General features: G+C 46.4%; 1 protein-coding gene across 1 annotated transcript; it reads left to right on the forward strand.

Moving 5' to 3' along the window:
- The first annotated feature begins 16498 nt into the window (after window positions 1-16498).
- On the forward strand, window positions 16499-97369 carry mettl15 (methyltransferase like 15). The gene is made up of 6 exons (XM_038806070.1): window positions 16499-16619; window positions 23207-23358; window positions 33499-33635; window positions 66264-66455; window positions 69570-69748; window positions 96777-97369. Exons 1-6 carry the CDS (start codon window positions 16499-16501, stop codon window positions 97211-97213), a joined length of 1218 nt encoding a protein of 405 aa, XP_038661998.1. The 3' UTR covers window positions 97214-97369.
- The last annotated feature ends 46810 nt before the right edge of the window (window positions 97370-144179 follow it).

A 144179-nucleotide genomic window follows, 5' to 3' on the forward strand; every position in this document is an offset into this window, starting at 1 on the left:
CAGAGATAGGACCAGCTGCAGAAAGCAAATAACTCCTTATCCATTGTAGTCAATGATGCTGTATCTTGGGGGAGTCCATGTCTGGGCTCAATGTAGCTACATAGCAGTCAATGTAGAGCTTCAGGGATATATATTTGGTCATTGAAACAGAGCCTCAATGTGAATGAGGTCATCTAGGTAGTAGATAGTTGACGTGTTCTCTCAGCTAGTCACCTGAAGTACAAGAGGCAAGGGTTAGAGGCTGTAAGTATAACACCCAGTGAGTATTTCCTGGAAATCACTCCCTGTGCACTCATCACAAACTATTCATTAGATGCAGAGAGAATTATGCCTTTTTTCCAGACTTCGGGAGTCAAATGGAATCCAGGTGGGCTTGATGGGGTTACTGCTCACCTTTGCTGGAAAAGCAGTGAAGTCACATTAGGACAACTTTAGACAACATCAACAACCGTAGATATTATTGAAAGTAAAGATTCTCACCTAAAATATGACAATGGGAACACCAGCTCCATTAGTTCTCAATGACAGAGCCATGACACACTGAGGTGTGGTTCAGGTGGGTGGGATGTGATGAAGGTAGAAATTTCAAATATACATAAATGCACCTGGTGCAGTAATGGTTAAAAGCCTGGGTTGGTAGTATCTACTGCAGTAAGGGGTTTTAAAAATTCTGTTTTAAAAGACAGGCAGACACTGGCTACAGATGGATAACTAAAGCATTGTAAAAATGACATCATTATTCATTCCAATCATGTATGGTGTTTACCTAAATAGGGCTAATGGAATTTTGTTTATAGGAAGAAGGTCCCTGGGGTTTAGATAATTGAGGGGTAGTGGTTAACCTTAGTAAGAATTGCCAACAACCTGCTGTCCCAAGGGTCAGGTCAGTAGCTTTAAGTCAAGTACCCACTTGCAAATAAATCCAGCCACACCTTGATCAGCAGGTTGTCCTCTCCACACTGCACCATGACAATCATAATTTAACCTTCAAACACAGAAATGGGAATCAAAGGGAGGCTCAGGAGGATGAACTCCATTAGGTACAGGAGTGTCTTTGATTCTGCATCATGGAAACCTCTGACCTAGGAACTGTTGCCAAGTGTCAGAGCAACCAACTGCTCCAACTAACGCCAACACAAACACCTCGCTACAGAATATCTCATAATACCAAGCGACTCTACTATCTCATCAGCCACCAAGCAGCACCTTTTTATACAAACAATCTGCACTCCCCTGATACCAAGGATACCAGAATTTTCAACAATGACAGAACCATTACCAGGAGGGGCCTTCCATGCTCGGTGGGCACCGCAGGGGTTGGACTGTTTCGTCGACGCCAGTTTTCACATTTTGATTTAATGTTTTTAAGTTTCCGTTCCTCATTGTTCTCTGTTTGCCTTTTAATTCATCTCACAGTTAATTTATGTTCTTCTATTTGGTTGATTGGGCCCTAAAATAAAGCCATTACCAGGAGGGCCTCTTTTATTTGGACCAATAGAAGCCACTCTGGGTTGCTATGGTGTCGCCTGACTTTATTCACCTCCACAAGTTCTCATGTTGAAGGCGCCATAACTATAATTATTTCAGGTGATTTTGTTCTTTGATCCATGAGGATGAGTGGCGGACACTGCCTTTACTGACCCAGGGAGCCTGGCGTGTGTTACATTACTGGGGTGTAATATATATGCTACTCATTTGTCCTGCCGAGTTATCCTTAACTTTGATGATAAACACTCAAAAGTCGTCCAGTTGATGACCAATTATTGAGTAACAAAATAATATACTTGTGAATTCTTTACATTAATACTTTGACTAGTAGTTGAATTAACTAAGATTGAATTAAATTAACAATGAATATAATCCTCTACATTCTGAGCTGGTCACACTTCTATCCTCTAGCTGTAACACACACGAAGAGAGAGGGAAAACTGCTTGAGCTTGCTTATATACTCCTTGTTGGTGTTGCTCTCTAGTGATCATCTGACTGTACTGACTGCACATTAACCAATCATGTATTTACATATACAGAGCGTGCAGACTGAGAAATGTTGCAGTGGGAAATGGAGACTGTCACACTGCTGTAGCAACATTTGAGAAATACCCTGCATGTCCATTCCTCCCACCAAAGTGGATAACATTATTTTTTCCATATTATATTCCATCTGCCATGTTCTTGCCCACTCATTAACTCCGTCCAAATCCCCTTGAAGCCACTTGCAGATTCCACAAAACACACATTACCACCCATCTTTATGTCATATGCAAACTTGGAAATATTACATTTGGTCTCCAAATCCTTCACCTATATTGTGAACAGCTGGGGCCTGAGTAGGGCAGCATGGTAGCACAGTGGTTAGCACAGTTGCTTCACAGCTCCAAGGTCCCAAGTTCGATTCCTGGCTTGGGTCACTGTCTGCGGAGTCTGCATATTCTCCCCGCGCCTGCGTGGATTTCCTCCCGGTGCTCCGGTTTCCTCCCACAGACCAAAGATGTGCAGGTTAGGTGGAATGGCTATGCTAAATTGCCCTTAGTGTCCAAAAAATGGTTAGGTGGGGATACGGGGATAGGGTGGAGGTATGGGCTTAGATAGGGTGCTCTTTCCAAGGGCTGGCACAGACTCGATGGGCCGAATGGGCCTTCTGCACTGTAAATTCTATGCAGTGCCCCACTGGTCACTGTCTGCCAATGTAAAAATGAGCCGTTTAGTCCTACTCTGTTCTCTGCCTGTTAATCAATCTTTAATGCATGCCAGGATATTGCCTCCAATCCCATGTGCTTTAATTTTGCTAATTAACCTCTCTGGGGGACTTTATCAAGAGCCTTCTGAAAATCCAAGTATACTATGTCCATCAACTCCACTTTATCAATTCTGTTAGTAACATCCTCAAAAAACTCCAAACAGGTTTGTCAAACATGATTTCCTATTCATAGATCCATGTTGACTATGTCAAATTAGATCATTATTATTCAAGTGTCCTTTAATCACATCCTGTCAAATAGATTCTAGTGTTTTCCCTGTACGGCAAACGGGTCTGTTTTTTCCTATTTTCTCTCCCCTTTCCCTTCTAAAATAGTGGGATGATGTTTGCTACCTTCTAATCTGCAAAAATTGTTTTCAGATTCAATCGCATTATGATTACCGTTCATCATAATTGAAGAAAGACATGTAAGAGTTTTTAAGTCAGTGGAAGGGGGGTGGGTGGGGATGAGGGGGGACGTGACAAAGTAGAAGGTCTGTGATTAGGTGGACGGCAGCCAACCAGAGATGCCTGATTTGTACAGCAAAAGTGCTTCCTTCAGTAACTTCCGTCTCAGTATTCTATTCTGAAACAGTTAGCATTCGGACAGTTTGTACTTGGAACATTTTTGATTTTTCTGGATGTTTTTGTAACCCCATTATAATTTAGAAATTCCGAAGATGCTGCAGCATGTGGTCAGATCATGCATTAAACCTGAAGAACGTTCCCTGTTAACGGGGATTCAATTGAGTTCAGACGTGATGACCCCTTTTAGATAGAAATTGCCCAATTGAGCACAAGTTGAAATGCTAGCACCACCTGGGAAGTGCACATTACTGTGAAAATAGAAACCTTTTTTTGACCCAGGCGATGCTCCTTTGAGCTTTGAATTCCAGGTACCTTGCCGAGACAGCACGGGATCAAATGAAAATTGCGACTTGCATTTCACATTTCTGAACTTGGAATTGTTAGTGTAACACTGGCAGCGCAAGAATGAGAGAGCATATTTAATGGCAGCCGCTGGACATGGATTGATCCCAGAGGCTTGTGAAACTGAAAACTTCCTTGCACTGTAGGGTCACATGAGCTGTGTATCTTTCATTCATAAATAAAACAAATTCTTTGGCTCAACATTGAGTATTCTGTTTATGAATATGTTTCCATAAAGTCAAAGCCACATTATTTTAGTTGAAGGGTTGCAGATTGTGACTATAATTCCATATCACTAATATTTTAGTGTGAGGAACTTTCATCTTTTTTTCACTAGGTATTGTTTGCCATCTTAACTGATTTTAAGGAACTAAAGTAAAAAATGATTACCCCTTATCAGTTGTATAATTGAAAGACTTGTGATCGAGATTATTTAAAATTTCTCACCCTCTGACTGTTGATTGCTGGTCGGCAGTCTGACTGCTAAATCCCAGTGGCAAGGATATTGGTTACTTGAAGTGCTCCTCTGCCATTTCAGTTTTCAATGTTATTACAATATTTGCAATATAACTTAGAATTTGATATTCGTAGCATGACAAATTATTGAAGGATGTTCTCTGGTGACCACATTGAGTAAGAAAGCAGCCCCAGTTTTTGAAGCTGAATAAATTATTCAAATTATAGGCCATTAAAAAGGAGTTTGGATTTCGACATTAATGGCCAAGCGAACGTGCTTGCTGCTGATCACGAGGAAGTCTGCCCAGAAAGATGTAGCAATCTCTGTGGCATGGTTTCTCCTTTCCAGATGTTGTTTTGAATCCAACGGCAAGTTATGGGGATCTCCAGGTGTCCAGTAACATTGCCATCATGCGGATTATACAGCCAATTACATTGAAGTTGCTGGACCAAAGATTTCAACCTCCCTTCCTAATATCACTGTAGGTGTGCCGGCACCCAATAGACTTCAGGAGTTTACATAAGCAACTCACCACCACCTTTTCAAGGACAATTAGGAATGGGCAACACATTCTGGCCGACTTTCCATAAACACACAGGATCAAGGTTAAGCTGAAAGATCATAAACCCAACTTCTAAAAAATTAAAAGTATGCGTCATTTTTATATCGCAGAACAATTTGACATTCCACAAATTTCTAGTCTCCAGAATTATATCAATCATTTGGTTGAGGGGGTGGAAAAGTAGCAAATAGAATTCAATCCAGAGTAGTGTTAGGTGATGCATTTGGGGAGGGCAAACAAAGCAAAGGAATACCCAATAAATGGGAGGATAGGGGAGGGGTGGAGGAAGTAAAAGATCTTGCAGTGCATGTCCGCAGACCCCGGAAGGTGGCAGGACAAGTCCATAGGTGGTAAAGAAACTCCATGGAATGTTTCCTTTATTAGACAAGGTATAGAAGAGAAGAGCAGGTATGTAATGGAACTGTATAAAACGCTGGTTGGGCCATAGCTGGAATTCCAGTTGTCACATTAAAATTAGGATATAATTGCTCTGAGGGAGCGTGGATGGGAGATGTACAAGAATTTTGGCAGGGCTTGAAAATTGCAGCTATGCGGAAAGATTGGACAGGCTGGGTACAGTTTTGGTCACCTTATTTAAGGAAGGATGTAAATGTTGGAGGCAGTTCAGTGGAGGTTTACCAGATTAATAGCTGGAATTGGTGGGTTGTCTTATGAGGAAAGGTTGGGCAGGCTAGGCTTGTATCTGCTGGAGTTTAGGAGAGTAAGAGGCCGCTTGATTGAAACGTACAAGATCCTGAGAGGTCCTGCCAGGGTGGATGTAGAGAGGATGTTTCTTGTGGGAGAATCTAGAGCTCGGGGTCACATTTAAAAATAGGGGGTAAGGGGCTGCCCATTTAAAACTGAGATGAGGTGATGTATTCACTCAGAGGGTTGTGAGTCTCCTGAAAGATGGTGGAAGCAGAGTCTTTCAACATTTTTAGGGCAGAGGTGCTGATTTGTTATCGGGGAAAGATGGGATGCAGATTTAAGATTACTATCAGATCAGCCATTATCTTATTAAATGGTGGAACAGGTTCGAGCTGCTGAATGGCTCCTTGTTTGTATGTTCGTATGTATGTTGTTAAAAATAACAGTGATTGTGCAATCTTTGGAAAGACTACTGGGAATTTTGTATGTCATGATGCAAAATAAAAATCTCTCAAAAGTACATTTTATAAAAATAGACAAATGCATGAAGCCAACAACAGGAATTTCTAAATGAATGCATTTACACCATTTTGGGAGACGCACATTAACGTGCTTTCTGTTGGTTGATACTTAACCTGAAGATCTAACTCCCGAGTTTCATCACTATACAGCTGCCTAACTGACTGGTTGCTCAAATAATGGACCAGCATCAACAATTATTGTAAAAAGGGTTATTTATGCATGAAAATTGCAGAATGCTGTGGATGCCAAATACCTAAAATAAAAATCAAAGCAGAAAATGATGAAAACACTCAATAGAGAATGAAATCTGGAGAGAGACAACAAGAGTTACCAGGCTGTATTTTTCTACAAGCTTCGGGACCCCGACACGGGGACCAAATGGGGATGACCCCGAACCTGCACTTGAACCCACACTTGCCATGAACCATCCTGAAGTGGGACAAATTAGAGCTCCCAAGCCAAACTAAATTAACTTAATTTGCTGAATGATTTAGATTTATTGCCATGTGTACCAAGGTACAGTGAGAAGTATTATTCTGCGTACAGTCCAGACAGATCATACCAAACATGAACAACATAGGACATACAATAGATACACAATGTAAATACAGAGACATCGAGTGAAGCATATAGAGCGTAGTGCTACACAGTAGAGGAGATGTGTGGAGAGACCATTTCAGTCCATATGAGGGCCATTCAGGAGTCTCATAACAGCGAGGAAGAGGCTGTTTTTGAATCTGTTGGTGTGTGTGCTCAGATTTTTCTATCTTCTGCCTAATGACCCCAATGAAAAACCGGTGGACAAGATTTCTCCTTTATGACTTTTACTTCAACAATCAGTATTAGAGAAATGGTTTTGGGGAAATTAATGGGATTTAAGGCAGATAAATCTCCAGGGCCTGATAATCTTCATCACAGAGTACTCGAGGAAGTGGCCCAAGAATTAGTAGATCAACTGGTGATCATTTTCCAAAATTCTTTGGACTCTGGAATGGTTTCTACAGATTGCAGGGTAGCTAATGTCAGCCCACTATTCAAAACTGGAAGTACAGAGAAAACAGGGAACTATAGACCACCAAGCCTAACGTCAGTGGTAGGGAAGTTGCTGGAGTCCATTATCAAGGATTTCATAGCACAGCACTTGAAAAGCAGTGGTATAATCAGACAAAGTCAGCATAGATTTACGAAAGGGAAACTATACTTGACAAATTCTATGCAAACTCTATGCATAGAATGGAAAATCGCCCCCCCCCCCCATTTCCAAAAATTCAGCCAACATGCATTCCTACAATTACCACTTTAAATAGACTGTTTTTCTTTAAACCACCACCAGAACACATTCCCAATTATTGGATTCCTTATTTTTGTTTTTTCACGATTTCCTAATAAAGGAAATTTCCTCAGAATTTGCTATTCTTTTGACTGTAAATGATTCATGATGCTCAAGGATTTTAACTGATGGCTGCTATAGCACCACTGTTGCAGGAAACAGCATCACATCTCATGTTCAATAAAACTGACGTTCACCATTATTTTTCTGCAACAAACTTGTTTTAAATCCTATTTTCTATTTTATCTGCTTCGACATAGGGCACTTAAATCTACAGATGCCTGGCTGCATCTTGGATTGCTGGTGATTTAAAGCAGATTGAGATAGAAAAGGTTGCTGCCAGTCTGTTTGCTATTATATTAAAACTGGAATGTTTTAAATCAATGAAACTATGTCATGCACCTCTTTGTAGATGAACAGCTTTTTGTATATTAATAGGCATTTTCTTTTATTGCTTTGAGCATTTAGTTTTAAATGAAAATATCTTATTGATCTTTTATTAACTGTACCTTCCACTGTGTTTCCTGCTTCACTTTAATGGGTTGTACAAATGGTTCATTTAATAAATAAACTTCTTTTTCACAATGATATGGTAAATAAACTTAATGGTTTATATTTTGCACAGAGGACTATTTGCACATGTGACTCATGGTGCGTGTGTTTTCTATTGTGCCCATCAGAGAAGGGATGTTGACCATGGCACTCGGAGCATTCAGCAATATGTCTGTTTACGGTGCTTCATTGATGCATCTGATAGTTATCAAGTCTACAATACAAGTGAAGTGAGAACCAGGCTGAATGTTAAGAGCTCAGAGGAAAACTGAAAAAGAGAAACAAAGAGAGAGTATGAAAAGCGTGGCAGCCAACATAAAAGTGAATGCAAAAGTCTTCCAGAGGCCCCCCCACCCCCCACTTTAAGGACTAGAAGGCTGGGAACAGACAAAACCCATGAGGAATATTAGGACAGGACAGTAGGAAGGAACTTAAGGAAGGAGTCGGGAGGGCTAAAATGGGTAACAGGTTTAAGGAAAATCCCAAGGTTTTTTTATACGTATATAAAGAGGGTAGCTAGGGAAAGGGTTGGCCCACTCACGGACAGGGGAGGGGATCTATGTGTGGAGCCAGACAAAAGTTAATGGGCGAGGTACTAAATGAGTACTTTGCATCAGTATTCATCAAAGAGAAGGACTTGGTGGATGGTGAGTCTAGGGAAGGGTGCGTAGATAGTTGAGTCACATTGAGCACAAAAAGGAGGTGTTGGGCGTCTTGAAAAACATTAAGGTCAATAAGTCCCCAGGGCCTGATGGAATCTACCCCAGAATCTGAAGGAGGTGAGGGAAGAAATTGCTGGGGCCTTGACAGAATCTTTGTATCCGTACTGGTTACATGTGAGGTCCCAGAGGACTGGAGAATAATTAATGATGTCCCTGTGTTTAAGAAGGGTAGCAAGGATAATCCAGGAAATGGCAGGCCAGTGAGATTTACGTAAGTGATAGGGAAATTATTGGAGAGGAGTCTTCAAGATATGATTTATTCCCATTTGGAAGCTAGTGGATGTATTAGTGAAAGACAGCATGGTTTTGTGAAGGAGAGGTCATGTCTCACTAACTTGATTGAGTTTTTTGAGGAAGTAACAAAGATGATTGATGAAGAAATGGCAGTGGATGTAGTCTACATGGACTTCACTAAGGACTTTGACAAGATCCCTCATGGCAGACTGGTACAGAAGGTGAAGTCACATGGGATCAGAGGTGAGCTGGCAAGATGGATACAGAACTGGCTCGATCATAGATGACAGGGGAGCAGTGGAAGGGTGTTTTTCTGAATGGAGGGCTGTGACTTGTGGTGTTCCACAGGGATCAGTGCTGGGACCTTTGCTGTTTGTCATATCTATAAATGATTTGGAGGAAAAGGTAACTGGTCTGATTAGTAAGTTTGTGGATGACACAAAAGTTGGTGGAATTGCGGATTGCGATGAGGACTGTCAGAGGATACAGCAGGATATAGATCGGTTGGAGACTTGGGCAGAGAGATGGCTGATGTGGTATTATCCGGACAAATGTGAGGTACTGCATTTTGGAAGGTCTATTACAGGTGGGAAATATACAGTAATTGGCAGAACTCTTTAGAGTATTGACAGGCAGAGGGATCTGGTTGAACAGGTCCACAGGTCACGCAGGTGGAGAAGGTAATCAAGAGGGCATACGGCATGCTTGCCTTCATCAGCCGGGGCATTGAGTATAAAAACTGGCAAGTCATGCTGCAGCTGTATAGAACCTTAATTAGGCTACACTTGGAGTATAGTGTTCAATTTTGTTCGCCATACTACCAGAAGGATGTGGAGATTGGAGAGGGTACAGAAGAGGATTACCAGGATGTTGCCTGCTATGGAGGGCATTAACTATGAGGAGAGGTTGAATAAACTCTGTTTGTTCTCACTGGAACGACAAGTTGAGGGGTGACCTGATAGAGGTCTACAAAATTATGAGGGGCAAAGACAGAGTGGATAGTCAGGCGTTTTCCCAGGGTAGAGGGGTCAATTATTAGGGGACATAGGTTTAAGGTGCGAGGGGCAAAGTTTAGAGGAGATGTACGATGGAAGTTTTCTTTACACAAGGGTAGTGGGTACCTGGAATCCGCTGCCGGAGGAGGTGGTTGAGCAGGTGCAATAGTGATGTTTCGGGGATGTCTTGACAAATAACAGGAATAGGATGGGAAATGGAGCCCAGAAGTGCAGAAGGTTTTAGGTTAGACGGGTAACATGGTCGGCGCAGGCTTGGAGGGCCTAAGGGCCTGTTCCTGTGCTGTACCTTTCTTTATTCTTGTTCTTTGTTCTTTATTGATTTCTGGCTACAAACAGGTCTTGAAACGAGTGAGTGAATGGCTTCTACGTCCTTTGGAAGCCTTCTTCCAATGCACGGATGGCAAATTCTATTTTCTCCAGCCTGAGAAATTCTGCCAGGCCGGACAGCCAGTCTGCAACCTTGGCTGGTGCTGCCGACCGGCAGCCGAGCAGGATTTCGCAGCAGGTGATCAGGGAGGCAAAGGCTAGGGCATCGGCCCCCCTCCCCATGAAGAGCTCTGGCTGATCTGATACCCTCTTTTGGGCATAGCTCCACCCTCACCTCCACAACCCTGGACATGGCCTCAAAGAAACATGTCCTGTACCAAACAATTCTGGGGCAGGACCAGAACATGTGGGTATGGGTTAGCCGGGCCTCCCTAGCACCGTTCGCATGTGTCGTCCGGGTAAAACCTGCTCATTCGAGTGCTGGTTAGGTGCGCTCTGTGCGCCACCTCGAGCTGTGTTCGGCTCAGCCCTCTGCACGTGGAGGTGACCTTTTCCTTGTTCACCACTTCAATCCAGAGTCCCCCCCCCCCCCCCCCCCCCCCCCTCCCTTATCTCCATATCTAGTTCCTCCTCATTTTTTTCCTTGTCTTGTCCAGGGGTGAGCGTACCTCCTCCAACAATCTCCCATACATGTCTGCAGAGTCCCCCCCCCCCCCCCCCCCCCCCCCAAAGAAAGTCACCCACGTTCTGCAGCCTTTCTAACAGGGAGTGTCCTGCTATCTGGGGTACGTCATTGTTTCTTTGCGGAGGACGTTTTTGATCTGAATATATCTTGGGTTGTTTATTAGTAACTAGAACTTCACCATAGGTTCCTCCAGGGTCGCCACTCTACTGTCTGTGTGTGTGCCTTTAACCATCAGATTCCCCTCGTCCTGCCTCCACCTTTTGAAGGTGGCGTCTGTTGTTGTGGGAGTGAACCTGTGGTTGTTGCTGATGCGGGCCATGGTGGACATTTCAGTTAGACCGAAGTGCTGCCTCATTTCTTACGACGTTGGGAGCATGGCTACTACAACTGGACTTTGAGTATCTGGCCGGAGGGGAGGAATGGGAGTGCAGTTGAGGCAAGCACTGAGAGAGACGTCCCTGCACAGGAACGCTTCTCCTTCCTCATCCATTCCGCTGCCGGATCCTTGACCCATTCCCCCAATGTGGCCACCCAGTGTTACAACTGTAGGTTTGGGAGGGCCAGACCTCCCACAGAGGGCAGCACGGTAGCATTGTGGTTAGCACAATTGCTTCACAGCTCCAGGGTCCCAGATTCGATTCCCGGCTTGGGTCACTGTCTGTGCGGAGTCTGCACGTTCTCCCCGTGTGTGCGTGTGTTTCCGGTTTCTTCCCACAGTCCAAAGATGTGCAGGCTAGGTGGATCGACCATGCTAAATTGCCCTTAGTGTCCAAAATTGCCCTTAATGTTGGGTGGGGTTACTGGGTTATGGGGATAGGGTGGAGGTGTGTATTTGGGTAGGGTGCTCCTTCCAGGATCCGGTGCAGACTAGATGGGCCGAATGGCCTCCTTCTGCACTTAAATTCTGTGAATTCTATGATTTATCCTCCTCTGTAGGACCTTCTTTATGATGCTCAGGTTCTTTCCCCCCCCTCCCCCCCGCACAAATACCATGATCAACCTGTCATCTACGTTGCAAAAGGCCTTGGTGGGGGTGTAGATTGGTAGGGATCTGAACAGGAAGAGGAACCTCGGCAGCACGTTCATCTTGACCGTCTGCACTCTCCCTGTGAGGGAGAATGGGAGTGAGCCCCACTTCTGCAGGCCCTTTTTCACTTCCCCCACCAGACTCATCAGGTTCCCCGTGTGGATCAGTGTCCAGTTGTGGGCTGTTTTGATCCCCAGGAGCGTAATTTATTCTGGGCCCGAACGGCAGACCCCCAGCTCCTTCCCTCCCCCCTGCGGATTCACGGGGAAGACTCGCTCTGCTCAGGTTAAGTTTGTAACCTGAGAAGGCTCAGAACTCCTTTGGGACTTTCATTATCCCTTCCATGCTGGTCCAGGGGTTCAAGATGCAGAGGAGCAGGTCTTCTGCATAGAGTGAGACTCTATGATCTCTGTCTCCCCTTTGGATACCTCTCCACCCCTTCACCACTCTGAGAGTGATCGCCAGTGGCTCGATTGCCAGGGTAAACATTAGTGGGGATAGCGGCCATCCCTGCCTCCTGCCTCTGTACAGCCAGATGTATCCACACCTGGTGGTGTTTGTCCATAGCCTCACCATCGGAGCACTGTACAGTCGTTTCACCCAGGAGGTGAACCCTGGCCCAAACCCAAACTGCTCCGGTACCTGTAGGAGGTTCTTCCATTTGACTCTGTCAAAGGCTTTTTCTGCATCTGGGGAGATGATCACTTCTGGTGTTCTCTCCCCAATGGGGTCATTGACACGTTCAGCAGGCACCTCTTGTTCGCTGTTAGCTGCCTGCCCTTGTGAAAGCCCTATGGTCTCCCATGACTACCTTTGGCACGCAGCTCACCAGCTGCCTCGCCAGGATCATTACGTCAGCGTTTAGGAGTGAGATGGGTCTGTAGGACCCGCACTCGGTCGGGTCTTTGTCTTTTTTGGGTAATAATAATCATTCTTAGTATCACAAGTAGGCTTACATTAACAATGAAGTTACTGTGAAAATCCCCTCGTCGCCACATTCCAGCGCCTGTTCGGGTACAGAGGGATAATTCAGAATGTCCAATTCACCTGACAAGCACATTTTTCGGGACTTACATAAGAAGCTGGCGGAAACCCACGCAGACATGGGGAGAACGTGCAGACTCCCCACAGACAGTGGCCCAAGCCGGGAATCGAACCTGGGACCCTGGAGCTGTGAAGCGCCAGCGCTAGCCATTGTGTTACCGTGCCGCCCATCTCAGCGAATTTGAAACTTGGGCTTGGTGGCCGGGTACCCCTTATTAATCAGCCTTGATAATAGTGATGATTTTCCACCCAGCAATACATATATTTATAATCAGATGGGTTCTGGTCCATACTGTAATTGATGTGGAACTTGGAAATGATCCTCCCTTTTAGTTAACCTCAACCACAAAGGAACTACACTGCTGGGTTTGAATATAACATTATTATAACATAGCCAAACTCTATTTCCTGTAAAATCCAAGTCTGAGAATATTGGACAACGTCCAGGCATAATGTTTTTCTACTCCACTTCTTTCATCACTGCACTTATTGGATTTAATTAATAATAACTTTGTCATCTATGTAGTCATCTCGCCCCCGTACACTGTTGCTCGCATTAAAATGTGAGCGAAATATCAATCGGTTATTGGATAAATTCCAGGAATGTTGAATGTCTTGTGTTCAAGAATATGCTCTTAATTGTAATGATGGTGCCGGAGGAGGAGACTTTTTGCAAGCTGTGCCCAGCATACCGTCTAATTCTATCTTTTACTCTCGTTCTATGCTTCTAAAACTTCATTCTAACTCTTTTAAACTCTCTAACAATGTTCTAATATGGACCTACCTCGTATTAAGTTGATCTTTTCTCTGCACCTTGCTATAACTGTAACATTATATTCTGCAGTCTCTCCTTTCCTTATGTACGCTATGCATTGTTTGTACGGCATGCAAGAAACAAAACTTTTCACTGTGTACTGATACATGTGACAATAATACATCAAATCAAATTCTGTAATGGTTCGTTGTTTTTGCACTGATTTTCTATTGATTTCTGCAGTATGGCAGTTTTGCTAATTAGCCGGTTTATAATTTGTACTGCAAAGACAAATAGTTTTAGTTCATTTTCTGGTTCATTTATACCTGAATCCTCATAATCTTCACAAACCACTAAATGATGGCAATGCCTAACGTCATATTAAAAAGCCTGAATCGAGTTTCAGTCAGAGAGCAATTTATGCAACTTTCAAAATAGATACAGAAATGTCAGTGACCAAATAATAATTGAAATGAATTTGTTACACTCGACACAATATACAGTAATTTAGTAATTCTGTGTTGGCAATCTCATTCCATGTTAACAACCAGCTAACAATTGGTAGACCCAATTAACATACATTTTGCTCAAGCGTTAATTTTGCTGTCATTTCTAATCCATTAGGCTGAAGATACAAGTTGCTACTTACCATTATGAAGGCAGCTACTTGGTAAAAATGTATTAAATTATGAAACACCGAATTGATATGTAATTTATTATTTTAAGGATGACAAAATACAAGAATATAATGGACTTGCAGAATGGGCATGTAATTAGTAAATAAACCTCGATTAAAGATTAGGTCAAGATGATATATTTTGACTCGAATAATAAGGATGCCACACCGGTACATTACCGGATCAGACCGCAATTGATATTCTGAAACCGGACAAGAAACCCCAACAATTTTTCAATTTGTAAACTGTGATGAGAGGAGACTTCGCACCGGGAGGGATTCCACTGACAACTAGAAATCTTTTATACTAAAACAAACTTTGTCATTAACACAGGATTAAACGCATTAACATCACCAAGAATAGCTTTTCAATTAACAATGAAACAATTTTTAAAATGAAATAAACACTTTAATTACTAATTTATACCTTCTTTATCTCCAATTAAGCAAAGTACATTACAGGTCAAAAGCCACATGTAAATAATGTTCAGAAACACAGGGATACTTGCTGTACTATTGTGCAGCAGTTTCCTTTCAGAAAAGTAGAGATCCTTTCAGGCACAACCTGCAGATCCTTCTGTTTCTGTCACACTCTTGCTCAACCTGATAGCATTTGGCAAAACTGCTGCTCAACTTAAAAACTCCTCGCAGACAGCCAAACCAATGTCAAACTGCAAAGCTACAGACAAACCTGGCTCCTCCCATTAATTAAAACCTCCTTACCCCATTCCGATCCCATGACCTGCTTACCTAATTCTAAATATAATAGGCGCGATTCAGGGGCCACGTCGCGCCAAACCTGGTGTTGGGACGAGGTCATTGACTCTCGTGAGAGGCTTCCATCGAGATTCGTAAACATCTCACGAGATTCAACGGAATCTCACGGCACTTCTCAATCTGGATCTCGCCCTCGCTGGGCTAGTTCCAGGTGCGCATATTTAAATGATCCATTAGGCGCTTTAAATATACGCTCGCCTAATTCACCTGGGGCCCGGGATTCACTGATTTGATGATCTGATTTATTGCCACATGTACCGAAGTACAGTGAAAAGTATTTTTCTGCGGCCGAGAAACGTACACAATACGTACATAGTAGACACAAGAATAATCAACAGAGAACATTGACAATTGGTACATCAACAGAACACTGGATTCACCAGCAAGGCCTTTACTAGGCGTTGTTTGGTACTGATTCACAAAGTCGTGGATCAGTCATGATGGCACCTCAGGGGGTCTCACTCGGGTGGTGAGGCCTGCAGGTGGTAGGGCACTGGGCAGGGTGTCCTGGCACTCCCCCTGACATCCCTGCACTATGGCACTTCCAAGAGGCCTCGGCTGGCAGGGGCACTGGCAGAATGTCAGGCTGGCAATGCCAAGGTGCCCAGGTTCCAGGTTTTTCACGCCAGGGGTTGGACCCGGGGGGCCTTGTCAATACGAGGTAAGGTGAGGGGGGGGTGGGGGCTCGAAGACTCCAGAAGAGATAAGTTGGGTTAAGTGCGAGGGGGGGGGGGGTCTTGAGGCTGCAGTGGGGGCACCGAGGAGGATTGAAAGAATAGGGCTGCCTTTAAAAATGATGCCCAATCCGCTAGTAGTCTTCCTCCACCAGTGAGCTGAGCTGAGCTCACCAGTGCAGGAAATGACGTAAAAGGGTGACCTCAATGGGGAGTTCCTCGCTGAGGCCAAAGAAAACATCCAAGTGCCATCCAGTAGCAGAGACACTTGCCTTTATCAGTCATGGCATAGTGGCACAGCGGTTAGCACTGCTGCCTCTTGGTGCCGAGGACCCAGGTTCGATCCCGACCGTGGGACACTGTCCATGTGGAGTTTGCACATTCTCCCCGTGTCTGCGTGGATTTCACCCTCGCAACCCAAATATGTGCAGGCTACGTGGATTGGCCAGGCTAAATTGGCCCTTAATTGGAAAAACATAATTGGGTACTCTAAATTTATTAAAAAGAATATAAGAGCAAGGACATTCTGATGAAGCTGTCCAGAATGTTGGTTTGGCCACAGCTGGAGTACTGTGTGCAGTTCTGGAATCTGCACTAAGAAGGAGGTGATGACACTGAAAGGGGTACAGAGGAGATTTACCAGGGGGTTGCCTGGATTTGGAGCATCTGACCTATAAGGAGTGACTGGGTAGGCTTGGGTTGTTTTCTTTAGAGCAGAGAAGGCTGAGGGGGGATATGATTGAGGTGTATGTTGAGAGGTTTGTAAATAGTAAGCAGCTGTTCCCCTTTGATTGAGGGGTCAGTCACAAGGGGACATCGTTTTAGGGTGAGGGGCAGGAGATTCTGAGGGGATTTCAGAAAAAATTATTTCACTGCGAGGGTGATGAGAATCTGGAATGCACGGCCTGGGAAGGTAGTGGAGGCTGGAAAGCTCATAACATGTAAAAACAGCTTGGTTGAGCACTTGAAACACCATCACATTCAAGGATATGCAACAAGTGCTGGTAAGTGGGATTAACGCAATATTAGGGGTAGTTATTGTCGGTGCAGACTCGATGGGCTGAAGGGTTTTATTCTGCACTGCACGACTCCACGACTCTATTACGATTAATTTTCCTAACACTGATCACTAATTTCATCAGTCAAGAAAGCATTTGATCACTATTCCCTGTTTTCTGTTTAGTTAATTATCCACTATACTGTTATATCCCCTTTGATATTGAGCACTGAATGTGATCAACAAGTCTTCAATTTGACACCTAATAGAAAACAACATGTACTGCATTCCCTTTATTAATACATTCTGTTATTTCTTCAAAGAATTCGAGTAAATTTAGACTGCCTTCTCTCATCCCATTCTGGTTGTTTTATTAATCTGTTTTCCAAAGTCGAAATAGATTTATAGGCTCGGAGTTTCTTTTAGGTTCAGAAAACACAACTTGTGTCCTTTTGTGGTTTCCAAACAGCACAGTGACCCCTGTCAGGTGGCAGGGTATTTATTTCCTCCCACGCAGTTTGCAAGCCATGGCGGACTGCGGGTGTGGAAATGGGCTGGCTAGAAGACCCACCTCATTTCACTGGAACATTGGCCCAGCTTTCTAACATAGTTCTTCTGACCCCTTACCCTCATCACCACACCTCCACCACCCATGCACCCAACCTGGCCCCTCCTATGTCCCCATGTTATCCTCCATAAAATCCATTAAAATATAATGCCTCTGAAGTGGGAATTCTACTGTAAAACTTATCCAGTTACAATACCACAGGTATAAGCTCTTAAAAATGTCAGTCAAAATAGGGACAGAGCACCCCCAGCCCACTCTGCTGAGATAACTAGTTCTGGACCTTTTTGAAACTCGTACAAGCATTCATTGTAGTTCCAACAATCCAAAGAAACACAGGGAAATGTCAACAATGCAGTCCAATGAAACTGAAACACCAGATGGCCTTCAGAATCTGCAGATTGTGTTCATTTCCATTTCAAGCCGATTGCTTGTCAATCAATGCAGTGTGGCAGATGTTTAGGTTTTTTTCTGCTCAATAGCAGAGCCATACTTTGTCAAATCTAAAGATTGCTGGATATTTAAATCTCAGTCCAAATATGACGGGAAAGTGTCTAAGCACATTTGTTCTGTAATTTTTTGAATGCATTATGTCACTTTCTCCATTGGGAAAAGTAACTTAATGTGTGTCAACACTTCCACAAACAATTGGAAATTTAAAATAGGTGGTTATTGGGATTTAAACAAAACAAACTACAAGAATTAAAAGGACACCGAATAAGCTTGAGTTTCTTGGATGGATAAGGAAATTAAAATTGAAAGAGAGGCAAATGACAAATCTTGACCTTGTAATATAACAAGGCATCAAACTGAAAATAAAATTATAGAGGAAAAGCAAAATTTAATTGAAAAGGCCCAAGGGATGGTCCGAAGAAAAGCAGACAACAAAAGTAATGTAGGCAGAGCTGTGTAATCAATCACTACATTAAAAAGTACTAAATTATAATTCAGGATTGAACAGTTACGTCGGAAGGTGTGAAAACATTTAGCGCTTACCTGGAAGAATGCTCCAGGCTCAGGAGCACGCTTCCCCCACTGGTCAGAATCTCTCAAACTATGGATGGGTTTTTAGGGCTTCAAAAATAAGACCATGAGACCATAGGATGTAAGAGCAAAATGAGGCCACTCGGCCCATCGAGTCTACTCCACCATTCAATGAAATCATGGCTGATCTGATATAATCTTCACCACCATTTTCCCGCCTTATCTCCATAATCCTTGACTCTCTCACTGATGAAAAATCTGTCTATCTCAGCCTTGAAGCGACTCACCGACCCAGCCTCTACAGTCCTCTGCAGGAAAGAATTCCACAGATTCACTACCCTCAAGAGAAGAAATTCTTCCTCATCTCTGTCTGAAATGGGCAACCCCCTTACTCTTTGATGATGCCCTCTGGTCCTAGACTCTCCCACAAGAGGAAACATCCTCTGAGCATCTACCCTGTCAAACCCCCTGAGAATTCCAAATGTCTCAATAAGGTTGTCTCTCATTCTTCTAAATTCCAATGAGTACAGGCCCAACTTACTGAAGCTCATTACAGGAATATCCTTCCATAGTTGGGATCAACCTAGTGAGCCTTCTCTGGACTGCCTCCAATGTCAATATACCTTTATTTAGATAACGGGACCAAACCTGTTCACAGTATTCTAGGCGTGGTCTAACTAATGACTTGTATAGTTATGCCAGGACCTCTCCAAACTTAATTCCCTTTGAAATAAAGGCCAACATTCCATTTGCTTTCCCCCAATTTCCTGCTCAACTTGCAAGCTAGCTTTTTTGTAATTGATGCACGAGAACCCCCAAATCCCTCTGTGCTGCAGCTTTCTGCGATCTTTCTCCATTTAAATAATATTCAGCTTCTTGATTCTTCCTACCGAAGTGCATAAGTTCACATTTCCTACATTATATTCCATCTGCCAAATTCTTGCCCACTCGCTTCACCTGTCTAAACCCCTCAGTAGACTTTTTGTGTTACCCTCACCACTTGCGGCCCGGTGGCACAGCGCCAGGGACCGGGTTCAATTCCAACCTTGGGTCACTGTCTTGAGTGGAGATGGCACATTCTCCCCATTTCTGCGTGTGTTTCTGTGTGGAAAGGGTGCTCTTTTCAGAGGCTTGGTGCAGACATGGTCGGCCGAATGGCCTCCTTCAGTGATTCTTTGGCCGCGTTTATCCTGAAAAAATTCGAAGTGTGGTAGCGAGTGGAAATTGGCGTGAGCTTCCCGGCGCTTGACCCAGCGAGGCCGGCAACACAATTTAACGTTAATTGGTCCATTTAATGAGGCCCCACAGGCTTTTCATCACAAAATGAAGGCCTATTCGCCGGGACTGCACTCGCCAGCCCCTGGCTAAAAAGGTTGAGCAGCACTTAAACAGCCAACCCAGTCAGCTTGCAACCATGGCACCAAGAAGACCAGCCCCATGATTCAGCGATGCACCCCACCAACCCATCCCTTCAACCCCCCCCCCCCCCCCTCTTCAACCCCACCCCAATCCTTCCTTCACACCCTTCTGCCACCACTGTGAATCACGCATGTGGCTAGCGATGCCCTCACTCTGTCTCCTGGAGAAGCTCTCGCACAATCGTTGGGAGAGGGCCCAGACTGGCGGAGGGGTGCCGGTCTTAAGAATCCTCACCACCTTTGAGGAAAGGGTCCTGGAGGTGACCGAGGACAGAGTGGTCACCAATGCGGATGTTGGCGGAAGCCACAGCGGTGAGGATCCACCAGACCCCACCCGGAGGACATAAGTAGTTTATTGCCTTATTGACTGACCCATTCCTCCCATTGACCACAGGTTAATTCTCCCGTCCTCCAACCAACAGCACCAGCCCATCCCAGGTGGCCCGTCTCTCCAGCCTCCCAGGAGAACTCTGAGGAAGACATGATCAATGCCTCCCAGCTGTTATCCCAACCTCTGCCGGCGCAGATACACACACTTCTTTGTCAGCCTTCTGGGGCACAATTTGGTGAGCACACAGCTGCTGATGCACATCAGGAGGAGGCAGGAACTCCCAGGCAAGACAGCAGTCAGAGGGCTGCTGGATCCCAGCTGGGTCCCAGCCTGATGCTGAGCCTGAGTTACCAAAAGGTGATGGAGGCCATAGGGGGGCAGCTGGGACATTCAGAGGGAGATGTCAACAGCATCCAGCATGTCCATAGCTGATTGGAGGAGTCCCAGAGGAAGTGTCACCGGCAATGCTTAGCACCGAGGCCAACACTGTTAGGGTGGCGACTGCAGTGGAGAGCCTGGTGCATGACGTTGACAACATGCGTGAAGGTGTCCAAGGCGTCGCGCAGTCGGTGACGGCCATGGCTGAAGGTCTCGGCAGAATGTCCAACTCACTGGGGGATATGACCCAGTACCAGGCTGACCTTGATGAGGTTCTGTGGGACATGTCTGCTCTCAGATGGGAATGGCCGAGGCACTGTGGAGCTTGCCCCAGTCGCAGCTGGGCATTGCCAAGGCTCTGCAGAACATGCCCCAGTCACTGAGGAGAATCACTGAGGGCGTCGACACCACGGTCCAGACATCGGGGAGTCGCCAGGTCTGCCAGAGACAGATGACGCTGGGGCAGCCAGGGCTCGAACTAGCTGCCCCTTTGTCCTAAGGTGAACCCTGGGTCCCTCTGGGCACCGAGCGGGAGGTGGAGGTGCTGGATGCCAACTCGTGCCCGTCCATGGAGTGGGGATAATGGCCACCAGCTCCCCCGAGTTCCACCCCTCTTATGAGGCCACGTCTCGAGGTCAGCACACGGGACAGGGTGGCACGGCAGATCACTGAGGGGACCGAGGAAGAGGGGAGTGAGTGGGGAGCATGGGGCCGCACCATCGGGAGTGGGGAATCGTGTGACATCTGTGACACATCCTTGAGTACAACCACTGTGACGTGTCTGTCACTTTCCTCTGCTATGCGGGCCAACCTCCGAAACCCTTGGCCATCTCTCCAGGCATTTCCTTCTCCCCATAGCACTCCCCTCCCTCTCATCCTGGATATGTCCACGGAGCTGTGTCCCATCCCCTGGGTGTTCAGATGTTGGCTGCTGCGTGTGTGGTGTTGCCTTCCGTAGTGTTCAAGCACAGTGTCCATGCATCAAGGTGTGATTGGGATGCAAGGCAATGACTTCCTACCTATTTATGTGTCACCCACAAACTTGGCAATAGTGCATTCACTTCCCCCTTCGAAGTCATCAATATATGCTGTAAATAATTGTGGCCTCAGTACTGCGGCACTCCACCAGTTGTAGGTTGCCATCCTGAAAATGCTCCTCTTATTCTAACTCTCTGTCTTCTATCAGCCAATCCTCTATTCATGCTAATTCCAACACCATGAGCTCTTATCTTATTAAGTAACATTTTGTGTGGTACCTTATTGAACATGAGTTGGAAACCCAAGTACATTACATTACAAAACCACACCAGCACGCTAAAATGTGGGGAAGGAAATGCAACTTTCATGTGGTCCTCAGACTGGTGACTGCACCCTCAGAAGAATTGCCTGAGGGGTTTGCACTCAACACCTTTCCAACCCGCAAAAGTGCCGGACAAAAATAGCATGAGGTCAGGGAGACATTGCAAATTGGAATTTGTAGTCAAAAATCCTAAACTTTCCCCAACCCAGTCTTGCCTCCCATCAGGAGACAAAAACCCGATCCATTGTATGGAAAACTTTCCCTGTGAAAGGCTAATGGGTTAATACTTGACTGGCTTATCCCTTTCTTCTTTGTTGAGCAAAGGTGTTAAATTGGCAAACTACCAAGCCTCTTAAACAGTCTCCACGTCCAAGAATATTTGAAGTCATACGGTAAGAAGACTCTCCAACTTGCCTCGGTATACTGTGCATGCCGTTCGGAAACATTGCCTTTTCCAATTTAGTCCCACTGATCATTTTATTCTCTATGGTTATCCTAATTGTATCTTTTCATTTCCACTGTCACTCCTTTGAGGCAAATTAATCATTGACTATCTCTGTCATCATCTCAGTCTACATGGGATTTTCTTTGTTATTTTTAATCCAACCTATTCTCACTTTTTGTTACTAAACAACCCTTTTGTCTCATTTACTTAATTATCTGCCTTTCTTCATGCTACCCCTTGGGCCTTCCTAATTACATTTTGCGTTACCTCAAAAATGTTATTTACGGTTCGATGTTTTGTTATATTACAAGCTCTCGATTTGTCACATGCCTCTTTTATGTCATATTTTAATTTCCCTATCCATCCAAGGAACTCCAGCTTTTTCTAAACCCTTTTAATTCTTGTAGTGTGCCTATATCCCAATAACCAGCCATTTTAAATGTCTTGTTGTTTGTGCACTGTCTGATCTGCTATTTAACTTTCCAGTTTATCTCCGCCAGCGTCTTGTTTAATTACTTGGATATTTCGAGAGTAAAGAATTGAAAAGCAGAGAAATTGCATGAAACTGAAGTGGAGTTTTGGTTAGACCCACCCAGTACTTACTGTGGTGAGTTCGGGGTCATCATATTTTAAAAAATATAGAGAGGCACTGGAGGAGGTGCAAAAAGGATTTACCAGAATTATACCAGAGCAAAAAGATTATACGTTTCAGGAAAGATTGAAAAGGCTGGGGAGCTTTTCCCTAAAAAAGGGAACACTTTGGGTAGTATGACAGAGCCCTTCAAGGTTCTGAAAGGACTTGATAGGGTAGACGTAAGGCAGATAATTCCAGAACTAGGGATCGTGACTGCAAGAAAGTCATTATGGGCGCCACGGTAGCACAGTGGTTAGAACTGTTGCTTCACGGCGCCAGGGACCTGGGTTCGATTCCCGGCTTGAGTCACTGTCTGTGTGGAATCTGCGTGGATTTCCTCCGGGTGCTCCGGTTTTCTCCTCCAAGTCCTGAAAGATGTGTCGTTAGGTAATTTGGACACTCTGAATTCTCCCTGTGTACCCGAACAGAATGTGGCAACTTGGGGATTTTCACAGTAACTTCATTGCAGTGTTAATGTAAGCCTACTTGTGACAATAAAGATTATTATTATTATTTATTATTATAATGAAATCCAGTAGGGAACTCGGGAGGAGCACTTTTGCCCAGAGAGCGGTACAAGAATTACAATCACCGAGAAAGGATACTGAGAAAACTATTAAAACTAAAGACTGACAAGTCCCCAGGACCTGATGGCCTGCACCCTGGGGTCTTAAAAGAAGCGGCTGCTAAGGTAATAAGTACATGGATTGTAATTTCCCTAAATTCTCTAGATTCTGGAAATATCCACCAGATTGGAATCTTCAAGAAAGGAGGGTTAGAGAAAACAGGAAATACAGGCCTATTAGCTTAACATCTGTCATAGGAAAAATCCTAGAATTTATTGTTATGGGGTTATAGCAGGGCACTGAGAAAATTTTAATGTGATCAGTCAGAGTCAACATGGCTTTGTAAAAGGGATATTGTGTTTGACTAACTGGAGCTATTTGAGGAAGTAACAAGCAATGTATAGATGTGGTGTACTTGGATTTCAAAAAGTTCTGTGATAAAGTGCCATATCCAAAGGTGACTACATAAAGTAAGAGTTCAAGGTGTAGGGGTAATATATTAATATGGATAGAGGATTAGTTAGCTAACAGGAGGCAGTGATTCCTGATAAATGAGCATTTTTGCATTGGGTGTCACAGGGAGCAGTGTTGGGGCACCAACTATTTACAATCCATATCAGTGACTTGGATGACTGTCTGGTTGCTAAATTTGCTGACCCCATAAAGGTAACTAGGAGAGCAAGTTTGTGAAGAAGACAGAAGGGGTCTGCAAAGTGATATAGGTAGGTTAAGTGAGCGGACAAGAATTTGGGAGAGTGTAATGTGAGAACATGTGAATTGTTCACTTTCACAAGAAAACCACCATATTATTTAAAGAGAGAGGAATTGCAGAACTCTGTTAGACAGAGGGATCTGGGTGTTCTGATAAATGAATCACAAAATGCTAGGATGCAGCCTCAGCAATTTGGAAGGCAAATTGAATGATGCTATTTCTTGCAAGGGGAATGGAATACAAGTATTTTTCACTATTGTACAGGTTGTTGATGAGGCCACATACATAGCACTGAATACAATTTTGGTCTCCTTCCCTGAGAAAGGATATAGTTGCGTTACAGGTAGTTCAGAGAAGGTTCACCCGATTGATTCCTTGATAGAAGGGATTATCTTATGAGGAAAGGTTAGACAGGTTGAGTTGTATCCACTGAAGTTTAGAAGAATGAGAGGTGACCTTATTGAAACATGTAAGATCCTGAGGGAACTTGATAGCCTAGATACTGAGAGGATGTTTCCCTTCTGGGACGGACTAGAACTAGGGGACACTGTTTAAAAATAGAACGTTTAAGACAGAGATGAGAATTTTTCTCTCTGAGGGTTTTTGATCTGTGGAATTCTCTTCTCCAGAGATCAGTGGAGCACTGAATTGTTTTACAACTGAGTTAGATAGATTCCTTATTGACAAGGGACTCACAAGTTATAGAAAAAAGACAGGAAAGTAAAACTGAAGCTACAACAGATCAACCTTATCAAATGATGTAGTGGGCTCGAAGGGCCAAAGGCCTACTCCTCCTAATTCATAAGTTCATATGAGTATTTTAGGTGAAAAGCATGGATGCATAAAGTAGAAACCAGATAAGCATTTGAGAGAGAAAGAAATTGAAGGATATTTTGGTTTGGGTTCATTGGCACGTGTACCAAGGTGCAGTGAAAAGTATTGTTCTGCGTACAGTCCAGACAGATCGTTCCATACATGGAAAACATAGTACATATGACAAATACACAATGTAAATACATGGATATTGGGTGAAGCACACAGAATATAGTACTGCACCATAGAGAAGATGCGTTGGAGAGAGTAGTCCATAAGAGGGTCATTCCCAGCCAATGCATCGCAGCTCCTTTAGGGCAGCACGGTAGCATAGTGGTTAGCACAATTATTTCACAGCTCCAGAGTTCCAGGTTCGATTCCCCGCTGGGTCACTGTCTGTGTGGAGTCTGCACATTCTCCCCGTGTGTGCGTGGGTTTCCTCCGGGTGCTCCGGTTTCCTCCCACAGTCCAAAGATGTGCAGGTTAGGTGGATTGGCCATACTAAATTGCCCTTAGTGTCCAAAATTGTCCTTAGTGTTGGGTGGGGTTACTGGGTTATGGGGATTGGGTGGAGGTGTGGACCTTGGGTAGGGTGCTCTTTCCAAGAGCCGGTGCAGACTCGATGGGCCGAATGGCCTCCTTCTGCACTGTAAATTCTATGAGGAGCCTGGTAACAACAGGGAAGAAGCTGTTTTTGAATCTACAGGTGCGTGTTCTCAGACTTTTGTACCTCCTGCCCGATGGAAGAGTTTGAAAGAGAGAATAAGCTGGCTGGGAAGGATCTTTGATTATGCTGCCCGCTTTCCCAAAGCAGGTGAGGTGTAAACAGAGTCAGTGGATGGGAGGTGGTTTCTTGTGATGGACTGGGCTGTGTTCACGACTCTCTGTACTTACTTACGGTCTTGGGCTGAGCAATTGCCATACCAGGCTGTGATGCAGCCAGATAGGATGCTTTCTATGGTTCATCTGGAAAAGTTACTACGAGTTAATGTGGATATGCCGAATTTCCTTAGTTTCCTGAAGAAGTATAGGCACCGTTGTGCTTTCTTGATCGTAACGTTGACGTGGATGGACCAGGACAGATTGTTGGTGATGTCCACACCATCTCCACCTCTGCACCATTGATGCAGACAGGGTGCCTGTTGGGGAAATGCATGCATCACCTTCTTTGGCACACAATCTTCTACACACGTACTGACAAAGTCTGTGACGGTGGTGGCATGCTCATTTAGGTTGGCCGTTCTTGAATATGGACCAGTTGGACCATGTTGGTGAGATTAGCTGAGAAGTATTGGGAGGAAGCTTGTATTGAGCATAAACACTGACATGCGCCTACTATCCTAAAATGCTGTGTTCTTGTATTGTTAATGCTTTGGAATTTGATTTACAGGACCTATCTGAGCTTACATTACCTGCTGTGCCTGCCTGCACAATATTCCATGCGTTTTAAAATAAATAGTATTATGGAAATCATTTGAGATTTAACTAAGGGATATGAAAAAGTATGATATATATGCAATTCACGCAAATTTCCTTCCTCTCTCTATGCTTCCCTTCAGCCAACAAATGAGTCCAGCTTTTCATTTCAGTCCAGAGCTAATTTATTGAATTAATATATTGCAGCTGTTGAGATTTGCTTCCACTATGGATTGCCATTTTTCTGTATTCAAATTGTTCTTTTATCTGATCAAGTAGAATCGCAGCAAGATTTGCAATTATTGCCATTTTGCTACAGAATTACATCACTTATAATGATGTGGATCTGATTCTGATGAAGGACTGTTGCTGATAGAGTAAGGATACTGTTGGTCTTCTGTAAGTGATCATATTCTTAGTCTTTCCCATGGATAGTCCCTTCCTCAGAACACAATATTGCAGACTGCGCTCAAAATGCAATCAAATGATCACAATACTAAACCAATGCAATGCTTGATTGGAATATATGGGTATCATTTCTTTGTTTTGATATACTAGTCATCATGTGATAAAGCATCAACAGCTAGTCTATGATTATGAAAGATTTAGAAAGTGAAGTAACCAGTGTATCATTTCAATTTCTCATTTGACCCAATTTGCTCACTTGCCAGCGATCATAATAATTTAATAATCTTTATTGTCACAAGTAGGCTGACATTAACACTGCAATGAAGGTACTGTGAAAGCCCCGAGTCACCACATTCCGGCGTCTGTTCAGAGACACAGAGGGAGAATTCAGAATGTCCAATTCACCTAACAGCACATCTTTCGGGAGTTGTGGGAGGAAAGCACCCGGAGGAAACCCGTGCAGACTCCGCACAGACAGTGACCCAAGTGGGAATTGAACCTGGGACCCTGGTGCTGTGAAGCTACAGTGCTATCCACTGTGCTACCGGTCATGGGCTGGATATCAGTAATCCACTAGGGATTCACGGAACTTTTAAGACGTTTCAGCTGGGAACCATACAGAGAAATCCTTTAATTGAGATTAATTGTCATTCATCCCATGTATTCTTTGCCTCCCAGTCAAGCAACATTTTGATTTTAAAATTCTCATCCTTGTTTCAAATTCCTCCATGGCCTTGCTCCTCCCCATCTCTGAATTCTCTTCCAGCCCCTCAACCCTCTGAGATATCTGAGCACCTCTAATTCTAACCACTAACCTCCTGCACATCCTGAATTCTATGTTCTCCACCGTTAGTCACTGTGCCTTCAGTTGCCTGGTCCCAAGCTCTGGAATACACTCACTCCACCTCTCACGTCTCTATCCATCTTTCCATCTTTAAGACGCTCTGCCAAACCAACCTCTTTGACCAAGCTTTTGGTCACCTGACCTAACAGGGAGGATCTCCGCCGTAGGTCGCACCATTCCCCACATGAGAGAGAATAGAGCATCGGGCTAAAAATGGCACCAATCCTCATCCAATGCTCCAGTACCCTGCTGGTAGCGGCAGTGAACGACATGCCCTTGTGGGAGGATGCAAATGGGTAATTTTAACTCATTTTCACCCAATTATCTCCACGATTCTCCACGTCCCCATGATACTCCAGCCCTCTCGGCTGAGATTCACGCGGGCGCAGATTGGTGCAAATATTTTCGAGCATGGCCCTGGCCCCCGTGATGGCTCAATATATGTAAATGTAGGTCCCTCATAGCTTCTCCACCTCAGCCCCGTCCCTATCAGACTCCCCCCATCAGCGATATCCATATTGGAGACAGCCCCATCAACGATGTCCATACCAGAGATTGCCCCAAGGAGCAATTTCCCCCCCCAACAGTCAGCCACGCTTGGCAGCCAAAGAGCAGTCCTGGCAGAAAAAGTGAAAAATCGCTGCTTTTTCACTTACCAGTCCCTTACACCTGCTGCCTCAGACAGAAGTGTTGAAAGCAGTAACTGTTACAGATGTCCTAGGATTTATAGAAAGCCAAAACACATCACAATGCTTCAAACCACCTCAGATCCTTTGATCTACGAGGCTTCTATTCACTTTGAAAGAGAATTGGCTTTTAGTAGGTTATAATTGCCAGCGCAGACCAGGAGCGAGTCTCCTCCGGCGGGAGAACATAGCACGGGTTTCTCCATCCCGCCGCACGGCACGCTGTCGTGATGCTCCATTTCGCCGGCTGGTCAATGGCGTTTCCCATTGTGGGGCAGCCCCATGCGGTCGGGAAACCTCCGGCTGCCGTCAAAACGTAGAATCTCGACGGCCGAGAATTCAGCCCTTAGTCTCCCGAACGGAGAATCCTGCCCACATATCTTGTTATGCAGTTAGATTTCATATTTTGTTTTATAATGCTCCTGTGAAGCGCCATTGGACGTTTCCTTACGTTAAAGGGATTGGCCAGAATTTTCCGGCCATTGGGATTCTCTTTTCCTGCGGCAGTGCATCCCCACCTGGGGGTTTCCCGACGGCGTGGGGTGGCTTCAACGGGAAATCCCATTGACAAGCGGCGGGAGTAGAGAATCCCACTGTCAGCGAACGCTGCGCTGCCAAGAAACATGTGGCTGGGTGACCGGAAATCCTGCCCACTACGTAAGTAAATTGTTGAAAATATAACAAAAATAATCTATTTGTTTTGGCCCATTTGCGTCTAATTACTTGCCACAACATATTTTTCTGGATGCTTTCCTTCAAGGGATAAGAAATAATGGTGAATGAAAAGATAAATATTGTGCTTTTAAACTAGATTAGTGACCAATTTACATGCCATGTACAGTAGAAAAGCCTTCACCCATATAGGGTCACACTGTTGTAACACCATACCCTTTCATTGCAAAATCTTTAATGTCTCCTGCAGGTTGTTATTTTTCCACATTGCTGGCAACAAATATAATTCTGATGTGTCGCTGCTCGAGGTTGATTAAGTATGTATGATTGCTTTTTATGTATTAAGGCAGATTATGTCTTAACAAAATTAGGTTTCGTTATAAATTCACTTGAAAGAAGAGACACATTTAGAAACAATTGTGAGTACACTGAGCACAAATTAATAATGAATGGTGTGCGTACCGGTAGTGATCTGCAATACAATATCATCCATTCAACCAGCCAAAAAGGCATCATGGTTTATTTTTGTTTTGATGCATCTGTGAACAAACTAAATAGAAAATATTGTTTCTGTTGCTTTGAAGAAAGAAGTATTTAGCCATAATTTAAACATGTTGCGACTTGCAATTATCCTTCAAACCTGACTGGAACTAAATCGTTCTGGTTTGTGCCACTATTCCCAGACATCCAGTGTTGGATTGAATGTCTTCACACTTCAGTTGTTTAGCGAAAGCTGAACTCTCATTTCAGGACATATGAAATGAAATGAAAATCGCTTATTGTCACGAGTAGGCTTCAATGAAGTTACTGTGAAAAGCCCCTAGTCGCCACATTCCGGCACCTGTCCGGGGAGGCTGGTACGGGAATCGAACCGTGCTGCTGGCCTGCTTGGTCTGCTTTAAAAGCCAGCGATTTAGCCCAGTGAGCTAAACCAACCCCTTCCATGAATTATGTGCGAACAGTGGTTTCTGAAATCCAGATTTGTCACGATGTTTACCTATTTAGAAATCATAAATGGTGAAACTCAACAATGGCTTGCTTTAATGATACCGTTAAAAAAAAGTATTTGAAAAGTCATTTAGATAAATTTGTCCACATTTATCATGCAAAGTGTCTACGTGAGCCTGTTGCTTTGCAATTATACCCTCATATCTCGCAGCCCCTCAGCCTGAATTAAGTTGTCCTGTGACAATTTGTCTCCACTGTGCAATCATGCTTCACCTAAAGACCACACTTGGTTTGGTTTCCCTGCGTGCAACACCGCGGGCAACTGTTAATAACATCAACAGTAACTTGTGTTTACATAGCGCCTACAGAAAAACATCGCAATATATTTTACAGAAGCATTATCAGATAAAAATAGACACCAAGGCAAGGGAGGATATTTTTGTTAAAGAAGTGTGTTTTAATAGGGTCTTAAAGGAGGAGAGTAATAGAGAGACAGAGGGAATTCCAGAGTGCGGGGCCGAAATGGCTTACCGCTGGCAAGATACAGCGGATCAGTGTCAGAGGAATTTGGGGGAAGGGATTCTGGAAGCTTTCAGATATAGGGCTGGCACGGTGGCACAGTGGTTAGCACTGCTGCCCCACCGGGTTCAATTCCAGCCTCAGGTGTGTGTGTGTGACGGAGTTTGGATTAATGATATGGAGCCACGTTCAAATCCTACCTTGGTTTGTAGGGAATTTAAATGCAGTTAATTAAATCACCTGGAGTTAAAAACTGGCGCCTGTAATGATGACCGGGGGGCGCGGGGGGGGGGGATTTTCCGCTTCTGTTGTTTGTGGGGTTGGAAAGAGGGAGAATCGGCAGCGGACCGTCCTGTGGGAGTCCAAAAACATGTCTTAAGCCATGTCACGGTTGTCCTCCTCCCTCACCAAGGACATAATGGGTAAATCGACGTTGAACGTCAGGTGCCCCATTTGAATATATTTAAATATCATCATCGACAGGCCTTTACGCCTGATAGTTCCCCGACTTATGTAAGTGGGTGTTCCATGTGGGGGTGCTTCTGTGTCCGTGGAGGGGACGTCCGTGCTGGGGGGGTTTGTGGGGAGGTGGTAGTTCTGTGGTGGGAGGGGGGGGGGGGGGGGGGAATTTCCGTGGTGGAAGCGTTTCTATTTTTATTCTTTTATATCAGAGCCTGTCCCGCCAGAGTGATTGTCCCTTTACCCGAGTGCCTAAAATCACAGCGGAGGAAACTGACCTCGGCGCCTGCGGCTCCCGCCCAGTTTATTCCACCTGCTGTGCCACTGGGCAAAAAAAAGGAGAAAATTCTGCCCCATGAAACTAGAAGTTTCTTAGTTAAAAGCCCACCTGGTTCACCGATGCCTTTCTTGGATAAGGAAGCTGCCACCCTTACTCACTTTGCCTCCAGACCCACAGCAATTCTTTACCGTCCTCTGAAATAGCCCATCAAGCCCGTCATTTGTGTTCAAGAAGGCAGCTCACCACCTCCTCCTCAAGGGCAAATAAAGCTGGTTAAATAAATGCTGTGAGCTCCACATCCTGTGATGGAATTAAAAAATTCAACAGCGGCAGCTTTAGCCACCCCGCTCTGAACGTGCAGGTTGAGCTTTTGAATGGGAAGAGACATGGACAAATCAAATCACCCGGTGTGCCATTTACTTCGTGAGATCCTTTCACATTTTTTAAGGAAGGTGATTCCCTGGATGACTACCAGCCTTCCCGAACAGGCGCCGGAATGTGGCGACTAAGGGCTTTTCACAGTAACTTCATTTGAAACCTACTTGTGACAATAAGCGATTTTCATTTCATTCACTATCGGGGAGCATTTTCTGACCCTGACGTGGTGGGTTACCCCACGACAGATGCCATGGGCCTTGAAATCCCCTTTGATTTTGGCGGGGCTGGAAGATCACGTCAGTGGGAGGGGCTGGAAAATCCCAACTTTTGGTTATTTTCTAAAGTGTTATAAACAGTTTCATTCGGCATTTGCTGTCACCTTTGAACAACTTTTTCCTCGACTTGCTCTCCTCACTTAATTTGATAAAGTAAGCAATCAACGGTGCCAAAACCATTGCTCTCTGATTGACTCCTTTGTGGTTAACTTTAATGTGGAGCAATGTACAATACTTTGCCACCCGTGCCCCCACCCCACCCCACCACCGTTTCATAAATAGGGGTGACTTATAAAGGGACATTTAACCTTACCTACAGCCGGGTAGTCGATTTGAATTTGGCCGGAGACTCACCCAGTAACATCCTGCTCTGTTCCTGCTTTCTTCTATTTTAATCTGCTTTACTGATGTAAGGGCAAAACCCATCTCGAACCAGAAGGTCGTTAAATATGTGCATCGGTGTGTGATTATACCATTGTGCCTGCAGTTTGAGTTGGTGATATGAGTGGGAGGCCTTTCCCGCCAAGTGAAGCTAGGCCAGAGGAGGAACCAAGGCCAGAGGTGGTCAAATTTGATGAGTTGTTCATTCTGGTTTTTGTTCCCACTTTTTTTCTCTGGGCGAGATCCGGATCTGCATATTTAAATGAGCCACTCAGCTCATTTAAATACCGGGGCAGCGGATTCACCCTGCGAGATCTCGCCAGGGCGCTGTTTAATATTGGTTCACACAAACGTGAACCAGGCGTGATGGCACCTCGAGGGCAGGGGTGGGGTGTTCTCGCTGGCCATTAGAGACTCCCTGGGTGGTCGGGGACAGGGCAGGGTAGCACCCTGATGCTCCCCCGGCACCTGGACATCTTGGCACTGCCAGGCTGGCACCCTGTAAGTGCCATTGGGGCAGGTGCCATGGTGCCAGGTTGATTATTATTATTAAAAATGGGAGGAGGGGGGAGATCGGGGCTAGCGATCAATTTGGCACCCCGATCTGTGAGGAACCGTTCCTGCTGATTCACGCGCAAAGCCTGAGAGTGTGTTTATTTCTGAGGATTCGTACAACATTGTGTTGCGTATTTACCAACTAAGCCACAAAGGAGCTCTGAGTTTTTCTTTTGCAAAAAAAATGTTTTGAAATGGTTTGATGTGAAATAACCATTAACATATTCAGCCAGGGGGTAGAGTTCACTGATCTTATTCATTCATCCAAACTGCAAAACATTTTCAAAGTTCCTTTACTTAAAAATTCCATGAAAGCGTTGGCCATGGAATGACTCAGATAGCTTGCCCTGGGATAAATGATCTTCTCTGATGCTAGAATCATAAGAACTTACAGTGCAGAAGGAGGCCATTCGGCCCATCGATTCTGCACTGACCCTTACAAAGAGCACCCTACTGAAGTTCACGTATCTACTCTATCCCCGTAACCCAGTAACCCCCACTTCACATGTTTTGTACACTTAAGGGCAATTTAGCATGGCCAATCCACCTAACCCGCACATCTTTGGACTGAGGGAGAAAACCGGAGCACCCGGAGGAAACCCACGCACACACGGGGAGGACGTGCAGACTCCGCACAGACAGTGACCCAGCCGGGAATGGAACCTGGGACCCTGGAGCTGTGAAGCAACTGTGCTAACCTCTATGCTACCGTACTGTGGGTGTGCAGTCATCCTACTGATGCCCTCTCTTGCGAACAGCTCCCATCTACTCATGGCCACTCTATACAATTATAAAATACAAATATATACGTAAATATTTATTTTCAACAGAATGTCATTTTTAGTTTCCCAACAATGAGACACTGCGTCTTTGAAAGGGTTTTTTTTTAACTCTAATCTAATGTTTTTGATATTTCCAGATATTTTTAGATATGACATTTGGAGCTGGAGGCCACACAAAGATGATCCTTTCCCAAGCTCCTGACATCTCAGTGTTTGCCTTAGACAGAGATCCAGTGGCATATGGAATTGCTGAACAGGTTTCCCAGGAATATCAGTAAGTAACTTGCAGATAGCTATTGTTTTCTATTAAAAGGTTTAAGAATTAAGGACCATATTTTCCAATGGTGATCCTGAATGTTACCAACGCAGGACTGACATGGTCTACTTGCTCCTTGCTGGACAATGATTAAACTTTGCCTCGTGATTTGAAGTGTAAAGCATGAGAGAGAATGAGCAAAACTGTGATCATTTACAATGCTACCTAAGCTTACAGGACCAGTGGCTTTAAATCTTACAATTTGTATTAATTTTATTAATATTCAGATCAATTTAAGGTTCTAATGATGTCTTTCGCAGACAAAATTACTTTAATACTTTGCCAACTAATTGAAACAAGGAGTGGAATTTTCCGTTTTCTTTGACTAAGTGTCAGGCGGGAAAAGTGGTGCACCGCCCGCTGTCTCCATTCCCAGTTTCTCCCATCATATTTTTTGACAGTCGGTCAAGGAAAAGAGCCCACCCTGCCAGTACCGTCAGTCTCCCATAGATCAGGGTGCCCCTTTTAAAAGTGCCCCAATCTCCATAAAATATAAATAAGAGAGAGGTACCCCTCCCATGGCCACTGGAATTCCCTCCCCCAGGGAATCACCCCTCACAGACACGGGGACCCCCCCCCCCCCCCCCCCCCCCCCCCCCCCGCATGTACACGGCACCCCTCCCCACCCATGCCCTCACCCTGCGGTCATGAGTAGCACTTAGGGAATTTCACACCCTCCCCAAAGCCATAGGATCTCCACATTGGAAGCTCTCTCCACCTCGCCAACACTACCCCTGCAGGGGGCACTGCCCACGCATGACCCCTCTAGAGGCTGTACTTGCGTGTGAGCCCACAGCGGGTTCCCTTCACCTTTGTCAAGAGCTGTTGTAAACCCAGCCATTATGACGTCACCTTGGCACGTGGAGAAAATCCAAACATGGGGGAGGGTATAATAGAGCGTGAAAGCCCACTAATGATATTAAAATGTATAGTAAAAAGTCTTACAACACCAGGTTAAAGTCCAACAGGTTTGTTTTGAATCACTAGCTTTCGGAGCACTGCTCCTTCCTCAGATTCACCTGGGAATTCAGGGGGCTGCCAGGCACTCCCAGGGTGCAAAGCTGAAGCGCCTGGGTGGCACCAGCAATGTTAGGCTACCACCCTGCCCAGAGGCCGAACACTCGGGGGGCCTCTGATTACCTGGGAGACCAACCCCCCCCACCCCCCCAAGTGCCATTCAGCCTGGTACCTGTTTGTGAGGACCAGTGCTAAACGGCACCCGGCTGGGGTCTCATCGGCAAGGCCAGTAGATGCCGGGTGGCCATTTGATCCTGCGTGGACATAGTTAAGTGGGCTTTTGGGCGGGATCCAGATCGCGAAGTCTTACGAGATCTGGTTAGATCTCATGAGGCTCAACGACCGTCGGCAATTCCGGAGGAGGCCTCTCCCGAGATCTACCGACTGCGTCCCATCCCGATTCCAGCAGGACACGGCCGGTAAATTGCACCCAAAGACTCTCTTTCTCTTTTACTTATTTTTTATTTTTTACCCCTTTCTTCCTCTCTATGTTTGTCTGTCTTGTGTGAGTATGTAGAGAGTGGGGAACAAGTTAAAGTAAGGAATTAGGAATTGAAAAATAGTTTACCAGTTGTATTTGCTGCATATTTCGTTGCAGTTCTTTTTATTAATAAAAAGTAGTTGTGTTTACATTTACAAGATTGGTGACTGTAATTATTGGGCAGCCAAAGGCCCAAGACGGCGGATAGCATTCAGCTTGATTGTGAGAAATATCAGTGTTAAACTTGAGGAAGGTGAATTACGAAGATATGAGGATCAAAGCGGACAGGTTATTATAGATTAGTAGGTAAGACAATAGATGAGCAGTAGCAAACATATAGAATTCATAGAATTTACATTGCAGAAGAAGGTCATTCGGCCCATCAAGTCTGCACCGGCCGTTGTAAGGAGAACCCCACCCAAGCCCACACCTCCACCCCATCCCCGTAACCCAGCAACCCCACTTAATCTTTTTGGGCACTCAGGGCAATTTAGCATGGCCAATCCACCTAACCTGCACGTCTTTGGACTGTGGGAGAAAACCGGAGGAAACTCACGCAGAAATGGGGAGAGCGTGCAGACTCTGCCCAGACAGCAACCCAAGAGGGAATCAAACCCGGGACCCTGGAGCTTTGAAGCAACTATGCTAACCACTGTGCTACCGTGCCGCCATTTCGGGAGATAATTCATGAATTCCAGAGTGGAGGGAAGACTCTAAGGGGAGGAAGAACTCACTTGTACGATTCCAATCAATGTTGTAACTGGACGGGAAGATCCTGGAATGGAAACCTGGTTCAAAAGACCTTAACTTTTTACTTTTTTTAATATAATGTGAATGAACAGAGTCACAGGACCGCCAATTAGTTTTAACAACAATAAGAAAAAATACATTTATTACACATGAAAAGTTGGATTATTATACAATATTCCCTTACATCCCCCTTAGCGTAAAAATACACACCGATTTAAAGATTAACATGGATTACACAGTACATCTTAAACTACAGTGATCTCATCAACACAAAAAGTCCCTTTAAGCACACATGATGACTGTGGTCAAATATACGCACTCTGCTCTGATCCCAAGCTCGTGTCTGTAGATTGCTTCTCAGAATTCCCCCAGATGATTGTCATGTGAGAGATTCCAAACACCTCACTCCCAAAAGCACGCTTTAACATCTTCTTTCATAATTGTTCTTTCCCTCAGCTGTTGTATTCCATAATCCAGACCAGATTTTCCAAATTACATTTTTAAACCAAGCTTCTGCTCCATTTCTATCAGTGAATCCAATCCAGGATTTTGCAACTATCCCTTCTAGGATTTCCTTTACCTTAACTGCTTTTACACAAACCCCGTGATCCAGCCACTGATTTCCATAGTTATTTCAACTCACATTCCACAGGCTGTAGTAAAATCTCACAAACCGGAAATTTTTTTTTGACATCTTTCTGGCATCTCAGCCTTCCTCTCAGCTCGGTCTGTCATTACTGAACAGTGCTCTGTTCTAGTACCTTCAACCTCAGACTTCTTGAAAACCTTTCCTAATTTCCCTAGTTTCTTTAACCAGCTGCGCTTCAATCTCTGCACTTGTTTCCTTAATCATTACTCCCTGGTATGGCTTTTCTTCTCGCAAAGCTGAGAGATGTTCCCTCGCTAGCCTTCTAACCCAACTGCTTCTAGCAGAGCTGCCTTCTTTCTCCCTACCTATCTTCAACTACGATCAAATTAGCTAAATTAAAACTTAACAGCTTCTCTGCCTTACAAGGTCCTAGTGGCTAAGCAACCTCTGATGGTTTATTTATTCTTCACACCCGATTTTTTTTTTGCACCTCAGGATCTTAAAGCGGTAGCTATAGAGATCATGGATGCACTGGTAGTCTTTTCTCAAAAATCCTTAGCTTCTGGAACAAAGGCAAAGGATTGGAAAACTGCCAGTGAGTTACCCTTATCCAAAAATGGAAGGAGGCAAAATGCAGGAAAGTACAGACTAGTTAGTCTAACTTCAGATGCTGGGAAAATATTAGAATCGATTATTAAGGAGAGAATAGCAGTGTATTTGGAAAATCATAATCACATCAAGCAGAGTCAGCCTGGTTTCATGAAGAGGAAATTATATCCGACAAATCTACTCGAGTTCTTTGAGGATGTATCAGCCAGAGTAGATGGAGGGGAACCTGTCGATGTTGTATATTTGGATTTTCAAAAACCATTTGATAAGGTGCCACACAAAAGGCTACTGTCCAAGATAGGATCTTATGATGTTGGAGGTAACACTCTGGCATTAATAGAGAATTGGTTAACTGACATGAAGCAGTGAGTAGTGATCCAGGGGTCTTTCTCAGGTTGGAGGACAGTAACGAGTGGAGTGCTACAGGGATTCTTCACAATATATATTAATGATTTGGAGGAAGAAATAGAGTGTACTGTGACCACATTTGTAGATGATGCAAAGGTGGAAGTGAACACAGGTTTTAAGGAGGATATAAGTAGTTTACAGAGAAATATTGACCGGTTAAGGGGGTGGGCAGAAAATTAGCAAATGGAACTTAGTGTGGGAAGATGTGAGATTGCTCACTTTGGAAGAAAGAACGAGAAGGCAAATTATTATTTAAATACAGAGAACTGCAGAAAGCTGTTGCACAAAGGGATGTGGGGTTCCTTGTTCATAAAACCCAGAAAGTTAGCATTCAGAGGCAGAAGGGAATAGGGAAGGTTGGCTTTTATTTCAAGGGGCGTGGAGTATACAAGTAAAGAGGTGTTGCTGCAACTGTACAATCTTCTACTCCCTGGAGTTCAGAAGAATGAGAAGTGATACGATTGAAGGGTTGGGCAGGGTAAATGTTGGGACAATGTTTCCACTCTTTGGAGAGTGTGGGACCAGTGAGCACACTCGCGGAACACAGGGGTGCTGCACATTTAGGTCAAATTTGAGGAGGAATTCCTTCTCTCAAAGAGTCGTGAATCTTTGGAATTCTTTGCCCCAAGAAGCTGTGGAGGCCGAGTCCTTGAAAATTTTTAAGGCTGAGGTCGATAGGTTTTTAATCGGTAGATGAATTAGGGTTATGGAGAGAAGGCGGGAAAGTGGACTTGGGGTGTTTTAGACCGGCCAGAATCTTATTAAATGGCAGAACGGGCTCGAAGGGCTGAATGGCCTTCTCCTGTTCCTATTTCTTATGGGTAGCACGGTTGCACAGTGGTTAGCACTGTTGCTTCACAGTGCCAGGGACCCGGGTCACTGTCTGTGCAGAGTCTGCACGTTATCCCTGTGTCTGCGTGGGTTTCTTCCGGGTGCTCCGGTTTCCTCCCACAGGTCCCAAAAGACATGCTTGTTAGGTGAATTGGACATTCTGAATTCTCCCTCCGCGTACCCGAACAGGAATGTGGCGACCAGGGGCTTTTTACAGTAATTTCATTGCAGTGTTAATGTAAGCCTACTTGTGACACTAATAAAGATTATTATTATTATTCTGGTTTCATGGCCTTGCGTCATAGAGATGGATAAGGTGCCCGACACAAATATTTGAAGAATTATGCCATTTCTCACCTTCCAAGTCTGTGTTTAAAATATTGAATATTTTGTAATACTGATCTAATAGCTGAAATAACCTATAGCTAAGGTGCCACAAGGGAAAGTAGCAGAAAAACTGGAGGTCACCTTTTTTTGGTACGATATTCTTTGAATAGGCATTGTATGGTCAACAGACCTTTAAAATTTCTTCCACTGGGAAAGTTGCACCACATTATTTTTCTTTTGGGTACTGAAAAAGATAGAATCAACCTTCTTTCTACTTCACCTATTCTTAGTTAATGGTTCAAATGCATTGTTAGCACTTAAATCATCAGATGGTGTGTGCAGAATGCACTCTTTTGGTCCACAGGGAGTGTTACTGAACAATGCTTGGATGCTATTCTAAGCTGCAGTCAGCACAGGGTCACTCTATTCTATAAAGGAAGCAATAAGATTCATTCTCACCTGGGTTAGGTCTAATACAGACATTCCCATGAGTGTCATGTATGCCTTCCAATCACATTTTGGGAAAATAATGCAAGGTCAGTTGCGAAATTGCTGGTCTTTTTTTTTTCAATCTTATGAGTCATAATAAATACGTAAGATTTAAGGGCATCAGGCGCATTCGTATGAAATACTGGAAAGTAGTAAAAAAAAAACCTCAAGTTGCCATACAACTGTTATCATCAGTATGGTCAGAATGATGGAATATACAAATCATTGATAAAATACTCCTAGTCTACAGTGGAAGCTAAGTGCCATAATATCTTTAGGTTTAATTTTTTTTCTTCTCGATAATTCTGTCTGCTTAACGGTTCATCCAAAATAACCTTTCATCCAGCACTTCCAGCGTTGTAGGTCTCCCTCATTCACTTCCAAGTTGCACATACTCTGACTGATACGATTTTCCTCCTGATCTGACCCTCAGTTCTACTGACTCTCTGAACGGCCTGTGTTGTACAGTACTTCTGCACTCTTTCTCCCCCCGCCCCCAGTCGTTAGACGGTGCCTGCAATCTTCCTGCGTGCTGCAGAACTTAAATTAAAATACAAGATGCAAATGCTGAGTACATCAGCAGAAGAGCACGCAAGAACAGCGCAGGGCTATGTTAGAATTGCAAAAGTGAAGAAATGTGATGGTGAGTATGGGGGCACTGGATGACGATGGGGGTAGGGTGGGTGACAGGAAACGTGGAGGGTAATGTGAAGCAGTACATCCGAGAGAGTAAGGCAGACACAGCAAAAGGAAACGTTTATCGTAACTAAAAAGAGGGGAAAAGAGATTACAAATTGAAAACTGGAGTGACAAAGATTTAATGGGAAGAGGGAAGATAGTTTGTGAAGATATATAATTTATTTTGGCTGTGAGCGTGATAGAAGATCAGCTGTAATGTATGTTGCATGCTTCAAGGTATAACACTCCTGTTATAAAGGAGCATATCCATGTCCCCTGACATTCATTAGTACCTCAGGAATACTACTGATATATTTTATATGAAAATATTATGTCCTAACCTGTGGGATTAAACAGGATCTTCAAAGGTACTGGAAGTTTCTATGGGGCGTAATTCTCCCATCCATCCTGCAGTGGGGTTGGGATGGGCGAACGCGGTGAATCCATCAGGAGCCAAAAAGTCAGAATCCCGTTGGCAGGTTAATAGCGGGTCGCTCTTCCTGCAGGCTGATCGAGTAAACAGCATTGGTATTCATTTTCATCTCATTACTGCTCATTAAACAGCTGCCCACCGGCATCCTGTCAGGCCTCTCAATCCTGTGTCACACGAGCGGGAATTTATGGTGACGCCAAACCTGATTGCTAATGAGTGGCGTGCACAAGGCGGTCATCGGTTCGCCAGAGACTGCGGGGTGACTGCAATTACTTTCTGCCATAGTTCTGTGCTGCTCCTGACGCGCTGTTCAGCAATCTGGCGGGCAGACAGGCTCCTGCCTCCATTACCGAGTGGGTCTTCATGGACGGCACCGTGCTGCTCAATCCATGGACCCTCCTGTGCAACTGAGTCGGATCAATACAGTGCCTGGAGTTGGGGAGTACAGGGTTCTCCTAGCCCCTGGTGTCACACAGCAGTGTTTATCTGGACAGCATTGTGCTGCATGAATCAGGCTGCCACCTGAACAACAGTCTGAAACCCGACCTGGGGCGGAGTGCGGGGTGAGGGGAGTGCGGCCTATCGAAGACAAGGGGGCAGTGTGGAATGGGGTTGTGCAAGGGGGGAATGTGTGAGGGCTGGCAGTGTCTCCTCCGAGACTCCGCTATCTGTAGCCCTGCTCCCGGACGTTCAGCAGGCCCAACATTACAGACGTTGTTTTTAACTGCAAACTTTAGTCAAACTGAAAACACACCTGGTCTAATGTCCTGGCCCAGGCCTCTCCCTTGATGCTCTGTGACATAGCCTGTGATGTCATTTTGATGGACTTGGCAAGCAGCCAATCGGTGCCTCAGATTCTGGGACATCTTCTGTTCTCGTTCAAGATTGGTCGAGCTTGTCAGAAAGTTGCTGGAAAATTCTGAAAACACAGACCAACTCCATTTTGCCTCTTCAGTTCTCTGCAGACTTGGAAAGCAGCACACAGCAAGACTGTCTATCAGCTTTCGGCTTAGCGATTTGAATGTTTCCAGCCAGTCTCTAATTTCTGCCTTAAATTTCTCTAGCCTGGTTGGCGAATGTTTGAAAGGCTTGGTGATTCAAGTGCTTCCAGCCAACCAGTGAAAGTGACCTAAAAGCCCACTTAAAACCCTCAGGCTGTAGTTTCAACTCAGTGAGGCTGTTCGTCCACCTGGCTGACGCAAACTAGAATTGCACAGATCTGATGGGGACCATCAGTGTGAGAATGAGGTCAATCAAGTGGATGTGGCTCCTCGGAGAGAATTCTACAGCCAGCCGGTCCTAATTGAAGCCAGACATTGGAAGATCCTAACCAACCGATGATTGCAACACTTTGCATCCGTGGAAGATCGCCGACTACAGAGACCTCCACCTCAGCAGCAAAGAACCATCAGGCCCTTTTATTCCCTGTTATTTTCAGTCCTTTCTCCTACCCCCACCTTGTGTTTGTCTTGTCTATGTTTGGGACGGGATGTGGGGAACAGTTAGATTAGCAGACCATTGTTCCATTCTTACCATTATGTATTCATCTATTACTCTTGTTATAAATAAAGGTTTTTAAAATGTTTTATGTACAAGTCTGGTGCCTGTAACTCATTAGAGCGGTCAAGGGTCAAAGATCTCAGGAAAATACACAAATTATTGGTTCATTCACTGATGATGGGACTCCGGGATCTGTGGGGCTGGAATTGCCCGCCCACTTGCTCAGGGTGTCGTAACAATCCGTTTTCTCCCAGTTCCCATGGGCTGCGGATTAAACGAGCCTCCCAACTTGATACGGCAGCTCCCAATTGTTTATTCCTTGATAGCCTGGCTTCCATAACTAGTGGCTTTGCCCTTCCAGACAGCTCAAGCCCCGAGGATGCTCTTTGCAGCCTGAGGGTGGGGGTTCAGTCTAACTGTACCTGGCTTCCCTTCTGTGTTGGGCTCTTCTGTATTCATGTTACTGTTAAGCTTCCGTCATCAGAGACCCCACTTGCCAATGCAGCTTGGCATTTCACTGAACCTCGCAGTCTCCCCCTGCGCTGACCCTGTGATTTTACCCGCTCCCAGCTGCCACTCAGGGCAACGGGGATCTGAGACGCGCTACCTGCACATCAACCACTCTTGAGACCTCGAGGCCCACAGCAATGAAGGGCCTCTAAGGCCAATGAGCAACACTTCTGTTCCCCGGCTACTAGTTACACTTATCTGGGCCCCCTGCAACCCGCGTCGCACATCGCCATTCTCACTGACGGTCAACGCAGGCTCAAAACCCCGCCCTGTAAGAACTCAGCACTGAGTTCAAATGGCACTGCTGAGTTCAGATTTCCATCAAGCGTGAATCACACCCTGCCACCTGCCCCTTATCATCAAAAATGGGATTTATTTGAACTGGTGGCACACCAGGGGCTGGTTTAGCTCACTAGGGGCTGGTTTAGCTCACTCAGCTAAATCGCTGGCTTTTAAAGCAGACCAAGCAGGCCAGCAACACGGTTCGATTCCTGTACCAGCCTCCCCGGACAGGCGCCGGAATGTGGCGACTAGGGGCTTTTCACAGTAACTTCATTGAAGCCTACTCGTGACAATAAGCGATTTTCATTTTGATCTGAGACCTGGCCGCCATTTTGGAAGTTCTGCAGTATCTCCACGACTCTGGGCCATTAACTCTGTTCTCCTTCTCTCTCTTTACAGGTGCTACCTGACCCCCTGAGTATTTCCAACATTTCCCATTTTTATTTCAGATTTACAATATCTGCAGTTTCGTGCTTTTATATTGGAATCCCTTACTTTTCTTTTTAACTGGTGGCTTGGGATATTTATCCTGCAAACAAACAGGTAAACACTAAATTGAGCTTAAAGTGACACCTCCACCATTTCAGCCCTTCGTGTTGTACTAACAGTGTGAACTGCTGTAACCTTTAAAGGGTTCTGGAATCTGGAGAGAATTTGGCTTTCTGCTGTTGTCATAAATTACGTATTGCTTTACGCAAAGAAAATCTGCATCCAGGGAAAATTTAAAAAAGAAACTGATTATTTTCTTCAGCATTTCCTATGTGTAATTTTGTTCTTACAAGTATTTATACTTGACTAACCTAATTGATTGACTTTGTGAAAATTGCCATCTCCTCCTGCACTTCCAAACTTGAATGGATGCACTCAATTTATTCGATTTTTTTTTGACGCACTCATCCCCCATGATAAAATCCCAGAAGTGCAACAGGCTACTTATTTGTGCATCGAGCCAATGATTTACAGTGTTCCATATCAGTTCCTGCGTCAGCTTTGTATTTCAAAATAATTTGCTAACAGGTCACTGGAGGGCTTGAAATTGATCATTGCTTTTGCTCTAATGCTCATGTGGGGCAAGTGACACTAATAAACAGAGATCGGAAATTCAGTAATCCGACTTGCAGCGCTGAAAGTTCATTTTTGTAGGTAGGATTTGAAATGGATAGACTGCTTTTGGGATTAGGAAGGTAAAACAATTAACCCCCCCTCCCAGGGCTCCCCCAGAGGACTACATAAAATATCCAGCACAGAAACAGGCCATTTGGCCCATCCAGTCCATGGTGGTGTTTATGCTCCACTTACCCCACCTTCCATCTCTTCTCATCTAAATCGAATCTCATGTTTATAATGTTAATTGAAGAATATTTTGAAAATCGGACATAAACCCCAGGAATAATAGTAGAGAACCAAGGAATGGAGTCTCTCTATTGATGCATTTACAACTTGATTACTGTACAGAAATTAGGAATTATTAGCACCGACATGATTAAGAAATGTGTCCACTATTCAACTTTTGCAGTTACTTTTGTAGTTCCAGCTCACCAAAAGCCATGTACACTTTGCATTATAGTGCCACCTTGCATTTTTTAATTGAATTGCTAAGTGCTTAATATGGCTTCAAATGACCACACGTAAGAATAAAGGTTCTCCTGGTCTTGTGGGACATTCCAGAACAAACAGTAATCTCCAACACATTTTAATTTAGATAATTCAAAAACAATATTATAAACAATGAAATTTGAATAAATGTAAAATACTGCAGGTGCTGAAATAAAAGCGAAGTGCTGGATAAACTCAGCATCTGTGGAGAGGGAAACATAGTTGACGTTTCGAGTTCATATGGCCTTTCTACAGAATTGAAGAGGGAGGGAAATGTAAGTGGTTACATAGTTGAAAGGGGTGGGGCAGAATGGGGGGGCAGAATGGGAGGCCAGAGATCAGGCGGAGCTACGGCCACATGACCACCTGTCCCTTGTTGTTCAGCTTTGCTCCCACTGAGCACTGACGTTGGTTCTCCTAGTAACACATTCTTACCCGTATGCCGCTATTAACACTCTTCATTCCTTAATGGCACCATTATCCCCCCCATGTCCTTTGTCAATGACATCTTTGTAAATCTCCGCAAAGCTCTGACCTATCCCTGATCTGGGGCTGGTTTAGCACAGTGGGTTAAACAGCTGGCTTGTAACACAGAACAAGGCCAGCAGCACGGGTTCAATTCCCGTACTGGCCTCCCCCGAACAGGCGCCGGAATGTGGTGACTAGGGGCTTTTCACAGTAACTTCATTGAAGCCTACTTGTGACAATAAGCGATTATTATATTATTATCTTCCATTCTGCCTGTCCCACCCCCACTCCAATTAAATGCTTCATTCCATTTTTACCTGTCTCAGGTTCGGCCTGGGGAGGCCTTGCCCTGAAGAGGGGTTTTGAGGGTGGTGGTTCCGGGCGGGTTGAGGTAAGGGGGGGGGGGGGGGGGGGGGGGGGGGGTGTTAATAAAGCGGAGGGGAGGGGACTGAAATGTGGGTGGGGGCAGATTGGGGCTGCCTAAAACAATGGGGCCCCGATCTGCGAGGGGCCTTTCCTGCTCAGCTCTCCAGCAGGAAATCCCTCTAAGTGCCATTTGATCGCGGGATGTCCCTCGGCGCTGGAGCCGCCATGGAACATCCGACTAAACACGCCCGACAGCCGACTTTAAATTCAGTCCGCTGAGACGCGCCCTATACTCTGGGTCAGTAAAGTTTGATTCGGTAGAAGTAACGGTGTAGTGGTCAGTGACCATCATTATTATGGAGTAAGTCAGAAAACATTAAAGGAGCTCGATCTTCCGGCAGTTCACGCCGTCGGGATTTTCTGTTCCTGCCGACAGCACCTGGCCGCAGTGTATTGACAGTGACGGGACCAGAAGATCATGCAGACCACCACCACACAGCAAGGAGGCCAGAGAATCTCATCCCAATTTCCAGCGTCTGCACAGATTCAGTTAAATGTCCAAATCGGGAAGTTGTCTGATTTATCCCGGTTCTCTAGGAGTAACCCTACAACAGTATCTCACCGAGTGACTTGCCTTTGAAGTACATGGAGAAGTGTGAATTATGTGAACTTGCCCACTAAATGTACTGAAAAAGAGTTTAGGCTTGTCCATTCCAGTGTGAGTCCATTTTTAATGGTTTGAAAAGTCTTTGGGCGGAATTCTCCCAATGCCTCTGTGATGGGTTTGGCAGCGAGTCCCAGTGGGTGGGTTTGGCAGCGGGTCCCAGTGGGTGGGTTTGGCAGCGGGTCCCAGTGGGTGGGGTTGGCAGCGGGTCCCAGTGCCTCTGTGGTGGGTTTGCCGGCGGGTCCCAGTGCCCCTGTGGTGGGTTTGCCGGCGGGTCCCAGTGGGTGGGTTTGGCAGCGGGTCCCAGTGCCTCTGTGGTGGGTTTGGCAGCGGGTCCCAGTGGGTGGGTTTGGCAGCGGGTCCCAGTGGGTGGGTTTGGCAGCGGGTCCCAGTGCCTCTGTGGTGGGTTTGGCAGCGGGTCCCAGTGCCCCTGTGGTGGGTTTGGCAGCGGGTCCCAGTGGGTGGGTTTGGCAGCGGGTCCCAGTGGGTGGGTTTGCCGGCGGGTCCCAGTGGGTGGGTTTGGCAGCGGGTCCCAGTGGGTGGGTTTGGCAGCGGGTCCCAGTGGGTGGGTTTGGCAGCGGATCCCAGTGGGTGGGTTTGGCAGCGGGTCCCAGTGGGTGAGTTTGGCAGCGGATCCCAGTGCCTCTGTGGTGGGTTTGCCAGCGGGTGAGTGCAGAGAATCTGGTGAGAGTCAGAAAGCCTGCCAGTGTAAAAGTACATTGCCCTTCTCCCAACAGCGGGTTAAAGGTGAATTGGTTATCCCGCTGGCAGGCACGGCAAGTGTCATTTACATTGATTTACATCTGAAGAAAGCTCATTAAAACAGCTGCCCGCTAGCGTGCTGTGAGGCCTTCCAACCTTGCATGACGCCAGTGGGAATTCATGTCGGTGTCAAACCCGATTGCTAAAGAGTGACGTGCTCAGAGAGGTCCTCAGTTCAGTTCTGTTGATGTGAGTCCAACAAAGCCTTTCTGCCATTGTGCGTTCACCACTCTGCTGGGGCAGGACGGTTCCTCCCCTCCGGCCCGTCTTCATGGACAACACAGTGCTGCTAGACCCATGGACCCTGCTACATCACCATCTCAGTTCAGTACTGCACCTAGGATTGGGGAGTACAGAGGTCTCCATTCCCCCTGGTGCCACACACTAGTGTCTATCTGGACAGCACTGTGTTATGGGACTCAGGCAACCACCACATCAAAGGTCCGAAGTTTGACCAGGGGAGAAGCGCGAGGTGAGGCCTGACAAAGACAAGGGGGGAAATGTGGAAGGAGAACTGTGCAAGGAGGGGTGTAGGGCAAGGGCTCAGGATGGCAAACAGAGGGGCAAGGAAGTGGATGGAGAAGATGAACAATGGAAGGCAGAGGAAAGACCGAGGGGAGGGAAGCTGGACCTGACACCACTGCATGAAAAGCAGGGCGGGGGGGGGGCCAAAGGGATACCAGTTCTACTGGAGAGGGATGCACAAAGACTCCAGATACAGTGGGTGGAGATCTAAGTGGGCCATGGGTGGCTCGCAGATGATGGATTCAAAGGGAAGGTTGTTGAATTGAAGAATCAACTTCTTGAGGCTGCGATACTATCCCCTCTGTGTTGCTGACATTCTGCTCAGTCTGGTGAAGGCATGTAAACTGGGGAGAGTGTGGAGAGTCTGCTGGACTGGTATTTAAACCCGGCGCCAGGACCTTTGAACGCACCAGCTGAGGGAGGGCGGAAAAAATCAGCTGCTGGCCCATCAGGAGAGTTGGAGGGAAGCTTGTCTGTGCATAACTAATTTAGGGGGGTGATGGTTGGGGGGGTGTTTTCCATGTGGGAGGTGTTCTGAGTGGGAGGGGTAATGTAGAGAGGGGGTGTTTAGGTGAGGGGGATGCAGTGGTCGGGGTGGGTACAGCTTGGGGGGGGGGGGGGGGGGAGCAGGGTGAGGATTCTATTTTTACTTTTTTTAAGGCACCCTGAACTTTTAAAACTTAAGTTGATTGTGGGGCAACTTCCCCTTCATTTCTTTCCGGCTATGAGATGAACAATATGGCGAGAATGCCCCGGCTCCGCTACCCCACTCTGTGAATTAACTGAGCCATTTGTTTGCCAGAATCTGGTGTGGGGTCCCGCCATTCTGGTGGACGGGAGGCCACTGCACCTAGTCCCTAAGATCAGAGATTCCTCATTGGAGGCGGGGGGGGGGGATTTTCCACTCCTGTTTTCAGCAAGTAGGTTTGATGGCGGGAGTGGAAAAGGCTGCAGGTTGCCCAAACGCAATTTACATTGACGGGATTTCCCATTGCAATTGTCCCCATTCGAGTGGATTAAAATCTGAATATCAGGCCTCTACGCCTGATAACCCTCCCTCCACACACCCCCCATTACATAATCCAGTCAAAGACCCCACAGCGTGCAACTGGCTGGGTGAATAAGGTTAAAGGTTATGGTTTAAATAGAACCCACCAGAGGAGTTCAGGTCAATGCATCGCTCAGGGAGGGGGGAGGGGGGGGGCGGAGGGGTCAGGCCCAGGCATTGCTCTCTGGCGTTCCCCCGGCACTATCTTGGGAGGGTGTTCCAATGAGGGAGGGAACAGTGTTACATGAGGGGGGAGGGGTGTCCATGAGTGTGTGGGCGTTTATCTGTGAGTGGTAGGTCATGGGCGCGATTCTCCCAAAGGGGACAAAGTGCCGACGCCGGAGTGAAAACCGGAGTGTTTCACTCCGGCGCCGGAGGCCGCTCGTCACCCCCTATTCTCCCATCCCCAGGGGGCTAGGAGCGGCGGTGCGTCAATTTCGCGCGCCAGGCCTTGACGCCCGCGTCAAAGCGGCGCCTAAATGACGTCACCCGCACATGCGCAGGTTGGCCGGCACCAACCCGCGCATGCGCGGTTGCCGTCCTCCCCTCCGCTGCCCCGCAAGACATGGAGGATTGATCTTGCGGGGCGGCGGAGGGAAAAGAGTGCGTCTTTTCCCTCCGCCGGCCCGACGATCGGTGGGCACCGATCGCAGGCCAGACCCCTCCTGAGCACCCCCCTGGTGCTCGATCCTCCCTCCGCCCCCCACAGGCCCCACACGCAGCGGTCGCGCGATGTTCATGCCGACAGCGAACAGGTGTCGTTGGCGCCGGCGTGAACCGGTCGTATTAGGCAGGCCGCTCGGCCCATTAGGGTGGCGATTCTCCGAGCGGCCTGTCGCAAAACGCTGTTTTGGGGACGTGGGAGAATCGCGTGCGGGTGCCAGGGCGGCACAGCCCAAAGATGTGCAAGTTAGGTGGATTGGCCATGCTAAATTGCCCCTAAGTGTTCAAAGGTTTTGTGGGGTTTTGGGGATAGGGCGGGGGATACGGCCCTAGTTAGGGTGCTCTTTCGGAAGATCGTTGCAGACTTGATGGACCGAATGGCCTCCTTCTGCACTGTAGGGATTCCATAATAAGTATGGGCAGCCTCCCATCCCCCACCATAGAATAACGAGGCACTTTCCCACAGCATGCATGAGACGCTTCCATCCCCCCCCCCCCCCCCCCCCCCCCCCAATCAGAACCCTCAATCGGGCCCCTCCATCAGAGATGCCCCATCCAAACCCCCACCAGAGAGGCCCTTTAGAAGCCCCACCAGAGACTCCCATCAATAATCGCTGAAGAGTAGCCCAGGCAGTAGAGTGAAAGATCACTGCTTTTTCACTTAACCTTCCCTGATAACTGCTGCCTCAGACAGAATTGTTTATAGCATCAGCTGTTACAAGTGTGAGAGACTTCCTTGAAAGTCAAGTACACTTCAAAGGGCTTCAAATCCCTTCGACAGCCTTTGAAATGCAATATTCCCTTTCAATTTCAGAGCAATACATTTCACTAGCCAGTGATTGACAATTTTATTGGTTCAGACACAGTTGCTTTGGAGGTTTGTTTATTTATCTTTCCCTTCAATTTGAATGCATCTCAATTACCATCCATTGATGCTAACTACAATGTTTATAAACAATCTTGCTATGATTGACAGATCTTCATCACATGCAAAGGAACTAAGTGCTTTCACTTTCTGCAGAGAAGGGAGGTGGGGGTTGGGTCACCCTCATGCCTGCGTGCTGTGGGGTTGTGAGGGTCACGTTTGGGCAGACTTGCACCAAAACCTGCCGAGTGCATTTCCCCTGTGAGGGTCCGAGTATAACGAGATCTGGAGACTCGGGCTTCACGCCCGTGAGTGACATTAAATTTCATTTAAATAATAATAATATTGTCACAAGTAGGCTTCAATGAAGTTACTGTGAGAAGCCCCTAGTCGCCACATTCCGGCGCTGCTTAATTTGCCTCCTCCCGTCGGCCTGAGGCGGGTAGCACTCCGAGGCTGCCGGCATGGGATTGGAGCATTGCAACATTACATTCCCCACCCCATCGGAATTCCCGATCGGAGCGGCGTTGAACGGAGAGTCCAGCCCAGGGAGGGAGAGCTAATAAATGACTGGTGCGGGCACTGCGTCCCCCATTAATTTTGTGGATTCCTTTCAGAGCCATGTTTGTTGTGCTTGCTGTGTATGTCTTGGTGGAAGGTGAGCACCTCAAAAGCATTACATATGTAAAAGTCAGCCCTTCACCAGTTTGCCTAAAAACCTGGCCCCAAAATTCAACTTGGGGGGCATTGCTAAATTGGTGAATTTAGCACAGTGGTTGAATGAATGTAGCACAGTAGTTAGCACATTCGCTTCGCAGCTTCAGGGTCCCAGGTTTGATTCTCGGTTCTTGGGTCAATGCCTGTGCAGAGTCTGCACCTTCTCCCCATGTCTGCGTAGGTTTCCTCCGGGTGCTCCGGTTTCCACCCACATTCCAAAGATGTGCAGGTTAGGTGGAATGGCCATGATAAAATTGCCCTTAGTGTCCAAAAAGGTTGGGTGGGGTTACTGGGTTGCAGGGATAGGGTGGAGTTCTTTTTCTTGGGCTTGGGTAGGGTTCTTTTTCCAAGCGCCCGTGCAGACTTGAGGGGCCGAATAGTCTCCTTCTGCATTGTAAATTCTACGATTAAAAATGTGTATGCACCAAAAATACATCGACAAAGCAAGAAACTATATTGAGCACTAATGCCATCTCACAGGGTGACTTGCAGATTCTTAAGATGAAATGAAAATCGCTTATTGTCACAAGTAGGCTTCAAATGAAGTTACTGTGAAAAGCCCCTGGTCGCCACATTCCGGCGCCTGTTCGGGGAGGCTGATACGGGAATGCACGGTAGTGTAACAGAATAAATTTTATTTGTGTTTTTCGTCCTTTATATTGTGTTCGAAAAACAAAATAATTCCAGCGCCCTTATTCTCTCCGTGTTTTGAAGTGTATTTCTGCTTTCTCCATGCACTGAATTGTAACCAGCAAGGTGACTGATTGTGAGTCCTCCTCCATTGCTGCTCTGATGTGACCACTAGGAGGTGTGTTAGTATTTTCTGCAAACTCTCAAGTGACTGTTCCCGCTTCATAAACTATTCTATACCATAAGACGTCCTGATAAACAAAACTGAATAATTCATGAATTGTAACTAAGCATTTACGTCAGCACCTTCCTTTGTCATGCCACCAGGAACCATTAGCAGCAGTGATTCTTTCAGTAGTCCATTTTCTGAAGAAATCTTTTAAAATATTTATGATTGATGTGACCCTTTGGGTTACGTTGTATAAAAATAGTTGTGTATTTTTTATACGGTTCACTGAGGTGCAGGGGCCTGGGACCCAGCAAACTTTTAATGGATGTGTTATGCATTATATCTTTATGTCATGTGAGTGCATGGCGCATTTAATTTTATAGCTCAAAAGCTGACGTGCAATAGAAATTCATCACTATATGTAGGAAAATTGGTAAAGCTTATTACTACAGCGACTGAGGTGGGAGGATTTGTTTGCAGCAAACAATCTTTTGTCAAAATAGATGGACATGTTAGTAGAGTTGAGCGCTCTGTAACGTTGAAAGTATAAACTTGAGATGTAGCCACATGGAAAATATTTAGCTGTTTTGTGGGATAGGTGATACTTTAAATGGTGTGGCAATTATTCATAATAAAATTAAGAAAAAGAGAACGTTTTTGTTCACTAAACTACAACATATGGAGAACACAGATTGTCCTTCCGAAAATGTTAGCCTCTATTTTGTTCATCTACTTGTCAATTTGCTGGTTATGTTAAACTTTTACCCCAGGTTGTGAATATTTACTTAATAGAACCAGGATTCAGTCCTTCAGTCGATCTCAAAATGTTCTGCAATCACTTGAGAGCTTTGCAAGCCAGCCATATGACTCCCATTTAACTCTAAACAGATAGCAGTGTTGCAAAAGAAAATACAAGTATGGATTTGCCTCATCATTAACTTATCAGTAATTCTATCTATCCAGTTTAATGTAGCAGTCGTGAAACATGTTGCTTTTTTAATTTAACAATTGTACTTTTTCAGTAATAATTTGGGGCTCACTAACTGAAGGGAAAAAGGATTTTCGCAGATCTTTACAGAATAAAAACGTGATACCTCTCAGGAAGCACTGGGTATATTATAATTCACCGCTGATTGAAAGCCCTGGCCACACCCCATTCCAGCTGCAATGCAAGCCCTGGGCACTTAAGTACGAGACCAGAGCTTGAAGCCTATTCTTAAGAAAACTTCAATTTCCACAGTGGTGCAGGTTTGCTGGTCTTTATGAGTCATTGGTGGAGCTGATCCTGTTGGATGTTGAGATAATGGAACAGCAACAGATCTCGATATCGACGAAAATGCCAGTGGACTAAACTGTTTCAGCCTCTTGAGCAAGGTAGAGGCTTGCTGGTCAGTCGAGGGAAAATCTACAAAATTATAAATGTAAGAAATAGCATACTGTACCTAACCCCTTACTTACTTTTTTTAAATGGACTTGACCTATAAGACTCAATTATGCATTTTTTAAAGTAAAAAGTTGCCATCTCGAGTAACAAAAGAAATAATTTTAGATATATTGCAACTGACAATTTAGGATTGCTGCTTTAAATGGATTTTACTTAATTTGTTTTCACTTGTAACACATTTTGGCTCCGTTTGAGATCTTTCTCTGCTGCCTCTCACATTAAATGCCTGCAAAGAGCTTTTGTAATATGAGGCAAATCAAAGATTTGGTGGCGGGAAGGTTTAAGCGTTACTGCACCTAGCTTGTCAAAAGCCCTGAAGCATCTTACTTTTGACTTCATGTCGGTTTGAAGCATTTTGCGAGAAGGGAAGAGGTTATCTTATATTTTACCAGTTTGCGACTTCAAAATTTCAAGTCAGGAAAGGTATTGCTTCCATATTAAATTTTTCACTTGATTTATAAAGTTTGTTTGAAACTCATTTGTATTTCTTGATTGGCAGATTCCAGATTTTCTTTTGTTATTTTCAAACTGAGTACAGATTCAGACTCATCTTTACCGTAATTATTTCCAGTGAAACTAATATTAATAGGAAGAATATTTTTTAATAGAGTATGGATTACAATGACATTTCTACATTTAAATTCTGAGAACAGGAATTGCATAACTGAGTCTACACGAGGCAACATTTTCAACATATCTAGTGTGGCCTTGTATACTTCCTTTCTGGGTTCGGTTTTCTTAGTTTAAAAATCCAAAATGTATATAACTGTGAACAAATATGAATATGTAGGCTGGAGGAAATTGAGCAAAAATTCACACTAGGCTAATGCATGAACCTAAATTTAACTTGTAGTAATATCAAATATTTTCAAAATTAAATTTTGAATGAGGCTTCATTTAAAAAAACAATAGTGTCGAACCCACTGAACTTTTTCTTCTGTAAAAACAAACGGAAGCTCTGAGTAGTTACTGGTTTCTTTTGCAGTGTGAAAACTGATCGCTAATAGAACTTTTTGATAACATTTAAATTGATGTTTTGCAGTGAGCATTCAAACGAACGGATACGAAGGTATAACATTTGAGTTATTCATAAAATGAAAAATGTGATAAAATGGTTTAAAACTTCCCTTCCTCTCTTCTGGTTTCAATTACCAATCTTTACACACAATTGAATCACTTTGAATTAGTTTATACCAGTTGTTTTTTTTTCTGTTTCTCTGCATACTGTGTTATAATCAACCTTGCTTTTCCTTCCTAATTATCTTTCTCTTGCCCCTTAAAGCTTTCCTCTAATCAAGGCCTTTCATAGCCAACCTTGTCCGCAAAAGAGCTTTTTGGCATAAAATGGTTTTATTATGGCTGTTAGATTTCCCAAGTTTAAAATCCCAAGAAAAGAATGCTAGATATTGAAAGTAAACGTGTTTGACTGAAAGGAATGTGCAATATTTCTGGGTCGAACTGGTTATTTGGTTTTGTGGTTATTTCTGGGGGAGTAAAAGCTTCCATTGAATTTGGATGTGTTGAAACCACATATGACGAATTAATCTGATAAATGCTACATGTTGTATCCTACACCCAGTACTCATTCTTTGGAGGTCGCTGATCATTTGCACCCCTGTTAATCAGTGCATCATCTGCTGTTGAGTCCAAATAAATGATAATGACCCTGAAGCTCTGAAAGAATGAATAGTGTTTCTAATTCTCTGGGGCCTCACCAACAATCGAATGATGATGGGGAAGGTATTCAATAAGGACTGCTAAGAGCTAAATACTTGGTATGAAATTTTGAACTGCATCTCTCTGTTGACTAAGCATGTACTGTTGGCGTTTATTGACGTGAATTTCTCCCAGTTAATTACTTTGACCATATCAGCTTCATTGCTAATTAAAGATTGCTATATCTCAACATTATTGTTGAAGCGTATACTTTACAGACTGGGGACAATGGCGTTAATAGTAAGATATTTTAATTTCATACCTGGGGAGTCACCAGGCATCGATGCAGAGATTCAATATCGCATCTAATCCACATGTGCCTCCTTTGGACGCCTAACAGGACATGTTCTATGTTCTAAGGTCAAGAGTCTTTGATGACTGCGACATCCGTGCTGACACCAGGATCCTCGTGTACAAGGCGGTCATCCTCCCAACTCTTCTATACGGCTCAGAAACCTGGACTACGTACAGACGCCATTTCAAGGCCCTGAAGAGGTGCCATCAACACTGTGAGACGGAATCTAAGACACCCTGAAGGCTTAAGAAATGAAAGGTGGATGTTAACACCTGGGAGACCGTTGCCCAGAAGAGACCTACTTGAAGGACACCCTTCAAGTTCTTTGAGGACACCCGACAGTAAGAGGCGGTCTAGGAGAGGAATACAAGCAATCTAGAGTCCAAGGACCAATTCCACTCCTGAGAAACACCTTCCAAGTGTGCGGTTGAAGATACAGCTCTGGGATCCATCTCATCAGCCATGCAAGAACCCACAGAGCCCATGATCATAACACGGAGTTTCTTAGGTGGACGATCATACTCGTTAGCGAGTGATCGCTGAAGAAAAAACTGTTAAACGCTCAGATATTCCAAATCTCAGAAAGGAAACTTGGAATGCCTACTCACAACTGTATTTTGTAATTTATAATGTGAGGAAAGATGTGAAGACAAGTGAAGAATCAAGAAACAAAATAAATGCTGATTAAATAACAAAACAGGCACATCAAGAAAATCAAAAAGAAATACACTTAACTGCATTAATGGGTTTTCATATTGGCTGGGGTTTACCACTCCTGATTGTGTCGGGCACGTTCATCGATGGGAGTGGTAAATATTGTGAAAACAGTCAAACCACGTTTTATGTTGACATAAACACACGCCGCAATTATCCTCTCGCCCCTTCAGTAACAGGGCATTTTTTCTGACATTGAACATTAGGAACATTATGTGCATCCATTGACATGTCATTATCAGGCCTCTACACCTGAATCATCCGCTCCCCCACATCCCTAGTCAGAAAATCCATTCAGGTTGGCGTGACGGCAGAATGGCATGAAACCTGACTGGCCTCCCAAGGCGTGTACCTGGCGAGCAGACCTCCCTGGAGAGCATCGCTCAGGGGGAAGACGTCATGTCCGAGTAGTGCCAGGGGCCAGTGCTGGGGCGCCGTGCAGGCGGTTCCTGTGTGAACTCCTTTTGCAATCTTTAAAAATGGCACCCTGATCCTCGAGTTACTAAGTTGCTGATAGGGAGGTGAATCAGCAAAATATTGTGGGACCCACCCCTTAATGATTTTATTTCCAAGTCTTGCAATATACGGCGGAGAAAGCCCCTATTGCAGTCGATGCGTTCGACACCGCTTTTCTTACCAACCCATTTTCTTACCACCCTTTGCCCATTTTCAGGAAAATCTCACCCACTATCGTTAAATTTACCCAGTTCCAAATCCCTCTATTTTCCTAACCTTAGAGCTGAACCCTTCCCCTTCCAAACAACATCCCATAGGTTTAAAACTATAAGCAAAATCCAGCAAGGGTTACCCCAACAGGGACCTACACCTTTTGGGGTTGCTTCCATCTTAGAATAGAGACACCTGGCTTTTCGAACAGGATTTCTCCCGACACAGCTTGTTGGGAGTGGACACAGCATGCTGCTGTGGGCTACAGTCTCCAAAATAGCTCCCTCACATTGGGTGAACATGCCTCTGATATACTGTTCTTCCTTTTGACCTTTCCTTATCTGAACTAACCTTCTCAGAAGTCACCCTTAATCATTTTTATTACATGAGCTCACCTTTTAGAACGCAAGTTCGAAATACACCCACCCCCGTCTTCTGTTTGAACTTTTATTAACTTCACTTTAACCTTTGACACTCTATTCTCATTGTTCCCAACTTGCTGTAGGTGAACATTTGTTTACAGTGTCATTAGCTCATGAGCATATTAAAAACCTTCGTTCCATAAACTGTTTCCCCACAGTTTCAATTTTGAAATAGTTTGTTCTTCTTTAAACATACAACCACCAAAATCCAATTGTTGGGGGTGATTCTCTGAGCCCCGCGCCGGGCCAGAGAATCGCCGCAACCGTGCCACGGTGCCCCGATGCCGGCGTGTGATTCTCCGAGGTGCGGAGAATCGGCGCCATTTGCGCCAGCGCGGTTGGCCTGGCGCCGGCCACGGGCCGCTGGAATCGGCGGGGCTGCCGATTATCCGGCCCGGATGGGCCGTGCGGCCACGTGGATACTACTGAGTCCCGCCGGCGCCATTCGCTGCCGGCGGGAACTCCTGGCGAATGGTTGGGGGGGGGGGCTCCGTCCCCAGGGGGGCCTTCGATGTGGTCTGGCCGCAATCGGGGCCCACCAATCGGCGGGCCGGCCTCTTTCCCCCCAGGCGTACTTTCCTGCGCGGCCGGCCCCTGAACACCGACGGCATGTTGAGTCGGGGCCGGCACGCTGAAGAAGTCCCCTACGCATGCGCGGGTTGGCGCGGCACCCATTTGGTGCTGGGAAGGGAGGCTGAACCGGCGTGAACCGCTCCAGCGCCGTGCTGGCCCCCTGTGGGGCCAGAATCGATCATCCCCGTGCCCGTTTTGCGCCATCGTGAAACGCGACTTCGTTTACGACGGCGTGAAGACTTGGGATCCATTTGAGAGAATCGCCCCCCCCATTGGATTCCTTACATTTTTGTTTTATCACTGTTTCCTATCACATGTATGTATTTTTGATGCAAATAAGTTTTGGAATATTGGATGCGAGTATTAGAGTGGGATTAATTTGAAAACTTTCTTCTGAACATCAAATCAGGGTTGTCAAAAAATAATTTGAAATGTGCTATCCAGTACAGCATTCCTTCCGGTTCTCTCATTTTGTGGGCCGACTATTCCAATCTCCTTTGTGGTTCATTTGCTTAACCTTGTACATTTGTATTGGGCACTTAAACTTGCAGCATAGGAAGAAAATTATTGTTAAAACATACATATTTATCATTGTGGCCGAACATAGAGCGATGCAGGTAATGGTTATGAACAATTCAAGTGTTGCTGGACATGCTTCAGAAGAAAACCACCTGAGTGGTAGAAATGTCATATTCAGAAGCTTGATGTTGAATTCATGCTGCAAGTGTTAGTTTTGGCATTAAATTATGTTAGTTTTTAGATTTAACAGAAGCCGTCCCAATGGATTATGTAAAGATCATGAGAGTTGATGGAGCATTATTGGCACTGTTAAAAGACTACTACTTTCCAGTGTATTGAGTTCCAAAGTGATTGGTTCAAACCATATTGCAGGGCACCTATATAGATTAGAATAAAATCAACAAGATAAATTAGGGAGTTCTAATTAGCTCAAACAAACGTATATATGAAAAGCTTGAAGTTATAGGAGGAATAAGAATAAGGGAAGTAAGGTATCATAGTATCCTAGAATTAACAATGCAGAAGGAGGCCATTTGGCCCATCGAGTCTGCACCGGCCCTTAGAAAGAGCACCCTACTTAAGCCCATGCTTCCACCCTATCCCCGTAACCCAGTAACCTTTTGGACACAAAGGGGCAATTTAGCATGGCTAATCTACCTAACCTGCAGCCAGCCAGCTGCGTGGGTACAATTCCCGTACCAGCTTACCCGAACAGGCGCCGGAATGTGGCGACTGGAGTCTTTTCGCAGTAACTTCATACTTGTGACAATAAAAGGTTATTGGGCAGCACGGTAGCACAATGGGTAGCACTATTGCTTCACAGCCACAGGGGGCCAGGTTCGATTCCCGGTTTGGGTCACTGTCTGTGTAGAGTCTGCACGTTCTCCCCGTTTCTGCATGGGTTTCCTCCGTGCGCTCCGGTTTCCTCCCACAAGTCCCAAAAGACATGCTGTTAGGTGAATTGGACATTCTGAATTCTCCCTCTTTGTACCCGAACAGCGCGCAGTGTGGCGACTAGGGCTTTTCACAGCAACTTCATTGCAGTGTTAATGTAAGCCTACTTGTGACAATACAGATTACTACTAACTGGCACATCTTTGGACTGTGGGAGGAAACCGGAGTATTTTAGTTTGGGGAAATAATTAATTGGAGCAAGAAAAGAGTGTGCTTTGAATACGCTGAGGAAGCCCTGTCTCTGGCATTATATATTTGAATATAATTTTCAAGAAAATTGCAAATAAACTTAATAAATAATATTTTACCCGGAGCAGTTACTGAAAGGAATGAGGAATTAATTTGGGAAATAAAGGTTGTAAGAAATAGAACTGAATTTATTTTACAGCAATTTCTAAAGCAAGCCATTTGCATGCCTCCTCCTTTTTCCCTGGATTTTAATTATAGTAGGTTTAAATTGTTTCTTTGAAGCTGTGAAATCCTGCCCACTGGGGCTCAATTGACATCACAAGAACTGATTTAATTTACAGTCATCAAGATGTATCAATAAATTATCATGAGAGCACTTTAAAAAACAAAATAATGCCTGCCTCTGAGAGCAGGATTTTTCTGATACTTCTATAAATGTGCTTTAATTTATGCTAAAAATAAAATGAATAGCGCAAGGATATGGCACCTCTACATGGCTGTAGTTTGAAAATGTTGGTTAAAGACAGAAAGAGGTCTTACTGGAGCAGACTGTCCTTTAACATTCACGCATAAGTCTTATTTTGCCTGGAAGAGTTTTAAAATTCTAAATTATAATGTTTTTCTATTTTTATCTCTGCAGATTAGTTGTAATACTGTGTGCTTCGGATGTCGGGTTAACAGAGATTTTGTATTTTTAGTTGTCTGTCGTTTTGGTGTTTCTTTCCGATTTTGTTTGTTTCAGAATTGTAATATGTGGATGGGAGTAAAATTTCCTTGGAATACCGACAACACATTGAAATTAAAGAGAGAAACAGCTTGCTTTTCGCAACCGCAGAATACCACAACTCCCTTTACAGCCAAGGAAGTACATTTGATGTGTACTCATCAGCCATATTAACATTGTGGCTACACGAGCAAGTCACAGGCTGGGGGATTCTGCGCAGAATAACTCGCCACCTGACTCTCCAAAGGTTGTCCACCACCTCCAAGGCACAAGTCAGGAGTGTGATGGAATACTTGCCTGGATGAGTGTAGCTCCAACACTCCAGAACCTTGACACCATCAGGACAAAGCAGCTCGCTTGATTGGCACCCCACCCACAAACGCTCACTTCCTCCACCACCATGGCATTAGTGTGTGCCATGTACAAGATGCACTGCAGCAACTCAACAAGGCTTCTTAAAAGCACCTTCCAAACCTCTGACCTCTATCATCTGGAAGAACAAGGCAAGCAAATGCATGGGAACACGGCCACCTGCAAGTTTCCCTCGAAGCCACACACCATCCTGACTTGGAACTATATTGCTGTATCTACGCTGTTGCCGAGTCAAAATTCTGGAACTGCCTTCCTAACAGCACAGTGGGTGTACCCACACCACATGGACTGTAGCTGTTCACGAAAGTGGCTCACCGCCACTTTCTCAAGGACAATTAGGGGTGAAAAATAAAAGGCCACGACACCCGCACACTGTGTAAGAATAATAAAAATCATTGCAATGTTGGGAAATTTCTCAGCCAATTTGCAGACAGCTGGGTTCCATAATAATTACCATATTGTCTGTTTTCGTGATATTCTGGGGGGGGGGGAGGGGTTGCGGATTTTCTGCAAGCATTCGCCACGGGCAAAAATGGCATACCGGCGGAAAATCCCACGGGAACGAGAATCCTGGCGGCAAGAACTCGTTCTCCAGTTCCCCCCCGCTTGCCGGTGATGTAATGATGGCAGGAACCTCATTAAAATTCATTTTAATAAATTAACAAGTCTTACAACACCAGGTTAAAGTCCAACAGGTTTGTTTGGAATCACTAGCTTTCGAAGCGCAGTTCCTTCATCAGGCATGTCACCACACCACGGCGCGTGTGCAGTTTTGAGGGGAATATTGTTTTATGTCAGAGAGCCGGAGTAGGCTTTGCCGGCTCTATCAGACCCTGCCCCACCAGACAACATCAAAGACCACATCCCCAGATTTCCTCCAGCGAATCTGGAGAGAAGACACAGTAGTACTCCTGCAGAGCGACAAGCCGGCTCTCTCAAAGTTGCACCCCTCATTTGAGGGCTAAATATTGGCCAGGAAACCAGAGAGCGCTTCCCTGCTCTTCTTTGAGTTTTCCATAGGACCCTTTATGCCACGTGAGAGAACAGATAAGACTGTGGTTTATCAAGTGATCTCCTCTGAAAAATGGTACCTCCCGACTTTCAGCCGAGATTAAATGTTCAGGTGTCTCGATTTGGAACTTGAACCACAATCTCGTGTCAGCAAGGCTGATTCTGCTCCCAATGAGCCAGAGCTAACGCCTATTGATAAATCTTTCATAGGCCAATTACTGTTCTTGGCCACTATCAAATACTATCCAATTTTCTGTTACCAACTGAGTCTGTAACTGTTGTGCTGACAATATTAATTAGATTAATATTGATGGTATTTCCTCATTAATTAGGCCGTTGTTTAACATTATCCTTCTGCGAGTCACCGTAATATTTACTGATAACATTTTAGAATGACAGAATTAAGCCTATTAAACCTGGGACTCAGCGGATTTGCATCCTGAGTGGTGAAATGGATAGTGTCTGAAATGGAGACAGGATTCAGTGTTCACTGGATGGAGATTCTGCCCAGGCAGAGAGTCGGGGAGCGGTATGTAGAATGCAGGAGATCACACAGCAGCTTGAGTCAATACCACACTTGGAAGACAGTCAAAATTTAAAGCTTGCAAAAGCATTTCAATTGCAGCACATCTCTGTGCATTGTTCACAGCAGGCCTTTGGCCCAGCAGAGGATGTGTATACCTCTGCTACTATCTGGAGCCAACTACTAGGAAGCTGGGATGAGGATGCTTCTGCATCAATTTGTGTTTTTTTTCCTACAAATTCATTATTCTAATCTGTGTTTTATTTTTCCAGGGGTACATGATCAAAAGAGTAAAGAGCTTGGGGTGGCAGTTTGCTGCAGATGTTTTTCTGATAGATTGTCCTGCTTCAATGGCTAAACCAACCAATCAGAAATGATAATATGGAGAGAGTTCAGGCATCGGGTTAGTTGAAAGAACAGAATTCTGGTACTCCATTGGACAGAATGCCTCCGTGTTCTGCCGTGCAGTTGGCTAAAGGATCACTAAAAAAAGACTTGCATTTCAGAACCTCAGGACACCCCAAAGTGCCTAACAGCCCTTGAAGTGAATTCACTGTTGTTAATGTTGCAAATGCATGAGATAAGTTTGCACCCAGCAAGGTCCCACAGACAGCAATGTGATAATTGTAGTATAAGAGCCTGGTCTATATAGGGTTAAAATCAGACTGAGTACAGTACCGGCCACACACTAATGTGAACAGGCGCCAGAATATGGCGACTAGGGGATTTTCACAGTGACTTCATTGCAGTGTTAATGTAAGCCTACTTGTGACACGAATGAAGATTAGAATTATGACCTGCACCCATGGTCAAACTGGTGTTGGACAGAGCTGGGCGTAGCAACCAGCATGGAGACAGCCCCTAGCTTGTACCTTGTACTGTACATTTGTAAATAGTTCTCAGAGTCAATGCAGTTAATCTATGTATGACGAGGAAGATTTCTTCAGACCTACCAAACTGTAATCAACATGCTAAACAGCATGATGACAGCTTGTAGAAAAGCTCAAGACCTCGCAGTAAATGCAGAGAAAAATTGAAATGCTGGCAGTGTGAGAAAAAGCAGTCTAATCTGAAAAGAAGCTCCAGAGGGAAAACTGCCAAGTAAAAGCTCCAACGAAAGGCTTGGAAGCTGGAGGCAGAAATCTAAAATTCCTTACTGCAGCAGAAGTCCATCTTCTAATCCCAGGGTGAGATAAATCTTTTAAAACTCCAGCCAACAACAATTCTGAGAAATCTTTAAATAATTCAAGGTCGGAACTGCAGTTTTAAAAGACCTGTCGCCAACACTAGATCATGTTGGTGCCTGAACACATAGGCCTGAATTTTCTGGATGGCGAGCTTGGTGCATGGTATCTGGCCAGGCCCGTTGCCATTTTATGTTCAATTTTATTCTCCCTCAGTGTACCTGTACAGGCGATTAGAGGATTTTCATAGTGGGTGGGATTCTCCCGTACCCGGCGGGTCGGGGGGTCCCAGAAGGGCGGAGTGGCGTGAACCACTCCGGCGTCAGCCTGCCCTAAAGATGTAGAATCCTCCGCAACTTCAGTGGCTAGGCCATTGCCGGAATGGTTTGCGCCCCGCCGGCTGGCGTGGAAGGCCTTTGGCGCCAAGCCGGCCGGGGCCGAAAAGACTCCGCCAGCCGGCGCGAGTCCGTGCATGTGTGGGATCGTCAACGTCATCCCCGTGCATGCGCAGGGGGGGTTCACCTACGCGTCGGCCATCGTGGAGGCTGGTGCGGCCGACGCGTAGGAAAAGAGTGCCCCCACGGCACAGGCCCGCCCGCGGATCGGCGGGCCCCGATCGTGGGCCAGGCCACTGTGGGGGCACCGCCCCAGGCCCAGATCGCCGTGCCACCAGGTCTTGCCGGTAAGGGACCTAGTCTAATCTACGCCAGCGGGACTGGCAAAGAATCAGCGGGACTTCGACCCATCGTGGGCCGGAGAATCGCCGGGGGGTGGGGGGGCGCTGCGATCGGCCGGCGCGGTGCGATTCCGGCCCCTGCCAAATCTCCAGTGCCGGAGAATTCGGCGGCGGTGGGGGCAGGATTCACGCCGTCCCCCCCGGCGATTCTCCGACCTGGCGGGGGGGTGGTCAGAGAATCCCGCCCAGTAACTTCATTGCAGTGTTAATGTAAGCCTACATAAGAACATAAGAACTAGGAGCAGGAGTAGGCCATCTGGCCCCTCGAGCCTGCTCCGCCATTCAATTAGATCATGGCTGATCTTTTGTGGACTCAGCTCCACTTTCCGGCCCGAACACCATAACCCTTAATCCCTTTATTCTTCAAAAAACTATCTATCTTTACCTTAAAAACATGTAATGAAGGAGCCTCAACTGCTTCACTGGGCAAGGAATTCCATAGATTCACAACCCTTTGGGTGAAGAAGTTCCTCCTAAACTCAGTCCTAAATCTACTTCCCCTTATTTTGAGGCTATGCCCCCTAGTTCTGCTGTCACCCGCCAGTGGAAACAACCTGCCCGCATCTATCCTATCTATTCCCTTCATAATTTTAAATGTTTCTGTAAGATCCCCCCTCATCCTTCTAAATTCCAACGAGTACAGTCCCAGTCTACTCAACCTCTCCTCATAATCCAACCCCTTCAACTCTGGGATTAACCTAGTGAATCTCCTCTGCACACCCTCCAGCGCCAGTACGTCCTTTCTCAAGTAAGGAGACCAAAACTGAACACAATACTCCAGGTGTGGCCGCACTAACACCTTATACAATTGCAACATAACCTCCCTATGCCACAGATATTCTGCCAACATGTTCTGCATTTACCATTGAATTGGGAACATTTCTTCACAGGCTCCAAGCTTTGACCCACATGTGACACTAATTAAGATTATTATTATTAACTAGCAGGATCCCACCACCTGACCCCCCAAAAGCTCCTTCACACCCCCGGTACTCCCTTGACAGCCACAGGGAGTAGGTGCCTTCCGGCGCCATGTGGCGCCAAGTCCGCCAGAACATGGCATACGTGCCTCACCATCTCCTTGATCGTCAGGGGTCTCCATCTGCACATGGTGTCAGATTGATTCATAAAGGATATCCGAGCCCTGGGTCAGCGTATCCGAGCTCCCTGCACAGTCAATGTGGTCTCCAGCTCTTGATCCTGGCCTTGGGTCCACTGGTGCTGATCTGGAAGGTCGCTACTGGGTGCCCCTGCTGGATTCTGTTCTCCTCCGTCACTGTGATCAGTAAGATTGCCAGCTTGATTGGCTCCATTCTGATCCCAGTCAGTCTCCTGCAAAGGATGAGACAGAGAGAGACAAGTTGGCATTGCAGCTGCTGGTCATTAACCTCCCCTGACCCATTGGCCATCCTAACCTGGATGCAGCCAGTGCAAAAGCGGTGCCAGCGGTGATCGCATGGTCACGGCTCTGGTTTCCTCCCACTCCAGAACAGAGCTGGTATCTGAATCTTCCCGTGCCCACTGAGACTCATATCTGACCTTCGGTTTGGGTGTCCCCGCCCTGAAACTTGGACCACTGGGGGTTCTTTCATTTGGGAGATGCGTTCAGTCATTGTGACTGGCCGTGGACATCCGGGGCGATGAGGTCCGCCTTTGAATGGCAAGAAAGGAATGGAGCCTTACTGGCAGGCATTGGGGCGCCTGGGGATATGCCATCCCCTTACCACCTATTCCCGAACGGCCTAGCTGACAGCCCTGATATCTAAAGCTGAATCCCAACCTTGTCTCTGAAACTGTAAGAAGCTGGCGGTGCTAAGGGTTAGCTCCTGAGGGCCAATTAGTGTCACGAGCATGAAGCTCAGGATTCTAAGTGGACACAATTGGTATCTCCTTCAGGGAGAAGCAATGCTAATAGGCACCCTGCTGAGTCTAAATGGAGAATTCAGAGAGGTCATAGGTGTCATGCCTCCATACTTAAATCTAATGGATTGCTAATCCTCAAGTGGACTAGCCCACCCTCCCCCAAGCTCCCACCACCCCGAATGGGCACCAAGTTGGATTGTTACGACACTCTGAGCTAGTGCCCGGTCGATTCCAGCCCCACTGGCCCCGGAGTCACAACACAAGTGAATTATCCAATAATTCTTATAAAAATACACCAGATCCTTAGCCCTTGACTGCCCAATAATTACCCCACCAGATTTGTACGGTTAAACACATTGACTGTGTATTTATAACTGAAACAAATATGAAGTATGCAGTGAAACAGTTGTCCTTTAACACCTGACTGTGCTACCCTCTACCCCCACACACAAGACAGGCACAAACAGAGGGGGAAAAGGTGGGAAAATAATAAGATTTAGCATCAAAAGATATAAGTCCTTGCTTCTGTTGATGCGTTTCCCAGTGCACTCACTTCACTCTATTGGTGCGGTTTAAAGTCTCTGTATTGCAGCATGTGATGATCTTTGCAGCTCCACACTGTCTTACTCACAGCTTTCCCAGGAGAGGCCTCTAGCCCTACAACAGCCTGTTCTTAGAGAGGGTTCTCGGACTCTTGTCTCTGCTTGCACATCAGCCTCTTTTCAGAGAGAGGGTTACCAGTTGCTGGGTCCAGCTTGCACAGCCGTTCCCCCCCTCTTTGGACATGATATGGAGATGCCGGCGTTGGACTGGGGTGGGCACAGTAAGACGTCTTACAACACCAGGTTAAAGTCCAACATGTTTCTTTGGAATCACAGCTTTCGGAGCGCAGCTCCTTCATCACCTGGACTCCCATGCCACAGAGAGCAGACTCACACAGTACAGAGAGCCGGCTCCCAGACCACCGGCACTGACTGCGATATTGCTGCAGTCCCAGAGTAAAGACACTAATGCCTGACAGCCAGCATCCTCTTTCTCCACGCCCCCCCCTCCCCCCCCCCCCCCCCAACCCACCAAGCTGCCCCCGAACCCTCCTCTCCCCACCCCAAACCCCTGCGGCTCCTATAACTATGTAGGTTTATCAGTAACTTGTTTGGCAGCTCTTAAATATGGTTCCTGCAATTGCCAGGTCTTTCTTGAGCCTGTCAGCAGTGGACCAGAAGAAAATATAGGACTTATTAGCGTAATTATTCTCAATCATTTTGCAAAGGATAATTTTTCCCCACGTGATTTATCTCTTTCAGTGGCCGGTTTCGACCTCTCCTCGGAAGATTCAGCGAATTGGAGTCCCTATTAGTGGCATCAGGAGTAGCAACAGATACTTTTGATGGAGTTCTCATAGATGCAGGCTGCTCCTCGATGCAGTTAGATGTACCATTGCGAGGTTTTGCACTGAGCAAAGATGGTCCCCTGGACATGAGAATGGATGGAGACAGGTTAGTACAGAAACTAGTATTACTCTCATGATACAAGTGTCCGGGGCAGCACGGTGGCGCAGTGGGTTAGCACTGCTGCCTCACGGCGCCGAGGTCCCAGGTTCGATCCCAGCTCTGGGTCACTGTCTGTGTGGAGTTTGCACATTCTCCCTGTGTTTGCGTGGGTTTCACCCCCACAACCCAAAGACGTGCAGGGTAGGTGGATTGGCCACGCTAAATTGCCCCTTAATTGGAAAAAATGAATTGGGTACACTAAATTTTTTAAAGAAAAAAAAAGTAAAAAAAAAAATGATACAAGTGTCTTTTATTGTATCATAATAACTGACATGAATAATCCAGTTAATCCCACTTCTGTGGATAGTGATTACAGGAAACATGGTGCCATATCTGCAGACTTGAAAGCAAACAGGAGTGTTGGCACTAAGAGCTTAAAGCTAACTATTTCCTGGCACAGTAGAAATAGAAAGTAATGCTGTATGCTTAATTCAGTGAGGAAAATATTGAATATGTGTTTTGAGGTGGGGACACTGTTACGGCTGGGCTACGGCACCTCAAAGTTTATTTTAGCCCCACTACTCCATAGGTCGCATTCAAATTGTCCCTGCACCTTTCAAATAAACTGGATTTGCTATTCCTGAAAACCTGGCAATTGCAGGAACTCAAGGGTGTGTTCTGTGTGTCCATGTGATTGCAGATTGATGCACTGAATTTAATGCGTTTGGGAAACAATTCACCAATGGCAGATTGGAAGGTCTTAAAGTACTGGTTTCCTTGGGGCAGAGAAGACTGAGGACCGGGAGGGGACATGATTGAAATGGATAAAATTATGAGGAGCATAGATAGGCAGGAAGAAATCTATCCCCTTGGTGGACGGATCAATGACCAGGGGGCATAGATTTACGGTAATGTGAAATGAAAAATGAAATGAAAATCGCTTATTGTTACAAGTAGGCTTCAAATGAAGTTACTGTGAAAAGCCCCTAGTCGTCACATTCCGGCGCCTGTTCGGGGAGGCTGGTACGGGAATTGAACCGTTCTGTTGGTCTGCTTCAAAAGCCAGCGATTTCGCCCAGTGTGCTAAACCAGCCCCTAATGTGCAGGAGGTTGAGAGGGGCTGTGAGGAAAATTTTCTTTCACTGAGAGAATGGTAGGAGCTTGGAACTCTCGGAGACCCCATAATATTTAAGAAGTATTTAGATGGACACTTGCGATGCCAAAGCACACAAGGCTGTGGGCCAAGTGCTGGAAAATGGCATCAGAATAGTTAGGTTTTTGACAGGCACGGTCGCGATGGGCTGAAGGGCCTTTTCTGCACTGCAGACCTCTATGACTTTATGCACTGCATCAGTTTTATAGCACTCAAATCATTCACATTTTGGGTGGTCGTATGTCAGTAGTTGACCGTTTTGTTTCAAGATTAAAAGCACACACTGTGAGCAAATAATATAACGAGAGCACATATCAATCTCCACAATTTTGATAAAATGACAACCGATTGAATCCAATTGAAATTAGTTGCTTCACAAATATTTTTTGGTTCGGAGGTGAATCTCGACATAATAGGCGGCAATGTTTCCCCGATATGATGTCCAGCTCCCTTGCTCCTGAAGGGGAAAGGTTCATTCATTACTTTTGGTGAAGTCGTGGTTGGACTGGAAGCAATTGAGCATTACGCAGCATAAAGACTACCTGGACAAAATGGCTGATAATGTTAGGTGATATCTTTTGACTCATTCTTGGACAGGGCATCAGATATTGGGCTCCGTATTGGGTTAGATCGTTGCCAGTTTTGTCAGTCCTTTCGCTGTAATATATTGGAATCAAGGATCTTGGTCACATTTTCTATGAATTGGCTTGCAGATTGTGTGTTGGGGCTAAATTGGACTGGGCCGTGCATTTTGTAGGCACAACGGTACCTCCAAACCCTCAGTTGGCAGAAAAAATGTGTCACATTTCCATTTCAAAACTGGGGCAACCAACCTGTATCAGAGTTGCTGGTTTGCTTCAAACATGAGAACAAAACAAATTAATTAACATATAGAGTCAAATTTAAACCATGCTACGTTTGATTTAAAGACAACAAACTAAGTGAGATACTAAGTAAGTATAGTTGCAGGTATTCTCATTAATTCCAGCCATTGTCTGGCAGGAAAATATACTAATGTTACGAGCCCCAGTGGGACCTATTTGCACGGTACACATGCAGGTTCTAATCCTGTGCATTCTGCCTCTGATGTCAGAGTTTTATTTTGGAATTGAGAATAGAAGTCAACAATAGGACAGACAAGACCTTTCAATCTAAAATACTGGATTTTCATAATTGGGCATTTTGGTGGTTTGTATCAAGGTTAACACAAGTTAGAACCTGAAAGGTGATGGAAGTTGGACTGAACCCACCCTTACTGTCAATGGCTCAACTTGAATTTATCAACAACTGAAGAATTTCAGCCCTCCTTGATTCTGAAGACAGTATTCATTAATCAGACTTGTTTCCTAAATTAGGAAGAATGAAGGTTGCCTATTTAAGTACCAGAAGGTTGAACCATGTACCCGAGCGCAAGTTAATTTTGTGTGTTGTGGTCAACACTTGCTTATGAAAACAAAATGAAAATACTTTTTACATTTGAATGATTCCATATGGGAGTAGTTCAATTTCCATTCAAATCTGATGCATATAATTGACTTACCTGTCCTCTAAATGTGTCAGCAGATAGCAAAGTAACTCTGCTCCACACAAACCCATTTCAGACTCATCAACTGGGGGTTTGGTGAATCTCTGCTCAGTATAGCATGTATTTTATAGGGGAACAATTTCTGCCATTTGTTGGGTTTCATGCCAATTTGGTGTTGGGTCAAAATTAGAATTCCGAGTAATATTTGGCGACTTGAACAAAAATAGATTTAATTGGGTTCTCATCCGAAGACCGAGGATCAGCTTTGAATTATCTTCCCTTGTTTCGTTTTTTTTTTTCTTCAACCATCTGTTACCAAAAAGAACCTCAAACATAACTTGTATGCTGTGTGAATTTCAGCTCTGTCTCTCGGTGCTGTGAAGCTTCACCTCTGTCAATGAAAATGACGTCAAGGAAATTAATTGGCTCCTCTTGTGCGTAGGTACCCCGACATGCCCACCGCAGCTGACGTGGTGAATGCCTTAGATCAACAGTCACTTGCGTCCATCTTAAGGATCTACGGAGAGGAAAGGCATGCAAAGAAAATAGCTGCAGCAATCGCACAGGCACGCAGCATCTATCCCATCACCCGTACTCAGCAGCTCGCCAGTATAGTTGCAGGTATTCTCATTAATTCCAGCCATTGTCTGGCAGGAAAATATACTAATCTTACGAGCCCCAGTGGGACCTATTTGCACTGTACACATGCAGGTTCTAATCCTGTGCATTCTGCCTCTGATGTCAGAGTTTTATTTTGGAATTGAGACTAGAAGTCAACAAATTATATTTACCATTCTGAAGTTATCATGCAGTTGCTACTAAATTATTATATATGCTTGTTTCAATCAGGGATAATCATTGACTGCAGCGTAGATTACCTGTATTTTCTAAAATAGAAATAGGCGGAATGCTCTTGAATGAACCCATTCGTTAATAATCTTTGGGTAGAAGTATAAAGCAACAGAATTCATCTAATGAAATTTAGGCTTAATGTTTGCTGATGCAGTGTGTTTATAATAAAATCCTGCTGAAACCATACTTATGCCAGAATCACAATTTACTTCATTTTCTGTGTGGTAAGTGTAAAGCATCCTCTTAATTGTCCACACATTCTCATCTCCCAGGTGGTTCAAATGATCGCAAGCCCATTGCGTCTTGCATCAAGATTTGCTTTCTATACAAATGTGTTGGAAAGTTGAGTTTTACATTGCAAATTAATTGCTGCGTATATGAACATTTTCATTGATTGCTTCAGAATGCAACCTCCGCCAGCTCTTTGAAGGACAGTATCTCCATACTGTTGCAGGGTTAAGTAACAGCATCAAAATCAGATGCTGCTGGTATCCAAAATTGTCCATTGCTTCTGAAAGAAAAATATCCACATTAATAAGATTCATGTAATTGTTTTTGCTTACACATTGCCATTAACTAACCTAATCATAAGTTTAAATTTTAACGAGTGCTGGATCTGAATGGGGAAAAAAAAATCATGATGTGATTATCATAGAGTGAACAATTCTATCACGTCAGTAAATCACTATTTTTAAAAAAAAAGAGGTTTAAAATTGTGCCGGGGGTCCAAATGTGAGTCATAGCTTTAATTGCCACAGCATCTGACAGCTTGCTTCCTTTTCCTGCCATTTCAACCCCCTTGAGTTCAGTTCTCCATAGACTGTGTAATCCTTTGGTTTTTTTTATGCGTAGCTTGAAGGTGTTTGGGAATAGTACGACTGACATGGCAAGTTTATAAATCTCTCTTTGGCGGCTTGATGCCATTTGTGTCGGCTAAAGAAATCTCATTACCGTAATTCTGCAATTTGCCAAATGGTTTGGTCACTGGTTTGACCCCCTTTTAAAATTTCAATCCAGCCAATTTATTGTAAAGTCCCTCAAAACTAAATGCTGCTCAAAACTCTCTTTACAGAACCTGGAAAAAGGACTTGTGCTTAATTGCATAAATTATATGCTTAACCAGGGTTCATAGAATCATAGAACGTGCAGTGTAGAAGAAGGCCATTCGGCCCATCGAGTCTGCACTGGTTCTTGGAAAGAGCACCCCACTTAAGCCCACACCTCCACCGTAATTCTTTAAAGCAGTAACCCCACCTAACCGAAGGGAAATTTAGCATGGCCAATCCACCTAACCTGCACATCTTTGGACTTTGGGAGGAAACCGGAGCACCCGGAGGAAACCCACGCAGACACGGGGAGAACGTGCAGACTCCGCACAGACAGTGACCCAAGCTGGGAATCAAACCTGGGATCCTGGAGCTGTGAAGCAACTGTGCTAACCACTGTGCAACCGTGCTGCCCCAAACCATGCGACCCTTTCAGCCTGATGCTGTTTTTTTAAGAAAGCCATTAATGGCGTGCATTTTAATTCAAATAAATTGTGGTAGCTATTTAGATCGTATTTAATTGAAGAATTTGGTAAAGTTTTTAAGATGCACAGAGGTAACCTGCATGAGTATGCTCATTTGCAATTGTACTCTATTTCAAAGTCCAAGCTTTGGTTTCCCCAGCATAAGCTCCACCATCGTCATCTTTATATAATAGTCTGAAGCGGATTTATGCGCAATAGATATATGTGTTTATTATTTCAGTTTTAGTATTCTCAAAGCATTTAGTTTTGCACACTGGAAATTTTTCGTCTTTTTAATAAATTTATCAATTTATTATATTTTCCCAATTAACGGGCAATTTAGCGTGGCCAATCCACCTAACCTGCACATCATTTTGGGTTGTAGGGATGAGACCCACGCCGACACGGGGAGAATGTGCAAACTCCAACGGACAGTGACCCGGGATCGGGAATTGAACCTTGGATCTGTGAAGCAATTGTGCTAACCACTGTGCTACCGTGCTGCCCACAGTTGGATTACCAACTGTGAGCAAATAGATTCCTAGGTTTCATTACATGACTTGCCCTCGAACTCCCTCCATTTTCTGGCCAACAAATCCAATACCAATTGGAACCCAAAAAGACTCATTACCCAATTGAATGGTGCTGCACTGTCAACCGTAAAGCCTTCCCCCCCCCCCATCCCCCATTGTCAATATTTTTAGAACTTGCAAAGAAAAATGTACAAAGAACATGTTTTAAATACTTAATTTTAATGTCCCTATGATTTACCTCTAGTGTTGCACATAGCAGTGTTCTACAGATTGATGTTCAGTTTCTGGATACTCCTGGCCAATCCTGGAGGGTTGGCATCTCTACGTTTAACTTTTGACATAAACCCCAATTGATGAATAGAGACATCAGCCCATGTCAATTATTTTACCTCTTGTGGCCAGCGAAAGCATGGTTCTTGGAACTGACCTTCCGTCAACTTCTGCCTATTTATAATAATAATAATCTTTATAGTCACAAGTAGGCTTACATTAGCACTGCAATGAAGTTACTGTGAAAAGCCCCTAGTCGCCACATTCCGGCAACTGTTCGGTTACAGAGGGAGAATTCAGAATGTCCAAATTATATCACAGGTTACATCTTCTTTCTGAGGTGATTGGATGTTTATAGCTCCCAGATCTCTGTTCTAGGTGGAGACCTTCATGATGCTCAGATCTGCTCTCACAGATATGCAGTGCGAAGTTTTTTTAAAAAATTGCTCTATGGTTTCATGAAAATCAGTTCAATGTTCCTAAACTGTAATATTCATATAAATATGTTCTGGGTTGCCCTGCCCTTCATTAGAATTTGCACGTTTGCTATTTGTCTCACTAGTGTTGTCTGTAAAAGTAATCCTAAAGGAGAAAGTCTTTGGCATCAATCCTGTGGAAAAATTACATTTGTCCACTTCTGATTGGGTTTTAATTGGATTATTTATAAGTGAGTGTATGATCCCAATGGGCACATGTCATCACATGACCTTATGTTTAAAATTTCTGTCACAATCATGCTTCTAGTTCAAGCCTTCTCGAAGCATGTGACCGAGAACCTTTTGCAGCGCGACCATTATCTCCTGTATATTAAACGACACAATGGGCGTAATTCTCCATTGCGAGTCCACCCAGCTACCGCTGAGAGCGAGGATGGTGAATTTGGCACTCAGCCCTATCTTCCATTCACTGCAGCAAGACCAGAGAATCCTGCTGCCATGAACGGATGGAGAATAGGACATAGGAATTAGGAGCAGAATTGGCAATTCAGCCCTTCGAGTCTGCTTCCCCACTCAAACAAATCATGGCTGATCTCTTCCTGTTTTCAAATCCATCTCCCCACCTGTTCCCCATATCCCTTTAACCCATTTTTAAAATCAGACATGTATCTGTCTCCTTCTTGAAATCATTTAATGATTCGCATTCCATCGCGCTATGGGGCAGCGAATTCCACAAATTCGTTACCCTCTGCGAGAAGTAGTTCCTCCTCATCTCAGTTCTAAGTCTACCGCCCATGATCTCCCTATTTGTTGGCGATAAACTCAAGACAATCTAAACGGGACATGAATTTGTTGAGGGGCTCCTTAAATAGACTCAGGGCCCACATTATCATCAACATATAGGGGCAAGGTCTGTTTTGAGTAGTAGATGATGAATGCCTAGCAAACCACTTTATCAATATAGTGGAGTCTTTTAAATTGGCATAGATTGAAGGTGGGACATTATGGCATGAACTTGGTCCTTACCCCATCCCCTTAATTTCCACCCGGAAAACGGTTACAAAGTGGATCAATTTCTTCCCAAAGGAGTCTAATTCGAATTTATCAAAGACTTAAAAACAATGAAGTCAAAGTTTTCAAAAGGGCATTTTTCTGTAAGACAAAACTTAGTAATGTATCAGAACGCAGACAGGGTGGGCCGAAGGGCCTCTTTCTGTGCTGTAAAACTCTTATGAGTGGGATTTTCTGGACTTTCGTGTTGGCGACAAGGGGTGAGTTCACTGGGAATTCCCGTTGACAACAGTGGGACAAGAAGATCCTGCCGCAGCAGCCACTGTCGAGCTCCCCTCCACCATCGCAGGACACGCAGCAAAATCCCACCCCCAGGCTCTCTGACTAACATTCTCAGTGGGTAGTGATTTGTATTTAACTTATCCTTTCAGGCAAGGTACTAAACCTGTACTCAGGACCCATTCTATAAACTCAAAACAAATTCTTCTTCTTTGGCGATCACTCCCTAACGAGTATGATTGTCAACCTAAGAAACTCCGTGTTACTGGTCGTAAGTGCTGTGGGTCCTTGTGTGGCTGATGAGCCTGACCCTAGAGCCGCATCTTCGACCGCATGCTAGGCAGGTTTTTCTGGGAGGTGGGATTGGTCCTTGGACTCCAGATCGCTGGTATTCGTTTCTCAGACTCCTTTTCTGGGCCTCCTTTTGCCTTCGTGTGTCCTCGAAGAATTGTGTCCCTCAATCAGGAGGTTTCTCCAAGTCAAGTAGGTGTCTTCTAAGCAAGGATCTCCGAGGCGTTGACGCCTATATTGCATTTCTTGAGGTAGACCATCAGGGTCTCTTTGAAGCACTTCCTTTCTCGTCGTCTTGCTCAAGAGCCTTCCATGTGCTGAATGAAGAAGGTTTGCTTTGGCAGTCAGAACTCTGACAACTTGGCATATAGACAGCCCAATGAAGTTGGTTTTGGATGACTATGGCCATGATGCTCTTGCTCTCGGCGCCATCAAAGACACTGAGTACAGTGAGCCTGTGCTCTCCGGTAATGCAGAGAATCCATCTCAAACAGCGTTGATGATGCCTCTCCAGGGCCTTGAGGTGGCATCAGTACGTTTTCCAAGGTTCTGAGCCATATAGAAAAGTTGGAAGGACGACGGTCTTATACACAAGGATCTTAGTGTCAGCACGAATGTCACGGTCGTCAAAAACTCTCATCCTTGGGCGTTCAAAGGAGGTGCTTGCAGATTGGAAACAATGGTGGATCTCTGCATCCATGTCAGCCTTAGATGAGAGGTGGCTCCCCAGGTAGTGGAAATGTTCCATATTTGATAGTGTTTCTCCATTGACCTTGAAGGAAGAGATCGGACCTTGCCCTGGGGCAGGTTGGTAACGGACTTGACTCTTCTTAAGGTGGAGGCTGAGATGGATTGTCTGGTATGTTTTCACGAAGGTATCAAACATGGTTTGGAGATTTTCTTCTGAGAGAGTGGAGATGGCGATGTCATCCGCATACTTAAGTTCCATGAGCGATGTCAGTATTGGTTTATGAAATGAAAATCGCTTATTGTCACGAGTAGACTTGAATGAAGTTACTGTGAAAAGCCACTAGTCGCCACATTCCGGCACCTGTTCGGGGAGGCTGTTACGGGAATCGAACCGTGCTGCTGGCCTGCTTGGTCTGCTTTCAAAGGCAGTGATTTAGCCCAGTGTGCTAAACAGCCCCTATTCTTTTATTCTTGGGTTTCAACCGGTTGAGGTTGAAAGGTTTTCCATCCATCCTGTCGATGATGACCATTCCACTGGGAAGCTTGTTCTTGACGAGGTGAAGGACGGTGGCAATGAAGATAGTGAAATGGTTGGGGGCGATGACACATCCCTGCTTGACTCTAATCTTGACCTTGAATGTTTCTGTCTTATTTCCGTCGGTGAGGACAGCCGCTGACATCTTATCGTGAAGGAATCGGAGGATGTTGATGAATTTCTCTGGACAGCCAGCTTTGACAGGGTCTCCCATAGCATTTCCCAATTGACTAAGTTAGAAGTTTTGGTCAGATCAGTGAAGGCCATGTAGAGCGGTTAATGTTGCTCCTGGCCTTTCTCTTGAAGTTGTGGAGCAGTGAAAATCATGTCAGTTGTTCCACGATTTGTCGGAAGCCACACTGGCTTTCCAGAAGTATTTCCTCCAAGACTGGGAGGAGGCAGCTAGTGAAGATTCAGGTGGTGATCCTCCCAGCGATGGAGAGTAGGGAGATTCCTCGGTAGTGCCCACAATCCGCTTTGTCTCCTTTCCTGAAGATGGCGGCGTTGACACCATCCCCGAGGTCGGCAGGAATTTATTCTCTGTCCTAGATGTTCAGGAACAGCTGATGGAGATGACAGGTGATCTCTTCTCCTCCAGGTTTGAAAATCTTCGTTGGAATCCCGACCACTCGTACGGCTTTCCAATCTTCCCAATGTCTAATGGTGGCTTTGACTTCATCCATGTTTGGTGGAAGTCCAAGATCATATTTGATGGGGATTTGGGGGATTTTCTCAAACACACCCTTACCGATGATTGTATCATGGTTTTGGAGTTCTTTGAAGTGTTACCTCCATCGAAGGCTGAAGTTTCCTCTGTCTCAAGAGGGTTCCATCGTTGTTCCTCCATTTGAGGCCTGGGGTGCTGGGTTCATATATTGCCTTGGTCGCACTGAATAAAACCTAGGTGTCGTCGTGCTTGTCGGCAAGGAGGTGCAGCTCCTTTGCTTTCTCAGTCCACAATTGGTTTTTGATTTCCCTAGTTCTTCTTTCTGCCTCTGCCTTTGCTAATTGACGAGTTCTCCTCTTTATCTTGCTTGTTATGTCGTTATTTTCCAGACATGGAGAGCTTTCATCTTCCTGTCGATGAAATCTTGGATGGTATGACTAATATTCTCAGTGGATATTGATTTGGATTTAACTTATCCTTTCAGGCAAGTTATGTCCTATTTTTATACCAGACTTGTAGTCTCTATTCATTCTATAAACTCAAAACAAATGACTGTATATTTGTCTCAAAGCAGCCTTTCAGTTCAGGAATTATTGCCATTGGTTTTTGTGATGGGTTCCCCAGTGTGCTATTCAACAAATTATTTCGTAACATTTTTGGATTTTCTGTCACTCTCTAAACTCCGGGATTTTCGGGCCCTGTCGTGGTGGGTTCCGAATTGGCAGATGCAGCAATCCGGCCAAATGCCCTTTGACTTCAGCAGGACTGGGTGATCACCCTAGCCGACAGAGCTGGAAAATCCCACCCTTTGGCTGGAATTTTTCCAGCTGTTCATGCCGGCTGGATCCTCCGGTCTCATCGACGGCGCATCCCCGCCTCGGGTTTCCCGGCGACGAGGGGTCCATTCAACAGGCAATCCCGGTGAACCCGCCTCTGCCGCCAGAAAACATGCGGCGAGTTGCTCGGTAAATCCCCCCTTGCTGAATTGGTGAAGTTATAAATTGTAAGTAAATGGGAGAATACATGGGAATTCTCAAATTGGTGGTCAGTGGTTTTGTTTGACTTTGCAGAGTTGTATGAAAAAGAAATACAAGGAACAAATTTATATCCTCGTAATTATCCAATATGTTGGGGGGATAGGGCAGCATGGTAGCACAAGTGGAGAGCACTGTGGCTTCACAGCGCCAGGGTCCCAGGTTTGATTCCCTGCTGGGTCACTGTCTGTGCGGAGTCTGCACGTTCTCCCCGTGTCCGCATGGGTTTCTTCCGGGTGCTCCGGTTTCCTCCCACAGTCCAAAGACGGGCAAGTTAGGTGGATTGGCCATGCTAAATTGCCCTTAGTGACCAAAAAAGGTTAGATGGGGTTTTTGGGTTATGGGGATAGGGTGGAAGTGAGGGCTTAAGTGGGTCGGTGCAGACTCGATGGGCCGAATGGCCTCCTTCTGCACTGTGTGTTCAAGATAGTGGCTCATGGGACAAAACACAAAAATGTATTGTACTCTATGAGCGCGGATTAGCAGAACAAAACCAGAGTCCCTTTTCGGGCGTGTTTAGCAGGGTGTATCTCGCTACCTGCAGCGCCGGGAAGGATGCTGTTTTTATTTGGCCGCAATTACATCCACGGATCAGCACGCCATTTTTAAATGCCGCCAGAAATTCTAACCCCCCTCAGTCACCCGACCGCGATCTCCAGACCCCTCCCCCCAATGCATCCAATTGACCTCTTAGGGGGTCCTTGAGCCCCCACTCACCCCACTTCTTAAGGGCATGGCACCCCAAGGAACAATCACTGGCACAAGCAACCTGGCACCTTGACACTGCCAGACTGGCAACCTGGAAGTAACCTTACCAGCCTGACTGCCAAGGTGCATGGATGTCAGCAGGAGTGCCAGGGTTCTACCTCTCCCTGTGACCGACCACCTGGGGGTCTCTAATGGCATGTGTGCCCCTCCCCCCCCAGATTCAGTTATGCCTGGCCCATGTTTGTGGAAGCTAGTGCTGTTCGGCGCCCAGGCGAGACTGTTAGTTCCCAGGCCCGGGAGAATCCAGCGCAGACATATTTAAATCAGCCTCATGGCTCACTTAAGTATGCTAACCTGGATCTCACCCAGTGAGGGCGAGATCCAGACCACGATCCAGACCCGTTGAACCTCGGGAGACGTTTTGAGGGTCGCGAACCCTGCGAGAGGCCTCTCGCAAGATTCAACGGCCTTGCCATATCACCAAGTGCAGTGCGACGAGGCTGTCCGCCCCCAGTATCTGTAGCACAGTGATTTCACACGCATACTAAAATGGAAATTGAATTCTTGTTCTGCCGTGAGGAGAGTCATCATCATGAGAGATCCATTACAAAGTGACCATTTACCCTTTTTAACAAACCCTCTTCCTTCTGTTTAGCTCACAGGGCTAATCGCTGGCTTTGAAAGCAGACCAAGGCAGGCCAGCAGCACGGTTCGATTCCCGTAACAGCCTCCCCGAACAGGCGCCGGAATGTGGTGACTAGGGGCTTTTCACAGTAACTTCATTGAAGCCTACTCGTGACAATAAGCAATTTTCATTTCATTTCATTTCATTTCATTTCTTCTCCCCATGGTGAAAATCGAGGTTCATGCAGGTCAATAGAATATGCCACAAATCTGTGTAAGAACTTTTCTATATTAGAGACAGCTGTATGTATATTTCTTTTTCTTAATATCTGGTTATGGGTTTAAGTATTGTTTTTTTTTAAAGAATCTTTGCTGTCACAAGTCGGCTTACATTAACACTGCAACAAAGTTACTGTGAAAAGCCCCTAGTCGCCACACTCCGGCGCCTGTTCGGGTACACTGAGGAAGAATTCAGAATCTCCAAATTACCTAATAGCACGTCTTTCAGGACTTGTGGGAGGAAACCAGAGAACCTGGAGGAAACGGCATTGTTGATGCATTGCCATCTGAATATCAGAGTAGAATGGGGAATGTAATATTGCTGATTACTGAGATAATACCACAGCAATTAGTTGTGCTTTATCGCAACACACAGTTTGTTTGTTATGACCACTGAACTAGCGAGTGGTCAATTCCAACTCCAGTTGACCTGGAGTCTCAACACAATTGAAATTAACAAATAATTCTTAGAAAAACACCTGGGGCGAGATTCTCCGACCCCCCCTGCCGGGTCAAAGAATCCCCGGGGGACGGCGTGAATACTGCCCCACCGCTCCAACGCCAGCTGCCGTATTCTCTGGTGCCAGATTTCGAGCCAGATTTCGACCCCACGCCACACCGGTCGGGGGCTGTTGGCAGTGGCCCCCTGGCAATTCTCTGGGCCCCAATGGGCCGAGCGGCCATCAGTTCCTGGCTAGTCCCGCTGGCGGGACCTGGTTGGTGGGCCATCTAGTGGAGTCCTCGTGGGGGGGGGGGGAGATCCGGCCCCGGTGGGGGGAGGGGGCCGTGGTGATCTGGCCCGCGATCGGGGCCCACTGATCCGCGGGCAGGCCTGTACCGTGGGGCACTCCTTCCTTCTGCGCCGGCCTCTGTAGGGCTCCACTGTGGCCGGCGCAGAGAAGAAACCCCCCCCCCCCCCGCGCATGCGCAGGAACACGCCGGCCGGTCTGCGCATGCGCGGAACCACGCCGCGGTTCTGCGCATGTGCCAACTTGCGCCAGCCTTTTGCCGCCGGTTGATGTGGCACCAACCCTCCGCCGCCGGCCTAGCCCCCTGAAGTGCCGTTCTTGGCACCGGCGTTGGGCCATCCCGCCCCTGAAATCTGTGGCCCTTAGCTGCCCAATAATTACAGTCACCAGGTTTGTAAATTTAAACAAAATTAATTTTATTAATAATAGCTATAATTAAGTATGATACAAATACAATTGGTTAACTATTCTAGTTCCATATATATATAATATATATATATATATATGTGTGTATATATATACACACACATGTATACATACACACACACACACACACACTAGACAGAGAAACAAACAGGGGAAAAGAGAGGTGTAATAATAATGATGGAAGTGTAAAGTATCAGAGTCTTTGGGATGAATTCTCTGCCTTCCCAACCGCGTGTTTCTCAGCGAAGTGGCACCGCTGATAGTGGGCTCCGTTCCCACCCACCGCTGGCCAGGAAACCCACCGGTGTGCTGCCGGTGGAATGAGAATCCTGTTGGTCCCTTTGTTTCCGATGGTTGTATTCTAAAACACCTCCCTTCAATTTAAGCTTTCAGCTCGAGGTTTCTGCCTTCAGTCTGTAATGGTTTTCACTGTAGATTTTACCAGGTTCTCTGTAGGTTCAGAAACACAGCAGTTCTGCAGCCTTTCTAGAGAACAGGGAAGAGACAGAGACTCTCTCAGCTTCTTCTCTGAGCATCCAGGACCGGCTGTCCTTTCCTTGGTTCTCTGAAAACCATCCCACTTAGATAGCACCCAATCACTGCCTTTTGGTCAATTCATTGGTCACCAGCCAACCAGTCGAATCAAATCATTCCGATCTCTCGTGTGCCAAAAGGTCTATGAGTTCTGCTGTTCAAATGCTAAAAAAGTGTACCATTTAGTGACTTTTGAGTTCCTCACTTCCTCTGCTCGACTTAAAGGTATCTGTCCATTAAATATCCATTTATGAAAAATAAAATAATCTTTATTATTGTCACAAGTAGGCTTGCATTAACACTGCAATGAAGTCACTGTGAAAATTCCCTAGTCGCCACATTCTGGTACCTGTGAAGAATTCAGAATGTCCACTTGACGTAACAAGCTTGTGGGAGGAAACCGGAGCAGCCGGAGGAAACCCACGCAGACACGGGGAGAACGTGCAGACTCCGCACAGACAGTGACCCAAGCGGGAATTGAACCTGGAACCCTAGCGCTGTGAAGCCACAGTGCTACCCACTGTGCTACCATGCAAGGGAATGAACAGGAAGGGCCCTTACATCCCTCTTTCCCTAAAAGGAATGAAATGTCAGAGCACCGACGTTTCATTATGAGGTATACAAGACAGCAATCACAAATACATATTAATTCACCCATCCTCATTATATCAGTTCCCTTCCCAGTCTGAACATTGGTACCTGGTCAGCACTTAAACCCGTGAGAAAGCATACGTTGTCACATTATCCTTTCCGGGGATGTTTAGAATGTTAAGATTGAACTGTTGTAATAATAAACTCCCAACGGAATAATCTGTATAATAATATATGTCCTTTAAACATCCTTGGATCAAAAATGATCACAGGAAAATAAAGAAAATGGGAAATAAAGAAATCAGCACGAAGGGCCCTTACAGCGGTGACTGAAAGATATTCTTTTATATGTAAACAATTCAAACTTTTTGAAGAAATGTTGCAACAAGATTCCTCCCAAGTAGTTAGCCATCCATCTCCTGTCTGCAATGATAATACACAATGTGGATCAAAGTTTGTTAGAATGGGATTTGGATATTCAAATATTAGAAAAGCGCATCAGGTACCGTCGTGTGCTTCAGTAATTATTTATGTGGATGCTGATGTGTTGGGTAGGCTGGGTCTATGTGGACTGCGTTTGATGCAGTGTAGAGAGAGAGACAGGCTTCCAACACTTGATGAGATGCAACACAATTTTATTTAACATCTAACTATATTACATGCTTAACTGTGGGTTGACACTATGCTGACTTGACTGGAGACCTGAGGCTAGCCTGACCAGACTATCTGACTACCACATGGTGTTTGTACTGCTCACGAGCTCTGACTGTCTCAGAGGCTGGATCCCGAGAGGGCGGGAAAACTGATGCCCTCTGGCTTTGCAGTGGTCGTGTCCTGTCTGGTGATTGACCGCTGTGTTCTGTGTGCTCACTGGTCATCCTGTGTGTCAATCATTGCCTGTCTGCACTCCATCATATACCTGGATGTATATTATGACAGATGCCATATGTCCAGACATTTTATTTACAAATTCTATCACTGGAAATGATTTAAACCAGCTCGGCGAAACCTCTAGGTAGCTCCTGTGAGTCAGCAACCAAAGTATCTTAGTGACAATACTTAGTGACGATGCTATTTATAACCACAGTAACTAAATGTTTTCTTTTTGCTGAAACTTTGCTTCTGCTCTTGATGCATTCTCTCTCTTTCTTTCCTTGCTTCTCTTCCATTGAATTATTTCATGACACAGTTCCATAGCTTGGCAATAATAATACTAATAATCGTTTATTGTCACAAGTAGGTTTCAATTAATTTACTGTGAAAAGCCCTTAGTCGCCACATTCCGGCGCCTGTTCGGGGAGGCTGGTACGGGAATTGAACCCGCGCTGCTGGCATTGTTCTGCATTAAATTCAGCTGTTTAGCCCAATGTGCTAAACCAGCCCCTGAGGGACCATTCTTAAATGGTCTGAATTTTGCCTTCAGTGCTGAAGTGACCTCTGACCTCAAACAAAGCTGCCCACTGAGACCTATTGAGCTCCATGGCATAGATTTCACTTACCCTGACATTAATTTCTGACATCCAGCAAACAGTGCTGTCACAAAGCAGGCTAAGCAGCCAATTACCTTGAAGAATTCTCACAGATGTCAAGTAACAAGCAGGTTTTATCATTTACTTTGTGTCATTTTACAGAACACAAAATGAAGATCGGAACGTGGGTGGAAGCTAATATAACCATTTTAAAAATTTTTTATCTATGGAATGGAGGCATTTTGATATTTTCCAAATATAAATTCAGTTTTTTTCCGGGCCAGAGATATTGTTCAAGAGTAATTATGGCTGAGTGCACCATTAAAATCCCAGTTACACCTCGTTCAGCAAGTCACAACTTTTGCAAGGGTTTTAACAACGAGAATAATCGTGGAAATTCAAATCAATTCAGCAATTTCTAGATTATTCCTAACTCTCATTAGTGCAGCCTCTGGAGGGACAGGAAATTAAGGGGCTGGTTTCGCACACTGGGCTAAATCGCTGGCTTTTAAAGCAGACCAAAGCAGGCCAGCAGCACGGTTCAATTCCCGTACAAGCCCCTAACAGGCGCCGGAATGTGGCAACTAGGGGCTTTTCACAGTAACTTCATTTGAAGCCTACTTGTGACAATAAGCAATTTTCGATTTCAACTTACTGGCAGCAACCTCTGGATTTCCACATCTAACAACACGTGTGTGTGAAGTTGCTGTCAGTTTCATGCACTAATGACAGCGAACGTTGAGAGTGACACCGATGTTACAAATGCTAGATTCGGACGAATGTATCCACCGAGGGAGATGACTGCACTTTTCAATGATGGATTCAGCAGCACGGCAAACGCAATCGTGACCTTACCTAATGTCGAAACAACGCTGGTTTGGCAGGGGTGACTGGATAATGGACGAACAATTAGTTTGAATGATTCCTTTTACATGATAGTTCAGAGTACGGAGATGAATTGTGCTGAGTCAGCCACTTCCTCTTCCCTTATTTTCATCTACCTCAATGTCCAGTTGCCATTAGCTGTTCTGTGAAACATTTTGAGGCGCCTTTGTACATATTGAGCGTTGCAGAAATTTAAGTTGTTGAATGCCAAAAAAATTAATCTGCATGGAATGAAATAACAGATTTTTCCGCAGCAGCAGCTTATTCCGATAGCACGTTTAAATTCCCAAGAGACATCGCAGGAGAGTTATTGAACTAAATTTGATGCTGAGTCATGTATGGAGACATTGAGATAGGTGAACAAATGCTTCATTACAGGCATTTTAAAGACCCTATAACGAGACGAGAGGCCAGTTTTTTTTTTGCCTAAAAGGGACACTTTTTCATCCAATTCATTTATTTTTAAATGTGTGATTTATCTAAAGATTGTGGCAGCTTACAAAAAACTGAGTGAATGATTTTTGAAACAATTAACTGAAGTACATTTATTTTAGATTAAAATGAAGACATTTTTGAACGTTAAGAACTTTTTGATTGAGGTAAAATAAAGATTAGTGTGCGAGACTACCCCTCCAAATAGCAGCATTGACCTGTGTTGCTCTTTTCAGTCACCTACCCACTTCAAGTAAAGTCGAAGATTTCTCAGAATTCCTGACATGAAGCGCCCTAAAATGAGGAATCAAAATGGTCAGGTCCACTGACAACACTGCACATCTGGAAGTGAGGATGGAATTTACCGGCGGCAAATTCATGGGGCAGGATTTCCCGGCGTTCCCGTGGCGTGTTCTTCAGCAGCAGAGGCGGCTCACCAATGGCCACCGGTGGGATCTTATGGTCCTGCCGGTGTCTCGACTGTCCGCCGCCAGGGAACCCGCCACGAGGTGGTGGTGGTGGGGGGGGGGGTCACCTTTGGCGGGACAAGAAAATCCCGCTGCAGAAAAGACGGGAAAATCCCACCCATGGAGTAGAATTTTAATCTTTGGACCTGGGGAGGGTGGCCGCACGTTGAGAATATGAAAGGTGGTGGAGAGGGCTTTGCCATGCTTTTATAACCCAGCCAAGGCACTGGCGCCCACATCCAGGTATCCGAACCATTCGGACCGTCTGCACAGGATTACAACCCTCAAAGTGTGTGAAAAGCTCAATATTTGAAGGGACGCAGCAGAAATGGAATGGAAGCATTTTTCAATTGACAGGCCAGAAACAGCTACCTCACTGCTGAAGTTTCAATGTAGAAAGACTGCCTCCTGCTCCCTCCAGGTCTCGCAGGCAACCCTGAAGGTATTGCTGGAAGATCCAGCTGAAACATATTGTTCCCAGCAGACAAGAGGAAGAGCCCATTCCCTTGGCCTCGAGCACATATGGCTGGAAGTTGAGAACGAACTGAGCAGCAGGCGCGTGGTCCCACAATGCCAAGGAAGATTCCAAGGATTGGAAAAGTGAGTGACACGCCACATTCAACTGCCAAAGCCCTAACTCTGACTACCCTGGCACTCTCCCGCACGGCACTCCTCACACCAAAACATTTCGCAGCTCCACCCATTCCACTACCTCCAGGCAGCTCCTGACATCCTCATCTGAACAGGCACCACTTGCACTCAACCCATACATTACCGCCATCTCGCACCCATCCCACGCAGTCATCCTCCACAAATATTGTCATTCCATCCTCTCAAACCATCCCGTTTCTCACACGTGAAATGGTCTTTTTTCTCACGTTGCAATGGAAGAGAGTGAATAACAGCAGAGAGAGAGACTCCTGGACTCTGATGTTCAGTCATGTCTGGAAGGCTGACCTTCTGCCTGTAGGCCTTATGTTGGGGGTGTTGCCCCTTGCGAGTTGGAGCTCTATGTTCATCCCCATTTTCCTGTGGAGCAACAAGTGGCTGAGGAGAAGACAACTGATGGCGCTTTTCCTCTTGTCGCTCATCTTGAAAAGTGAAAAGAATTCTCCAGAACAGCTCCTGTGAGCAAAATCCTTTCACTGAGGCAAACAATCAGATGTTGTAGTTCAGTATTTAAAGAGTTTCAAGTCTGTCCATTTCACAATCCTGTCAATCTCTGCTGTGTTCTTATCTCATTGTCCATGCAGCCATTAGCCAGCCTGAGAGACCTGCGTGCTGGCAGTTAAAGCCAGAATACAGGGTTAAATCTGCAAGTCAATTGGCTTTTTATATATTTGCAACGTGTCCCAGTCAAATGTGGAAATCAGTGGGTTCCTGCTGCTTTCTGACACACCAGCATTTTTTGATATTTTAACCCCTTGAGCACAGCAACATCGCACCCCACCCCCAACCCTCATTTTGCAGGTTAAAATTCCCCCCAATGGCATTCTTACCAGTGGGGTATTCCAGATTCTGTCAGTGGTCTCGGAAACCAAAGAGAATCATTCCTCTGGATGACGAAAGACATGGCGCAGGATTCGCCGGTTGCCGATGCCGAAATCGTGTTCGGCAATCAGCCGGAGAATCAACGTTTCCGACAAAATCGGGGGCGGTGCCACTTTCACGATGCTCCGCCCCCTCCAAAGCGTTGTACTCTAGGAGTGCGCCTCGCACCGTATCGACAGCCTCAGGACGTTGCCTAAGGCCCTCCCCGATGCTCCGCCCCCCAACTGTCCGAGTTCCCGATGGCGTTGGTTGCGTGTGGTATTATCCATCGGGAGCTTGGTGTGGGGGCTGCGGACACAGTCCAGCGCCGCCACAGTCGGGGGGAGGGCCGATCCGCAGGCAGGGAGGACTTTGGCAGGGGCTGGGGGCCCTGTTGGGGGTGGTCCGGGTCCACGCACGGCCGGCACCGTGTTGCATGGCACGGCTGCTGTAGGCCGCCACCAAGCGCATGCGCAGCCATGGACCCGGCAATTGTCCGGGCTGTATCGGCAGCTGGAGCCAGGTGCTGTACGCTGCCTGCCTACTAGCCCACCACCAAACGGAGGATCTGTGGCCCTTTTGCGCCTAATGTTCAGTCATAAAACGCCACCGTTCCCACGGCGACGTCAGGACATAACCTGAAAATCGGAGAATCCAGCCCCTGATTTCAGCCTGCAGTTGGAAATCTATAATATTGTTCCATGGAATTTCCTTGAGGCTATCCTTATACACGATTATAATTGGCAATTAATTCATATCTTTACTTGGCATGCACTCAGATATCAAAGGTACCGCTCATTGTAAAGCTGCATTGATGATTACATTCAAGATCCTGTTGATGACGACAGGCAGCACCTAGCATAACACCAAAGGTATTTCTCGATCGATCTATTGTTCAGGAAAAGCACCATCAATAAATGGAGGTAATACTATTTTGACCATGCATTTCTCGAAAACATTTCCTATTCCATTAGTAATAAAAGTTCTCCACAAGCCAGACAAACATTTGCGGTTAGAACATATGTCCTTAGATGATCACTTCAGGCTGTAACGTTTGGTAAACTCCGTAAGTGACAGCTGTACAAATACCATGGGTGGAATTTTTTAACTCTTGACTCTGCTGCCCACTTTTCCCGCCATATTTTTGACACTTAGTCAAATATAATCCTGGAGGCGGGCCCCACAACGTCACACAGGCAGAGAACCCACCGTGCCTGCCACCCTCCCGGAGGGAGACTGAGTTTTTGGGAGATCGAGGTGCTGTTATAAAGGGTGCTCTAGTCTTTAAAAAAAAAATTGCAGGGGCAATAGGAACAGGAAATCCCGCCGGCATTAAAACCATTCTGGGGCTCGCGTTGATTCTCCAGCCCTGCCGGCTTTCCTGCCTGCCCAAATGGTGGGTAGAGAATTCTGGCCTATGTACGTACATCTGATGGAATGTAGTTAAGTACTATATGAAAAAAATAATGCTGAAGACATATTCCAGAGGTGAGAGTGACTGTCCTTGACACTAAGACAGCATTTTACTTCTTTTTAATTCATTTACGGGATCTGGGTGCCACTGGCTAGGCCCATCCCTGGTTGCCCTCGCGAAGGTGGTGGTGAGCTGCCTTCTTGAACCACTGTCGTCCCTGAGGTGTAGGTACACCCACAGTACTGTTAGAGAGGGAGACTGAGTGTGGCATTCAGTGGTATTACCATTGCTGAATCCCTCACCATCAACATCCTGGGGCTGATCATTGACGAGAAACTAAACTGGACCAGTCACATATAATACTGTGGCTACAAAAGCAGGTCAGAGGCTGGGAATTCTGCAGCGAGCAACCCATTTCCCTAGTCCCCAAAACCTCTCCAGCATCTACAAGTCTGGCGTGTGGTGGATTACCCTGCACTTGCCTGATGAATAGAACTCCAACAGCACTCAAGAAGCTCAACAACATCCAGGACTAAATCACCCGCTTGACTGGCACCCTCTGGTGCACCTTGGCAGCGGTGTGCATCATCCAGAAGATGCTTGCAGCAAATTGCTAAGCCTCCTTGAACAGAACATTCCAAATTCTACATTCCCTATAATCTAGAAGAAGAATGGCAGTAGGGGTAGGGTAACACCATCACTACCTGCAAGTTCCCCCATCAAGCCACACCATCCTGACTCTAACTATATTACCATTCCTTCACTGGGCCAACAACCTGGAACTAATTCCTAACAGCTCTGTGGGTATACCTACACCACGTGGACTGTAGCAGATCAGTCAAGTGATTCACCTTCACCTTCTCAGGGCATTTACCAAAGGGAAATAAAGCTGTCCGTGCCAGCAATATATATCTCATTGAATAATAAAAAGGCGCACATCCAATCGGCATTTGGCTAGTTTATATTTTGGAATGACAAACTTAGATGCGTGTGTCAAAAATGAGCAAACACTAATGTTGAGTTTTGCAGATATTTCGCTGTTTTACATTAGACATTAAACATGGAAGTGCGACACTTGGGTCCAACTAGCCCATGTTGGCATTTATCCTACACACGATCAAATAATACCATTCATATCGTCCTTCCCCTAACTCCTGAGCCCTTGGGCTGGATTGTCCATTATTGGGACTATGTCCCCACGCTGGCATCAAGTCGGTGTTTCACACCAGAAAACCTGGCATCAAAGAGACACGAATTCCTAGCCCTGCTGGGGGCTAGCAGGACCCGGAGTAGATCTCACAGCTTTTGCTGCAGATACGGGCCCCCGCACTTCCGGGTCGGAGACCCCGCATGTGCACGGCGGCGGCCTCCAGCGGCCGTGCTCCATGATGGACTCGGACCGCGGAGCTGGACCCAAAAACAAACCCCCCTATCGGCTGTGCGCTCGACCCTGTCCGCCCGAACAACCATTTACCGGCTGCCTATAAGATTCCCCCCGCCATCCGATCGGCCCGCCCCCGACCAGTCCGCAGCCGCCACGCGAATATCCCAAGTGGTTGGAGCACATTAGATCGGTCAGGGGCAGACAATGGCCCCAGGTAGGCACCAGGTGGCGCGGCATACTCCCCAAGTAGGTCGCTTTTCGGGGCCTGCAGAATTGGGGGACCGGCGCCAGTCCCAATTTCTTGCAGGAAAATGGATTCTCTGCCCCCGCGCCGGCCGTGATTTCGGCGTCTGGGTACGGAGAATCCAGTCCCTCGTCTTTCATTTACCCAACAGTAATTTAAAAACATTTTTCTGACTAGTTGATCCCTAAAAAGCAAACACAGATTTTTAAAAGATTCACAATGAATGTTGACGAATTTTAATGTTCTGTGGATTTCTCTGAATCATTTAGGACTTTTTTTCCCCTTCCTATGTATTTGGAAGACACTGGATGGTGGCTGAGATAGGGTTCCTTGGTTGCCAGTTGTTCGGTTAATAGTAATTATTCATATGCATGAGTCTTGAGTCAAGAATGCTGACGCCAAGTGGGGGAGCCCTGTGCATCCCCAGCTGAGATCCACTAACTCTGCACACATCAGGGCCTGAGCTTGGAAATGTCCTTGACTTTATGTTCCCTACATTACAGCAATAACTGCATCTCAAAAACATTGCCTGTAAAATGCTTTGAGGCGGCCGGTGATCATGAAAAGCGCTATGTAAATGCACGTCTTTATTTTGTGACAGAGCTTCTCACCGATTAAACTTGTCCATCAGCAGAAATAATTGTGGGAAAATATGGTGTATGTTCAGAATTAGCTAGGTGGTTAACCCTTAACTGCCCTTTGAGATGCCCTAGCAAGCCACTCAGTTCAAAGGCAATTAGGGATGGACAACAAATACTGGTCTTACCGGAAACGCCCATGAAATAATTGTTTAAAAAATTCACACGTTAATGTTAGTACAGATTTTAGAACATAGAACATACAGTTCTATTCGGACCCATCGAGTCTGCACCGACCCACTGAAGTCCTCACTTCCACCCTATCCCCGTAACCCAATAACCCCTCCTAACCTTTTTGGGCACTAAGGGCAATTTAGCATGTCCAATCCACCTAACCTGCACATCTTTGGACTGTGGGAGGAAACTGGAAAACCCGGTGGAAACCCACGAAGACATGGGGAGAACGTGCAGACTCCGCACAGAAAGTGACCCAGCGGGGAATCCAACCTGGGACCCTGGCGCTGTGAAGCCACAATGCTAACCACTGTGCTACCGTGCCACCCTTAACTAAGGCACTATATTTTCTGTTGTTTAGCCTTGAAGACATGTTAATATGATGGCTGTAGAGTGAGTGGTGACAGTGCCACCTTCTAAAGCGTGTATCATCATCAGGAGTCTACTTTTTCAAAAGCCCAACTATTGCAGAAGAAATACGATTAACATTAACATCCTTTTATTTATTTCTGTTTTCTTTTCTATTTGTTCTTAAACAGTAGCTGCCAATGGCGTCATCACAGGCTCTGGGGAGTTACTGAGCCACATAAGTGGGAGGGAGTTGAATCAATATGCACAGCTAAAGCCGAAACATGCTGTGTTTATGACTATATCTCTATTGATGCGCAGCTTCTAAACACTGTCTCAGTAACTCTTCCCAGAACTCACCGAGCAGAATTTCGGATTACTGTTCAGAAGTTCAAATACCAGTCAGCGCTTAGTAATTCACCTGCCCTCGATGGAAAAGGTTTAATATTTGCGAGATCGGGCGAGTGCTTCGAGTTGGCTGTCTGAGCTAAACTCTCTATTTTTGGATTGTAACAAAAGAGGGGCTGGGGAAGAAAACAACAGGGAGACTGTACCGCCTCAGTAAACAGTCCTCCTGTTTGACTAATGGTAGAAGTTGTGGAAAAATTCAGTCGAAAAAACTTGCACTCTCATGACAGAAAGATTGAAACCAGATAAGTGGATAATATAACTTTAAAAAAGATGATACATCCATAATTTTCAGATTATTTAATCGTTCGACGATCAAACATTAGAGTGATCATATAAGCCACTTAGGTTTATGTTATAGACAGGGTTAGAAAAGATTAATGACAAATGTGCCTTTTTTCACTCTGGTTTTAGCGATAATTAAAAATCTCCTTTCGGCTGCCCCGACTTCATTGAATGTCAATTCAGTTAACTTCCAAAGCAATCTATGGCTCGTGGCATTGATGAATGCTAATGATCCACAGGGCTGAGGCAGGGACAGTGGGGGTTGAGGTGCAGTTTTGCATTGGGAGCTAACCCACGGAATTCGAAAAGTGGTTAACTTAAATTTGAACTCGTGTTCAAATGTTAAGAGATGATGTCTGGAATACTTCATGGATTCCAAAGCAAAGCTTAAAACGCAAATATCCAAATTAATTTCCCGGCTGTTTTCAGTGCGCCAAATTGCCTCCGTCAGCTGCAGCAGTGATGATGATTATTGTTGAAGTTTGACACAAAGTGTTACTCAAATTCGACACAAGAATGCCCACACAATGCTGCCTGGACTGAATTAATGTTTTAGAAGGTACTGTTTTTAGGTACTCGGGAGACTTAAATGCCTCAGACATGAGAGCCCGCCACATTGTATAGATATTATTTTGTAAATTAACCATTTCACAGTAGTCCCAGACTTGTGGAATGCCAAGATGCTTTCTTTTATTTTCTATCGATTCGAGAAAATTCATGAAGTCAACAGCACTTTTATATTTTGAAACACTGGAAGTCGCACTTCATGTTTTAGTTAAATTGTTTGACATTTTGAATCAGCTGATTTTTTTTTTTATTGATGTTTTACATTCTCCTGGCATTTCCACAAAAATCAATTAGATTTCTGTAATTGAAACCCAGAGAAGCTGAATGGGAACTTTAGTAATTTGTAGAATTTCGAACCACAGGAACAATCACCTTTTTTTTTGTAGTTCTAAACTACAAGTAGTAAAAAGTACTTCAGAAAGGATTGGAAGATGCTGAAAATCTAACATGAAAAGGGAAAATGCTGGGAAAACCACTCCCCACTCATTCCAGCCAAGAAGGTGGCGCCCTGAACAGTGGCAGCCCGTTTCATCAATGCGGAGTTCGATATCCTGCTGGATGTCGTGGAGGCAAAGCGGGACACCCTGTTCCCCGGGGTAGGAAGGAGGCTGTCACCTCCCGCCGTACACCAGGCCTGGACACAGATGGCGAGGCCATCCCGCCGTGGGCCCCACTGTCAGGACCGACCAGCAGTGCCACAGAAAGCTGCACAACCTGCTCAGGGCACCCAGGGTGAGTAACCGGCACGGAGCCCCTGGCACCAAACCCCCCCCAGCCAGAGGACCACCGAACCCCACCTGCCTGCAATCTGCTCGCACCCCACCCTGCACCACATGCCAATACCCATATCGCCCCCCATGGCTGGGTGCCCTGCACACACAGGCCACGAGCTGCCCACCCACTCTGCTGCCCGCATCCGACTGCCTCACACTGTGTATTTTCTGTGCCCCCAATCCCCGACAGGCGCATAACTGCAGAGAGAGAGAGAGAGCAGACTGGAGCCTGCTGGACGTGCGAGCCCTTTCACCGCAGAGTGAAGGGTGTTGAACCTGGTAGGTGGGCCCGTAGAGTGAGCAGTCGCCGAGGCGGAGGTTGGCATCATGGAACCAAGTGACACCCTTGATAAGTTGCGGTGTCCCGATGGCAGTTGTGGCACCACCCCACCACCTCCACACCACCCCCACCTGCGATCCAACCGTGCATCATGTCTTGTGCCTTGTAGGATTACCTGGAGAATGACCTGGAGGGCCATTCCAATGCCCCCCGCCCCTGGCCACGATCCCAGGATACATTGAGCGAGGAGGTGGGATCGGACAGCGACGCGATTCCCCAAAAGGCAGCCTTTACCCCTGCAGCACCAGTCCACGGACCACACCGACTTTCAGGCACAGCTGTCTCCAACACTCCCCACCATCCCAGAGCCGCTCACCACGGTTGGGCGTTATGGTGAAGTGGCTCCTGGGCGCTATCTGGTGCACACCACAGACGTGCATCGGTACATCATGTTGAGGTAGGAATCCCCGAGGAGGCGGACAGTTGGCGGAATCCCAACAGCCTGCAGGGGTAAGAATGGTGCCGACTGTGCGTGCTTCTCAGGCCAACACTGGATGGGTGGTGTCTTGGTGGAGGCCATGAGGGTGAGGGACACGGCCATGGGTCAATATATTCCAGGCCTGGTGCACTCTGTGCGGGTGGTGGCTGGGGCACATGACGGGGCCGCCCTGGCGCAGGCTGCCATGTACCAGGGCCACCTGGACTTTGCAGCAGCACTCCAGAGCTTGGCCTAGACACAACAGTACATGGCTGCGGCCATCACGGCAATGCACGGCCGTTAGCGGTGGGCATGGGACAGGGCCCACAGGTCAGCCAACGCACATTGCCCTGCCCCCCCCCCCCCATCCAAACCCTGACCCCGTCCCCACCTCCGCCACCCCAAGGGTTCGATGGGACGGTGTTACGGAATGGCCAGCTCTCATGCAGGGATCACCCAAGCGGATGGTTGAAAGTGCTATTGTGGGCAGGAGTCAGGCGTTGCCGAATGATGCAGAGCGGGTCGTCTTCACCTTCCACCCCATGGAGCAGACCCGTTGATACTGGCTCAGCACCGGGTGTGGGCCCTCAGTTGGCAGTATCAGCAGATCTGCATATTTTAATGACCCATTAGGCTCAGTTAAATATGTGATCATGGGAATCTACCGGCGCCCGAGGTTCTGCAAACATGGGCCAGTCGCACCTGGGGGTTATCTCCCAGGCCATTAGAGACCCCTGAATGGTCGGGGATAGGGCAGTGTGGCACCCTGGCACTCCCTCTGGCACACGGGCACGTTGACCCTGCCAGCCTGGTACACTGGCTGGGCCACACTAACCCCATCTGTGGGACTTTATCAAAAGCTTTCTGAAAATCCAAATTCACCACATCCACTGCTTCACCATTAGCTATTCTGCTCGTTGCATCCTCAAAAAACCTCCAGTCTGGCAAACATGATTTCCCTTTCATAAATACACTTTGTCTCATTCTGTGTCCTGTTATTGCATCCTTTACAATAGACGCCAGCATTTTACCTACTATCGATGTTAGGCTAACCAGTCTGTACTTCCAGGTTTCTTCCCTCCTGTTTAAAAATAGCAGAGTTCCACTTTCCACCCTCCGGGATTGTTCCACAATCTACAGAATTTTGGCAACCAACGCATCCACTATTTCCATGGTCACCTCCTTTCGTACCCAGGGATGTAGATTATCAGGCCTGGGGATTTATCGGCACTCAATCCCATTAATTTCTCCTGCACTATTTTTCCAGAAAAACGAATTTCCTTCAATCCCTCCCTCTCACTAGATCCTTGATTCCTTAGCATTTCTAAGAAGCATTCTGTGAAGACAGAACTAAAGTAGTTGTTTAATTGCACTTACATTTCCTTGATCTCTGTTATAAATTCTCCTGTTTTGGACTGTCAGGGACCTACATTTGCCTTCATTAATCTTTTTCTTTCTATATACTTGTAGTAGCTTTTACAGTCCGCTTTTATGTGACTTGCATTCACCCGAGAGTGAATACCTGATGTCTACCATTTACTCAAGCATCTGTCTCACCTCTGCATGAAGGCATTCCTTTTCCTGCCCCTCGTTCAACACCACTATTGTTTGGCAGACTGAATGGCGTGCTTAAGGTCAGCATTGCCAACAAGGATTTGCTGTTGGAGGTGTGCACAGAGGAGTAGAATTGAATGAGTACAACACCAATCACCAGACAAAAGGAAGTGTAAAATGACCAAAGTTCAAATAGCCAAGTCAAGCACGGCCATGAAAATTGAGAGTTTCCCTAATATGACAGCCTGGCTTTAAATGGTGGCGTTCTTCATTGTTAGCTGGCCGGTTTCTGAGCACTTGGTTTATACGCTCAGTAAATAAAGTGAGGTGATGTAAAACAACATGGGAAATCCTCAGTGGAAACACGTTGCATGAACCAATTTGAAGGAGCCGACAAGAGCTGCGGCAACACTAGAATTCTTAACGTTCGCTGCCCTGGAATCAGGAGCTCACTGTCAAGTACACCAAAGCCTGTCGGCTGTTCCCCATGCACACTATCATAAGGTAGATGAAAGGGTGACTTCCTACGCTCAAAAATACTTGCCAGCAACTCGTGTATCATTATAGCTGTGTGACCTATATAAAAGTTACACATCATTTAATTGCTCGGGAGTTTTAGAATGTGCTCGCATTTCTGTAATAGTAGATTTAAAACAAAGTAGTTCTCCAATTGGAAATATGTTGAATCAAACAATAACTGCTTATTTGTTTAGTTAACTTCATAATTAGCGATTGGACAGTAATTTTTCTCCAGTTGCATTTTCTTTTAAGACGGAGAGAACTATGAAATAGAAGGGTTTTAAAACTGCCGCACCATCATCTCCATCATTGGAAAAACCTGTTGGTAGTAAAAACCCCCAGTATTGGAAATATAATGCTCTGCAAATGTTCTGAATGAATTTGATATATTTTAATAGGATTATTAATACTATTCTTGCTGTAATGTGGAAGGGATTATTTTTGCACCGTTGCATTTCAAATTGAGAATGGTGATAGCAATTACACCGATGCCTCGCATTTTTATTAGTTACTTGATTCCGGGCATCCAGTCCAACGTGTTTCATGTTCAACGTTGCATATGAGATTTAACATTGGTTACCCCAAAGTAAAAATTACTCCCTGTTAACTACAAATACGGTAACTTCAGTGAAGAATGTGTGTGTTTCCTTTTAATCAACTAACTAAGCGTATACTGCACCCATTTTACTGTCGCGGTGCAAATGAGAAATTAATTTTGTCAGAGTAGCTTTCTAGTCTGCCTCTTATCTTTAGGTCAGTTCCTGGTGATCATAATAGTGAGCCTATTGTCTGTGTCATGTTGTAGTGACCTGCCTTCAAAAAATAAGGGAAGAAACTGTAAGAATCAGCAGTTTGTGTTCTGCCTTGTCTGCCGATATTAAAATATCTGTGCAGGACAGCAAGGGTGAAGTTGTACTTTAATTTACAGCATCATATGTTTTCAATTGGCGGGTGGCACATCACTTTCCATAATCGCATTTTTCACATTCGGTGTCAGCCTGAAGAAGTGGAAGGGAATAGATGCCATTGAACAGTTAGAGGCTGACTGCACGGCGTCACAGTGGTTAGCACTGCTGCCTCGTAGCGTCAGGCACCCAGGTTCAATTCCAGCCTTGGGTCACTGTCGGTGTGGAGTCTGCACATTCTCCCCGTGTCTGCGTGGGTTTCCTTCGGGTGCTCCGGTTTCCTCCCACTGTCCAAAGACGTGCAGGTTAGGTGGATTGGCCGTGCTAAATCTAAGAGATCATGCGTCGCACTATAAACAAAGTAAAAATAAGAAAAAGGGTCCTCCCCCCTCCCCCACTAATGATATGGGATCTCTCCCCCCCACCGGCCATATTGCACCTGAATGTCAGCTCGCCATGGCGCAACATGGCTGGTAAATACCGGGAGACCCCTCGGCCTCGGCAGGGAGTTCCCCGCTGAGGGCCCATATCCAATCGGAGTCGCGTTAGCAGCGCCGGGAAACACAAGGCTAAGCGCGTTTGCTTTGGGACTCTGTTCCCAAATGGTTAGGTCGGGTGTATTATCACCTTTGAAATAGTCAGGAAATCATAAAAGTGACATAAAAAGTAGTTTAACAAATGACTCGCACCAATAAAATTAGATCTGCCATATACTTAATTTACAGTATGTCAGATCTGCATAACAGAAGTCAAATTTCTTTGCATTGTCTGTTTTGTTCCCCAAGAGCTTTTCTAAGAAAGGACTGTTTTTATTAAAAGCTTTATCTTCGCTCAGTTTCTGAAACCCATCCTTTTTTTGTTTCTGGGTATCACAGGAGCACTTCCAGCATCAGCGATGTATGCACGCAAAGACCTGCTCCAGAGACCCGCACACGTGGCGACCAAAACATTCCAGGCCTTGCGAATCTTCGTGAATGATGAATTGAATGAGTTGTACAGAGGACTTAGAACGGCGCACAAGTTCTTGAAACCTCAAGGCCGCCTGGTTGCGTTAACATTTCATTCGCTTGAAGACCGCATTGTGAAACGTGTTTTCCACAGTGTCGACCTGTCTGAGAGGCCAAACCTGAATGCCAGGCAAAAGATTAGGCAAGGACTTCGAAGACAGGAAGAGGAGGAACCATGTCACTCTGAACAGGGGAACTTGAACTGGTCAAACATTCAGAAGAAAGTGTTGACTCCTGACCTTCAGGAGGTTCAGGAGAATCCACGAGGACGCTCTGCGAAACTCAGAGCTGCCTTAAAACTGTGAAAAGTGTGAAAGTCGGTCTTGTAATGGTTTTGTTAACATCCCACGTCTGACAGAATTCGATATGCAGGTGTTTCTGTGAATGCCAATGAAAATGCTAATGTACAAGTCCCATTGTCACTGGTACAGAAACAATAAAATTTGGAGGGTCAGGATTTAGATGTGGTATTTGAAAATTACTAGCTGGCATTTCAAACTAAGTGGAAGAATGAAGATCTGCAAATGCAGTGAGTTAAACATCAGGCTTTCACCTCTGCGACATGAATCCAAATCTGCCCAAAACTGGTTTGCTGAGCCTCTGGAGTTCAAACTCTAGTTTCTTAAGGGACTGAACTATTTTATGTAAAATGTTCACAAGTTTGGAACATTTAAACTGTAAACTACATCTTAATCTATTTGTGCAAACTAAATCAAAAGAACTGAGGGGCAAAGTGAAAGGGGGCATCTCCCTCAAGGGGTGGGGAGGCTACAGCTTTAAACAAAAACAAATCATGTATCAAACTTAAAAGGGTCACTAAGGCACCCCAGTCCCTCCAGTGGGCATGGAAGGCCTCGGTGGTGCCAGTGGACACCACATGCTCCCTCTCCAGGGACACCTGCAGAGAATGTAGTCACGGTAAAGGGGCAGGCAGTCGGTTCGGACAACCCGCTCAGTCTCACCTGTAGATGGCAAGGTTGGCCAGGCCCAGGGACAGGGCTCATGAAGAGATTCTTCTACTTCCCTGTTCCTCCCCACACCGGGTGCCCTTAGATCAGGAACATGGGGCTGAAGCTCAAACAAAACTGGAATAATAATGTTTTTCATAGATCTGAAAAGGGGGTGCAGTCTAAAGCAACTTATATAAGCATGGTCCACGGGTCCACTAGGCCGCAAAAAAGACAGGCATCTTGGCAGTCCGTGAACTGACGTAGCCTCCGGTTGTACGGGACTGCTGCATGCAACACCCTCCACCCCAGGTCCCCAGTGTTAAGGGGGAGGACTCCTCCGTGGAGGGACCTCCGCCACTGGATGACAACAAGGCATGTCCAGGCAATAAGCGAGGGCAAGGAAATGGAAGATGCAGGAGCAGCCCAAACAGAAAACCGCTCTGTGCAATGCGAAAGGACACGGAGGGCATCTCCACTAGGCAGTTCAGGTTGTGGAGCTCTGGCTCCAGGGGTGGGGTGGGGGGTGGGGATCAGGACTTGGGGGCCTAATGTGAAATTCCGTCTGAGCAGGAGTACGCTCAGGTGCATGTTCGCTGTACTTTAAGGGGACTGAAATTCATCAAAGGAACAGCCCTCAATTTGACATTAATTGATAATTACACTTGTGAGCCAATGGGATGGCTGTGCAAGGAGATTGGGAAAGTGTATTTTTGTGCACCAAGGGAGTGGGATGCTCTTCCCGGTTGGAGGCTAAGACACATTGTTGGGGCAGAGCCGAAGGACAGAGAGGGAAGCAGCCTGGTGGGATGTTGACATTGGAGTCCAAAGTAAATCTGTTTCCGTTCTCTCAATAACTCCTAACCTTTTATCAGTGTGACATTCCGCAATAAAACCATTAGCATATGCAACATTCAAAGATCAAATAGTTCTTAAAATTGTGATAAACCTTCATATTCACACAAGTGATGTTGCTACATCATCAGTACATTAGGGAAGCGTGGAAGAGAGGCAAGGTGTTACTTTGTATTATGCATCTCTAGCAGCAGGCATGGATGACTAAATACAAAGACTCCTTTAGAGAAAATGCCAATGAATTCAGAGGGTTTCGTAGGTTTGGAACATTTAAAACGTAAACTACATCTAAATCTCTGCTCCTACCTTGGGTCCGCGATGATACTGCTGGGATTTGTGCATCCAAAATGGTACGAATGTGCTGCAGGATTTTGAATCAGGTGCAGTAGGAAAAGTTAGTTGTGAACATTCTTGGTTTAAGACTCACAAAAGTACGAGGGTAATAATTCCCCATCTATTTGATGCATTGCTAGTGCTGATAATTTCTGTTCTTTCCCCATCCTGGATCTTCCACCCCCAACAATAAGGCAGAAAACCTCTGTCAATACTGCTCTGGACCAATGGTTGTACTGTGCACTTGAGTAGTGTAGCTGACTCTTCCTACAATTTTGAACTGTGTGTGAAGATGTTCCTGGCCTGTGCTCAGTACCATCCAAAGATAGTACCACATTTCTCCCTTAAAATAAAATTTGAAGCGAATTTTATATTGTACTTCACAGCAAGTTCCACATATCAATATGGTGAACAGGGTAGCATGATGTAAAAACAATGCAATTATAATGGAGGATTTTTGGTGGTGTAGTGGTTAGCACTGCTACCGCACGACGGCGAGGACCCGGGTTCGATCCCAGCCCCACCTGGGTTACTGTCTGTGTGGAGTTTACACGTTCTCCCCGTGTCTGCGTGGGTCTCACCCCGACAACCCAGGGATATGCAGGGTAGGTGGATTGGCCAGCACGGCAGCATTGTGGATAGCACAATCGCTTCACAGCTCCAGGGTCCCAGGTTCGATTCCGGCTTGGGTCACTGTCTGTGTGGAGTCTGCACATCCTCCCCGTGTGTGTGTGGGTTTCCTCCCTCAGTCCAAAGATGTGCAGGTTAGGTGGATTGGACATGATAAATTGCCCTTAGTGTCCAAAATTGCCCTTAGTGTTGGGTGGGGTTACTGGGTTATGGGGATAGGGTGGAGGTGTTAACATTGGGTAGGGTGCTCTTTCCAGGAGCCGGTGCAGACTCGATGGGCCGAATGGCCTCCTTCTGCACTGTAAATTCTATGAATCTGCTCCTTAATTGGAAAAATTAAAAAAGAATCATGGAGGATTTTGATTTTTACATAGACTGGGGGAAGCAGAGTTGCCCAGTAATGGATTTCTATAATGTTTTTCAGACAGTCTGGACAGTATGTTTCAGAACCAACAGGGGATCAGGCCATACTCATTTAGTGATTCACAGATCAGAATTAGTTAACTATTCAACGATAAAGGAACGTCTTGCAAATAGTGATGTTATGAATGAGAGCGAGAAGAGCAAACTAATGTTTCAAATTTAAGGAAGGCATATTTCAATAGAAATTAATTGACTGCAGTGAGCTTAGCTGCGCTGCTAATGGATAAACCTACCGCCAAACAGTGGGAAGTGTTCAAAGAAATGCATCGTACAAGACACAACCAGTGAATGCACCTAAAAGCTCCATTTATATAGCTAACACCTGTGGTCAACAAATGAGGTAAGAGACAGCACTAAGCTAAAAGAAAGAGCGTACAATTGCAAGATAAATCGAGATGACGAGGAGAGATATAAAAAAACAGTAAAGAGAGGCAAAAGAAAGCAGTAAGTGCAAAAAGGAATATTAAAAGAACAGCTTGCAAATGATATTAAAGCTAGTCGTGACAGCTTTATTAAATACATTGCAAAATATTGGAATAATAGAGATTGTGAGCTCATTAAAGACATGCAATGAAGCTATATGAGACAAGAAAGAAACGGCAGGATTATGAAACAAATATTTGTGTCCGCCTTCAAAGTAGTGGACAAAATACAAGGGAACCAAAACTTTAGACAATCAGAAACATGATTCACAGAGAGATTTGGAATTGGCAAATAGAAATTCCATTATTAAAAAAGGAAGGATTGGAGCAAACTGAAGAGTACAGCAGTTGTGGAGAAGTCACTGAACCCTATCATAAGGATTCAGTGTGACTGACCACTTGGACAAGTGTGAGCTTATCAAAGAGAGCCAGTTGAATATTTTTAAGGAATCACAATCATGATGGATAATGGAGTGCCTATGGGGTTTGCCTACATTAACGCCCGGAAGGTATTTGATAAGGATCCACACAACAGAGTGGGAACAAAAATGAATGCCCGTGAAATTGGAGGTAACCTTCCGGCATGCATTGGTAATTTTGGTTGTTGGCAACTGAAAGTAAGAATCGAGACAATGTACTCTTAAATGGGATGTGATACGTCACGTTTCACAGAGATCTAATCTTGCATCTCAGCTTTACACAATTTAGATCAATGGCTTGGAGAAGGTATAAGAGTTGTATATTCCAAATTTGCAGATGATTCATTCGGACACTAAGTTACGTAAATGGAAGCAAGAAGTTACGAAGGAACATACTCCGATTGAGAAGGCAAAATAAAGTGAATAGTGGAACAGGTTTTGGGGGAGTACCCCAATGATGGGAATCCCTCTAGGACATTCCCACATATGGATTTACCCAGCAATTGCCCCGAAGTGCGAACCTCTTCTGGACAATTGCACTGGGCTGGGAACCATCTGATAGAAGCGATTTTTTTTTTTTGCTAACTTCGGATGGTTCCGTCAGTTTTATCTTGATAGTTACTCTGAAAGATTAAAAAGAAACAAAAAAACACTTCCATCTCCAATGTAACACCTTGACCCAGCATTGTATGGGACACTTACATGACCCCCCAATGTCTCCCCATACCACCCTCTCCCAGTGCAAATTGGTCTAACCTTCCCTCTCGTTCGTCCCAGTCCCAGTCTGACACCACCACGCTCCCCACCCCCATCCGGCCCTTCTCTCTCCCGGTCGGACATGTCATCTGGTCCCCCCCCCCCCCCCCCCCCCGCGCCTCGCTGGTACCAGTCTGACTCTCCTCCGGTCTGACTGACACCCCTCTCCTCCCCACCCCCCTCCAGTCAGATCGCCCCACCCCTCTGGTCAGATTCCCTCCTCCTAATCAGGCGCCCCTCCAAGAATAACCCTCCTCTTTTTGCTCCTTCAACTCCAACCACTGATAAAGGAATTCAAAAGTTTTAAATTTCTCTTTGACAAGAAGAAATAATTCGAAAGCCAGATCCAAACGTAATGGAATCAGTGTCAGTTGAAACACAAAGTGCTTTTTTTCGCAGCCAAATATTGTTGAGAATGTACAAAGTATCTGTGTCAAATTTGTCTTTAATTTTGTTTACATTCTGTTTGATGTAGATGGAACTGAACAGGAAAGAGCACGGTATTGGGTATTGATTCCTGAGTCATCTGCACTCATTGCCTGCATACTGAATTCTGATCAATAAGATTGTATATACCTTACCAGGTGGAAATAAAGTAACCTATTTTTAAACATTGATCAAGTGACTTCCTTCTCTCGGGTTTGAGTAATGCAATCACTATTACGTTTCCCCTCATATCGCTGGAAATAGGCAAGTTGATTTTTTTTTAACAAATGCTATAGGTTGCTGGAACCTCTAATCCTCCCCTTGTTGGTCCTAACCCACACTTCTCAGCATCGCCACCATCAGCACAAGTTTTCTAATTTGTTGCCTTCCTCTTCTCCGTCCAAATAAGGCTGATAGACAGGACACGAGCACTGGAGGGTTAGTCGGGGGTCCCGATGGGATAGCTAGCTGCCAGACTACTGGGACAAGTGAGCACTACTCAGACAGAGGGAAACGCTGGAGGCGCCTCAATATGGAGGGCTTCATGAAAGACTGCAGACAGCATGTTTAAAAAGAAGACCCTAAATTAACCGAACCAATGCAGAGGGAGAAACACCTCTTGAGGATTTACCACTTCCAGCCTTTGGGATCATTGACGGCAGCAGCTGTGATTGTCCTCCAACTTCCGACGATGAAGCCAACGCGAAGCATTGCCGGCCCCCGGACAGGATGAGGAGGCCAGTGCAACGCCGACAAACTTGCCTGTCTCTCTGGTAAGTGGTTGTTAATTGAGACCTTAAGTGTTTGTCCTCCTCTGGAGAGCATGTTGCCGTTTCCTGTGAGAGCCCACCCCCAATAGGTTCACCCAGAGACGGGATCACAAAGCGAAAATGTCCCAATGGGATGCTCCGTTAGTTTCTGCTACCACCAAATCCATCTCTAAAGGGCTGGGAAAGTTCCCTCGAAATTTCACAGCCGCCCATCTCACAAGCTGATGGTTTGCACCTTGGTGGACATCTGTGTGTTAAACGTTGCTTGTTGTGTATCTGGAGCCTGAGTATGGCAAGACAGTTCCTTGCCACATTTACTACAGAGGAAGGCAGTAGGCTGAAAATATGCTGGGTTTGCTGGTCTCTGTTTTCCCTGGGTCCTCTTCCCAGTCACCTCCAAAGTCCAGGATTATCAGCGACTTTCACCTGGTTGTCTTGTCAATACCTGCCTGCTCAAAAAGCAAAAACAGGAAGGGCACCAAAGCCAGGGAGATGGAGAGAGGTTGAAAGAAAAAACAGGAGAGAAGACAGGGAAAAGTAAAAAAAACACAATGTTCCCAGTAAGCGGAGAAGGCAAAGGTAAGAAACAGGAACCAATAAAGTTTAGAAAATGTGGGACAGGCTTCAGTATGGTATTTGGCATTTAAGTTAAGAAAGCTTTCATTGTAAACCCATAAACTAATGAAAATAGTATTAAATGGTGGCTTGACATGTTTTCATTAGGTTTTAGAGATAGAAAGCTTTTATGGGTGGGAGTTCAGTTGGAGAAAATAGGAGCCGTGCCTCAATTTTCTTTTTTAAAATATAAAAATGACGTAAAAAAAGCTTGGGAACCACTGGTCCAATAGATTCATCTGATTCAGTGATACAATTCTATCACAGAACACTCCACTGCACTTCCTCCAGTGACCCCAAGCAGAGATAACCCATTACTTAATTTCTATTCAACAGTATGCTCAGTGGCAACTGAAACCGCCAGATCAAATAATAATAATAATCACTTATTGTCACAAGTTGCCTGAGAAATGTGTAAACTGGGCTTACACTGCCATCGAGATGTTTCAGCTGACTGAAAATATACTACTTTGACAACCATTTACATCTAAGAAACTTGCTTCAAAAATTGAACAATTTAGAGTGAAATAGATTCTTTACCACAGTCATCCAGAGCCTGTTTTCCCACAGGAACCTCCTAAATCCAGGAGCCATAATCCTTGTCTGAAGCTTGAGGTTTTGAATTGAGCTTCATTCTTTTCCTTTATTTTTATGTCTTGAATATTGCAACTATGTGCCCTGTGATTAAAACAGAATTCCTGCTGCACCTAGAATCACCGAATCCCTGCAGTGCAGACAAAGGCCATTCAGCCCATCGCATCTGCAGCAGACCCTTCGAATGAGCACCCTAACTGTGTCCACTCCCCTCTATCCCTGGTAACCCCATAACCTAACCTGTACCTCGCTTCACACTAAGGGGCAATTTAGCGTGGCCAATGCAGCTACCCCGTACATCTTTGAACTGTGGGTGGAAACCGGAGCACCTGGAGGAAACCCACGCAGACACGGGGAGAAAGTGCAAATTCCACACAGACAGTCGCCCGAGGCCGGCACTGAACCTGGGTCCCTGGCACTGTCAGGCAGCAGTGCTAACCACTGATCAAAAATTATCCCAATGATTTTTCTCCAGGATTGCACACAGGATTGGAGACTCCGGGCCAACCTGGGGAGGATTGGGAACCCTAATGGGCAGCCAATTCAGGCCAATTAATGTTAATCGTCCTGTTCACGCAGTGACTGGGATTTTGTGTCAGCAAGGCAGGCATCCTGCATCGGCCTGGAGCACTGATGTGGTGGGCCCAGAGCACGATATGGGAGGATGGCATATTTCGGGCAATGGATCCCCGGAGCACCCCCCCCCCCCAAAGAAAAAATGCACCAAATGCGTGTTGAGGGTCTGCTTGCTCATCCTGCGTTTGAACGTCTGGTCCGCCCGCTTGGTCAAACCATTGGACATGGGGTGATACGGTGCGGGCATGATGTACCCCATTCTTTGGCCAGATTTCACGCTGGTAAAAGGCATCCAGTTGTCAGAAACCAAGACCCGGATCCGGAAAGCCGTGAATACTGAACAAGAGGTGAAGATTCTCGAGTGCCGCACGAGAAGCCGTCAATGGCATCTGGTGGACGTCTAGCCACTTCGAGTGGGCATTGATGAGGAGGAGGAACATTGACCCCCTGAAAAGGGATGGCACAAGGGCCAGCAGAATCGGCATTGAGGCCCACCCATGGGCGACCATTTCCTGCCCAGGGATGAAGCGGCACAGCCAGCGAGGGTTGCTGCTTTCCCGGGTATTCCCGGTGGACAAGTCGCTCCATCTCCATGTACAAACCCAGCCACCACTACGGGCAAGTATCTTCATTTTTAACACACCGGGATGCCCATTTTGGAGCTCAGAGAGGATGGGGCCTTTCCCTTTTGTAGAACCACCACACGTGTCCCCCAAAGGTGGATGGCGTCCTCAATGCAGAACTCAACGGTTTTTGTAGCAAACGCCATTAGTTCACTGGTGCAGGGCACGGTGCTGGGCTCCACACAAAACGATATGGCGAACCTTGGACAGCAGGCTGTTGGCTTTGTCCATGCACGTATTTGGGCCGGTGTGACCGGCAAGATATCCATGAAATGCCATCGGCGGCCTTGTCAGGAGCAGTAGCCTGCTCAAGGTGTCTGCGTGCGTGATTTGCATCCCGGGGCGGTGTTTCAGCACGTCCTCTTACACCCCCAATTTGAGGGCCGAGGCCTGAATCCTGGCTGACACAACGGGAGGAATGGCCCTGCTCACCTTGAACATCCAGCAACACTTAGTGATTGGTCAGCACTATGAACCAACGTCCGCAATCGTACTGATGGAATTTTCCCATGGCAAAGACCACGACCATGCCTCCCTTCTCTGTTTGGGCATTGTTACACGCAGCTGCGGCAAGCATCCTTGGGGCAAACGTGATCAGGCGCTCCTTGCCATCGTTCATCCAATGGGCCAATACCGCCCAAATGCCTCATGACGAGGCGTCAGTCACAGGTGACCAAGAGTGGCTTTTCGAGGCTGAAGTGACAGTGAGTGAGCGGCTGAGAAGAAGTGAGCGTCCTCTTCACCTCAGTGAACGCCGCCTCCTGCATCTGACCCCAGTCCCACACCTGCCCTTCTTGAGGTGACTGTGCAGGGAGGGAGGGAGGGGCAACATTGTCGCCAGGCCCAGGATGAATTTGCCGTAGTAATTGCCGAACTTCAGGAGCGAGCGGAATTCCATCGCTCACCCCGGCACGGGGTCTGTCAGATGGCCAGTACCTTACCTTCGACCGGGTGAAGGCCCTCCTGGTCCACACTGTAGCCCAGATAGGTCACCTCACGGGCATGAAAATAACATTCCCCCTACAGAGGCGAATTCCGGAGTCCGCGAAACGAAGGAGTACAGTGTCCACGTTATTTAGGTGGTCCTGGTCGGATGCTCCACTGATTAATACATTGTCCAGATAAACCGCAAAGTGGTTTTTCATCACGTGCTGGAAAATGGTGCTCTCCGACGACATTCCGAAAGGTAACCTGGTAACAACTCCCGATGTGTTTACTGTCACATATATTCGAGACTCCGGGTCCAGCACCAACTGGAGTTGCGCATAGCTCATGTTGGTGAATGAGGGACCTCAGCTCAGCTCGGCACAAAGAGCCTCGATCCGTGGCATGGGATAAAGGTGCAGTGTGGAGGCCCTGATCACGGTCACCTTACACTTGCCACAAAGGGGTATGCTGCTGTCCGGTTTCATAACGGGGATGACAAGTGCGTGGACCATCGCTATGTCCCTGTGGACGGGCCTAACCCAGTTTTGAAAACAGTGGGGTACTTTGCCAACAGCTTGTGGAGGTCGCCCAAGCTCATCCGGAACACCTGCTGCCAGTCAAGGCGGACGAGCTGCAATAATCACGGCTGAATAAATTGGGGCCGTGCATTGTGCTACAACCAAGGGTAGGTAGGGCTTCTCCCCATAGATGACCAGGCATCATGGTGCTTCCAGCTTTGCTGGAGGCTCCAGGGTTCTCTTCTTGCCCGGTCCTGTAGTGCTGCTCACTATTACGCCTCTCACTCTCTGCTCTTTGTTGAAGTCTATTCTCCCTCTATCCGCTGTTTATTGAATCCACACCTCTGTCTTTCTCCGCTCTTTATGCAAGGCTCGCCTCTCACTCTGCTCTTCATTTATGTCTCACTTCTCTTTTTGAGTTCTTTATTGAAGCATCACCTGTGCTCTTCAGTGAAGTCTCGTCTCCTCTGCTCTTTATTGAGGTCTCGCCTCTCTCTTTCTCTCTCTCTCTCTCTCTCCACACTCTGAATTAAGTTTATCCTTTCCCTGTGGTCTGTATTGGAGTCTCACCTCTCTCTCTCTCCACGCTCTTTGTTGAAGTCTCGCCTCCCTCTCTAAAAAGAAGGTTCAAAGTGATCCTTCTACAGAACTATGAACTGGCTCTGTGCTGCCTGGCCTTGCCCTGGCTGGGTCCCAGGCGCTGTTGCTGTCCCTCGGCACGCCTCCTCCTCTCGATGTTCCTCTGGACAGGTAAAACATGAGTAAGAGGTATCAATGGAAGGGTAGAACCTATTTATTTGTGTAAAATTAATTTAAGAAGTCATTTTATAAATGGAATTGTTATCCTGGGAATTATTCCTGAATTACCGACTGGAGGAATAGGTTTCATGCAAGGTAACTATTTGGCTTGCGGAGCCGGTAACGTGATGATGACTGTATTGTGGTGATCTTAACAAACTCTTGAAAACTACCGAGGGGGGAAATGAGACCCTTCTTGCAGATAGCAGGCAACTGAAGGAAAAACCGATTAACACAGAAAATCAACTTCCTGATATGAAAGAGGAATTGGGGAATGAAAAAAGGGAACAATTGAGAGCCATTCAGGGAAATTTAAACATTTGACGGAGGATTTTAACTATCTAAAAGTTAAACTTGAAAAACAAACTTGTCAAATGTTGATCTCCAGTTAAAATGTGGTAAACCTCAAGCATCAGTTGTATTTATGAAGTATCGTGGAAAATGCCTTGAACAGGAAAAGGAGGTGCTGGTAAATCAAAATAACTAGTTGAATGCGCAATTAAAAAAGCAAAACTGACAAACCATGAGAACGTCATCGTGGAAAGAACAATGACAGGTTCAGTCGGCAGTTAGGAAGGCAAATGCAATGTTAGCATTCATGTCAAGTGGGCTAGAATACAAGACCAGAGATGTACTTCTGAGGGTTTATAAGGCTCTGGTCAGACCCCATTTGGAGTATTGTGAGCAGATTTGGGCCCTGTATCTTAGGAAGGATGTGCTGGCCTTGGAAAGGGTCCAGAGGAGGTTCACAAGAATAATCCCTGGAATGAAGAACTTGTCGTATGAGGAACAGTTGAGGACTCTGGGTCTGTACTCGTTGGAGTTTAGAAGGATGAGGATCTCCTCTTGACCAAGGCCAGCACATCTCTCCTTAGATGCAGGGCCCAAAACTGCAATTAACAGTTAAACAGTTCTTAAATAAAAGGAAAAACTTTAACTCACTATCTATAACTACAACAGTATATTCCAACAAAGCAACCCAATACAGTTCAAAATCCACTTATAAATAAAGTTAGCAATCAGGGTTACTTGCTGTTCTCTGTGCAGATCTTTGGAGAGAGACCCTTTCATGCAACCCAAAAACCCTGTCTTTTGAGGGTAGAATCCTATGGCAAACTGCCAAAACTACAGGTAGACCTGCCCCCCCTTATTAATTACAAGATCTGTACCCCACTAAGATGACCCCTGGCTTGCTTAGGTAGGATTAAACAACACTACCTCTTAAGTTATCTACACCCCAAGGAACCTCCTTTCTATAAACAATATTCGATTAGCCATCTCAATCTAAACAAGAAAATAGTTGGAATCAATGATTCCCTCACTTTACAACACCTTAATTACAGATTTAGTAGACAAACTACCGGTATTTTAAACCGTGTTTTTAATGACATTGCTGCCACAAATATAAAATATAACATATACCAATTTTGTACACTCATTGCACAAGAAAATCTTAAAAATCTGTCGTTCTTCCATATTCTCTTTTTTAAATTGTGTTTTTTGGAAATGGACCATTTCTGGATTGATACAATGGCTGCAGCTGGTCATATGCTGGTAGTGCTAACCACTGTGACTCTCAAGATTGGCCTTCAGAAAGTCTCCAGGACGCTGAAAGGAATTCTGCCTGACAAAGCCACTGATATTGGACTTGGATTCACTGGACTTTCCACTCACCTGAATTTGTGGCAATAACGTTTTTGATTTTGAGAGAGGAAGCTAAGTTTTATTTTTGAAACTGAATGAGATTCTCTGGAATACATTGAATGGCAGCGCTTGCATCTTGTCGATTGAATTATTAGCTCGTGCACTGGCTCATTCTGAACAAATCCTAATTGTGAGGTGTGAATCTTTAAAGTAAAGAGTTGCTGGGCGATGTTTTAACTCACTTTACAGGCCTGTGTCGCAGTGATGTCATTGTTTGATTTTTCCACCTCGTTGGTCAACAGCAAGTTCCATGTTTGCTCGCCTCACGGCTCAGACATCGCAATATTGTGGTGGGGGAGGGGAGTGAGGTTGGGGGAATGGGGAACAGAAATAAGCACACCCCCCCCACCAACTGTAAATCCCCCTCTCTGGTCATGGGGTTTTTAATGTGATGGAACAGGTCAATCTTAACCCACAGATCTCTGGACACATGGGGCACGGTATAATGGGCAGCACAGCAGCACAGTGGTTAGCACTGTTGCTTCACAGCTCAATTCCCTGCTTGAGTCACTGTCTGTGCAGAGTCTGCACGTTCTCCCCGCGTCTGTGTGGGTTTCCTCCGGGTGCTCCGGTTTCCTCCCACAAATCCCGAAAGACATGGTGAATAGGACATTCTGAATTGTCCCTCAGTGTACCCGAACAGATGCCGGGGTGTGGCGACTAGGGGCTGTTCACAGTAAGTTCATTGCAGTGTTAATGTAAGCCTACTTGTGGCAATAAATATTATTATTATTAGCGGGAACTGTGGTGCAGGATTTTCTTCCTTTTCCTTTCACCTCTGCACTCTCTCTACCTCTTCGTTGAGAAGTTATGACTCAAAGTGTGTCGCAGTTCAATGGACCGGCTTTTGCCATTCTGAACAATTGATAGCAAACCTCTCCCAGTCACAAATGTCAGTGCTGTCACGTTGCAAGGAGAGCTTCAGAGTGTCTCTGAAGTACTTTCTATGTCCTCATGTGGAATGATGAGCATTGAAGAGTTGAGAAACAGGACCTGGAATGGGAGAGTTGCTTTTCGGCCACCCGGACAGTGCCCAGTCCATCGAAGCTGATTTGACGGGAGTTTTGCCTGAATGCTTGTGGAGCTGGTGTAAGCTCTCAGACCAAGATTTGTCAAAAGCATGAAGAGTCTGAGTGTTCCTCTCGTGCAGTTAAATGTGTTGTTCTAAAACCAGGGAGTGGAATAGCAAGAAACGGTTTCACACCTCAGTTGCGGAATGTTAAATCTGCGAATCGATGAGGGTTGAAAAGTTCTTTCTCCACCAGGACTCCTTAGAAAAGTTTTTGCAGCAAACATATTGAAAAAGTTTTTGTTTTGTTTTTTTCGATTGAGTTGACATTTGTGCTGTGGAAGAAGCACAAGAGCTGGTATGCTAATTCATGAGTCACCATTCTTTGCTCAAAACAAAACAAACTCATGATCAATAAGATTTGTATCCCTCACTAAGTAGAGAAAATTCATATAAGCCTATTACTTTTAATTAAGATAATACCTTCCAACGGGGTAAGAAATGTGATAATCCGCGTTAACAAACATAAGGAAGAAATAGATCACTTGGCTTCCATTGGGCTGAATGTGAAGCAGCTCTCAAGAAGGATTGATGCCTCATTACTGAAACAATTAAAGTTTACAACATCCACTGCATGTTAATTTTGGTGCTTGCAGTAACAGGTCAACATTTATGACTCAACATCTAACATAAACAGGAAAAAGAGGATATCACTGTGGTTCTATACAGGCATCTGTAGGTTATTGACGCTGGCATAATAAATGGTGGTTCAGTGAAAAGCCAATAAAATGTCAGTGTTTATTTTCAAAGTGGTGAATCCAGTCTGGTTTATGCATCTTCAGTAAATGTCACACCACAAGTGAACAGCTTCTGTAATATTGCAGACATTGCATCAAATGGGCAGCATGGCAGCACAGTGGTTAGCACTGTTGCTTCACAACTCCAGGGTTCCAGGTCCGAATCCCGGGTTGGGTCGCGGTCTGTGCGGAGTCTGCACGTTCTCCCGTGTCTGCGTGGGTTTCCTCCCGGTGCTCCGGTTTCCTCCCACAAGTCCCAAAAGATGTGCTTGTTAGATAATTTGGACATTCTGAATTCTCCCTCTGTGCACCCGAACAGGTGCCAGAGTGTGGTGACTAGGGACTTTTCACAGTAACTTCATTGCAGTGTTAATGTAAGCCTACTTTTGACAATAAAGATTATTTAAAAAATGTATCACTTTGGAAAGCGGGAAAGCACACTGCTTATATCACCCATTTCTAATAATTTCACGGTTTACGTAAATTTTATTTTTTTGGAGTAAGTGTACTGATTTTATTCTAGGTGTTTTGGGAATTTGCAAGGAATTAATTGAATATAATAAGGAAATAATGAGGAATCAACAATTTTGATGCTCAGACTTGAATAAATCTTCAATATTTAGGAGATATGGAAGCACGATTTAATTTCTTTGGCCTGATAAAAAGTCATGGAACTGAAAGATTGGCCGGCATTGTCACTCACCTGGCCCGCTCGGTCAGGGGTAGAAGGGGGATATGCCCACCAATTGGGTTGCCGCTCATTCCTTCGGGAGTGGAAAGACGGTCCCCAACTGTGGCACCAGCAGCTGCGACTAGGGTTTGATCAGGGTTTTGAGAGGGACAATTAAGGTGGGGAGGGGAAACGAGCAGAAGGAGCCACAGCCACTGATCCCAGGGCGTGGGGTGCAGAAGGGATTGGGCGGGGCGGTGGGCGGGGGGGGGGGGGGGGGGTTACCTTCCAGCCATTCACACCTCATATGCAGTTTCTGTTTCTTTACCCGTTACCATGAAGCCATTCGTCATTTAATCTCTCCTACCCTCCACCCTCCGACAGATCTTCCCTTTCGTTCTTCCTTTCCCCTCCCTCAAAAACGATTACATTTCTACCTTTCCTGACTTCAAATTAAAGGACCTGAAACGTTAACCCCGTTTCTCTTTCCACAAATCCAGCAGGCTGTGCCTCTATTTCAGATTTCCAGCACATGGTGCATTATGTTTTCATGTTGTTGGGGTGGGGGGGGGGGGGGGGGGAATGGTGGGGCCCTGAAGGGAGAAGGCCACAGAGTTAGATGGTGACTGGGATCCTCATGAGGGAGGTGGAAGCAAAATCAGGGGCTGGTGGGGAAGGTATTGTTGTAGGATTTGATGAGGTGGGGGGGGAGGTGTAGAAGAGGCAATTTGGGGGTGGATGTGATACCCCCAGCACAGAGACTGCTCAGGCAGTCACCTCGATCCAGTGGCTAATCTCCCGATTCCACCAAGTCCGGAAGCTGGAGGAAGCTGTTGGTTTGCCCCAAGGCTTGGGAAACTTGGCCTGACAGCAGCCGGTGAATGAGGCTCAGGGCACCATGATAAGAGTTGAACTTTCGACCCGTCCCCTTGGATGCCATCGGCTTCCTGGCTACCTTCCTGCTTCAGCTGAAGCTGCAAGCGGATAAACCTGAGGTAAATCTCCCAGTAACTCGGTTCCCCTCTCCTTCAGAATGTTTTCCAGCCATTTCTGTTTTGTTTTTCCTTTCAAGGTTCCAGCATTTGCGGTATTCCGTTTTAAATTATTTTGACATCACCAGTATTATTAAAACATGTCTATATATTGGAGGACTGTTAAATTTCAATATATGAATCACACTTGTCCAAGTAGGAGGAAGCAACTTGCGCATTCATGCACCCTGATGGATTTCTCTGTATTACCCAGAGAACTTGGTTTCTGATATGGGAGACGTTTTCCCTTTGTTTCTTCTGCTCTGTCACTAGAATCTTGCAGGTTGTAAAAATTTGGGAAGATTCTGGGCGGAGTGTTTGCGATCTTAGCCAGGATAATGGGGGAGGAAGTGGAGCCTGACCCTTTGGTGGCGATATTTGGGGTTTCAGAGAAGCTGGAGCTCATTGGAGAGGAGGAAGGCCGATGTCGTGGCCTTTGCCTCTCTGATTGCACGGCGGCGAATTTTACTGGAGTGGCGGTTGGCATCACCACCAGGGGCTGGCGGCTTTGTTGGGTGACCTGTATGACTTCCTGCAGTTAGAGGAGATAAAAATATGAGTTAAAGGGCTCTGCAGAGAGATTCGAGAAAAGATGGGGGATGTTTGTGACCGTGTTTGAGGAGCTGTTCATCGTGGGGGTGGGGGTGGGGGGGGGGGGGGGGGTGAAAAATGGGAAAGAGTTGTACAGACTGTTAGTTGATTGATGGGAAATATGTTTATTCGCTGGGACCTGTTTGTAATAAATACATTTATAAAAAATAAAATTTTGCAGAAACCCTGTTTAAGATTTCCACCAAAGTTACATCAGCTGAGAAGGATAAAACTCCAGGATATGCCTGGCCTCAATACCTCCTTTACTTGTTCCCATCAAAATTCCAGGAACAGGAAGAATCATGGAAGAGTGATAGTCTGCATGTTGGCATGTCGTGGAGCAAGTGGTAACTCAAGTGCTGGTTGGAGTATAATACATCAATGTGAAAGATGCCTTGACCACCAATCTCACAGGTGCATGCTTCCTGACACCAAACATGAAATTGTAAGAAATTGCCACACTGAGCTAATTGTCATGCTAACCAAATTCTGAAGGGAAATTTGGTAAGCTATCATAATGATTTTCAATTTGTATTTTACTATGAGAAAATGCATGTGCTGAAGTCAGGAGCCACAAATTCCAATAACACTTTTGGAGTTTTTAAATAGTAAATGTATTATGCTTATTAGTGAAAGCAAATGAAATGTAAACAAACAAGATTACATTTACACAGTTTAAATATGCCTTACAGAACATTTACCCAACCGATTCTTACTTGGTTCGACTAAAAAGTAAACAGCCCTTTAGGAAACAGTCCTTATAGAAATGTATTCTATGAAAGATTTCCAGTAATGCTACCAGAAGGCACAATCCACTGTTGCTATAGGGAAGTTATGTCACGGGGCTTCTCTCTCTCTCACACTTGACTGTGGAAATCCAAGGCTTTAAACAAAACCTTTCTTTCGGAAAAACAGATACTTCTCTGGGGGCGGCTGAAGGCTGTTCACTTCACATCTTCATAGCCCTGCCTCAGCATAGCGCTCTCTTCAGGATCTTACATGGCCACACCCTCTGGCATAGCTTCCAACCTCCCTTTAAATATAGTTTTTCCTTTTTCATCTTTTCCCCATCCTACTTATCTTTCTTCGAAATTTAGCTTTCCCAGAATATCAGAAGCTTTTAGGTTCTCCGTGAGGCCCCACTTGTGGGTAAAATAATATATAATAACTTTGCCTTACTTAATTATGATATTTTCTACGTTGCAAAACTCCTTTTTACATCCCTTTGAAATTAAACAACTAAACATCCAAATCCTCACTTATGTCCTAATGCAAATTTTTACCTATGTTGTGTTTGCTTGCAGAACATCCAACTTCAAATGCCAGTTTTCCATACCTAACCTCTTTGATGGTGTCAATTCCATAGACACTCAGTTCCCAGCATAATTAAATTAGTCAAACACACACACATATACACACACACACACCTCAGAATAAGACAGGGCTCCAGCAATATAACAAAATCTTCACATACCCTACCTCATCTGACACTGTCAGTATAACCTCCTATCTATTTCTCCCTCCAGTATCTTAGTCAACCTCCCGTTATCATGCTTGAAAAACAGATGTAGACAATTTAGTGTTGGCTGTAGACCAGGATTCTCCTCCTGTTATGGGGTTTGTGACAGTACAGTCTTAACACCTACCAATATATTATTACTGTAACTCACTGCAGTTACCCCCAAGGACCCTTTCAAGGCTGCAATGAGGGCAGAAGACAGCTCTTTGTTTCAAAACTAACATAGGGAGGCCGGGGAATTCTGGTCTGCAGCTAATTAAACGTCAGGACCATTTCCCGGATGGGCCATTGAAAACTCAGCAGTCTTGGACCTGCTGGACTATTGGACATAAGTACTGACCTGCTACCCTCATAAAATGCCCTGTTCAGGCAGGTTGCAGAGGCTGCTGCTGTTCTTGAATCAATATAGAACTAATAATGCCGCCCATTATAAAAGAGATGGGGTTGGTGAGGGTGACGAAACCTGATAAATTACCGGAGAGAAGCAGTCTGAAAGTTGGAAGCCCTCCTGCCAATTCAGTGGTATGCAAATCCGAGTGGTGGTCATGTGGCTCAGCAGCTAGTTCCTCCCCCCCCCCCCCCCCACCCCCACCTCACCACCCCTCTTCCACCACCCCTATTCTGGATTCAAGCCTCACTCGAGATCGTCCATGTTCAACACTTCCCCGTCAATCCCCCCCCCAAAAATAAGAATGTGTGCAGAAGCAAAGCAAAGTAAACAGATTCTGAATGTCATGACACTTAAAATGCAGCTTTAGTCATTGAGAGCTAAAACTCATTAGTTTTCATTGACATATTGGGTGCTGGGTGAGCCATTGGGTTATTTTGCATTCAAATATATCTTAGATATAGATATGAATATCCAATATATTTCAATAAGTAATAATGTTAATATATTCTTAACTGACTTGGTATCACATTAAGTTTGATAACACTCTTGGGAAACTCCTTGGGGCATTTTGCTACATCAGAGGTGTGACATAAATGCAGGTTGTTGTTGTTCAGGTTGATAATTGCATCATAGTCTGACTCATGTATATTCCGACTCCACCAGCGGCTGAATACCAATCCTGTGCAGTTACAATGCCAGCCGGTGGGAACGAAGTAATAAATCTTCTGTGTTAAATTCAACCAACCATCCTCTGTCCGCTAAGTGGCTGAATTGAAATTGCTTCTGTCTAATACCTCAATGCCTTTGTGGAGTCTCACTCAACTTGTATTTGCGATTGCTTCTCAGGAGGAAGCTTGAAGCTCAAAATTTATTTCTTTGAGAATAAAAAAACATGCTCTGCTCGTTCTTGAGTTATGGCTGTGGTGATAGTGAAGAGGGCAGCTCCAACTTTGAGTTTTAATCAGCTTGTCTGTCATGCACATCACGACAGATGCTGTAGAATTAACGACACAGGTAAAATGCAGAAGGATGGAAATTATTCTTTACATAATAAAGAGTTTGACTGGAGGTTTGGTAAAGTTGTTTCTGTCTAATTAAACAAACTTATGAACATGCAATTTTATTTTAATCTATGATGTAGTGTTGTAAGAGTCCTTCCTGATGTAGTGTTGTAAGGGTCCTTCCTGATGTAGTGTTGTAAGGGGCAGCACGGTAGCACAAGTGGATAGCACTGTGGCTTGGCAGCGCCAGGGTCCCAGGTTCGATTCCCCGTTGGGTCACTCTGTGCGGAGTCTGCACATTCTCCTTGTGTCTGCGTGGGTTTCCTCCGGGTGCCCCGGTTTCCTCCCACAGTCCAAAGACGTGCAGGTTAGATGGTTTGGCTATGATAAATTGCCCTTAGTGAGCAAAAAGGTCAGGAGGGGTTATTGGGTTACGGGGATAGGGTGGAAGTGAGGCCTTAAGTGGGTCGGTGCAGTCTCGATGGGCCGAATGGCCTCCTTCTGCACTGCATGTTCTATGTTCCTGTTTGTTTCTATTTATTTCCTCTGTGTTACTGAAACAGATTGATGAGACCCAAAGGCCGTGAACAGACACTGCCGAATGAGGTCCTGGCTGGAGTCGATACTGGCCATCTGCAAGAGCACTCAAGTCAACGCTTAAACCTGTATTCGCTATATGGACTTTGCGATTACCCACTCATGTTTACACAAAATAACAAGACCGTGCGATGAATATGTAACAAACCTTCAGACACAGGTGATCGGCCTTTGTAGCAGGACAAACAAAATAGGTCATCAGGCTCCATAATGGGCTAATAGCTGGTCAGACAAGAGTATTTCAGAGGACAAAGAATCTTGATTGAATCACCATGGCTGAACGGGAGAATCCTGTTTATTCCCATTAGCGAGTTTAAGTCTGGGTGGGACAATAGAACTCAGGCCATGTGTGGGTGTGTACCTTTGACTCAGAACCCTTATAAAAGAAGGAACATTGGAACAGACCATGAGCGATGACCTGGGAGTCCCCTGGGCACAACCAGCACAATAATAATGAGCCCTGGGTTCCCAACCAAGAGAAAATATCCACATCGAGTGACTGTGGCCTGGCAGCCTCCTTCACTAAGTGTGCATAATATCAAGAGCTCAGTTATGAGCCTGAGTCATATTTTGTGTGAATGAGAGAATTGTGAATAAAATTCAGTTAAAACGTGAACCGATGTTTAATAACAAATTTGGTTAAAGCATAAAGTTATATTTGTCCTTTGTTCATCTCGTAAAGAAAGGCATCTGGGTAAAACATTTTTAGCAATAAACTAGTCAAAGTGTCTGAAATTGTACAGACAACACCTGTTTATTCCCCCTTTTGTTTTTGCTATTACCATTTTGATCCATAAATGAGTAATGGCCTGTGACTTTAATGCAACCTGTAGCTTTAAGGCAAAGACGAAGACTGTATGTAGTCTTTAATTCAAACAAGCAAATTCCAGAAGGCTGTGCTGCTTTATACTGACATCAGCGACGACTCGCTTTGATGGACTTGGCTGGTGATTAACGAATTGGCTGAAATGTCCGTGCCCTGCCCGGTGGCCAAGGGTAACTGGTTGTGGTTCCACTGATGTGTTTCTCAGCGGCACAAGGCTGGAGTTCATTTCACTTCCAATTTGGCAAGCTGGATGGAGGAATCTAATCAACTCACTCCAGGAGTATCCAGTTAGTTCGCACCAAAAGGCCACCGTGAGAATCTGATAACTCTCTCTCTGCAAAAAAGAGGCTGGTGTGCATTCAGAGACCAGGATTTGATAACACTCATGAAGAACAGGCTGATGTGAAGCCAGACACCTCCCCTGGAAAAGCTGTGAGTGAGATACACTGCTGAGCTGCAAAGAAGATCATTGCAGGCTGTCTTCCAGAGACCTTAATCCACACACACAGGTAAAGGAAGTGCACTAAAGGAATCATCACCTGAAGCAAAGGCTCTTGTATTTGCACCTTAATCCTTATTATTTTCCACCTTTCCCTCCCTTCTGTATTTGTCTGTCTTGTGTGCATGGGTAGAGGGTGGGGAAGTTAAAGGGGAGTCAGGTATGAGCTCGACATTAAGCAGCTGTGTTTGATGTATATTCCCTTTCCGTTCTGGTTAGAAATAAACAGTAATTGTGTTCCAATTTATAAACCTGGTGACTGTAATTATTAGGCAGCCAATGGCCAAAGATTTGGGGGATTTTTAAAAGAATGATTAATTAATTTGTACTGTGATCCCAGGGCACACGGAGCTGGAATTGACTGTGCACTTGCCCAGGGATGCATAACATAAATTGGGGGCTCGTCTGGGATTTTTGGAATGGCAGATGGCAAGTTTAGGTTACCATATAAATTAAGGCAAGACACCAAGCCTTTGGTGATACAAGAGGATGGCTTTGGAAGTTGCTAAGGGTATATTTTTCAGGTGGTGACTTAACTCTGGCTTACTTAAAAGAGATTTGCAAAGACAAGCTAGTCAACTTGGTATGTGCCTTAGAGATAGAGGTACCAACGAGAGCTAAGAAGGTGGAGGTAGTTGAAGCGACTGCTCAACATTTAAATATGAAAGAAATGCAGGAAACACAACCTGCGTCAGGACATCAATCAGTAGAATTAGCTTAAACCGAGCTGTAAATAAAACAAATGGGGATGCAGCAGAAAGAAATGGAGCTGAGGCATAAGGAAAAAGCAAGAGAAAAAGAAATGGAGACACAGCAAATGGAAACAGAGATGAAGCAGCGGGAAAAAGGAAAAGAAATAGTGATCGAAATGGGAAGGAGGATGTTGGAATTAGCAAAAGACTTCCACCTTAATGCACCACAAATGAGTATGGAGCTGCCAAAAAAGTGAAGGGTGCTTAATCCTAGAACGGGACCCAGCGGCGATACATTTATACAGGCCCTCCCAAAATTCGATGAGGAGGAGTTAGAAAACTTTTTTTTTAGGGCTTTTGAGAAAATAGCAACCCAAGTCAAGTGGCCAAGATAAAAGTGGACATTACCCATGCAGAGTAAACCGCAGGAGGTAAATATGAATTAACAAGCAAACTGTGTTTGAACATACTGCACTGCACATTAAATGGCAGATGCGACCACAACAGGTGCCACCAATTTCTCAGCAACCCACCCAGGTGTCAGTGACCACTATGAGCCACAATCTCATTAAAATTCTGATTTCTTCAGGAGGGATTTCAACTCTTCGCTTGCAAAGGCTGAGCCTCTAAATTCCATCAAAAACCTCTCCCACTCAGATTGCCTCTATGGTTACTCACCTTCAGATGGTTCAATCTCTTCTGAGACTGCATTTAATGGAATTCACAAAGCAGCACTCCCATTTCTAATTACTGGCAGACTTTGAGCTCTTTTGCTGACCGCTAGCTTCACTAAGCTGGTGCTATCCTTGTGTTTCTCTAAAACCAAGGGGCTGGTTTAGCACAGGGCTAAATTGCTGGCTTTGAAAGCAGACCAAGGTTCACCACGGTTCAATTCCCGTACCAGCCTCCCCGAACAGGCGCCAGAATGTGGCGACTAGAGGCTTTTCACAGTAACTTCGTTTGAAGCCGGCTTGTGACAATAAGCAATTTTCATTTCATTTTTCATTCCATTCTCCTGGCTGCCCCGAACAATAAATGGCTCCCAGGACTTCTCTGAGCCCTCATTGTCTGGTACGGAAATGGTGACATTCCAGCAACCTCTCCGCTCCCCAGGCCTCCCCTGAGCCCTAATCACCTGGGCTGCTAACCCCCCAGGGATTCACTGTGAGCAGCAAACCATGCAATGTCCAAACTGCAACATCCTCCCAGTTTCATCCAAGGCACAGAGAAATTGAAATGAGAGAACCTTCTTAAGCTCCACATGTAGCCTTTCAGGGTTCATGGAATGCTTTTAAACTAATTTTGCTCTAACTGCCAAAACAAAACATCTCTCATGACTGCACTTCTTTACAAGCAGTGTGGACACAGGCGCGATTTAACCTGAAAAAAAATCTATGTCCGGATTTTGGCGCTTTCAGCAGGCTGTTTCTCAGCAGCTATAGCGCCAAGAAACACCCCCACTATTCAATGGTACTTTGCCATTTCTTTGGTTTTGGGGAGTTACTCTCCGTCAAAGCCACACAGAGCAGAGCAATTTCCTGCTGGAAAAGCTCCTCGCAGATCGAGGCGCCATTTTATTTGGCTGCCCCGCTCTTCCACCCCCCCCTCCCCACTTCGGAAAGGCCCCCAGGAACACCTCCCCCCCAACCTGGTAAGGCCACCCTGGACCAACAGCTGGCACTGCCAACCTGGGCACTACCACTACCGGGGTGGCACTGCCAGGGTGCCCAGTTGGCAGTGCCCGGGTACCCGAGGGAATGCCAGGGTACCACCCAGCCTGTCTCTGGCCACGGGGGGGGGGGTCACCAATGGCCTGGGAGACCCTCTCTAGGTGCCATTCTGACTGGTCCACGTTGTGGAAACCAGTATTCAATGGCACCCTAGTGTGGTCTCCTAGACACGGCTGGTAGATCCTGGGCGCCGGGAGAATCCTGCAATCGCATATATTAATGAACATAATCGCTCCAGATCGCAGTGTATGACTCTATTAAATCTCGTGAGGCACTTCAAGCATCACAGATCTTACAAAGGTCTCTCGTGAGATTCAGTAGTCTTGTCCCGAAATCAAGGCGTGCGCGACTACAGCATTAAATCGCGCCCATCATGTCACTGGTTTTCCAGGTAAATACGCCCACCTGCTGTTTTGTGTCTCTTCTGTTCCATATCGCTTCTATTCGGAATCTATTAATTAATCATTGGTGACCTTGTGAACAGCCATTTGCTTTGAGGTGTTGTGACAACTTCTAAAGTCCAACATTTCACTTACTTTACCTATTTCACAACACCTATTTTCCCAAAACTGAAATATTAACATGAATCATGAGCTAAATATTTTTCATGATACTTAGAAATGAGAAATATACAGTGATGTAGAAATGATCATTGACTGAATTCGCAGCAATAATTCGACAAGCAGTTCACACGGTGAATGTTTCAAGTCAACCTGGCAAGAAGATGTCCATTTATCTGGAACAGGAAGCCTGACTCTGGGCCTACGCAGCTCCCAGATGTTGTCAGTGCTGTGTGCATTTATATTGCCTCTTTGTAATTCTACACGCAGGGTGAGATGATTCTTGATCATTTGGAAAAAATACTACGCAGGTAGGAATCCTAATCAGTAAAAATCTCTGCCCTCCGTAGAAAACTTTGCATAATAAATTATCGTGAGAGAGCATAGGGGAAGTGGAGGGTCAGCAAAGCCAAAGGTTTCCCTTGGTTTATGGCTAATTCAATAATGTTCACATCAATCATGTTCCTTACTAAATAGCACCGCAAGGCATGGAATGAATGGAAGTTAGATCACAGAAAATGCCACACAATGCAGTACAGCCTTAATGTGCTTTAATCTTGACATTTTGCCATTTTCCCCAGGAATAAAGAAACAGGAGCGGGTCACCGCTATCGAAAGCAAACCTACTTTGCACCGATTTGTCACAATCCTCACCTCTCTCAAGCACCGGCACAGTGGCACAGAGCACAGAGAATCTAGAACAGTGTTCTTCAAACTTTTTTTCCGGGCAGCCATTTTTACCAACCGGCCAACCTTCGGGACCCAACCCGGCCAACCTTCGTGACCCACGCCGGCCGACCTGCGCGACCCACGCCAGCCACCTGTGTGACCCCCCCACCATTTTCTCTTACCTTGTTTGCTGCTGACAAAAATGGAGGAAATGGTTTTGGGTCCCTTTGGCCCTCGTACAGGCTCCTCCACTGGAACTTGTTGGATGAAGGTGAAGCCTTCCGGTGTCAGAAAGCATGGAGTCTCCATCTGTCCAAAGTTCTGCATTTTTTCCTGTTAAATTTTATCAAATAAGCACCCCTCCGAACTTGTAAAAAATATAAAAATAAAATGAATAAAATAAATGAAAAAAATAAAAATTTAATGAATAAAATAAATGAATAAAATGAATAAACCCCCCCCCCCCACCGAACTTGTAAAACAAAAATCTGCGACTATTTAGAAAAAAGCGGCCACATTGAGCATGCGTGCCCGATCATCAGCACGCGCATGCGCATAATGTTGCGTATGCCGCGGGTGATCTGGCACGCATGTGCAGTGCGGCCGCATTCTCTTTACATGTTCACGGCCATTTTCAAGGTCGCTTGCAGCCGACGTTATTAACAGCCAGCTGTTGGGCGCAGATTATTGCTCCGCGACCCTCCCGTGACCCACCCGTGGGTCACGCCCTCAAGTTTGACAATGCCTGATCTAGATGGCTTGGGTGAAGAGGAAGGACAAAGTGAGTCTCAGCTCTTAGGTGGGGAACAGCAAACGGTGTTGGCTCACAAGGCCAGATCCTGTCTGTCGTAGCCCAATCTGATGACTGACTCTCCTGCAACAATGAGAATTTGGACCCCTTGCAGGGCCTATTCACAAATACACTGCAAGGTCTTGGACGTCTCGTGGAGGACCTGTGTAATGTGGATGAATTTAACTGCACACCAGTCTGCAATGGAGGAGGTGACATCTTCCGGCTATAGGTACACTCGGAGCATCTCCCATGAATGTTCGTACTGCTTCTCGAGAGACCTTTAGCAGCCCAAACGCAAAAGCACATTTTTCTCTAGCTGCAGCATGCCAGGATTCCACTACAGACAAATCAGTAGAGGGGAGAGCCAGCTCAATGGATTGCTTGCAGTGGTCATGGATCAGGTGGGTGCCTTTCAGGAGAATGCCATCTCAAGGGCATTCAGCTCATCTGCACAAATGCCAACTGCGCCACACGGTACATTGCACCAGCCAGGCACTGCAACACTTTGTGTGGCTGACTGCAGGTGGTTGTGCAGGAACGTGCACCACACAGTGGCCTTGTTATATCAAAATTGCGGCAGTTAGTTCTTGCAGCACAGAATCACTGAGAAGTTGCAGGGTGGTGTCTCAAATCACGACCAAATCACAATGATATAGGTGAATTCGCGCTAATGACTTTCACTGGACACTTGGGTTGCAATGAAGGCGCTGCCTTTGATTTGAACTGGATTGGGATGGGTACTTACAGCTCCAAGGGAGCAGGGATCTACTGGGGGGAAAAATGGGAATGGATGGCATTTGAAAAATATTTCAGGAATATGTAGGAGGAGGTGGTTGAGGGAAAGATATTTGAATTGTAGGTGGAGGAAGTAGAGCAGGGGCTGGTTTAGCACAGTGGGCTTATCAGCTGACTTGTAATGCAGAACAAGGCCAGCAGCGAGGGTTCAATTCCGGTACCAGGCGCCGGAATCTGGTGACTAGGGGCTTTTCACAGTAACTTCATTGAAGCCTACTTGTGACAATAAGTGATTTTCATTTCATTGAAGCCTACTTGTGATAATAAGCAATTATTATTATTAGTAATTGTGCCACATGAAACCTAAGACTGGCTGCTCTATCTTTTACTTCCAAAATACTGGTACATCTGGTACAAAGGGCAGCACGGTAGCATTGTGGATATCACAATTCCTTCACAGCTCCATGATCCCAGGTTCGATTCCGGCTTGGGTCACTGTCTGTGCGGAGTCTGCACATCCTCCCCGTGTGGGTTTCCTCCGGGTGCTCCGGTTTCCTCCCACAGTCCAAAGATGTGCAGGTTAGGTGGATTGGCCATGCTAAATTGCCCTTAGTGTCCAAAATTGCCGTCAGTGTTGGGTGGGGTTACTGGGTTATGGGGATAGGGTGGAGGTGTTGACCTTGGGTAGGGTGCTCTTTCCAAGAGCCGGTGCAGACTCGGTGGGCCGAGTGGCCTCCTTCTGCACTGTAAATTCTATGATAATCTCTTAAACTCACGATCATCTTAAACGGTGAACTCATTTGACATAATCCTCATCCAGTTTGCCGAGGCCTTGACCACAGTTACTAACATGCAAAAGTTACCTCCTGAAGACTGTTCAGAAAATCACAACCTTAGTAACCCGATCATCAAACTTGCCAGTTTTATCTACGTTACAAAAGCCTCCCTTCTGTTCTTACACTTTCGTTAATCAGTTGCAGAATAATTGCGCCGTGACCTGGCTTTGACAAAGGGTCATCTGGACTCGAAACGTTAGCTCTTTTCCCTCCCTACAGATGCTGCCAGACCGGCTGAGATTTTCCAGCATTTTCTCTTTGGTTTCAGATTCCTGCATCCGCAGCAATTTGCTTTTATTCAATGTTGCAGTTGGATACTTCTTGACTGCTTCCAAACTGGATATTGACACTGTGCCTCAAAGCTCAACTAATGGGACCTTTGCACTGCCAATTGTTCTTGCAGACAATACAAAACATATTCCAAGTCGTTAAATCAATACCCACTAATCAAACCAGCAATCAATGAGCTTTGAATGTGAGTGATGAACAACTTTGCAGAATGGCTGGAATTATAAGATGTGTCTCTATATCCAAATTTTAAAAAAGTAACAATTCTGATACGTGTTGGAACCTATCCGGGGAAATTTCCTGCAGCACCAACTTCAGTCGCTATATTGATCTTTAGCAACTAATTTCTCCTTGTTACTTTTGTCCCACTGCGCTTAAGATTTCAGCAGGATAGCCTTTATCTACGGTGAGATTTCAAATAGGGGCTGCACTATACACTGCAACCTGATAGTCAATACTGAAGAGCACAAAAACAAATTCGAAGAAGGCGTCAATAAATTTGAGGAATGGACATATAATTGGCATATTAATTTCAACACAGGTTGGTGTGAGGTATATAACGGTTTTGTCAGAGAAATAAGAAAGTCAAGTATTGCTGGTAAAATAAGAATCTAAATGAGATAGAGGACCAAAGAGATTTGAGAGTGCCAATACACACATCACAGAAAGTAGCAACACACATCAAAAAGCCATAAAAAGGCAAAACCAAGCACTTGGGGTTTATTTCTAGATGGATAGAATTGTAAATAAGTTATGTTAAACTTAGGTCCATTTTTTTAGATCATACTTGGATTTCGGCGTGAATTTCTGGTCAACATATGTTAGAGAGGATGGAGAGAGTGCAAAGAGATTCACGATGAAGATAACAGAAATGCGCAAAATAAGGGGCGAGATTCTCCGGACTCACGACGGGTCGGAGAATAGCGGGCGTCGGAAATTTTTACGGCGACGCTGTTCCGACGCCCTCCCGCTATTCTCCGAACCCCGCAAATTGTCGGAGTCGCGTTTCCCGACAAACGCCTCCTTCCCGCCCCTGACACGACCAGAATCGCCACTGAGAGCCCCCCCGCTATTCACCGGCCCGGATGGGCCGAAGTCCCGACGTCATGGCGCCCTGTTTGGACGTCGTGAAACACACCTGCTTTTTAAATTCGTCAACCAGTCGGCCTGGCTGACGACTGCTTGGAGGAGGTCAGGGCACCACTCTGCGCACCGCTCAGCGCACCGCTCAGCGCACCGCTCGAGTCTGGCCACAACGGGGAAGGCATCCCTGGGAACGGGAGGGGGTCCAGAACGGGGGCGGTGGGGGGGACGGAGGGGGCAGTGGGGAAGACGGAGGGGGCAGTGGGGGAGATGGAGGGGGCAGTGGGGGAGACGGAGGGGGCAGTGGGGGAGACGGAGGGGGCAGTGGGGGAGACGGAGGGGGCAGTGGGGGAGACGGAGGGAGCAGTGGGGGGCGACGGAGGGGGGGGGGGTTAGGTAGAGAGTGAGCCGTCCAACCCCGTAACAAAATGTCTGCCACCATGCCATGGTGTGCAGGTGACGAGGACACGGCCGCTGGTTCCCCTGTGGCTTCCGGCCACAGGCCACTGACGCACCCGTGAGGAGGACATAGTTTACTGGCCGTTGGATGCAGGAAGTGACCAGGGGTTAGGCTGACCGCGTGTCAGCAGCGCGACCAGGCCACCGGGACACACTGGTATCCCATGGCTGGCGGCTGCCGAGGTGTCGACTAACGTCCGTCTAACATGTCCCGTTTCTCTGCCCCCCACCACCCTTCTGTAGGTTAGCACGATGCATGGGAACAGAACGGCTATGTTCTGCGCAGTGGTTGGGGCAGCTCTACTGGATTTGGAGATGCAGCAGCATCCACACCCACAACCCGCAGTGGCTGCAGGGCCAGCTGCAGCAGCAGAGGGAAGGGCCGAGGAGTTGCCAGTCGTCGAGCAGCATGGGGGGGGGGGAGGAGGAGGAGGAGGAGGAAGAGGAAGAGGAGAGAGTGAGGGTGCAGCCACGGCGTCAGAGGCGACGACCAAAGCCGAGGGTGTACCGTGTCCGGGTCTCTTTCCTAACAATGCCGGACATCACCTGCAGGAGAAGACTCCGGCTGAGTAGGCAGACGGTGATACATATCTGCGAACTCCTGTCGCACCTCGCCCCACGTGGAACGGGGGGAGGACACGCGATCCCGGTAGCCATCAAGGTGACGGTCGCTCTGAACTTCTATGCTACCGGCTCCTTCCAGTCTCCGAGCGGGGACGTCTCTGGGATCTCCCAGTCATCGGTGCACAGGTGCATCCGGGATGTGACCGACGCCCTCTATGCCATCGCCGATCGCTACATCACCTTTCCCGAGGACCGAGCAAGTCAAGACTCACGAGCCCGTGGATTTGCCAGTGTGGCCGGGATACCGAGGGTTCAGGGGTCAATCGACTGTGTTCACGTCCCCATGCGCCCGCCTGCTGTGGACAGGGACGTGTTCACAAACAGGAGGGGGACATACTCCATTAATGTCCAGGTGGTATGCGACCCCCACATGAGGTTCATGAACGTCTGTGCAAGGTTCCCAGGGAGTGTGCATGACTCCTACATACTAGCGCAGTCGTTCATCCCTGCGATGTTTGAGGGACGTCCCCCCCGGCTGAGGGGCTGGTTGCTAGGTGACAGGGGTTATCCGCTGAGGTCTTGGCTGATGACGCCGATACGGAGGCCTCAGACCAATGCGGAAACACGATACAACGAGGCCCATGCAGCAACCAGGGGTGTGGTGGAGCGCTGCCTTGGCCTCCTGAAGATGAGATTCAGGTGCCTGGACCGCTCCGGAGGGGCCCTGCAGTACCAGGCCGACAGGGTCGCTCGCATTGTAGTGGTCTGCTGTGCGCTGCACAACATCGCGATGCAGAGGGGAGATGACCTGTTGCAGGAGGCGGAGGGAGAAGCTAGTGGCAGTGGTGCCAGCACAGAGGAGGAGGAGGAGGAGGAGGAGGAGGAGGACGCTGGCGGAGTGGCGGGCGCAGCACGCAGACACGACCCAGGTGCTGGTGATGTCCAGGAGGCGGCACGACGGACCCGGCAAGGACGGCGGGCACGCGACGCCATGGTGGCAGCACGGTTCACGCATCGCATGTGACGTCCCCGATGAACACCAAACCACCACCTGCATCGCTAGTCATGCAGAGGGTCACCACACAACTGCCACCACCAAACCCCCCCCCCCCCCCCCCTCAGTGTACACTGCTCCACTTCGACATGACGCTTATCACTGGGTCCAGACGGAATGGCACAACATTGATGGCTGTGTCAGCGGGTGTGATCAGTGCCATGTGGAATGATGACAGCCCGCTCTGCGAAGAGCTGTGAGCTCAGAATCGTTAGAGAGAGTCTGACCCATGGCAATAGCTGAACCATCCACCTTGGTGGCCGCTGAGTTCGTCACTGACACTCCATCACATGCCCGCGTGGGCTAGCTGTGGGAGGGGGGTAGGGGCAGGGACTGCTCACCCGGCACCGAGGTTTCACCACCCGTCACCCCCAGCGACACTCGGTCACCATCACGATTCCTGTGGCTGTGGAACAATCACACGGTATTACAAGTAAGGTGGAACAGTGTGTTTAATATTAACAATTATTTACAGGTGCCCTAGCCCCTACAACTAAACTGTGCCCTTCACCCGTGCCAACTTACTCAGTGTCTATCTTAGTTGCCTTACGGGCCCTACCACTACGTCTAAGTGAATCCCCAGATGATACAGCAGGAGTGGAGGAGGATTGCTGCGAATCGCCCCCCTCGACTCGTTTCTCCTTGGCCAAGCGTTTCCTGGGGCGACCCGGCCTTGATGGGCCAGGCTGCTCTGCGGGCGTCTCGGGTGACATTGTGCCACCCTGCTCTGCCTGCTGCCCACCCGATGCACCAGGGATGGGACGGGGGGAGGCCGAGAATTCCGGGACGTCCCGTGATGGAGTTAATGGGACGGGCCCCGAAACCTCCTCCTCCCTCGGGGAGCCCGGTGGCCCCCGGGCCTCACTTTGGGACAGAGGTGCGAGCGGGGAGGTTCCCCGTCGCACCACCGACACCTGGCGCTGCCAGTCCTGGAGGCCTGCAATGGTATCCACCAGGATCCGAAGGTTTGCAGAGACGGAGTCCAGGGAGTTAGACATTCCCGCCAGGGACTGTGCGATCTCAACCTGATTGTGCACGACGCCATCCAGCACATGTGTCAGGCGGTTGATGCTCTCGGCGACTGACTGCTGCGACTGGCCAATGACCTGCTGAGACTCGGCCATGGCCCGCAGGGCGCCGGCAATGTCGGTTTGGCTCTGGCACATTGCTGCCTGTGAGAGGGCAACCCTGTCCAGGGCCGAGGATGACGCGTGCACATTAATCCCAACGTCTTGCATAACCTGACTCATTGCCTCCACCGCGGATGCCACCCGTGCCGTGTCGGACTGGGTCTCTGCCATGAGCGGCACCACTCCCTGCTCTTGGACGCGGATCGACTCCTCTAACAGCGTCTGCAGAGTCTGGAAGGAAGCCCTCATCCCGTCATTGTTTCCCTGGGTTTCCTGAGGCATCGGCTGTGCGGGTGGGTTGAGAAACTCCAGGAACTCCGAAAACGTCTGGGAGCCAGCTGCATCCTGGGCCTGGTCTGGCCTCCGCGAGTCCGGGCCCTCTGTTGCTCCGACCTCCACCTGCTGTACCTGCTCATCTGTGATGTGCCAACCAGACTGTGCCCCAGGAGACTCATCACTAAATAGGCCCGCCGGGGTGTGTATCTCTGGGATGATGGAAGTGGTGGGAGAAAGCAGTGCCGCAAGCCCGACGCTCTCAATGGTTAGGTCCTCGTCCAGGGTGTGGGGCCGCTCAGCGACAGGAGGGTTGTCCCTGGCCATTTCTGGTGATGGTGGTGGACCTCGAACCCTCTGTGCGTCCTGGTCCGCAGATTGGGTTGGGGCAGATAGGGCTGCCCGCTGATCGGGCACCCTCTGTTATGAGGCCCCGGGTGAGGTGGCGGCAGATTCCTGTCTCCGTCTGCAGCCAGACGGCCCTGGTCGTTCGGCATCACGTCCTAGGGAAGAGAATGAGACGGGTTATTTCGATTTGCTCGGCAGGCCGCTGGACGGTCCCAGTGGGCAGGGTGTGTGAAGGGACAGAGGATGGGGAGGTGTCCCAGTGGGCAGGGTGTGTGAAGGGACAGAGGATGGGGGGGGGAGGGTGTTTGTCAGGGAGGGTTGTCTCACTTGCTGCAGTTCCGCCAACCTCGCATTGCGCGATATCGCGGGTGGCAGACCCCCCAACAAGGTCCAGTGCCCTCTGTTCAAAGGTGCTGAGGGGGTGCATGTTGGGCGAACCCCCTCCAGTCTTGTGCCGCTCACGGTGGTTATGACCGGCCTTGGCCTGTTGGGGGAGGAAACATAGGTAGATCATTACAAAACGGTAGGTATCAGAAGTCCGTTCTGATACTGGCACAGTTTGGGGGGGGGGGCAAGTTGTCATCAGATGATTGCATCTCTCCTCGGGGCCAGAGCGCTGGGTCTGTGACAACTTTGTGAACCACCCTCAAATAACTCTGCCCCAATCCCTCTCCCCCCCCCCCCCCCCCCCGGGCAGTTAAGGGGGAGGGATGGTTGTGACTAGGGGGCACCCTCATGGCACTTACCCTGGCAGACCTGGTGAGGTCATGTAGCTTCTTTCGGCACTGCTCTGCTGAGCGAGGGGTCTGCCCCACAGCACTGACGGCAGCAGCCACGTCACGCCAGGCCTGGCGTACCGTGCTGGCAGGTTGGCGATGCCCTCTCCGCGGGCGGATGATGCACCTCCTCTGCTCCACGGCATCGAGCAGCGCCTCGACGTCTGCATCAATAAAGCGAGGTGCAGCTCGCCTAGGCTCCGACATCCTGCCCGACAGATTCTGTGGTCGCCCGCGCCTTTTTACGGCGTCGGGCGGCGTCACATGGGCGGGTTCGTGTCGTCGTCGCGTTCCGTCGTCATCACGCACGTAATTGACGCGGCCGCGCTGCTAGCCCATTTCCAGGAAGTGAATCGGTCGGGAAATGAAGCCTTCGCGACCGTCGTAAAACGGTCCCGATTTTTACGACCGTTTGCCGACTTTCCGCGGGTGCGGAGAATTTCGCCCCCGGTCTTTAAAATTCTAAAAGACCTTGAATGAATGAAATTAATGAATGAATGAAATGACTTTGATAGAGAGTGCAGATAGGGTATTCCCAGTTGTGGGGTAAAGTAAAACTAGGGACCATCAAAATAAAACAGTCACCAAGAAATCCAATGGGGAATTCAGGAGAAAATTCAGGAGAGTGGTATGATTGTGGATAAACAGGCAGTGGTTGAACTGAACGCTATATATTTATAGGTTTTCTTTTAAAATATTTTAATTAATATATTTTTCACCATGACACCTTTACATCCACATACATGCAATAGTTTTCAATATTTCAGCCCTTCCACACCCCTGGCAACAGAAATAACCACCAACCTGGTTCCACTCCCCCATTAACATCTGATGTTGACCAACTCCCTGAAATAGGGAATATACACTGCCACTTTAGGTTGAACCTTACAGCTGACCCTCTCATTACATACTTGATATTTCCAAGGACAAATCTCCATCAGGCCACCTAACCATGCCCTGTCACTGGGTGAGGCTGGAGACCTCCAACCAAACAGAACTCGCCTTTGGTCGATTCAGGAAGCGAAGGCAACAGCATCCATCTGCGCCTCCTGACTGCAACGCCGGTAAATCTGAGACCAGAAAAATAGCCACCAAAGGGCAAGGTTCAAAATCAACTCCAAGAATTTCCGACATGGTGCTGAAGAAGGAGACCTAGAAGCTCACCAGCTTAGTACAGGACCAGAATGTGTGTCAATGATGTCCTGGGACCCTTAGAGCACCGCTCGCACCTACCTTCCACATCCGAGAAAAACCCACTCATTTGTGCCCTAGTCAAATGTGCCCTGTGCACCACCTTGAATTGAATTGAGCTGAGCCCAGCGCACTAGGAGGTGAAGTTGACTCGATGTAGAGTCTCGCTCCACCCATCCCACCCCCCCCAGTCCCCTGGCCCAACTCCTCCGCCCATTTTCATTAAATCTCGTCCAACTGTACCTGCTTTGTCAACACCAGCCGACTATAAATCTCCGACACCCTTCCCTACATCAACCACCGATAGAACTCTGTCCATCAAAGAGGGCAGGTGGCAAAGGGAAGGTAGCTACCTCCTTACGTGCAAAGTTTCGCATCAAGGTTTCACACCTGGCAGTAGCGAAACTTGTTAACTCTCGGAAGCTTGTACATATCCAGCCATCCCCAAAACTTAGTGAAATTCCAATCCACAAACAAGTCGGCAAATTGCTCTAACTCCTCCTCCCTCCAAGCTCCAAGGGCTGAGTTTAAAACCGCTGGTGCAAAACGATGGTTTTCACAAATGATTTAAGGCAATGTTAGGTAAGCGCATGAGGGAGACGGCAACAGAGGATTGTACTGATAGAGTTACCTGTAGTACAGGAGGTAAAGCATGAACACCAGCAAGGATTGGTTGGGCCAAATGGCCTGTTTCCAGGTTGTAGATTTTTTGTGAGGGCCACGAAGAATCCAGCACGAGTTTGTAGAATAGAAAAAATAACATTTATTTACAATTACATACATATACACAGCAGCAGTACTCCCTTGCTGCTCACTCCTCTCTAGCTGGTTCCAAACTGACCAGCTTTATTTATGCAGGGACTCTGCTAATGATTTCTCTGCCCCCCCCCCCCCCCCCCCGCCTCATTGGGGAAGCTCATACTCCCACAGGATTGTGGGATTGTCATTAGTCCCCAGCCAGTGGTAAGCAGGCAGGTTATAACATCCCTCCCCCCCAAAGTCCAAGGAATCCACCAAAGACCCTGGCGAAGGTGGGCGTCGGACTCGTTTTTGCCACAGGCCGGACACCATTTGCACGAGGCGCTGGATCGGGCTGCGTGTAACGGGATGGAGACCGGCGCTTCCGTGATGAATGGCGTAATGATTGTACATCTATGGCCCGTGGGCCTGAGTATTCCCCCTCTGAGGTGTCCTGTGTCTCCATCTCAGAGTCGGAGTCCACTGCCTCCGTCATCTTGGTGTCCCTATCTCCACTCAATGACCTGCGCAGGCTTTGAGTGCGGCACCAGAGGAAGATTGTGAGGAATACTCTCCAGTGTGTCTGGTCTCTGCGGCTGCAGAAATGAGCCCCTGGGGCGGGGAATCTTTGGCAGGGGTAGTCTTCTGGACCGAACGTGGTCTACATGTTTGCGCTGGAGACGACGCTGGGCTTGCACCTGGTAAGAGATAGGGCCCGTTTGGCGAAAGGTAACGGCAGGGACCCACTGGGCACCACCAGCAAAATTTCGAACGAACACTGGGCACGGGGCGCAAACTGCCGAATCGGCCAATGCCCAGAAAGGCCATGCCCCTGCCGTTCTTGTGTGCGGCGTCCTTTTGCGCCAATGTCCGGGAAAACCATGCTAAGGCGGGTACAAAGTCTCCGGCCCATTTGGAGTTCTGCGGGAGCTACCACAGTTACCGCATGCGGCGTGGTCCTGTATGAAAACAAGAAACAAGCCAGTCTCGTGTCCATTGACCCGGAAGACTGCTTCTTCAGGCCTCGTTTAAATGTCTGCACTGTGCACTCCGCCAACCCATTGGAAGCCGGGTTGTAAGGGGCAGTGCGGATATGACGTATGCCGTTCATCTTCATGAACTTCACAAATTCCTCACTTGTGAATGGAGTGCCATTGTCCGTGACCAGCACCTCGTGGAGGCCATGCATACTGAAAGACAAATGCAGCTTCTCGATTGTTGTGCAGGACGTTGTGCCTACCTTCTTATGCCATTTAGACTGGGCATGATTAATAGCAGGAACATGGATCCTTGAAAAGGGCCGGTGAAATCCGCATGCAAGCGTGCCCAAGGCTGCCCTGGCCATTCCCAGTGATGTAGGGGAGCGGCCGGCGGAAGCTTCTGATGCTCCTGGCAAATGGAGCAGTTGTGGGCCACCTTCTCAATGTCAGTGTCGAGGCCTGGCCACCAGACATAACTCCGGGCCAACATTTTCATTTTGGTCACACCTGGATGCCCATTGTGCAAGTCTCTCAGTATCAGCCCCTGTCCTTTTTCCGGGACAATCACACGCATCCCCCACAAAAGGATGCCGTCTTCCACGCTGAATTCAGACAGCTTGGAGGAAAATGCCTGCAACTCGCCTGGGAGCTGTCTATGCTGCCCACCATACAGGACTATGTGCCGAACCTTTGACAGGACTGGCTCCGTCTGTGTCCACTCACGGATCTGTGATACCGTGACAGGCAAGGTGTCCATAAAATTTAGGATTGTATCCACCTCACCGGTCGTGGGGGTCGACATGGACCCGGTCGACAAAGGCAATCGGCTCAGTGCGTCAGCATTCCCTATCTGGGTTCCTCGTTTATATTCCAGAGAATACTCGTATGCAGCGAGCAACAAAGCCCAGCGCTGGATCCGTGCGGAAGCAATGGGCGGTATTGGCTTATCCTCTTGGAAAAGTCCCATTAGAGACGTATGATCAGTCACAATAGTGAAGTGGCGGCCATACACGTACTGGTGGAAACGTTTCACCACAAAGACCACTGCCAGGCCCTCCTTCTCGATCTGCACGTACTTATTTTCCGCTGCAGTCAATGTGCGGGCGGCGAAGCTATTGGCCGCTTCGACCCGTTCTCCATCTTGTGGGACAGGACGGCCCCAATACCATACGGGGATGCATCACACGAGATGAGCAAAGGCTTTCCAGGATCATAGTGGGTTAGTAACCCAGGCGACGACAATTGTTGTTTTACCCACCGGAAAGCGGTTTCTTGCGGCTGACCCCAAACCCAGGTGTGATTCTTCTTTAGCAGAAGGTGCAACGGGGCCAGCGTAGTTGCCAGATTGGGGAGGAACTTTCCGTAATAGTTTACGAGGCCGAGAAACGAACGAAGATATGAAGTGTCAGTCGGGGCGGGAGCCGATTGAATCGCGCGAACCTTCTCTGCGATGGGTTGCAAACCTTCGTGGTCCACCCGATAACCCAGGTAGACTACTTCCTTCGCCTGAAAGACGCACTTTGTGCGACGTAAACGGACTCCAGCCTCTGAAAAGCGTCTAAGGACAGCCTCCAAATTTTCCAAATGTTCCTGCTCCGACGTCCCTGTAATCAAAATGTCGTCGAAGTAGACAGCAACACGCGGTAAACCTCTCAAGATGCCCTCCATGACGTGTTGAAAGATAGCGCAGGCAGAGGATACCCCAAAGGGCAACCGTGTATATTCATACAGGCCCAGGTCCAGCTCCGACTGTAGGTAGGCGTGACTCATATCTAATTTCATGAACGAGAGTGCGCCTGCAAGCTTCATGTAGAGATCCTCTATGCGAGGCATTGGGTATTGGTCGAGTCGGGAAGCCGTATTCACTGTAAGTTTATAGTCGCTGCACAAACGAACTGTGGCATCTGGCTTCATTACAGGTACAATTGGTGCTGCCCAGTTAGCGAAACGGACGGGCCTGATAATACCCAAAGTCTCCAAACGAGTGAGCTCCCCTTCTACCTTCTCGAGCAAGGCGTAAAGCACCGGGCGCGGCGTGGCTCCTGGTTCAACTTGGATACTAGCCCCTTTTATTTTCCTCAAACCGGGCTGGAATACATCTGGGTGCCGTCCTAGTACCTCAGTCAACCCTCCAGAAACTGTTTGGAGGATGTGCTGCCACTGCTGCCGCAAATGGCGCAACCAGTCCCGACCCAACAGGCTGGGCCCATGGCCGCGCACCACGTGGGAAACGCCCCTCCTGGTGTCCATAAACAACAGGGGTCATCGTAGTTCCTGCAATATCCAATGGTTCCCCCGTATAGCTGGCCAACCTGGTCTGTGTGTCGGTTAATGTAAGGGTCTGTATACCCTGCTTGATGTGGTCGAATGTCCTCTGAGCGATCACGGAGACAGCTACGCCAGTGTCCAACTCCATCTCAAGTGGGTGACCATTGACCCGCACAGTTACCTTAATGGGGGCCACACGGGGAGCTGCCACACAATGCAGCTGCAGGCAGTCATCCTCCGTCTCCACGTCCTCAGGAGTAGTCACCACAGTTTCATCCAAATGAAAATTATGGTCCCTGGGCTGACCCCAGTTTCTGTCGGAACGACGGCACCTCTGGCGCCCCCAGGACCGGCGTCCGCGACGGGGTCGGCGCCCACAAGTCTGACACGGACATGGCTCCTCATTCATCGGTTCTGGAGAAGGCTCCATTTGGGGAGGAACGTCTGGCGGCCACTGGCATCGATCCGGATGCCGCCCTTCCCAAGGTACCGCAGGAGTTCGGGGGGATGCTTTTGGACGGAAGGGGTTGCGCCCCAAGGCATACACCTCCATTCCCTGTAGCTCCTGCACTCCCCGTTCTGTGCTCTCTCGGGACAATACTATTTGAATGGCCTGTTGAAAAGTCGATGGTGGCTCGGCCAACAACCTATTCTGGGTGGCCGTATTGTTAATACCACAAACTAAACGGTTGCGTAACATTTCTGACAAGGTCCCACCATAGTCACAGTACTCCGCAATCCTGCATAGCCTGGATAGAAACTCTGCAAGGGATTCTCCTGGGATCCTCTCAGTGGTATTAAACCCGTAACGCTGCACTATCGTAGATGGGTTTGGGTTAAATGGGGTTGTCGCACGAAGTTCACAAGTTCATCAAACGTCTTGGTGTCAGGCGCAGCTGGGTATGTAAGGCTTCTAATCACCCCAAACATATGCAGGCTGCAGGCGGTGAGCAAAATGACCACCTGGCGCTCGTTTTCGGTGATGTTGTTTGCCCGGAAGTAGTAACGCATTCGTTGTGCGTACTGGTTCCAACTTTCCAGCGCTGCATCAAAAACATCCAAACGTCCATAAAGAGACACGCTATAACAGAAAAAAAACTTCCAACCTGTATCCAACAAAAATCCAGGGAGGTGGCTTCAGCAGTGTAGACAGCTATTCACTTTAACCCTCGTCGCCAATTTTGGGAGGGCCACAAAGAATCCAGCACGAGTTTGCAGAATAGAAAGAAGTAACATTTATTTACAATTACATATATATATACAGCAGCAGCAGTACTGCCTGGCTGCTCACTCCTCTCTAGCTGGTTCCATACTGGCCAGATCCATTTATGCAGGGACTCTGCTAATGATTTCTCTGCCCCCCTCATTGGGGAAGCTCATACTTCCTACGGATTGTGGGATTGCCATTAGTCCCCAGCCAGTGGTAAGCAGGCAGGTTATAACAAGATTCTAGGTAATTCCAGTTCATCAGTACAAACATCTTGGGGGAGAATGACCCAAGGACCAATTTCAGGGATGAATGTTCCAATTCATGAAGCAGGCATAAAAAACACCCAAATGTCACTGCCAGCCACTTACACAGGTTTTGGGCCAGTTACATGTGTAATAAAGAGACTTAATATTTATTTTCAGACTCCCTCCCCCTTCACAGAAATTGGGCAGCGATGAATGGGTCAGGTGTCAGGCCTGCTATGTTCAAGATACTGTCAGGTGGATGTACCTTTAAGAAATGGTTGTTTATCAAATAGCTGCAGTGATGTCAGTGTATGGGTGGAGCTGGGCTGTCTATCTTTCACTTTCGTTTTTGACCTGGCAGCTGCAGTGTGTCTTTAGTTTCGTTTTCGGAGTTAAAGAGCTGCATTCACAGCAAGAGGATGTTATGATCTCTCTCTGCCATCTAAAGATCACTTGACAATTTCAAAGTAATATCTATTTCTGCAGAGAATGTAAACCTGCTGTCTTTATTTTAAAAGGGTTTAACTTGTGGATGTTGTTTGGAAAGTTATCAAGGGTTATCTATAGAGTACTGTATCTTTTGGGGGGTGGTCAGGATTGGTAAATTGATAAACTGTTTACTGTGCGTTTATAAAATATTAACGGGATTCATAGAATAAACATTTGTTTTAAACTATTTTAGCTCTCTGTTGCATCACACCTGTAAAGTGGGCCCTTGTGCTCCCCATAACCAAAATCGATTTAAAGCTGTGGGTCAGGTGAACTCCATGATACACTTAGGTGTTCTCTAAACCCTGGCCCATAATAATACAGCAGGGGTTAAATGAATAAGAGGTTAACGTGCTTTGTCTAACAGTTTTTAAATTCCAGATATTTAACCCATTTCTACTGCAGCGGTCCATTGGAATACCAACAGAAATTCCCAGGCTAGACTTTTTGCTCCATAATTCTGCTTCACAATGCCTTCGGCTGCTTGTAATCTGACTTTGAAATCTGAAATAATCTTATTCTGATCTCAGTTGGAAATTATTGCTCTGTGGAAAACCTCAGCCACAAACCCATATGTTTTCACACTCCTGGTTAATCCCTCGTGCCTCCTCAATGAGTCCCCCCCCCCCCCCCCCCCCCCCCCACCCCTCCAACTATTTTAAATAAACATCTTTGTCCCTACTCTCAATTTCTCATGAGTCATGTCAAGCGATTGTGTGCGATGCCACAGACACTGTGAGTTTGCAGTTAGCTTCGCTTCAAAACTAGGCTACTGTTCACATTTCTTTTGAATTTGAATGTTGCATAAAATATAGATGACAGGGAGTGAACATGCTAATTTAATGTTATGGTTCAGATGGCATCAATGAAAGGTTTTAAGTTCATTTTTGGTTGATTACGATATCATTTGAAACCATGAGAGTAATCCATTGCTTCCTGACAATCACCACAGCACCATATATAACAGCACCATTGAACCACAGATTATTCTAAATCCGACACTTTTGCAAGTGCCTCACTTAGTTCAACCAATCCGGCACAATATTTAGCTGCTCCCAGCATGGCTTTTATTTCATTCAGGCATTCAATGAGTATGCAAATTTAAAAAATCTTTTTACTCAGACCCGACCTTCCATAGCTTTGCGATTTCAAACATTTCAAACATTCTTGTTCCAATTTCCTTTGAAAGAATTTCCAATCTTTCAGCCAAATGATTAGCAGAAGATGATTGCTGTAAGAATAGGAAAATGTATTCCCTGAAAGCTGAAGGCCGTGATCGAGTGGCCCCGTGACCTGCGATTCAGATTCCTTCAGGACGGCGAAACCTTGCAAGGTTCCAAAGTCAGGATTTGCGCCGGCGAGATCTCAGTTTGAGATCTCCCCTGCCCCTCCATCTGGGATGTCGAGGTGTTAACCTGATTTCCATTATTTATAATATAACGGCGCGTAACTTTCTGCTTGGGGTGGGAAGTCATGGGCCGCTGATTTTGAAAGGGAAATCTGCCCACTTACCTGCACTTCGTTGATGCGTCCAACCTTCCTTTCTCTTTGGCAACCTGGGGCCTCAAGAAACCTGGTCTGCGCAGGTTCCAGTGCCCCGGTCCACGCAGGTTCCAGTGCCCCGGTCCGCGCAGGTTCCAGAGCCCCGGTCTGCGCAGGCCCCAGAGCCCCAGTCCGCGCAGGCTCCAGCACCCCGGTCCGCACAGGCTCCAGCCTCCCGGTCCGCGCAGGCTCCAGCACCCCGGTCTGCGCAGGCTCCAGCCTCCCGGTCTGCGCAGGCTCCAGAGCCCCGGTCTGCGCAGGCTCCAGCACCCCGGTCTGCGCAGGCTCCAGCGCCCCGGTCTGCGCAGGCTCCAGCACCCCAGTCTGCGCAGGCTCCAGCACCCCGGTCTGAGGAATGTTTCCTCCCACATTCTAAAGATGAGCAAGTTAGGTGCATTGGTCAAGCTAAGTTGTCCCGTAGTGTCCAGGGAAGTACATGGATACACAGATCCATAGAACATACAGTGCAGAAGGAGGCCATTCGGTCCATCAAGTCTCCACCGACCCACTTAAGCCCTCACTTCCACCCTATCCCCATGACCCAATAACCCCTCCTAACCTTTTTGGACACTAAGGACAATTTAGCATGGCCAATCCACCTAACTTGCACATCTTTTGGACTGTGGGAGGAAACCGGAGCATCCGGTGGAAACCCACGCAGACACGGGAGAACGTGAAGACTCCGCACAGACAGTGACCAGCGGGGAATCGAACCTGGGACCCTGGCGCTGTGAAGCCATAGTGCTAGCCACGTGTGCTACCGTGTTGCCCTTGTGCTACCGTGCTGTAGAGGTTATGTTTCGGGGATAGGGCGGGGGAGTGGACTCAGGTAGCGGTTCACCTTTTTCAGAGGGTCAGTGCAGACTTGATTGGCTGAATGGTCTCCTTCTGTGCTGGAGGAATTCTATGGTTCTAAGAACAAAGAACAATACAGCTCAGGAACAGGCCCTTCGGCCCTCCCGGCCTGCGCCGACTACGGTGCCTGACTAAACTAAAACCATCTGCCCTTACGGAGTCCGTATCCTTCCATTCCCACCCTATTCATATATTTATTCCATGGTTCCAGGAAACCGCAGATATGGGGAGAATGTACAAACACCACACAGTCACCCAAGGTCCGAATTGAACACAGGTTCCTGGTGTTGTTAGGCAGCACTGCTAACTAGTGTGCCAACATGTTACCTGTGTTAAATATGTTTCTGTCTTGTTTACTTCAATTATCTTATTCATTTATACTTATCTCATGGAAACATCAGAAGGCAACATTTGATTAAGACATTTGTAGAAGCTTGTAAAGTTTAATGTTAAACATTTATCAACAAAAATAATTTTATTAGTACAAAACTTTAACTCAATATTTTACTTTATCAGCTGAACAATGACCTAAAACTACCTCAACATTTACAAATTTCTTTCAATAAAATATTTTTTCTCACTTAAATACAAGAATTCCATACGTTTTGAAAGGGGAGGGAGGGAATGGGGGGGGGGGGGGCGGGGGGAGAGTTTTGACAATGGTTACTTGACACGCTCAACATCCGAAAGCAGCAGCTGCTGAAGAGCAGTAGCCTGGCACACATCTCCTCTGTCATCATTTTAGGACGTCCTTTGGCGCAACACTCTTAAAGGTGGGTGATTGATTCGATGCAATACCTGTCAGACAGATAATTCACAACAGCTCACAGGCGGTTCGCATATATCAACTAAGGCATTACACTTTGTTAAAGCATTTCAAGCTCTGATGCATGTGGTGGTGGGGGTGGGGGGGGAGTGATGCCAAAGTCGGAGGGGGTTGGGGGTGTGCACTGTTGTTTGCGGGGTGGGGGTGGTACCCCGATCTTCAAGTTGTTGGGAGCGGAGGGTGCTGTGCCAATGCTTGGGGGTGGGGGGGGGGGGGTCCCGATGTACATTGGAGGAGGGAGATGGGCTTAAATGTAACTTTGAGATTGGTGTACTCTCTTAACAACAGTGGCCCGATCTCAGAATCCTGGCTTGCCGACATGTTCAGACAACAAACCCTGCTCCCCAGCTGTCTGTGTGTTCCTCCTTTGATCAGGAGAGGATAAGTGCCTGTGAATCTAGCGGGTTTCACAAAGCTTTTCTCGTCTGATCTAGCACTGCACAGCTTTGGAAAAATTACACCCAGAGTAAGTCCAATAATGTACATAATTTATTGTATCCTGTGGATTTAATGTCACATGAAGTGACTGCAGGAAATGATAGTTGATCTAGTGCTGATTGGTGTGACTGTTCCGTTTGCCTTGAAATATAAGAAGTAAAACTCATATTTCAAAATGCACATTGCAGTTGGTTTGGGCAGGTAGAACTCAGAGGGATTTGGGATCAGCTGGACACTCTCAGAGTCACCTGGGTGGATGGCTCCGGGGTCTCCAACTGCTGGACCTCCTCCAGATGGGCACTCTGCAACCCACTGAGGAAGGTTAAGGTGGCCTGCCCCCCCCCCCCCCCCCCTCCGAGCCACTGATGGACCCCACAAATGCCCATAACAATGGAGTGCAAGTCTAAGGGCAAATCCAGCAGGATCTGCTGGACCATGATCTCCAAAGTGGCTGACACCCTTCTCACGAAGATCCTGAGGTGCTTTCATGTCAAAGCCACAAAATAAGGCAGAACGTGGATGGACTTCTCCATCTTTCACTCTAGAATTTTGGCTGTTCCTCGCAGTTTTACCTGATTTTCCGCCACCCATCATTGCATCTCCAGCATGTTAGAGACAACCATTTCCATCGGACTCAGACTTAGCGGTTGCCTGATCTCCTACAGTCCTCCAAGCGCAAGATTCTTAGGTTGTCACTGCCTCTGACTGCTGTGGAGACATGTCTGTGAGGTGTTCCCCAGATTTGGAAGGGGAAGATGGCGGTGAGGAGTCAGGTTTCGGATGGCAGATGGGACGATTCGAGGGAGGAGGTGATATCTTGGGGGAGTATCCCCAGTGTGCACAGGGCACCCCACAATTAATATTCCCCCCTTTCCTTCATGCCTTTTCAAAGAATAACTTTCAAAAATGGCCTTTCCTCTCTCCTCGTTGGGCCTAACTAGTGTTAGAACTGGGGCGGAAGGAGTGCACTGATTTTCTAGCCTCACTACTCCATAGTCTCCAGCAATACTGTAAATGTTCAATTCACTCACTAAAATGGCCAATTGTTTACCTTCATTACCCCTAGACCCAGAATAAAAGATTATTTTACCAGGCGTCTTTCAACAAACTCAAAATAATTGATTTATTATGAAAAAAAAAACGTTTTAAAAAACATGTTGCAAAACTGGTGAACACGTAATTTGTAATCAAGTGGTGTAACTATTTACCTTCTTTTAAAAATCCCAACACATGTATACACACCCATATACACAAAACAAAAGAAAGGGACAAAACAACTAAGGTTTCTGCAGAAGTTGGTGTAAGGGAGAACTTTAAAAAAAAAGGATGAAGTTCGGAAAGGTCTTGATGTTGTCAATCTGGTGTTGCTGTCTGGATCTTTGGTGAAACACTGCCTTTGTTAACTCTTTCAGTCATGGGTTTTGTTGGCTTTCAATACAAATGAGTTATTCTGAGATGAGAATTTTCTGGCTGAAGATGAAAATTCCATTCTGGACTGCAGTCAATACAGGGAGAGCGTGAGAAACAGAAGTGATCTTTCTTCACAGTTTACTCCAAGGCACACAATCACACATCGAGTTCAAAACAAAATGTTCAGAACGAACATCTCCCAGGTCAGGTATTTTCAACCAATCAGCAGGGAACTACAGTCTCGCAATAGTAGTTTTAAAAAACACGTTAATTAAAGTAAGCGAAATAATTCTTCTCTCACTGGGCGGCACGGTATTATTGTGGGCAGCACGGTGGTTAGCATAAATGCTTCACAGCTCCAGGGTCCCAGGTTTGATTCCTGGCTGGGTCACTGTCTGTGTGGAGTCTGCACGTCCTCCCTGTGTGTGCGTGGGTTTCCTCCGGGTGCTCCGGTTTCCTCCCACAGTCCAAAGATGTGCGGGTTAGGTGGATTGGCCATGATAAATTGCCCGTAGTGTACTAAAAAGTAAGGTTAAGGAGGGTGTTGTTGGGTTACGGGTATAGGGTGGATACGTGGGTTTGAGTAGGGTGATCATTGCTCGGCACAACATCGAGGGCCGAAGGGCCTGTTCTGTGCTGTACTGTTCTATGTTCTATGTTCTATGTTCTACTGGGTGTCTTGCTGGTCACCCAGCTGAAGTCATGAGGCTCTTTGGAGAAAAAAGCAGCTTGCTTACAGACCAATGTGAACTTGTAATTTTAAAAACCTCGGCAGAGTCTCAAAGTCATTCCATGTCCTTCCAACGTTCAAAAAGTAAAAGCATCTTGGGTTCCTAACACTACATAGACATAGAATTTACAGTGCAGAAGGAGGCCATTCGGCCCATCGAGTCTGCACCGGCTCTTGGAAAGAGCACCCTACCCAAAGTCCACACCTCCACCCATAACCCAGTTACCCCACCCAACGCTAAGGGCAATTTTGGACACTATGGGCAATTTAGCATGGCCAATCCACCGAACCGGCACATCTGGCAAAGCTGTCACACTTAGCTCCTTCTCTGGCCTCGATTGCTGTCTCAGTCCAGGGTCTGCTGCAGTCTCGGCACCAGCGGACCTGGAAGCCACAGCACAATGTTTTTATGACCCAGGCTGTTGATGCCTCAAATTGTGCCTTCTTCCCTCCTGAGGCGGAAGGTTCAACCTCGAAGAGCTGATTGGCCATCAGGTCTTCAGTTCCCACAGTATCAACGGGATCAGTGACCACTGCACGGATTGCAACAAGCCCTGGATCAATTCAGTTGTGTGTATCATGTTAAACAGAAAACAAGGATTTCAAGTTTGAACATTTGAGTACGTCATGATAACTACAAAGGCAGCTGGAACTAGCCAATGCTTTTCAGTATAATCCACACAAACAATTTTTAAAACTTGAATTATTTATTCTTTGTTCTGATTTCAAAATTCAGAAGTTGGTTGTACACACCAAAAAGCAAATATTTTGGTTCAAATACCACTTTGTGACCTTTCAAAGTCTGCAAACAGCTGAGTGAATCAACTGGACTTAAGTGAACAGCTCAGTTTAACTGTCCAAGGTTCCCTGCTCTCCTGAGCTGGATTAAAGTTGTTGTCTGTTTTACACAGTGGGTAGTGGGTGCCTGGAACTTTTACACAGAGGGTAGGGGGTCCCTGGAACTTTTACACAGAGGGTAGTGGGTGCCTGGAACTCGCTGCCGGAGGAGGTGGTGGAAGCAGGGACGATAGTGACATTTAAGCGGCATCTTGACAAATACATGAATAGGATGCGAGGGATACGGACCCAGGA

The sequence above is a fragment of the Scyliorhinus canicula genome, chromosome 9 (assembly GCF_902713615.1).
Source record: "Scyliorhinus canicula chromosome 9, sScyCan1.1, whole genome shotgun sequence".
Taxonomy (NCBI): domain Eukaryota; kingdom Metazoa; phylum Chordata; class Chondrichthyes; order Carcharhiniformes; family Scyliorhinidae; genus Scyliorhinus; species Scyliorhinus canicula.

Bases quoted from the DNA above. Each gene is read 5' to 3' on its own strand.
- mettl15 (XM_038806070.1), top strand. From the start codon at position 16,499: ATGAGAATCTGGAATGCACGGCCTGGGAAGGTAGTGGAGGCTGGAAAG. The intron at 23,359-33,498 runs GTAATAAGTACA...TGATATTTCCAG, and splicing joins TAAAAGAAGCGGCTGCTAAG to ATATTTTTAGATATGACATT. The intron at 69,749-96,776 runs GTATTCTCATTA...TGGGTATCACAG, and splicing joins GCTCGCCAGTATAGTTGCAG to GAGCACTTCCAGCATCAGCG.